The 144179-nt window shown below is 38.1% G+C and overlaps 2 protein-coding genes across 2 annotated transcripts; one reads left to right on the top strand and one right to left on the bottom strand.

The window, feature by feature from the left end:
- The first annotated feature begins 12474 nt into the window (after nt 1–12474).
- Nucleotides 12475–20290, top strand: LMOD2 (leiomodin 2). Its single transcript, XM_046020890.1, has 3 exons — nt 12475–13095; nt 18058–19383; nt 19909–20290. Exons 1-3 carry the CDS (start codon nt 12823–12825, stop codon nt 19933–19935), a joined length of 1626 nt encoding a protein of 541 aa, XP_045876846.1. The 5' UTR covers nt 12475–12822; the 3' UTR covers nt 19936–20290.
- Nucleotides 20291–33704: 13414 nt separating this feature from the next.
- On the bottom strand, nt 33705–104215 carry WASL (WASP like actin nucleation promoting factor). Its single transcript, XM_046020399.1, is given in 12 exon segments — nt 33705–38262; nt 41011–41119; nt 44780–45007; nt 45009–45301; nt 49665–49818; nt 51268–51310; nt 52171–52339; nt 58749–58772; nt 62474–62570; nt 64122–64208; nt 66348–66482; nt 103203–104215. Coding segments are annotated over 12 exon segments (1518 nt in total). The 5' UTR covers nt 103320–104215; the 3' UTR covers nt 33705–38200.
- Nucleotides 104216–144179: the final 39964 nt, after the last annotated feature.

The raw sequence follows: 144179 nt of genomic DNA, 5'->3' as shown, positions 1-144179 counted from the left end.
GGGAGAAGGAGCATGTTGAGCAAGGTCGCACAGCAAACATTCATGGGTAACACTCCCTTTGATCCAGGCGTTTGAGAAACCCATCCATACGGGTCAGACAGCATGGCAACCACAGAAAAGATAGACAGAAACCACACTTAAGCGTTGACCTTTTGCCACACATTTGTGTCCAGATTTTGGTTTCAGGTCACATTATTCTCACATATATAGTCACCTTCCAAGTCAGAAATAGGACATATAACAACTCTCAGCTGCTTCAAGTTTTTTATGGATCAAAAACAAAACACTGTATGCACAAACCCCTACTTTGATACACAGCACATTTTTGTGCCATATACACATATATTCTACATCCACACATAAGAGCGCTGTAGTGTATTTTAGGGCCAGATAGGCCAGGAAGTGAAAATATGCACCTTGTTGTCACACAGACCTGAGTTTGAACTAGGCTCCAGCAATTATCAGCTGCTTCATTTTGAACAAGACATGAGATAAGTGAGTATATAAATGCCAGATCTAACCTAGAGTGAGCATATGTGAAACGCGAGTTCTCACCATTATTACTACAGAGCAGCCGTGCCAGGGCCAAACTTGAAAAAGCCAAGAACCTTGGTCTTAGGATATATCTGCAGATTGTCATCCTTGCACATGAAAATATGAAAAGTCATGTTAGAGATGTATATGGCACCCCACTATCATCTATAAATACTTGGAGAAAATTCATAGAATGTAAACTGCTGAGGACTGTCCCAATCACGGAACACCCCACCTCTGCTCTTGCTAGGAAATCCCTGATCATCAAAAAAGAAAAAGAAAGAAAGGCTTCTCAGGGGAGAAGATGTGTAGAAGGAATAGTTCTCTGACCTCAGTGGCCTTGTTTTGCAACCTCAGGGAGTGCTAGAGATGTCTGGGGATTTGCTGTTTTTGGAAGGGGGCAGTCTAGTAATTTGAATCTGGGCACTGGGAGCGCCTCCGTTCTAATATCAGATTGGCTCGTGATACCACTGGAGGCACTTGACGGGTACTCACATTCTGTGCTTGAGATTCCAGTAAATGGGGGACAGCCATTTCTCTGGCCTTGGAAGTCTTCCATCCCAGATCTCCCAATGAGATTTAAGATAAAACTCCTTGGAAGCAGCCCATAGTGTTGAATAAGGTAGAAGGTGTAGAGGGCGCTAGATACGGTACTTACCTTGGGACTGAGTGGGTGTGAGATACCAGTATCTGATTCTTTCTGTCTGAAGCGGCAGTGGCTTCTCAAGAAAAGTATTTTGTTTGTTTGTTTTGTAAGAAGTCAGTGGTCAACAATCTACGTTCCCGAATGTCTGAACACCCCTGAATATCTAGTTACCCCAATTGGTTTAATAATGTTTCAATGAAGAGACAATTTTAAGCCCCTTTGACTGGAAGATGGTAACATTTGCTTAGGTTTGACTCATGGGAAGGCCCTCAACCTGGCTCAGCTCTGCCACCAGACCTTTCTTCAGGGCTCTGCTCTGCACAGTCACCAGAAGTAGCCAAGAGACTACACTGAATTGTGGATTGGAGGATTCCCTGATCAAACTGACCTTCTACTTTACTGAGTCCGATTTCCTACAGGGATTCTAGGATATCCGAAAACCCTCTCTTCCACAGGAAACACAACCTTTGGCTTGACAATCAGAAGGTTTAGAATGCAAGTAAATTTAAGAGAAGTGGAATGATATCAAAAACCTTTCTAAGTAACAGGCTTTAGTGAGGAAAAGATGGTGAGAACGCCAAGTCGGTACAAGGAAACAGGTAAATATTTCCTATAGATCCGAAGTTGAATCCTTTGTTCTATGAATGTGGACAGAATCTTGAAAAACCGCTAAATTTATTTATTTTTTTTTTTTTTTTTTTTTTTTTTTTTTTTTTTTTTTTTAAAGATTTTATTTATTTATTTGACAGAGAGAGATCACAAGTAGGCAGAGAGGTAGTCAGAGAGAGTGAGAGGGAAGCAGGCTCCCTGCTGAGCAGAGAGCCCGATGTGGGACTCGATCCCAGGACCCTGAGATCATGACCTGAGCCGAAGGCAGCGGCTTAAACCACTGAGCCACCCAGGCGCCCCCCGCTAAATTTATTTTAATATAGTCCAGAAACACGACTTCAGTAACAGTGCCTTTCATTGCCCAACATTGCCTTTCATCCACAGACCTCATCATTCTTGATTCTTATGACCAGGGAAGATGTTAATTACCTGCATAAGGAAAACAACCTTACAGTTAACTAAGGTAGTAAATACCAGAGCTAGAACTCAGCCTGAAACTCCTGCCTCCAAATCCCAAGCTCTCACCACCCCATCATGTTTAGTTCAGATCAGGAGAGCCTTGTTATTTGTTATTATGAAATAGTCAAAAAGAGCACACAATCTTGGAGTCCACAAACTGACGAATGACTACATACAGCATGGTGTATCCATGCAATGACATTCTACTTAGCAACACGCTGCAACGGGGACGCATCTGAAAAACATGGGGTTAGGTGAAGGAAGTCAGGCACAGAAGAACACTACTGTGTGATTCCACGTATATAAAACGGCCAGACAAAACAAATATATTGAGACAGAAAATGGGTTCGTGGTTGCCTGGGGGAGGGGGTGGTGAGAGCCAACGCTGACTGCAGAGGGGAGCTTTGTGGGGTGCTGGGAATGTCCCACATTTACACCTTGGTAAATCACCGTTGAACTTCACACTTACAGGGAGTGAATTTTATGGTCTCTAAATTAATCCGAATAAATTGCTTTCGAAAAACAGGAGGCCCAAGTCTCACTGACAGGTGATGCCATGTTTACAGTTTCCCGGAGGTAGCTCAACTAAACAATGGAATCATCTGGCTCAGACGGAAGCACTTGGTTCTTGTGCGAGCAGCAAATGATTTATTAGTTTTGCGCTGCTGATAAGACCATTAAAAGCAGATGACATAGCACTCAAGGGCAGTGCCATGCTTGCTGCTTTCACCCGTCTCACCGGCCCTCAACCCGGGCAAATGTCCCCTTTCTGCCAACCTCTGACATTCATGCTGATTGTCACATGACTTTCCCATTTTTTTTTTTAAGATTTTTTATTTATTTGACACACAGAGATCACAAGTAGGCAGAGAGGCAGGCAGAGGGAGAGGGGGAAGCGGACTCCCTGCTGAGCAGAGAGCCCGATGCGGGGCTCGATCCCAGGACCCTGAGATCATGACCTGAGCCGAAGGCAGAGGCTTAACCCACTGAGCCACCCAGGCACCCCGACTTTCCCATGGTTTATTATTGTTGTCGTTATTGCTATTGCAAAACATAGAGAAACATACAAATTGGAGAGCTAAGGTTTCCTGCTCTATTGAGGGCACGAATTGGCAAGGAATTGTATTACCAGTGGGTCAGGGCTTTTTTAACACCCCTGAAAACTAGCTCTGATTCCCTGGGGGCACTGCAGAAAGGGGAGCCAGGAGAAGGGGGTGGCATTCAGGAACGAGTGCCAGGGGAAAATGAGACAAGGCAATCATTCAAAAGGCCGTGAATCTCAGGGACACAGGAGAACTATGGAGGTGAAAGTCAGTGAGGGACTGTGCGTCTGTGAAAAGACAGTGCCTCTGATTTTCATGATACAATGGCAAATGAAAAAGCTCAGTAGCCAGTTAGCTCCCTCAAGCATGACCTGTCCCATTCCTGGGCACAACGAGTCCCCCTATTCCTGGACTCTTGCTCTGAATTTAACTTTTGAGCCAATCTTCATAGCAGGATGTCAGCTTTTCTGCCCTTTAAAAACCACTTCCCTGCAGGACTTGTGAACCTGAAAGGGGAACCATCCCAAGGAAAAGAGCCGTGTCTTGGGAGTTGGCCCTCCGTCCACATCACTCTTCCTGATGCCACAGTGAGCAAATCTGCCCCAACGGTAATAGCAACACTCGAGGTAACAAGTAACAGGTTACTGAAATGAGTGGAAGTTCAGACCTTCCAGGACACCCCACGAAAAATTTCTTTTATTAAAACTCCACATAACATTTATCAAATCTGCTCGTTTCGCAAGTGCACTTCCGTACTCATGATCTGCGGCTTAAAATGAAAGACCAGATGGATGAAGTTCAGCTGTTCATTCCTCGCTCTGGAATTTTTTCTGGAAATCGGTTTTTTGCCTTTCTGGTTTTCACGTGATCAGTATACCTGTCCATCTGCTTGCATGGGGCTCCTCTCTCCATGTTCGAATTGGTTCAACAAACGAAAATTGGACGTGCTCCACGTAGGGCAAAGCATCAGAGGCTCTATTAAAAATTTCTGTTTTTCGTCCCATCCGTCTTTCATTTCGGTACATTTTGTAATGATACACAAGGAAATCTCAATGTGAGAAGCAGCTTGAACTTCTGACACAGAACCGTGAGTATCTCTGACCAGCTGGGTCTGCTTCAGAGGTTTCTGGAACCTCTCAGAACCCCAGAACCCATTTCCGTCCTTCGTTAAGCAGAACTAATGGTATCTCTTTCAGCGAGGGCTGCCTTACACGTGGCAAGTGGGAGCGACACACAATGATTCCACGGAGGTCGTGCTGGTTCACAGACTGCCCGGCACGTCGTCCGTGAAAGCATGTTGTGAACTGCAGATGTTATACAATTGCAAGATATTATTTTTATAAATAGCTCTAATAATTTTAAATTTGACTCATGCTCACTACATAAGTTGGCATCGCTTGGAGATTGGCTTGACTGCCAGGCCTCAGAGTGAAGACTTGATAAGGGTGTTGCCAGTTCTCCTCTGAACCCCGTGGCCTGTTTGGTTGTTGTGTGTGCAGAGCCTGACCTTTGCCTGACATTCCCCCGGGGAGCTATCTGAGCCGCTCCCGGCAGACAGGCAGGGAAGTCGGAAGCTTTGCTTCCTTAGGGGTCGTTACTAGTCCGGCAGCCTTGTGACACCGTCGGCAGGAAATGCTGGAAACCCAAATCCTTCTCTGTAAGTTGTAAAATAGGTTAGATCAAGTCAGAAAGCAATCTCGCACCTGAACATCGAAAGGGATTAAATTAGCCTTTAAAAAGGGGGAGGGAGTGGGGTGGAGGGAGGGTCAAAGCGAGGAACAATTTGTTAACGGTAGATAGACCCTTGACATTTGTGAGAATAAGGGAGTTTCCAGTTTGCCGATTTTGCACATGACCCTATGGCGTGTGATTCCATGTTTCCTCACTGGCAAATTGAGGATGATTTAAAGAAGAAAGGTCTCCATGAAATGAGCAAGAATGCCATCATGAGACACAAATGCTTCTGTCGCCAGAAGGGCTCGCTCATTAGTTGGAGACCACACTCACAGGCAGACTGGCCATAAAGTGGGGGCTTCTGTGCCCATGTGAGTATTGGGGTTCACAGGAGGAGTAGGGTGTTGTGGGGGCGGGGGAGCCGAGATGCTGGATTACAATTAGGCAGCCCTTCTACAGAAGCCTTTTTTTTTTTTCCAAGATTTTTCTTATTTATTTGACAGAGAGGTACAGCAAGACAGGGAATCACAAACAGGGAGTGGGAGAGGGAGAACAGGTTTCCCGCGGAGCAGGGAGCCTAACCCGGGGTTCCATCCCAGGACCCCAGGATCAAAACCTGAGCAGAAGTCAGGCACTCCCTCTACATCCAGGCACTCCCTCTACAAGACTTTTTGGTAAACTGCTTAAAGAGACCTCAGAAAAAAGCAGTTCAAATCACCTAAGACCTAGTCGTTGGTCATGATTCTATTATTGCTTTAAGGATAGCTTCACTTTCATAACTAATTATGTATTTATAATTTTATACAATTATTCTTAAAGAGGGGTTTAACACTGGATAATCTCCAGGCTTCAGAAGACTTGGATCCACTCCTGCTTACGCAATAATTCACCTGTTTTTTGGTTTGTTTTTGTTTTTTTTTAACATACTTCTTGAACACCTAATAATGAAAAAGCCTTGGGGACAATGCATGGGGCAGGTGTGGCCCCTCCCCTTGGAGAAAAATGCCTTTGGGGCAAAGATCCATTTGAAACAAGCCATCCTAAGTGGGGTGCTGCCCAGAATGCAGTCTGTGGGAGCTGGGAAAACTGAGCTGGCCTCTGGCATCAGGAGAAGCCTCTCCTTGGGTTTGAGACTTACTTAAGACCCAGGCCTGGAGCCTGGTAGAAGAGGCAAGGGCATTCCAGGCACAGGGTGGAGCATGGACAATGGCCCCGGGGATGATGGAGCAGACTTAGGGAGTTCAGAAGCCCAGTGTGAGAGTTGCAGGAAGTGACCCCAGCTGAGAGTTGTGATGTCAGTAAGGCCTGGTGCTGGAGGGGCCAGAGGGCACAGTAAAGATTCTGTCCTAAGGACAATGGAAGCCATTCAAGGATTTTAAACAATGAATGACCCAAGGAGATTTGTGTGTTTAAAAGGTTACTCTGTTGAGAGTACACTTATCTTGATGAGCACTGAGTAACTTACAGAATTATTGAACCTCTATATTGTACTAATATAATGACTGAAACTAATATAACATTGTATGTAGACTATACTGGAATTTTAAAAAAAAAAGGGTTACTCTGCCTATACTACGGAAAAGGGGAAAATGTCAGTCTTCCAAGAAAATGAGGACAGCAGCTTTGACTCAAGTTCAGGCAAAGAGGAAGTAAAAAATGAAGCAGGAATTCAAGGGCTGTTTAAAATCCGGGAGTCTGGGCCTTGTAGATTAACTATGCCCACTTCCGGCAAGAGGGAGCCAAAGGCCACACACAGGCTCCAGCAACTGGGGTTGGGGGTGGGGAGGATGCCACTTTCAGAAATGAGGAAGTCTGAGCTTGGGATAGGGGAAGCAGAAAGAGGGAAATCAAGATACTGGTTTGAGGCAGGTTGAGTTCTAGGTGACAGCGAGACACCCAGAGAAACAAATTTTAGTGCAGTAAAATAACACGTCCTTGTAAATCTGGACCTTGGAATCTTTTCACATCACTGAAACTACTCATATGAAATCTGTGACTGACAAGGTCCGACTGCGGAATAAAACAGTAGACACAGGGAAATGAGATTTTAATTAAAGAGATTCATGTAAGTCATTCATTGTGCTCTATTATGTGGTTATCAACAGAAATGCCTATGTATTTTGAAATACAAAGAATTCCTGAAATGACCAAATTCTTCCTGAAATTTGGAGGTTATCAAAGAAAACGCAGAAACCATCGTTAGGTCCTCACAACACTTCCAAACATGGAGAGCCGAAAGTACATAACCCACAAGTGAAGGAACTCACTTTCAGGCAGAGGGTCTCCTGCCTCATGGAGTGTTGGGCTGATGCAGTTCTTACACACAAGAGGAGGCAGGAGGTCTCCAATGACTGCCTACAAGTACTGTTCACTGAAATACCAGATCTGCAGGATGGGTATTGCTGACTTTTGAAGGTGCTGATGGGTTTTGCTCCTGTTGAGTTTCCATTAACATTAAGACACTTGCTGGGATTAACAGTTGCCTGTCTGTAAGAGGGCAAACTATGGCTCAGGGATAACATCAAAGACTTCCACTTAACAGCAGATGATAATGAAGTCCAAAACTCCTTGACATGGCTTTCAAGTAAAAAGTATTCAACATCTATATGCATCTACCATGAGGCCGGTGGCTGTTAAAAAAGAAGAAGAGGAAGGGATACCTGGGTGGTTCAGTCAGTTAAGCGTCTGCTTTTGGCTCGGGTCATGATCCCAAGGTCCTGGGATTGAGCCCCGAGTCAAGCTCCCAGCTCAGCAGAAAGGAGAACTTGCTTCTCCCTCTGCCTGGCACTCCACCTGCTTGTGCGCTCTCTATCTCTGACAAATGAATAAATAAAATCTTTTTAAAAAAGAAAAAAGAAGAAGTAAGACTGGTGGGCAAGATACCAAGGCATTCTCTTGGAAATAGTCCATGAGCTAGGGTCAGTTTCTGCCCATCTCCACTTCCTCCCCACCCCTAAGCAGAAGAATGCCCTGGGTTTTGTTTTTCTTTGCTTTCATACTCCTGTACGTTTGCTCAGAGTCTGCTGTCTCTGCCTGGAAAGCTTGTTATCAGCTTCTGTGCCTTCTCCAGCTCCCCCCACGTGGGCTGCACTGTGTTTTCATCTGTACTCCATGTCTCTCATTTTGCGGGCACCTTGGCTGAGCTGTCCCTGCACTGTGTTACTGTCAGCTGTCTGCCTCTCTCCCAGGAGTGTGAGCTCCTGAGGGCAGGGACCAGATCAATTTCTATTTTTCTGTTTGTAATCCTAGCTTCCAGCACAGTACCTGTCCACACAGCCGGCACTTAGTAAATGTGTGTTGAATAAACAAACAGATGATAGCATTTTCAAGAGGAAACCAAAAGAGAAAAAAGACTGAAAGAGCAAACTCTGTTTTTACTAAAAAGGAAATCGCCGATATACTGTGAAATCATGGGTATCTGACTGTGAATCAAGAACCATGAAAATAATTCTCCCCAGGATAGATAATTTTTTAACAAAAGATGCTAATCGTCAAAAGGCTGGTATATTATTGACTTTAAAGCAATTCAACCCCAAAACACAATGTAATAGAGTAAAAAAAAAAAAAAAAATCCTGAAATAGAAAATGCCAATGCCTGGAAGACATTTGATTGGATTTTTTTTTTTTCTTCAAGGTAGACAAATTTGTAAAGAAATCTTAATTCTTCATCATACTTAAGTCTGGCCAGGCTCAGGTGGTCTTGTTTAACTGCTCAGCAGAATTTTAGCCAATGGATTTAAAGTTTGTGGGGATTCCAGTGAACTAAGATCATCCAGGAATTATAATTATTATGGTAACCAGAATGATTAGATTAGGATATCTAAGGACCACTGTACTGAAGGTACTGTCCTTGAGAGGCCATAATTTTTTTTCTCAGGGATACTGTCACAGAGCAAAACTCTTCCAGATTCATTTCCAAAGTTGTTCATCAGCCATCCAAGATTTGAGAGAAGAAAGTCACATAAGACTACATTTATTTTGAGTTGTTCCAATGAGAACACTAAACTATACTGGGTGATCTTCAAGAGATTAGTTTCAACACAATTGAAAGAAAATTTTTTTAACGATTTGAGACATCCAAATAATGAAATGGATTTTTGCTAATGTATAATTTTTACTGGAAGTATTCAAGCAAACCCTAGATGACCACTTGTAGAAGTGATAGAAGGTTAATGTATTTCAAAGTCCCTTTGAATGCTGAGAATCTGTGATTCCAAGAGCATCTGAGTAATTGTTTTATAGTCACCCTAAATGTACATTACAATCTGTATGCATTAAGCCAGGCGTGTGCTCAAACATCACCTCATTACAGACATCTTACCTGTGTGAAATACTACCCCCACAGTCTTCCTTCTTCCCTTTTACCCTGCTTTTACTCTCCTACCCTATTTCTCTCCATAGAGCTTCTGTCCAATGTTTTTTGGTTTTTATTTGTTTATTTTTTATTGTTTTCCCCATCTAAGGAATGTAGGGATGCCTGGATGGCTCAGTCAGTTAAATATCTGCCTTCGGCTAAGGTCATGATCTCAGGTACCTGGGATTGAGTCCTGTATCAGGCTCCATGCTCTGTAGGGAGCCTGCTTCTCCCTCTGCCTCTGCTCCCCCTGCTTGTTCTCTCTCTCTCTCTAACAAATAAATAAATAAAAATTTTTAAGAAAGGAAAGGAAGAAAGAAAGAAAGCTCCATGAAAAAATGGATTTTGTTGGTTTTCTTCACTGCTCTAACTCCAGAACCTAAATTGAAATCTGGCAGAAAGTGTGTGTTTAATGTATTACCCAATAAAAATAATATTAAAATATTACTGAAAATTTACAAATTAGAGAGAGAGCAAAAGGAAGAAAGGGAGAGAGAAAAACATGATTCCACTACTTTTTGGTACATAATTATATACTCCTTGTATTTTCTTCTCATCTCTTTACTTTCAAAAAGGTTTTTATATAGTTGTAATCATCATTCATCTTTCTACCTAAAATGTTTTATACAACTGAACAATCCTCATCTCATTCACCAAACTGGCTATAGTGATTTGATGTCATTTCCAAAAATCAAACCCATTTTCACATTAAAAAAAAAAGATGTGGGCACCTGGGTGGCTCAGTGGGTTAAAGCCTCTGCCTTCGGCTCGGGTCATGATCCCAGGCTCCTGGGATCGAGCCCCACATCGGGCTCTCTGCTCCACAGGGAGCCTGCTTCCTCCTCTCTCTCTGCCTGCCTCTCTGCCTGGTTGTGATTTCTCTCTGTCAAATAAATAAAATTAAAAAAAAAAAAAAGAAAAAGAAAGATGTGTGACCAGTAAGGCTACACAAAAGTTATATGCCATAGCCCAAAGAAAACCAACAAACTCACCATTTCTAATTTCATAACCATCTCTCTCATCAGTATCATTGAAAAGAGTCATAGCTATTTTTGGAGGCAGAATACCATTATGAGCTAAGATCATAATAGCCAAAACATTCTTGCCAAAAAAAAAAAAAAGTTGGAGGACTTACCCTCCTGATTTCAACATACACTACAAAGCTACAGCAATTAAGACAATGCAGTATTGGCATAAAAAATAGACATACAGATCTATAGAACAGAAGTGACCCTCCTCTTGGGGCACCTGGGTGGCTCAGTGGGTTAAGCCTCTGCCTTCGGCTCAGGTCATGATCTCAGGGTCCTGGGATCGAGTCCTGCATCTGGCTCTCTGCTCCACGGGGAGCCTGCTTCCTCCTCTCTCTCTCTGCCTGCCTCTCTGCCTACTTGTAATCTCTGTCTGTCAAATAAATAAATAAAGTCTTTAAAAAAAAAGAAGTGACCCTCCTGAAACAAGCCCTTACATTTGTGGCCAGTTAATTTTCCACAAAGGCACCCAAGCAATTCAATAGGGGAAAGTATAGTTTTTTCCCAAAGAGATGCTAAGTCAATCAGATATCTGTATGCAAAACGATGAATTTAGACCCTTACGTTATACATATGCAAATAAAAGTTGAAATGTGTAACAGACCTAAATATAAACACCTAAAACTGTAGAACTCTCAGAAAGAAAACATAGGAATGATCATCTCTGATCTTGGGTTAGGAAAAAATTTCTTAGCTATAACATCAAGAGCTCAAGCAGTAAATGAAAAAAAAAATTGATAAATTGGACTTCATCAACATTAAAAGCATTCACTCTCCAAAAGACAATCACAGAATGGAAGAAAATACCTGCAAATCATATACTTGCTAAAGTCCAGAATGTATTCTAGAACTCTTATAGGCCAACATAGGAAGATGACTCAATTTAAAATGAGTGTAAGATTTCTTCCAAAAAACATTTTATTGACATAGAAATGAACACATGAAATGATGCTCAACATCACTTCTTATAAGGAATGAAAATTAAGACTTCAGGAAGATCTATTTCATGCCCATTAAAATGGCTACAACCAGAAAGACAAGCAGGAATTAGGATGTGGAGAGATTAGAACTCCCTTCATTGCTGCTGAGAACGTAAGCAGGGGCAGCCATTTTGTAAAATAGTTTGGCCATTTCTTGAAAAGTTAAGTACAGATGTACCATATACCTCAGCAATTCCTCTGTTATGTATCTACCCAGCAAAAATGAAAACATATGGCTACACAAAGACTTGTGTGTTAAGTGTTCACAGAATTATCTCTAACAACCCAAACTTGGAAACAACACAAATACTCACCAACTGCTGAAGGTAATAATCAAAATACGGTCTATTATGCATGTACTAAGATGTGCATATTTCTATGCATACACATTTAACAGCTCTTTATCTATCTGCATGCTAAAATGACCTGAAAACTATGTATAGATATTTTCTACACTCCTAAGAATGTGGACATATATATATAATTTCATGTTATCATCTCTTCAGTTTTCAGGCCAGACACAAATCTGGGTTCAAATTCTAGTTCCACCACTTTCTAGCTCTGTGGCCATGGGCTAGTTGCTTAACCTCTCTGGCTGTTATAGTAAAATATGGATGAAAACATACACCTGACAGGACTGTGGGACTCAAGGAGATAAAATATATAAACTGCTTAGCACTAATAAGCCATACCCCGTATTAGTATTTGTCTTTTTGGAGTCTTATTTCCAAGTCTAGTTGTTTACTAATACTCTTGGTTGAGGAGAAGGAAGCCATGTTGTGCAGTGGAGAAAGGCTTCTGGCTGTCTGACTTCAAAGTTTTCATGTAAACTCTCAGAGCCTCCATTGCCAAAATCCATAAAGGAGGATAATCATCTCACGGGACTTGTTACGACTAGTGCCTTATAACCACAAAATACAATAAAAGTTTGAGGCGCTATATTAGGATAGCCTTCGGTTACCATCAATGCCACCCACAGAATGTTTTTAGAGGAGCCTGAATAACCACTCCTAGAGGAGTGATGTGTAGTCATTTCTCAACCTCCGAGATTATAATCAAAGAATCTTTTCATGGCCATGGTGGTGGTAGCGAGTCATTTTCAAAATAAATTGTATTCTCCTGTTGCTTGAATACAACGTGAGAACTGTGTTACTCCCTATCTGAAGTACTCTCTGCCTGTCCTCATGAGCTATCAGGCTCAGCTAAATATGTCCCTGGCGAGTATGTTAATAATCCCCACTGGGTCTGAGACCTCCATCCACCACCGATGTGACTGACATTCTTTGTGTTCAAATGTCTAGCTGACGTCTGCTGCTTAAAACAGCCCATGCTTTCACCCCCTCTCTGCATTGTCACGGCCCTGTATCACTGCTCTTAAAAGGCCACTCCTAGCTCTGGTTGCTGACCAGCCTGCCCACTTGCCTCCCTGCCTGCTTCTGGCCGCCGTGAATGCCTGGTTCTTCAAGCTCCTTGTGGGTCTAACAAAGCAGGGACCATGTCTACCTTTGGCTACAGGAGAGGACTTAGCAAATATGAATCCATCGATGAGGATGAACTTCTTGCTTCCCTGTCAGCTGAGGAGCTGAAGGAGCTAGAGAGGGAGTTGGAAGACATTGAACCTGATCACAGCCTTCCCGTGGGGCTAAGGCAAAAGAGTCTGACCGAGAAAACTCCCACGGGGACATTCAGCAGAGAGGCACTGATGGCCTATTGGGAAAAGGAGTCCCAAAAACTCTTGGAGAAGGAGAGGCTGGGGGAGTGTGGAAAGGTAGGCTCTCGGGTTTTTCCTTAGCTTCTCCTACCCTCGGCTCCCTACCCCCAACCCGGGAAACCTGTTCTCCCTAACTTCTCAGTCGCCTTCACTTGTCTTTTCTTACAACCCATTTGTACCCACTACTGAACAATTCCTCAGGCCACCCAGCAGATCATCATATGCAAAATTCTTAGCTGGGATCCTTTGATTGACTTTTGTCAATTAAGACAGGATTCTTCTAGAGGAAAATAATCCACAAGCAAGTCATGGGTTTAGATATATTGCCAAACATAAGTCTAATTTGAGCTGTGAGTTGCTAATGTGGCATAATATCTGTGACTTTTATATATATATATATATATATATATATATAAGCAGTTAAGTAAGTTTATTTCTTTCTATAAAGACAAAAGTGGGTACTGTTTGCTTTGACTGTGGTAGGTGGCTACAGTAAAAATAATTCTTTTTTCCGACACCAAGAAGTGAGCAGAGGTGGAAAGTCCATGGGACTGAGAGCCGGGGGACCTTATTTTGAGTCCCTCTGCCATTCCTAAGTTGTGAGACCTTGAATAGATAGTTACCGTCTCTGTGGGGTTCTCTTTTCCACCTGTCCCTCGAGGGAGTGGAATCCAGGGTTGTTGTTGTTTTCTTGTAAATCAAGAATCCTTTTGATTTTGATGAATTACAGACTTTTTCCTTAAGATAATGCGTGTGGGTTTGTGCATACGTACACAAACTTTAACAGTGAATTTCAAAATGATAACACACACATCCTGAAACCCACCTGAGGACACACCTATGCCTGCATAGATGACCCGTAGGAATCCTTCCTGCTTTATAAAGGTGATCTTGAGATCTGGAAATGTTCTTTTATTAGAGTTCAAGCCTGTTAAGCTTTTGTTTTCTGCCCAGTAAACAGTTACTTTGAATTTTACGTTACTTTAAGTTACTTTACATTTGCCTAATATGTCATTAACAGAAGAAGGTTCAAAGCACTATGCCCTGGGAAAAATAGTAATGGCAATAACAATGTTAAGTCCATATAATAAAGTCCTGAATTTGTGGGAGAACACAGGTTAGGAGCCACAGTTTCAAACCTCTGGGCTCCACCAGAATCATCTCAAATCAAAATGGCCTGAAGCCGATGGCAGGACTTCCACAGTACTAATCTAGGCACTGTTAGATGATCTTGATGATAGGGTGTGTGGGCCGCATTTGTAGCAAGATATGTGTGAGCCTTGTTCATGTCAATCATCACGGGAAGGGCCATTGGGATCAGGCCAGGGTCTGCCAAGGCCACGGTGGCTGCCTGCACAGACAGGCAGAAGGGGGAGGTGAGGCCGGAGCTGGGTTGGTCAGCTCTTCCACAACCACGAACCCACGATTTTTAGAGGTCTTGTTTTTTTTCCCCCCCTGATGTGGGAATGTATGTCAAAAATCTGAGAAGATATATAAAATATAATATTTTTATTATAGTCCTTGAAGAATTTCCTTGATAAAAAGATGAAAATTGCCACCGAATATCCAGGACAGCCAGCCATCGTAGCAGTAACCCAACAAAGGCATTCTCATGTCACAGTGCCTGGAGATCAGTGGGAAACCAAGGGCAAAGCCTGCTGTCAGCTATGATGGAACCATCCTGATCCTGCCAAAGGTTTTGCTGATGCCTGCCAATGGCTTATCAGCTCAATTAGAGAGGCTACGTGTTGATGAACTTTGATTCCTTTCTCAGTAGTTAACTCTTCTCCCACTATACTTCCCCAGCTAGCCAGCTGCCTCTGTAGTCACGAGGGTGCTGAGCAGAGGCCTGTGGGTGGAGGGTGTAAACCCATTCCCACCACAGGACAGAGCCCCAGGCACCCGGCAGGTGGGTGGGGGGTTCGGAAGGGCAGTGCAGTAGTGCAGAACAGACCAGAAAAAATGGGGGGCTTGGTTAACAGGATACTGGCTCTGTAAAGGCTTATGAAATTCATGTTTGGTGCTTGTTGAATGACAGACAGACTCTGCCCACCTGGGTCCACACAAATTATGCTGCCTTAAGCTCCAAGGGGCCTTGGAGACCAGAGGGTCTATAGCTCCCCTAACTTGAGTATCTGCTGGGTGTTAGACATAGGGGCCGATAAGCTCACTCACATTATTTCATTGAATTCTCACCTTCTACACATGAGAACTGAGACCAGGTGAGGTTAAGAAATGCAGCTGAAGCGAACAGCTTATAAGGAGAGCAGACATTCAAACCAAGGTCTGCTGGTGCCAAGACTACCATGCTCAAAATATGGGTGCCCAACCCCTCAGCTTACCTCGGAATTTCTCAGAAGTGCTCATTCTAGGGCTTCCCCAGACCTCCTGGGAGTGGGGCCCAGCATTCTGTGGTCTCACAAGCCCCCAGGTGATGATGACACACACTACAGTTGAGGACCACTCAACTAACACCGTCGTTTCTCTGAGACCTCTCAGAGCTTTACTGACTGGACTAAAGTCAACCAGCTCTTCAGGGGTAGATCCAGAACCAACCCAAAAACCACGCCTCTTGCCTCCTTGCTTGTGTAATGATGCCAGGGAGGTGATCAGGAGACACGGTTGGCCCCTTTTTGTTGCCTTATTTATTCCCGAAGAGTGCCAACATTTGCCTTCTCTAGACCCACCCCTCAGGCCTCACCCCATCCCACCTTCCCACCCCCATTCTCACAAGGATCAAGGTGAACTCCAGAGCAGTGGCACATAGCAGACCTCTTACCTCCCTCTCCAGACTCTTTGCTCCCTTCTATTGTCCCTCTCCTAGATGTCCCCCACCTAGGGCAGCTAACCATCTCAGATTGTCTGGGACTATCTCAGCTTAAGAACTAAAAATCCTGCATCTGGGAAACCCCTCAGCCCCAAGCGAGCCAAGACAGTCACCCACCCAGCCCAGGCCTGTTCCGATCTTCAGTGGCTGGTAGTCAGTGTCAGTTTAGATCCATTCGGTCAACAAGTCTTTGCTGAGCCCCTGCTATGTGCTAAGCACTGCGCTAGGTGAACAAACCAGATATGATCCCTGTCCTCATCCACCTAACAGTCTTTTAGGAAAAATGACAAGTAATTAAAATAGGTACTTTACTGGGAGCGCTACAATGCCATATATGGGCAAGAATAACATAAGGGGATAATATGAGGGTGGGTGTCAAAGAAGGCTTCCCGGAAGAAGTGTCATGTAGATGTTACATGATGGATAACAGGTTCAGATTTTGTCTCTCAGATACATTTTGAGGGGAAAACATCTCTTGAAGATAGAGCCTAAAGGTCTTTTAAAGGGGATACAATTTAATGGTGGCACGAAAAGCAGTAGACCTTAGTCTTTGAGACAGATCCTTTTCCTCCAAATACTGACACCTAAAACTTCACACAAACACACATGCACGCACATGCACACAGCATCCCCCTTCCTCCTGCTCCTAAAGAAGGGAGTAAATAAAGACCAGACAACCATCCCAGGAGTGGCTGACCCCTTCCCCAGGCCATCACTTGGTGCCTGCCACTCTAAACGAGTGAATAATTGGAGGCTATCTTGTGGTAGCAACTGGGCAAACAAACCTGGAGACAGGCAGTGTTTTCCAAAGCTCATTCCACATGCCTCGGGCAGCAGGAGCCCTGGGGGTAAAAGAAAAAAAAAGTTGCCAATGTGGAGGGAATAATTAAGGCTTTGGGGCCAAGGGAGGGATTGGGGCTTAGAGGAGAAAAAAGAAAGAACTAAAAAGATTGATTTAGGGGAAATTGGACTCTGTCAGCAATTTCCAGGATTTTTTTTTTTTTTTAATCAGAAAAGACAGAAAAAAAGAAGGGGTCACTCAGCTTCTTAGTATAAAGTCTCATAAACTGGAAAGACAAAGAATCGAGATTGTGTTTGTCTGAAAGTCTTTCATAATTGATACATGGTAAATAATTTAAGACCATCAGGCAAGGGCAATGGCTTGCTTTAAGATTTTCTATTGTTCTCTGCTGTTTCGCATTATGGTTAGACTCTAGTTAGTGCCGGGGGCGGTTATCTCTCCCACCCTGTTTCTTCTGCAGGCTGTCTCATTTAACCCTGCACTAGCATGAGATTTCAAGCTGATTTGCAGCAAAGGGTGACCTGAATGTTTTTCTGTGGAGCTAGGTTTTGACCTGCTGCAGCCATGAACAGTCGGCTTCCCCTCCCCACGGCAAACAGGGACAGCCGCTGGTGTCAGGCGGTGTGTGGTCTCTAAGACCCTGTGCCAGGCTCTACCCTAGAGGTAGTTCAATGTTGGAAAAACTTAGGACGCCCTGCCTTTGCCTACAGGTACCTAAGTTGGGGCACAGAGCACCTGGCGGCTGTTGTAGCTGCTACTGGAGGCAAATGTGAGGAAAAGTTTTTGAACGGTAGAAAAGGGAATCCATTAACATGTTGTATATTTTTGTTGTCATTTCTTTATTTGAGATGGAGAAATAAGGAAGGACAGAGGAATGAGTCCAGGAGGGAGGGTTGAATTTGTTCAATTCTAAGTAGACAGGGAGTCAAATAGTTCAGAACAAGTAGTTAAGAGAATGAAAAATACAGCAAGGGTTTCCAAAGCTGAAGTTACAACTCATTTGTTCAAACTGGCAAAATGATAGTAAATTTTAATATAATAAATAGAATTCTGGATATTTATTCTGCAGAAAACGAAAGAAATATTTGTTTAAAAAAAAAAACTGTTGAAAGTTATGCAATGAAATGTTAACCCTGATTAGCCCAACTAGAAAGGTCAGAAGCAAGAGATGAACTTTTCTCTTTTGTATTATTTGCCATGTGTTATTTCCCCCCCAACCTTTTTTTTTTACCAAGATATAATTGACATATAACCTTATTTTGGTTTTAGATATACAACATAATATACAACATAATGTTTTCATATATTGCAAAACCATGCACTACTTTTGTAAATTTAACAAAAATGTGCTTAAAAATGACCAGCTTAATGATGATACCATGGTCTTCAGGTTGCTGAAGAAGATAAAGAGGAGAGTGAGGAAGAGCTCATCTTCACTGAAACTAACAGTGAGGTTTCTGAGGAGGTTTATACAGAAGAGGAGGAGGAAGAGGAGGAGGAAGAAGAGGAGGAGGACGAAGGAACAACTGAAAATGAAAAAGGCATTAATGGAACTGTAAATTATGATAGCATCGATTCTGATAACTCTAAGCCAAAGACATTTAAAAGTCAAATAGAAAACATAACTTTGACCAATGGCCACAGTGGAAGGAACACTGAGTCGCCCACCGCCATTCACCCTTGTGGAAACCCTACGGTGATCGAGGATGCCTTGGAAAAGATTAGGAACAACGACCCTCACACCACAGAGGTCAACTTGAACAACATCGAAAACATCACATCGCAGACCCTTGCCCGCTTCGCTGAGGCCCTCAAGGGCAACACGGTGGTGAAGACTTTCAGTCTTGCCAACACGCGCGCAGACGACAGTGCGGCCATGGCCATTGCGGAAATGCTCAAAGTCAACCAGCACATCACCAACATCAACGTGGAGTCCAACTTTATCACGGGCAAGGGGATCCTGGCCATCATGAGAGCTCTGCAGCAGAACACGGTGCTCACAGAGCTGCGCTTCCACAACCAGAGGCACATCATGGGCAGCCAGGTGGAGATGGAGATCGTCAAGCTGCTCAGGGAGAACACCACGCTGCTGAGGCTGGGCTACCATTTTGAGCTCCCAGGACCAAGAATGAGCATGACGAGCCTCCTGACAAGAAATATGGATAAACAGAGGCAGAAGCGGATGCAGGAGCAAAAACAGCAAGAGGGCTATGATGGAGGAGCCAATCTTAGGACCAAAGCGTGGCAAAGAGGAACACCTGGCTCTTCACCTTATGCATCTCCCAGGCACTCTCCCTGGTCATCCCCCAAACTCCCCAAGAAAGTCCAAACTGTGAGGAGCCGTCCTCCATCTCCTGTGGCTCCGCCCCCTCCACCGCCCCCACCACCCCCTCCGCTTCCCCCACAGAGGCTGCCAGCTCCTCCTCCACCACCACCTCCTCCACTCCCAGAGAAAAAACTAATCACCCGAAACATCGCAGAAGTCATCAAACAACAGGAGAGTGCCCAGCGGGCATTACAAAATGGACAGAAAAAGAAAAAAGGGAAAAAGGTTAAGAAACAACCAAACAACATCCTAAAGGAAATTAAAAATTCCCTGAGGTCAGTGCAAGAAAAGAAAATGGAAGAGGGTTCCCGACCTTCTACCCCACTCCGATCAGCTCATGACAATCTCATGGAAGCTATTCGGGGAAGCAGTATCAAACAGCTACGGCGGGTAAGTAACCCAAGAGCAGATTTGGGGGCACAGATGTAGTACGTGAGTGAGCCTTCATTGCACAATGGCACTGAAGTCACCTCTGAACGTGTTTACTCATGTTTAAATATTTTAGTATGCAAGAGCAAGCCTCCAGATTTGGAACACCAGGAGCAGGTCACCAGCGAGCACATATCCATTTGAGAAGTGTGCCTGGACCACCTTCTTAGCATCCCAGTTCTGGAAGGACCAGGACTATTTTAAGACGCTCCAACATTTAAAAATCCTAATTTGCTTAATATGAAGATCGGGAATACAATTTACACTCCAAAAAAGATTCGTCACTTGTCAAAATATTTACCCCAGAGTTGCAAGTGATTTACAACCTCATTTATGATATAAAATTTGAATATTGACTAGTACACAGCAATAATCTATACCTGAGTTTGACTTGGAGAATACTGCTAGCGACATGCATACCCTACAGATATTTTTCCCTATATCATTTGTGTTGTTTTATTGAAAGAAAATCTCCTATTTTTATAGGTGGAAGTTCCAGAAGCTCTGCGATAAACACATGATCTTAAGAAGAGAATGCAGAATCACTCAGTGGTATTGAATAAGATGCATTGTGAGATGTTTCTAAAATGCCTTCTTCAATTTGAAATGTTTCCTGACTTTAAAAATAACCTCACGCATTAATTCCAAAAAGAATTTTAGGAAACAATCGGCATGTTTCTTCTGTAAATATGAAAATAAACTACTTTTTTATGTTATGAGATTTTTACTGGCAAGAAGCAGGTTATTTAAAGATGCTCTTATATCTCTGGAAGTGTTGCTAACTCTGAGCTGTAATGAGTTAATGAAATGTGCTCTTATTTTTGTAATCCCAATAAATTTGGATTGAAGTTTTTTGGTTTTTTTAAAAACAAACCGGTTTTTGTGTGTGTGAGTTGATACATCTGTCAGGTATGTGTGTAACATTGCCAATATTAAAAATATGACATTCTAACCCAAAAAGGGCTTGAGTCCTTAGCATTTTCCTTTCTTTGTTTTTTCATGTCCCAGAAAATTCAGAGCTCTAAAAATTCAGAAATCAAAAAATGTTTTTTTCTAATTTTTTAAAAGATTTTATTTATTTGAGCGAGCGAGCGAGAGAACAAGTAGAACAGTGGGGAGGGGCAGGGGGAGAGGGAGAAGCAGACTCCCCACTGAGAAGAGAGCCCAACGTGGGACTCCATCCCAGGACTCTGGGATCATGACCTGAGCTGAAAGCAGAAGTCCAACTGACTGAGTCTCCCAGGGGCCCTGAAATCAAAAATTTTCTTAAAATCTTCTTGGTAGTGAGATAAAAGCTCTAGAGAAGTCCCCAAAGTGGCCTTTATTGTAATGCGTGCATTGACTTTAGACCCAGGATGTCAGCTGACACTCCAACATTCCCAAAAGGCTGATAGGTACCGAGGAGTCAACCCGATATTTACAACAATTTCTGGGAAAAAAAAAAAAAAATGAAGGAAAGCTTCTTGGTAGAGGAAATAGTGTTGGGGGAATTCTGGAAAATAAGCCCTAAATTCAGAGCTATCTTGTGGCTGATACTAAAGATTCATCACTCTCATCTCCCTTTGAACTCTCCTTAGATGAACCTTAGTCCAGTAGGCATCAACCTCTTTGTGCCCTACACAAATGGTGACATGGACGTCCTCAGCACACATCCTAGGACGAAGGCATATGTATTTCTAATTCCCAAATACTACTCGATCCCACCTCCCTCTCACTTAAGGAAGGTCTGAATTCAAATAAGAGATAGACATTTCCGAGATTACCTTCATCCCACTCCAGTGCTCCATTCCAATTTATGAAAGCTATAAATCTCTTCTAAAGTCTTTTGTATTAACTATGATTAGCAATGTTTCCTCTGTATCCTGCAGAGTCTAACAGTGATCCTGGCAAGCTCTCTGGGCCACCCATTCAATGATTGTTTGCTCTACGTACAAAGCTTTGGATTATCTCCAATCAAGAGGATTATGTTTCACTAGGAAATTTGTCCAGTAATTCTTGGGTCTGTTTCTTTTAGTCTGTTTCTATCGGTCTCTTACTCGGTGAGCACCATCTATATAATCTCAGAAGCAGGGGGCCAGAGGCCTTGAGCTAAGTCAGTGCCCTGCCTCCATGTGGGGAGTGACTAATGCTTTCTGAACTGTCTGTATTGTCTCAGGTGTATTTCCCCCTGCCCCCGAGCCCCACCAATTGTTGAAAGGTGCAAAACAACACAACAAAATATTATAAAGCCCATCATAAGACAGGTATGATGTGATCAGAGGCTGATTAGGTACATTTATCACTCAGGAAAGACACTGCTAGAAGGTTATTTTAGAACACAGTGCTGTAAACATTCGAGGGGCTATGACTCTACTCAGCACAGGACAGGGATGAGTTCATCCTGCCAGCAAACTCATAGAGTTTGTAAGGAAACTAATTAGTTCATCCTCTATAAAGAGCTTTCAGCTCACTGGGAGAAGAGCGTCCAAGAGCAGATGAAGTGTTTAGGCTGTGATTTATACTTGCGCATTAATCTCTTCAAGTACACATCATCCGGCTTTGAAACGAGGCTAGGATGCTGAGTCTCACGGCGGGTCAGGAGCCCGGCTACCCCAGGCATTTATAACTCAGTGTCAGCAGGATGTTGATTTAATACCTGCCCTGAGGTAGTTGCTCCAAGCGAGGGAAAGGAAGAAGTACTAACAGGCGGCAAGGCCTAGACTGAGCCATACCGAGGAGGACCGCAAATCCGTAGGTTCCTGAAAAGACCTCCCAACCACTTCCTTTCATGTCAGAGTTTACACTATCTTTTCTTGGTTTCTCTGAGGTTTGAAAGGTGGAGTCTTATTTTCATTAATCATCAAATAGCGTGGTCTAAAAGACTAAGAATTGACCTAAGAATTACAGAACTCAGAAATATGGTACAACATTAGTGCCCTTGACAACTTCCACAAAGACAGATTTCTAAGTGCCTGCTGGGTTCCAGGCACTTTCTGGATGCTGAGGATACACAGTCAATGAAGGAGATACAACCCCTGTCCTGTAACTTACATTTTCACTGAGGGAGCTTCCACCAGCCTTCAAACATCATGCATTCACTTACCAAGTGCCTCCCGTGTACTAGACCCTCTGCTCCTTGCTGGGGAGACCAGGTTAAACTAGAGAGTGCCTTCCACCCCAGAGCAGAGGAAATCCTGAGAACCATCCCTTCCTGAATATGTGGTAAGAACTGACTTAGAGAAAGACTTAAGGTTGTATGTGGGCACTGAAGAAGCCTCATCATCTAAAGTTAGGCCAGCAAACCTTTTCTGTAAAGAATTAAGGAATAAATACTTTGTGGGCTGTTTGGTCTCTACGGAAACCATTCGACTTTGCCCCTGCAGGGAAAAAACAGCCATAGGCAATATGTAACTGAGAGAGCATGTGTGTGTTCTAATGAACTTTATAGATGTTCAAATTTGAATTTTATATAACCTCCCTGAATTGTTAACTTTCCTCTTTCGATTTTTTCAACCATTTAAAAATGTAAATGCTCTTAGTTCACAGGCTGTTGGATGGATTTGACTTGGGAGTCATAGTTTACCATAGACCCTTGACCAAAAGCAGATAGGGGTCAAGGAAAGCTTCGGGGGAGGGGGGGCGGTGTGTGACTGGGTGGCTCAGTGGATTAAGCATCTGACTTGATTTTGGTTCAGGTCATGATCTCAGGGTTGTGAGATTGAGCCCCATTTCTGGCTCCACGCTGGGTGTGGAGCCTGCTTGGGATTCTCTCTGCCCTTCCCACACCTCTCTCTCTCTCTCCTTCTCTTTCTCTCGCCCTCTCTCTAAAAAAAGAAGGCAAGAAAAGAAAGGTTCCTCAGGGATAGTAACACATGATTTTTTTAGCCAGGCTAAAAAAGAGTCAAATGATGGGGCTAGAGAATAAAGGAGGATATTTAAGTTTGAGGAAACAGGGCAATACAAAAAATAGTTGAAAATCATAGGGTTTAATGTAATTCTGTAAACATAAGGATTTAGTAAACAGTTAATAGTTCAGTCTTTTTTCTAAGTATTGATAATTTTGGTGAATTGAAATTACCATTTATATTTTCTCTATGGGCTTCCTTTTTACAAAAATAGTATGTGATCATTAAGAAAAATCAGAATATACAGGAAGCAAAAGAACCTAATGAATTCCCATATTCCCACCCACACAGACCAACCACTGATGACCCTTTAGTGTATATCCTTTTAGATTCATTCTTCTTAATGCATACTTAAATATACATATTACTATGTCTTCTACAAAAAAGGGAAGATAGCATATATACCATTATACAACCCATTGTATTTCATGTAAGAAAGTTCAATAACTGTTGGTTATTTAGGTTATTTTGATTAGTCCTCTGATGTTGGATATATTGTTTGTGTCAATCCATCCCTTTGAGTTATTCTGACTTGAAACTCTTCCAGAAAGCCCTTAGAAAAAGTGATTGATGAATGACCGCTATAAAGCCATTTCCCAGAGAGACAAGTTGTGAGCCATCATTGTGGTACACCAAAACTGGAAATTAGGTTTCAACCAAATTATCATGTTTACCAACTTTCTCATAGCCAAATTATATGTCTATCTGAACCACAGAGGCATGTGTTAGTAAGATGCTTTCAAAAAGTTCATGCAATTTTCTGCTTCTGAATCAAAAAGGCTGGGATGAATTGAGCTTACAGAAACCCAACCTGAACAATTTAGTGCAAGCTAAGGAATGTGGACTTAATTAATGAAAGTCCTGGGAGCATCAAAGAATTTAAAGAGGAGGAGTGACATGATGTTTATATGGGTTTTAAAAATATGACCTGTGTAACCAAGAGAAGGATGGATTCTGTGAGGGCCGGGCTGGTGGCAGAAAGGCCAGACGGGAGACCATTATAATCTTTTAAGAAGGAAGTGGTACACATTTGAACTGTGAACACTGCGTAAGTGTAAAGGGGTCTGAATAGACAGAGCAGAGACTCAGAAAGTACCTACTCCACAGAATTTAGTAACTGGGTAAGTGTGGGGGGCAGGAGGCAATGAAAGAGAGGAGTCTATGTTGACAGTTGTGTTCCTGGCTGGGCCATCTGGGTGGATAGTGGTGCCAAAAGTGGGATAGGAGCAGGTGTTGGAGGAAGAAGATGACTTTGGTTTTAAATACATTGTGTCTGAGGTGCCTGTCCATTTGAATGTGTGGGTGGGTCTAGAATGATGGGGGTGGGATTCCTGCTGCAAATAAGGATTTGGGGGTCACATGGCATGAGCGGCATTCAAAGATACAGGGTTGGAGAGCAGTGTCCCCAAATCTCAGAATAAAGAAGGCACATCCTCCTGGTATGTCATTTTTACTTGACATGAGAAATAGAAGTATTTACACATATACACGTGTAATTATTTTTACCTGACATGAGAAAAAGTTGTTATATTATATACTTACATATAAATTTATATATATATATTTGTGTCAAGTAAAAATGACATATGTGTGTGCATATCTACATATATCTCCTGATTTTATGAAGTTTGCATTATGCCACTTCGGTTTTATGGAAGACATATACTAGTACCTATTTTCACTGACCAAAAGGAATCCAAAAAGGATTTTTTACCTTTACAAAAAAGTGAGAATAACATTCAGTGTTTGTTTGGCAGCGGGCCATTACAGAGGTAGCACACACCTCAAGCAGTGAGAGGGCTCCCCAAGTCCCCTCCCCAGGACCTGCCCTTGGGATCTCAGCATCAAGCCTCCATAGCTTTGAAACATGTCTGTGAGCATCTGTGCTTTATCTCAATTTATTCTGTACATCTCTCAGGAGGAGAGACGTACATGTTTAACATTAGATGTTCAATAGAAAAGTCTAACAGAGGTGATTTTTGGGGTCTGGGAATAATTGCAAGCTTTTCCATATAAATTAAATCATTGCTACTTTGCTTTAAGCCATTTCTACATGTGGAAGTTTTTATGGGAACACTAGGATAGTGGGGGAAACCGTGTGTATATTCTAGATAAAGTCAACTGGAAATCTCACTCCATCTCCATGACAGGCCATGGTCTTCTGCAAGATTTCTGAGAATTCCTGGGATGGAGAATTCCTGCTCCTAGTTGTCTCTGGGTCCCTGGTTCCAAGCCCGCACCTTAAAAACCTATGATTTAATGGCCCTGTTTCAAATTATTTTGACCTGTGGCAATTAGCTCTTTCTCCATTTCCACAGCCTCGACATTGCATGAAAATTTGGGAAACGAAGGAAGGGTTGGCATTACAGCAACACAAACAACTTCCAATCAAACACGAGATGTTATTGTTGTGAGAAGTCCTCTGCCTCACTAACCATCAGAGATGCCGCCCCCCCCCCCGCCACCGCCCCCCCCCCCCCAGCTTGGCTATTTCATCCCACTTTCTTGTCTGTTTTCTTGCTAGTGTATCACTTCCTTCCTCTTCCTTCATGCTTCTACATCACAACTGTCCTCGTATGTTACCCTTGGGAATTCCAGATCTGTTCCACTGGGTTAGGCACTAATTCAGCTGTCTCTGGCCCCCTCCCAAGGTGCAGTTCCTGTCTACCTTTGCACTCCCAAACTCATTAGTGTGGTGCAGATGCTCAGGGGACGTTTATGTAACAGGAGCAACCCCTAGACTTACAGCTTTGAATATAACTTCTTCCTCCCTGGAGGATGGTATATGCTCTCCTTGAACACCACAAAAAACCCTCATAGAGTCCCTCACAGTCTATTAGCTGGACTGTTGCTTCTGAGCTAGCTCATTTCTTTCGAACTCCCTTCTCCACTTCCGTTCTCACTCCCCCCAACTTGTCTTTAACATGCTAGAGGGACATTCTTTCCAAAATGCAATTCTCATCACAGCAATCACTTGCTTGAAATTCTTAAGGGGTAGCCCATATTCTCCAGAATAAAGTTCAAATCGCTTAGCATGCCAAATATGGCCCTGATTTTCTTCCTGCCTCAGTTTCCACCTCTTGTCCCCATGTACCCTGTGCTTAAGCTGGACTGAGTGACCTGAAGCTCATTGGACAAGCGGTACCCTTTCTTTCACACCCCATCTTACCCGCCTGGAGTTCCCCTCACTCTCTTTAAATCTGGTTAGCAACTAATTCCTCCTTCCAAAGAGGCCTTGAAAGACAAGTAGCTTATTGACCCAAGTAGATGTGGACAAGAGTATCCTTCAAAAGAGCCTCTGTTCTTCACATTCTCCCAGATGAACTCATCCAAAGTGCTATCTTTAACTACTACTCATACAACAGGTCCCCCGACTCCAGCACAAACAAATGCCCCCACGATTCTGAATGCACCCATTCACATTCAGACACAATGTACTGAAAACTGAACTCATCTTCCTCCTTCAGTATCTGCCCTTGTTATAATCAGTTTTCCACAGTCTCACGACACATTTTGCCTTGCATTATATACTATTTGCGTACATATCTTAGTCTCCCCACTATCTTTACTGGACTATATATCTAGGAGCTTAGGGAGTGTATCTTTATGACCAATAAACACCAAGCACTCAATACATGTATTTTAATAGACAGATGTATTAGCTACTCAACAACAATGAAGAGACAACATGACAGTATCTTCTCATCAGTCCTCGTGGAGTGCCAACAGTAGTCTGGGATCAAAAAGGACCATGGTTGAGAAATGAAGTTCTAGAGGCAAGAATGGTCCCGGGTCCTACACATGGAGGCTAAGGGGCTCCAATGAGCACCCAATGCTACCATTTCCTTTGTGTACATAGTAGGGCCTGAGTTCTAAGAATATTAGCATTCACTCTTGCTGCGCCTCCTTCCTCAGAACCTCCACACTTTTTGTGTGTGTGGTCTGGGAGCAATGGTCAGGCTTTCTTCAGGAGTGGCTATGCAAGGTACGGTCAGGACAGCATTTGAGCAAGTCAGAGGAAAATCAAAGTCCCGTTCTCTAAATGATGATACTGAGGGAAAATTAGTCTGATCTTTAAAACCCTTAGGACAAATTTGCACTCTAAAGTGTAAGTTCTTTTTTTTTAAAGTGTAAGTTCTTACTTGGATACATAATCTATTCATATATTAGCTATGCTGTGCTAATTTTCAGACAACTAATCACTTGTTCCAGATTGAAACATTGTGTAATTAGCTATATAAACTTTATTACAAACTGAATAGATTCCTAACAACACAACTTTTGTGGGGTTATATATTCTGAATTTTTAAAAATTAGACATGTCATGGAAAAACATACCAATCTGTTGTTAAATTAGTGTTGACACCAGCACAAACTGTTAAAACTTTCTCTCTTCCTAAATGGAATCTCAGGTGACCCATCTGAGTGATTACTGTCACAAAAACACAGAAACAGATGATCAAAAGTCAGGCTCAGTTCAGTTTGCAAGTTGACCTCGCTGAATTTATCCTGTATTAATTCCTTTTCAGTGGGAAGGGTAGTGCGGCAGGGGGGGGGGGCAGCACCCCAGATTAAAAACCAGTGCATCCATGTGAACATAATCCAACAAATGGTGGCTCAGAGGAACTCTTTACAAACTCTTCAGCAAAAGTGGGAAAATTAAAGGACATTTTTTTGGAAACAGTTTTTGGACTTTGGAAGAAGGAGTCAGAGGGAAAAATACATGTATTTTATATGTATTTATGATTGTCTTTTTAGAACTTATACTTTAGTCTTCTCCGGCTCTACTTTTTGCTCACATGGTACCAGCTGGGAGTTGTGGAGCCTACCCAGGAGACCGGCAGCAAGCTGAAAATATCACATTCAGGAAGAGCAAGGTAATACTAACATCCTCATTTATTTTTCTCTAAATGCTGCCAAGAATTTTTTTGTGACTCTTTTCAAAGACACTCGTAGGAAGTTGAACAGGAATCTTGATTTGTTAGGAAGGATAATTATGCTTTTACCTCAGAGGCTATTAGTGGTCAATGTTGATTTTAAAGAAATGTGAATTTTTTTAACATAAGCAAAAAAAAAAAAAAATCCAAAACAAATCCAATTTTGTCTCCACATATGATATTCATAAATTAAAAGTCCCCATTGGGGGGATAAAAATATGAAATAAATGGAAAATTCTTAAGGAAAGGAGACACACTGGCAGAGATTACTTTGAGTTTAGAGCGAGGACTCTTGAGGTAATTCCCAATAAATTCTTGTGTCATCATTTATTACGCATTTGGGATTACTCAAACATGTTAGTTACCTAATCTAATATTTCAAATGGGGGGAAAAAACTTTAATGCTAATGGAGAGGGGAGCAGGGGTTGGGGATGAGCAAACCAAAGACAAATTATAAAAATGCTATATTCTATTCACTGAATACTCCCAAAATATGAGCCTGTACTAATCTCACAACTTGCCTTGGGCCTTGGCTTGCTTCAGTGGCTGCTGGTTCAGCTGCATGATAACTTATTTTCCTGTCGAACTTTTTTTTTTTTTTTTTTTTTCCTGGAAAACAGAGAATGACAGAATTTCCCTTTGGGCCTTTGCACGTGCATAAGCAGAACAATCCCAAGCCTTCTACATTTGAAGGAAAGCTGCTGGAGTAGTATATTTTTTACCCAGACTATCACTGATGACTTAATGTACCTGGGAAGCAGGGAACTCTAGTGGTTAAAGGCACATGCTCTGTATTAAGACAACCTAAGTCTGAAGCTCTGCTCTGTCAGATATCAGCTATCTAACTTTGTGCAAATTATTTAACCTTTTTTATTTGCCTTGGCTGAAAAATTGTAACAAGTTCCTCATGTAAAATATTTCATGCAGTGTCCAACTGCATGTGATCTAATAAATACTGGCTAGTATTAAAATGGATACTTTCCTCAAATACTACTTTCCTCAAAGGAAAAGTAAATGGTCATGGAGTATGCATGGCCATGGGGCTTTGAAGACCCCTTAAATGGCTTCATCATTATCATCAAAAAGTAGCCCAGTCTGAAACTGGCTGAGTGTCCCATTACAGATCCCCCTGCAGAAGGGAGACAGGACTGGGAGTGTCTCCCCAAGGAAGTCAGAAAGCAGTGGACACTGGGAATTGCAAATTAATTGGGAAGGTACTGACTGTGCCCTCTGGAAAAAAGTGTTTATTAGAAAAACACTTGTAGCTATACTAGAATTTAAATTAAAACTTAATTTTTAAAAAAGTGAAAGCAAAAAAAAAAAAAAAAAAAAAAACCCAAACCAAAACAAACCCAAAAACACTCGTACAGGTTGGTAAATGTATTGCCAATATTTCTTCCTATTACTTACATGAAGTCCATGGGATCTTCACTGTGCTACTTCCCAGTATCAACTCACAAGTTTCAAGAATACCTATGCGAACACGATCCTCTACTGAGCATTTTATATTCCCAGCCCTCTTAATTACCTGACAATTACTGGTCATTTCTGTGATGGGGGAAGGAAGTACAAGGGAATGACAGGAACCATACAACAAAAAATGGTATTAGATCATTTCTAGGAGGAGTAAGCACAAGGGAAGTTATTGCTACCATATTAAGAGAAAGAGTAATCCTGGAGAGTGATTTAAGGGGACAATGTTTTCAAGAGAAACAGTAACTTAGACAGGAAAGCAATCCCCATAATTTTCTGAAACCTGTTGTTTCTTCTGATTTCCTATTCAACATGGTGCAATAGTTTCTATCTTTGGGGGAGATGCTGTGAAAAATCACCAACTGGAATTTAAGTCTGGAAACCAAACAACTTGAGAAAAAATTTTCCATATTTTGAACTTTACACAGCATCACTTTCGTTTCTCCAAAAGATTTACCAGAACAGCTCTGGTAAGTCAGTTAATAGCATTGTCAAGGTCACATTAATTCAGGCCCATTATTTTAAGAAATAGATTACAGTCTACGTGTTGCCAGCACCCACTTTTCAATGAACAGTATGTTGGATATTGAGAGCCCACATGCCTAAAGTGCCATGCCTAATGGTTGTTCCTTTTCCCCAAGTTTAAGAGAAAAACCAGCCATGCAGAAATCCTGACTTAGCACTGATAACGATAACTCTTAAAGGATATATGTATATTTCCTAGATTACATCAGCGACTTATTTAAACTCTTGCCATATTTATAAATTATTCTGTAGACTGGTATTAACACTCCTGTTTTCAGCAGCCAGTAGTTGGCAAATCTTGAAACTGGCCTAAGTTTTCACCTTTTGATCCACTGCCAGTCTTGTCGGTAATTATTACAAATATAAAATCTTTTCCTTATTTTTTTGTTTCCCCCCAGATCTTTTCATTAGAGGCTGAGTGCATTAATGTAAATAAACTTTTTAAGAATCATGACCTATGACTCAAATGTTCTTTCTCAATCTAAATGGAGCCAGTCAAGTGCTTGTGCACTAAGTCCTCCTCCTTGTACCTGGGCAAGTTGTTTCTAATTTCCGCAGGTCAGGGTGTTTCCAAGACTACATTCTGAATACATCAATATACATAAATGTTCCTGCTCATGCCCCCTAACACAGTTTCTTAAATAACATAAGGGCTCCAAGGCCGCATCTCCAGTGACCTGCTAGAGCAGAGCTTGTATTTTGAGACAGGCTTGGAAGGGGCTCACACAGGTAGCCACACAAGAATATCACCAGCATTCAGTGTGAGGGTTTTTTCCAGCCTCCTTTCTTATTTCACTGATACGTGCCTTTCAGCCATTCTTTCATGATGGGTCATGAGGACACCTTCTATTCAAACTACAACAAGGTGATTTAATAAACTACCTGTTACCAAGCTGGCAGGGGAGGTAGGGAGCCTGAGTTCTCAGTGGATCTTGGCATTATGTGGCCACATGAATTTCTATTTTCCTGATCTAGAGATATGTTAGTACAGGAAAATAGATTTGTTTTTTTCTGGGGCCTACTTCCAATTTACAGTAACAATAATTCATTTTAAGTAGTTTGGTTAAGTACAGGACACTAGGATAATAACACCCGCATCTAAGTGCACTCACCTAGTTGGTCCGAAAATAAGAAGTCGGAATTTTTGAAGCCTCGGGAACTTGATACAGGAGAACATTTCCTTACATTTCCATTCCTTCTTGCTTTAGCCACCAGTTCCTAGTAATATTTAAAAAAACTTGTATATTTGAAAGCTTTTTTGGGAAAAACTCTGAAAAAAATTCCTTCATAGTTTTCACACTGCCCATCCCTATCCTCAATTTTGTGGCATATCTTGCCAACAGGAAGATAGAGCAATGGCTTCCAAGTGTCGAAAGATACTTGCTTGTGTCAAGCTGTTTGTGTGTGGAGTCATTACTGCAATTCTTACTGACCACACATCACAAACCAAGACCCAGATACAAAGAAAATGTTACCTCTGAGTGTTAACCGGCCATGCGGTGGAAAGAATACAAACACGTTTCCCCCTACAAGTTCTCCTATCTTTTCCAATGACCCACCAAATCCCATTTGAATTCAACCGTCCATAATGATTAGAGACGCAAGCTCAACAGAGTCAAGACTGAACTCAAATGCACAAGGTACTTCTTTGTCCCTGCCCATCTTCTCAGAGGCATGACTCTTGGCTTAATACTTAAAGTGTTGGGAAAGGGAGAAGCATCTATAAAAAATAATATAATGACTTACCATCAAACCAGGTTTTCTATTGTTCTGGAAAACCAAGTAATGTAAGTGGAAAGTAACGGGAGGATGCTGAGCTGGCTCTAGGACTCACAGAGCTCTCCACACACAGCCTCAAGGCATAAACCACATCAGACTGACCCAGGCACAGTGGCTATGTGGACCCAAAGCAATCATCTGGCTCAGAATCAACTCAAACTTTCTAGACATTTTTAGGCAGCAGATCCTTACAAACACGTTCAACGGCATCCAAGCATTCAATCAGGGACAAAGCCAGGTCACTTAAATAGAATCATAATATGCTTCATTTACCCATGGCTTGGGAAGAAAATGGTTGCAGTGCTAGGACTATGCTTACTAAATCAGACTCCCTCATAATTACTTAACTATTCATGTTAAATACAACACAACCTTTGTCAAATATCCACAGCAAAGTTCAAAAAAATCTGAAAGGACTGGTATAGATTTTTAGTCGACTATACAATAAAGAAGCTAGCCTCTCCACATTTATAACATTTTTTTTTTTGGAATTTTTAAAATTTTTAAGAAAGATTTTATTTTAGGAAGAGAGCGAGCGAGAAAGAGGACACATGAGGGGGAGGGGCAGAGGGAAAGAGCAAGAGTGAGCAAGAGAATCTCAAGCATACTCCATGCTGAGAGCCCGAGGCAGGGCTCCATTTCACGACCCTGAAATCATGACATGAGCCAAAATCAAGGGTCCGATGCTTAACCAACTGAGCCACCCAAGTACCCCTACATCCTTGCTTAGTAAGCAAAACATAAACCAAAAACCTGACTTCATCAGCTTCTTCTCAACTAGTCATTACCCTTCAAAATGGGGATTTTAACATAGTTAAATTTTACTTTCTGAATATTCTCCCAATCCTAATCTTAAGACAAAAATCTGCTTGCAAACACAAATTCTCCTTTCTATCCTCTACCTCCTTAGACTCCCACCCTAACAAAAAATAAATAAATAAAAGTTGTTTCTTTTTAGGCTCGAAAGCTGATTTAAGGAACTAACCAGAGTTCTCTTAACACATCACTACAGAATTGAGACATTATGAACAGCTTTGTTTCCCTGTAGTTAACTGGACCTGACGATGCCTTTTCCTTTCACTTAATTTCCTTCTTTCAACACCACCAACACTGGAATACAAGCTTTATTTTCCTGCATCTTTTCCAGTAAGGGTGAAATAAAGCCACTGAATTAGAATCTCCCCTCTCTCAGTGATAAGAAAACCAGGAAGTCGGATTTAAAGTGTTTGGTTTGTCCTTGTCCTCCTGGAAGAACTCCTGGTCTTTAAATTGACAGTGCAGCTGTTGAATGAAAATTATACAGAAAGATTAATACATTCGCAAAATGATTTTCTGTCAGACAAGTTGAGTGTTAAGGGCTTACAAAATACTTACACCTAAATAAAGGCAATGCTCTTTATATCTATAGGAAACTAACAAAAATAATGTGGATGTAGATTATAAAGCTCAATTTTATTTTAACCCAGCACTAAATGACAAGAGTGTCCTGTTGATGACCGACTGCTTGGACAATGTAGGGTGTCTGCCGTCACTGAGCCAAAATATGATCACATGCTTCAGAGTCAGAGGCCGGGTCCTCAAAGCAAGCCAGCTCTCCCAGGCAGAGATGAGAACAGGATGCCAGTGGCTTCTATCAACACCCAGATGACAAGTGAGAAATAGTGAAACTTATAGCCATAAATCTTTCAGAAGCAAAGTTAAGTCAGCAATTTATTGGTAATTTATGAAAAATACAGAAAACAAGGATAAAACAGCATTATGGTGCATAGAAAGACGCAACTGAACTAGTAGTCAAGGTTGAATTCTAGTCTTAGCTCCTTCTAACAGAACTCAGGTGAGCCCCTCTACCACTCCGATGAGAGTTGTCTTGATGGAACTTGATGATCTGCAGCAGTCTTTCAGCTGTGAAATAAGCATTTTAGATGTAAAGAGGGAGGGGATCTACCTTATTGCAATTATATTTTAATGTCCAGCACCTATTTAATCTTAATAAACAATTGTTTAAATATGGTGATACTGATGTTTAAAAATTCTTAGACTTGGGCTTGGATGAGAATAATCACACATCTAGCCATAACCAAGATAAAACTGAATTTAGGTCAAGACATGCCCATCAGTCCAAGACAGAAGTGATGTCAATATGACACCTGAACTTCCAGTTCCATAATGTAACTTAATACTGTTAAAATGGAATTTCCTCTTGAATAGAAAATTTAAAGAAAACCTTTACTAAAGTAAGTATAAAAATATTTTTTGGTTGCTAAAAAAAAATTAAGGGACCTCAAATTTACTAGAAATTCCCCAATACACAAATACCTCACCTAAAAACCACCCACCTATAAGCTACTATCTATTAAATTTTACTCAAAATAATTGTGTGCTATTCACCTCTTGATTTGTCAGTTCTGATGATGGTACAGACCAGTTTAAATTTACACTGGACTTGTGTAAAATTAAATACTGCATCAATAGTTAGGATGACCACTGATGTAGATTAAAAAAAAAAAAGCTATGGTTAATTTATGTAGACATTTTCTTACAAAGTCAAAATTTTCAACAGACTCCTTCACGTAATGGAGGATACATGTATCACATGTAGACAGCCAGCACTAACTGCAAAGTATGTTCCCCATCACATTAACAGCCCATATACTACACCTTTTCCCAGTGGCTTCACTAAAAAACAAAGGTTAAAAAAAAAATCCATCCATGAAAGACCAAGAGATTATAAGAGAATGCTGTATTTTGGAGGTAAGATGTAAAAATGTCAATAAAATAAGTGTGCAAAGCAAAATTTCTCTTTTCTTTTCCATCAAGAATTCTATTGTATATAAATAGACCTTATGTCTACACTTGTCCTTTAAGAACTCCATTTCTAAAGGACAGTGAGTTATTTCAGGAATTTCTCCTTTGATTAGATAAATATAATGTGACGAGCAATTCTGAGGCATTTGTATCACAAAAAAATTTTTTTTCTAAGTTTGGTTAATACATTCTTAAGTGTTCACATTTGTACAACAGAAACAACTTTTTAATGGAACATATTATTGAAATGTTTAAATTTGGTTAAAGCTCTTAGAAGGCATTTTGTAGCATCCTACACACTGGATTCCATAACTCAGTTTAATCTTCAGACACCCACTTGTGCCAAAGTCAGCAGCACAGAAAATTCTATTTATGAAAACAGAGGTTCCTGTTTAAAGAATCATCTTTGATACCATTGATTAAGAACTACTTAAGTCCCACATGAACTCCTGTATCTGGCTTTACTGAAATGACCAGTAAACTGCAGTATCATTCTGATTTTAGGGAACCTCAACGTTTCTGGAATGCCAAGAGCTCCAGTCTGACCTTGCAATGTGAATGTTCTGTGGCTTCCAGGGAGCTGCTGAGCAGCTGTCACATTTCCCAGCAGAACAGGGTGTAACATTCTTTCTGCTCACCATGCTTATTTAATGGCACACTCTCTCAGGGCATGCAGTCTGCTGAGAACTTCAACCATCATCATTCACTGCTCTGTACCCTTTACTACAATCTGCAGTCAAAAATATTGTTTTTATCCATTTTAATCTCTCCACAATAAAGAAAAACACAGTATTTTAGCCTATTTGGGTCAAATTAATTTTATTATGCTCCATGATGAATTGCCACCAGTGCAACATCCTATCACTATACATTTCAAAAAAATTCACATACTAAACAAAATTTCAGTTGATAAATGGAAATGAATGATTGAAAAGTCTTTATGAATCTCACACATACAATATGTGGCTAGCTGAAATTGTCTATCACGTAGCATATAAAAAGCCTCATGCTAGTTTGTTAAATGCGAAGGCTATCAGACAATCATTTAGCTGCAGTATATATGGGAGGCTTTCAGACAATGCACAAGTATAGTGCTGCCCAGTGCAAGGTGGTGGAGGACTGAAACATGCAACCTTTACATCTACAGTGGGTTTAGTCTTCATGCCTGGACTGAACTCCACAGCTGCTGTGTTTCAACCAATAGTAATTTAGACTTTGTGCAATAACAATAACAGAAAGCCTTTTTTTCTTTACTTCAAGAAGAATAAACTCAATTACCTTTGGCAAATTTTGTTTAAAATTGTTTCCAACTCGAAGAATTGATATCTTTTTACTCAGAGCAGCTCCTGATAATACTTATCACACCGAAGTTAGCTGGAAAACCCTGAATTCCTTGGCCAAAAAGTTAAGAGAGATCTTAAGTTGGCATTACCTTAAAGACATTTCTAGGATATTTAAAATGTTTTTTATAATGTCAAAATGAAAAAAAGAAGGATGTTTAATATTACTTATAATTATAATGTTCTATTTACCATTTGCACAATGGTACAAATTCCTAACTCGATTGGTTAATAGCTGTCCAGCCTCACCCACACCAGACTCAGTGTCACTGAGCGCAAGCCACGATAAAAATGAGAGTAAGCAGAAAAAGGTTTCTAGCAGCAGAGGGCACTGTTTTTGCAAGAAACAAAAAGTCTAGACTCTTTCCCTTGTGTTTAAATTACTCTTGCAAGAAAGGTAACATTTTTTGAATAACTTAACTCTCTTACTGCACCACTTAACTGCTTTCAGCAACAAAACCTTTTAAATTATTTCTTATGATAACTAGATGCATGATCACTAGAGATTATGTGATAACTGGTTAAAATTCAAGCCGTATCTTGCAGGTCCAGCCTGTCAAGATCATGCCAATACACTAGATTTTGGTCGGTACAATTCTAGAGAGCTTAATTTTTAGTTTGATATTGTGATTATAGTACTGAAATACATTTGGAACTACATTCTGCATATGACTCAATGTGAGAAAAATACGTGTCTGTATTTTTAAATCAGATCGTTTTTCTACCTAAACTTTAAAGTAGGTAGGTATGATAATTAGCACTATAAATATGAAAACAACCACCTTTAGGCAGATTAGTGTACTGTAGAGAGGCAAGGAAACCCTAATTTTAACACATCATTTAGTATACATAACAAATGTGCAGGTTGTAAAGTTTTATTTAAAAAAAAAATGGAGCTATCATTCAGTTATGTAGTTCAAGAAATAGAACACCGGGGCCACCAATCTTTTAAGAAAAATGTAACCCTTCACCTGACATTTGACAAAAACCTTGAGAAATTATATAAAAAAATTTTAAATAGCATAATTGGTTCAGCATTACAGTGTTTACCTTTGCCAGCTAGATTCAATTTATATGGCGGATATTTCTGAATACCTCAATCCATACAGACTACACAATAAAAATAATTCCACATCATTTTTAGAAATGTTCTGATTTTTATAGTGCATTTAACCAGATACTGAAGTAACCATAATGTATAGCCTCCTTCAGTTTATGTAGAATATTACCCCTAAAACCCCCCAAACTGCAAAAACTTAAACAACTGTTTAAGAGTAATACCAAAAATATTTTTAAATTTTTGCTAAAAAGAGCCTGCCACATTTGCTATAGCATAAAAATAATCTCAGTCAAGTACAGGTATGCAAGGTCTCCTTGTGATTCCAGCCTCCAAATACCACTTCTGTCCGAGAACAGGCAATATTGTTTTAAGAGGTGTGTTACTAATTTTCCCAACTAGTGTCTCTGTAGTGACATTATGCAGGGTATACTGCTACAACTTGAGAAACTGCATCAGGGTAGTGATGTCTAGAGAACTGTGCAATGTGTCAGCTTCAACATTCATGTAGCATGGTGTTCAAAATGAAGGGGCTAAATAAACTAAGGTCTGTATCACTTAAAAAAGAATGTAGTGCTATACTAGATTTTAATAAGAAAATTTAGGTACAGAAAAAGTAGGGTATGAAAATAGTGTTTTCCTTCTGGCATTATAACTAAATTACATTAAGGTTTTTGTCAGTCTCACATATAATATTTAAACTCCCTTGTTGATGGAATGAAAATATTCACAAATTAAGTGAGCATCCTGGTGTAAACTTGCACACAGTAATAGGGAGTAGCTTTGTAGAGGATTTTGACAAACCTTTACAGATTAAATGAGGTATTGCACAGATTAATTAAAAAAAAAAGCAAAAAAGGCAACAAAAATATACAGCAAATTGGTAGAACATTTACATGATAATTTTACAGAATCCATAGACAGAAAGTAGTGTTTAGTATTTCACCTTAAAAATATATATATATATAATATATAGATCAGTCTTCCCATTCATCATCATCCTCAAAATCTTCTTCGTCATCTTCATCCTCATCTTCATCTAAAAGAAAATCATCAAAGCAAACATTCAAAATATATGTATAAATAAAATAACATTACATGATTCTTGGATGACTTCTCCAATTACTTAACTTCTGAAACAAAACCATTCGATTCTGGAGAAATCTGGTCACAAGGACAATTTAAAATGAATCAAATAAAATATATCTGAAGAGTATAATGGCCAGTTGAAGATTAGACCAGGAGTCAGAAGATGTGGGTTCTAGTTCCTTAGTATCTATGTAGAGAATTTCAACCAGTGTTTGTTTATATGTAAACCTACATTTGGGTTCATCTCTCAATTTTCACATATCTCAAATCCAAGAGAGGCCCCCTTAATGACTATTTTTAAAGAAAAGTTGTAAAAAATACACCTGACAGATTGTTCTACTACCAATTCCAGGTACAACTCCAGTGATAGGCAGGAAACTCATTGACACTGAGGAGATTGAGCCACTAAGGAAACAGAGCAGGCAGACCAAACACCTAGCCTCCCTTCCTACCCTCCTATTCTCTTCTGAACCCAATGACATTGCTCTTTCCAGGTCACCAATGACCTACTGTTCCTAAAGCTAAAGCTCAATTTCCTTTTCTCACTTTCTTGACCAATCACACAGATCTAACCCAGATGGTCACTCCATCCTACTTCAAACGCTTCATGTGGCTTCTGAGATACTGCACTCTCCAGCCTTCAGACCTTATTACACCTTCTCTGCTCTATTTACAACCACTTCCTTCATGATCCCATCCCATTCTGTAACTTTAAATACCATGCCTAATGACATGCAAATTTATTTTAACAGTCCAGACCTTGCCCCTCAACTCCAGGCTCATAACCAAATGCATAACATCTACATTTGCATTTTTAGTAAGTATCTCAAATTTAGTATTTATAAAAACCAAACTTCTGATCTTTCCTCTCAAACCTGCTCCTCCTAAATCTTATCCTACTGTTAATGAAAATTTTACCCCTTTCATGCTCAAGTCAAAAATCCTAGGAGTCATCCTTCACTCCTTTCTTTTTTCCAAACCTCACTCCCAATCCATCAGTAAACTCAAGGATCTCCACAGTCAAAATATACCTAGTATCCAAACCCCAGCTCAGTGATGCTACCAATCTGATTCAAACCTTTGCTATCTCTTGCTTGGATCATTGCCATTCCTCTGCTAGGGGCCTTCCATGGCTTCCCATCATATTCATGAGCTTCAGAGTCTTAACCACTGGCCTCCTACTATCTCTCCTACTTCATTACCTTACTATTCTTTCCCCTCCCTTCCTTACTCAGCCATACTGGCCTCACTGGTGTTCCTCAACCTCAGGGACTTTGCACTTGCTGTTCTTTCCACCCAAATGAACACATTTTCCCCCATCTTCTATAAGGTTTACTCCCTGAACTCCTCTTTTCAAATGTCACCTCAGTTAGGCCTCATCTTATTTCAAAACGAATTTCCCTCCCACATCCTGTAACTCCCTGTATCTCCCTTTTCTGCTTAATTTTTGTCCTTAGTACGTATCACCATTTAACATATTATATACTTTTCTAACATAGTTTGTTTACTGTTTGTCTTTCACCAGAATGCATGCTCCATGGAGGCAGAGATTTCTTTTTTTAATTCCACAATAAATATCTGCAGAATGAAACAGCCTATTTTCTCTTTATCACACAGTATGAGAATAAATATGTCTATTTAAGGAAAGTAAATATTGATAATAGATCCTAGATAGCCATATCCTCACAGAGAAACAAAGAGAAGAAAAATGACATTTCTTGAGTACTTACTATGTGCTAGGTAATCTGCTGGTTAGTTACATATTATTTTATTTATTCTTTATTCTTTATTATTATTTATTATTCATTCTTCATATCAATCATGAATTCTCTTCACATGGCAAGTAAGAAAACTGAGGTCCACAGAGAGTAAATAATAGATTCAAAAAGAACAAAAATCTGACTCTGGTACATCATGCCAGGAAGCTTTAGTAAACCTCAAGCATTGTATCAGCAAGACCCATTGCTTTTTCTCCTTTGAAAGTAATACTCACTTATATGGTGGCCACTTTTAATAATGGCCTCAGAATAGGGACTAGTTTTTTTCACATAAACCTTTCAGGAAATCACAAAAAGGAGGACACAGAAAACGTCAAGATTCTTTAGCAAATCCCAGAAAACCCAATTTCTCAGCCCTGATTCTCACAAATCAGGGAAACCTGAATTTCTCATGTCACAGGAATGCGATCCAGAATCTCAAGCCTCATTTAGAGATTTGCCAGGCATTCTATTAGTATGTTCTTTTTTAAAAGATTTTATTTATTTATTTGACGGAGAGAGATCACAAGTAGGCAGAGAGGCAGGCAGAGAGAGAGAGAGAGGGAAGCAAACTCCCTGCTGAGCAAAGAGCCCGATGCGGGACTCGATTCCAGAACCCTGAGATCATGACCTGAGCCGAAGGCAGCGGCTTAACCCACTGAGCCACCCAGGTGCCCTATTAGTATTTTCATCATAGGAAATCAAATTGCTATTTTTCTGAAGCTATTCTTCTAATTTATTGTTATGGCTATGGTGTCCCAGAATCCATTAAGCTTCAGATAGACTAGTCACAGTGGCAGTAACTTTTAAACATTGGCCCTAAAATCCACATCAGTGTTACTCAACAGCAGAGGAAAAGCTAGCAAAGACTATCATAAAATCAAAAGAAAATAGAACTTCAAATATTAAAATTAAATAAACATATGTACATGTAAATATACCTGAAGAATGAATGGCTTTGCTCCTTTTCTGCATCACCTCCATTAATGCACCCACAATTCCTGAAGTGGGTGCAGGTGTTGGTGGTGTAGACTCTTGGCCATCAGATACCTTGGAAAAGAAAGTCAGCAAAATTTAGAAATAAATTTTTAGTAAAAAATTTTTGTCTCCAGAAAGTCTTACTTTTTTAGAATCACTTCCTATTTAAAAAAAGGAAAGGGGAAAAAAAAAAAAAAAAAAAAGAGCACATGAGCCCAGGACAGGTTTAACTAAGAAGAAATGTCTGCCTTAAAATTATTCATATACTCCCTTATGTATAAAGCCATCAATGCATTTCCAAATTTAGAATAACAAACCTTTCCCTAAATAATACTTGCCTAGGCAGATGGATTACTTCTGTCCATTTTCATTCTAGTACACAATGCCTTAGCTAATGAAACTTTGAAACTATTATCAAGGAACATTATTTTAACAAAACTTAAGTAATATCCAGATTCCTGGAGGTATTAGGTGAAAAGGACACTTAAGATACCTAAGAGCAACTGAAGAGACTTCTGCTCTCCTAGAAAAACTCAGCTTTACAAACAAGCTTTATAACTTTACATACTATATATATAATTATACATTATATATAATTTTAACTCAAAATGAACCTCCATTCTTATAGCATATTTCTCTGCAAAGAGATTAGGTAGCTTTCAAAATGTACCTACCTCACAAAGCAACCAACCGTCCCTAACTGAAGTACTTCCATCTAGTATAAACGATATTCAAGGGGGGGGAAAAAAATCAAGGAATCTCATTAAAATCTAATTTCTATGCAAAATACTCTGATTCCAACTCTCATTAAAAAAGAGAGAATACAGGAAATTTGTGGAGATTCAGGGGAAAAAAAAATTTAGAAAGTACCTTTAGCTAAAATGAGCAGTCATTTATACAAAATACTGATTTTGTTAATTTTGTCTCTGGAATTATATTACCTATGTAAAGGTAGAGTACTGGTATAATTAAAATTGAAATCACACAGCTGCTTTATTTCTAAGTCACTTCCCCCCAGAAATTACTTTGTTAGGGCAAACTTCTTCCTTTGGTTTTAACAACTCTTCTTCTAATACTACTTATCTTTCCAGGCTTATAGATCTTTTTCTTTTAAAAATATTCAAAGTAATTCCCCATAAGATACTGACTCATTCACTGGTATTTTGGTTTTTGGAGACCAGATGTTAACTATTACTGGTATAGAAATACCATAAATGAAAAAAAAACAGAAACAGTTTTAGAGCTTTGAATATCAGCATGAAGCTCTCAAAGAAGTGTAGCAGCAATAAGGAGAAACAGACTCCCTTTAAGCAATCTGGGAAAACAAGGTAAGGAACACTGCAGGAGCACCGCAGCAGCACGAAACTGCCGTCTAAAGCACTGACTTGGACATGCTGCCGTCTGAGGTACTATGAATACAGAATTCAAAATATATGTAAGTGACTACTTATACCCTTACTGCCAGTTCTTTAAATCTATGATCTTATGTTAGCCATTTTCATCAATGAATAAATGATTTATATAGATTGTTTAAAAAAAAGAGAAATTTCAACCACAGAAAGGTTTCTTTTCTTTTTTTCCCACAGAAAGGTTTCTTAAAAAGGAAATAAAATTATGGACTCAGATCATACATATAACATACTAATAATTCACTGATTTATGCACTCTAGGATAGTATTCTGTAGTTAATTTTTTTTAAAGTGATTATTTAGGGTAAGGATGGCCTACACTTATAATGGAACACATTTTTCTCTCTAAAAGAAATGCAGAGATCAGTTAACAAGGTTTTTTGGGCAGGGAGAGAGTTGGGATCAGATGGGAAGACATAATGATGGGGAAAATAAATAGGGTATTTAATTCAGCAACTTTTTAAATTAAGAAAAGAGGACACAATTTAATTCATTAAAAATACCACCTTATTAGTATCAGCAACTGAAAAAGAATCAAAAGTTGATTGTGGAAGAGAGAGGAAATAGGAAAGAGAAACAAAAAGTAAGTTAAGAGTGGCAGATGTGGGAATAAGTGACACAGAGATGGCACAGATTCTAAGCTACAAGCTTGAAAACGACCCCATTAAAACCTGTTCACCTCAGTTGTGGTCATTTGACACGAATTCTTCCCACTATCAATTGTTTAAAATTCTTTAACTGCTCCTGAGAAACATTTAGTATAAGCTAAAGGGGGAGAGGGAGCAGGGACGACTGCTCATAGGCTGATCACGTAGCAAGAAAAAGCTCTAGATACATATTAAAGATGAGAGTTTTTAAAATCTGTGCTATGCCCATGTTTAGATGTTTTCATTCAGTTAGCTGTGTTCCCTACACATCATTCTCTTCCTAGCCAAAGCTTTGGAGATTTAGAAAGTTACCCTAATTCTCTATGTCACAAAATAATTTTCAATTAAAATCCCTTTCTTTCATCTTTATTTACTGCGTAGAAAAATCTACCGTCCATTACCCATCCGAAGCCCTACAGAGCAAATATTCCCCTTTGGAACTGACAGACTACATGTGCTATCAGAAGGAGTAGGTAACTGCAAGCAGTTTAGGTTCTAGAAAAAGGGTTAGCAAACTATTGCCCATGGGCCAAATCTAGTGTGTCTTATTTATGTAGAACGTTTTAAAGTGAAAAATGAGTTTTACATTTTTAAATGGCTGGAAGAAAATCAAAAGAAAAATATGTGTAACATGTAAGAATTATATGAAAATAAAATTTCAGTGTCCCTCAATAAAGCTTTATAGAACACTATGATGCCCATTCAATTACGCATCATCAGGACTGCTGCTTTTGTGGCACAACAGTAGAACTGAGTTTTGGGGACAGAGACCACATAGCCTGTGAGCCTAAAATATTTACTTATGTGGTCCTTTAAAAGAAAAAAAAAAGTTGCCAACTTCTACCTCATCCATTAAAAGAGATTCCAAAATTATCTATCACCACTACCCAAAATTCTATTAGAACTCTTTCCATTTTCAGGCACCTGGGTGACTCAGTTGCTTAAGCAAACTGCCTCTGGCTCAGGTCATGATTCTGGAGCCCTGGGATCAAGTCCCACATTGGGCTTCCAGCTCTATGGGGAGTATGCTTCTCCCTCTGACCTTCTCCCCTCTCATGCTCTCTCTCTCTCTCTGTCTCAAATAAATAAAATCTTAAAAAATAAAAAAATAAAAACACAACTCTTTCCATTTTCTGCAAATTCTGATTTTCTACTAATGTAAATTTCAGAACACAGGAACTTTAGAATACAGTTTAGTTTTCATAAAGGTAATGGTTTGAACTTACCAAGGTGATTATAAATGGTTATAAGTAGGGTTACTTCTCCATAGTTTGAAGATTTTTCTTTAAATTTAAAGTAAATTTTATTCAGAGGTGAAGTCTAGAACAACAGCCAACATGTTGTAATATTCCACTTACATGAAGTTCTAGAAGAGGCAAAACTAATCTACAGTGACAGAAATCAGATTAGTGATTTTTCTGAGAAGGGGACTAACTGGAAAGAGGCATGAGGGAACTTTGTGGGGTGGTATTTCGATTATAGAAGTATGGGTTACACTGGGATAGGTATAAATGTGTGTGTTTTACAGTATCTGAAAATAACAGAAAAAAGGGTTGAAATATGAATACCAAGAAAAAGTGCAAAAAGTGAAATAAAGACTTTCCAAACTGTCTTATAAATTACTTTAAAATTCCATTACAACAGATAGTCTAAACTGAAAAGAACCGCTTACTTACAGATTTGAGCTGAATACCCTGTCGTATCTGGTCTAAAAGTGCATCCCTTCCAGAGCAGGATACCGGTCGACTGTTTTGTTCCACTTTTTTGAGCTGAGCACCCTCTCTAATCTGATCTAAAAGAGCTGCTTTGTTTCCTGCAGGAGTTGGAACTTGATGGTCACCATCAGAAGGGAGGCCCGGGGGAGGCGGCGGCCCGGGTGGAGGTGGAGGTGGCGGTGGCGGGGGGTGGCGCCGCGGACCCCGCCAACGACAGAGGTGGAGGTGGTGGCGGAGGCCCTGCCGGTGCTGAGGAGGGAAGGGCTGGAGGTGGAGGCGGGTACATCCTATTTGGTGGCGGTGGAGGGGCTCCTACACCTGGCCTGGACGGAGGCGGTGGTGGAGGTGCAGCTGTGGGAGCTCTTGAAGGCGGTGGAGGAGGAGCGCCTCTCCCCCTGGCAGGAGGGGGCGGAGGGCCTGAGCTATGCGGAGGTGGGGGAGGAGGCGGCGGCCCTCCCCTGGATGGTGGTGGAGGCGGTGGTGCTGAAATAAAAACAGAAGAAAGACAGCATGCTTCTCCCCCACAAACATCATACTGAAAACAAACTTACTTCGACAGACAGTAAAAAGAATGACACAGAAAAAAAAAAAAAGGCCTCATCTTTGTTATTTTATTTTACAAAGGTATGCGAGCATAGATGATATCATTCTATTTGGGAACACTCAACTGAAGATCATCTTCTTACTGTTTCTTGAAATATTAGCTAAAGCTGTTGAATTTAGTTTTTAGGAAGCAGCATCACTTCTGAAGGTAAGGGAATACACACTTTCTTATATAGTAACAAAAATATCACAACAGAATTACACACTTTGGTCAATTAGCATTATTTAACATTTTAACAAAAATTAATGGATACCCTCCCTCTTTAAAGAATTGAGTTTATTTAGTTACTTTATAGAATTAATTTACATTCAGAATTATATAGCTGGCGTAGCATAACCTATCCCGTTTACTCAAGTTAATCTGAGCTAAACCCAAATTGAATACTTTTTAAAATTTAAACCTTTGTCACCTTATATTTATATTTTATAATGTCTTTACTTTCTAAAAAATATAGAATATATTAAAACATGTATGCTACAATATTCCATATTTCTCTAAGATGGTCAATAATTCTAGTGATGGCAGTAAGGGAGGCTTGCTCAGGTGAAATATTCAACTACTTTTCAGAAGACACAACTATTAATAAATTAGCTGAGAATTTCTACATACTGAAAAACTGAACTAAAGTTATTAATAAAATATTAACACTATTTTGGTATTAATGATATTCACATTCTTTTTCTACTTAAGTAAAAGTGTAAGATATAACAAAGAAACAAATTCAAATTACACATTTATTACATTTCTGAAGGCATAATTTTACCAACAGTATAAACAAATTTACATAATAACGAACTTCATCACTTCTCCATTCATTTAGAGACTGGAGAGAAAAATCCACTATTTTTAGAAGTAGAGAAATCCTAGAATTCATAAAAACTATTTGTATTTACTGATATAAACTATCTTATTGATGAATAGTTCTACAATCTTATGAAATACTAATGCCAACCCTAACTACAAATAACAACAAGCACCTTTAGATGTTCAACAATACAATAATAGCGGGGGCGGGGGGGGAGCCCTCATTTCAAAGGAAATGGAATCTTCCAATTTGGGATAATCATGGGAAATGGGCTACTATATATAAATACTAAATAAAATATGCAGAAAGACCAATATTCATAGGGTATTGTCTCCTTGCATTCAAACTTTTAAAAAATGAAAATAACATATCTGCAAAAGATAAAGTTACCCCACTTATATGTCAACTATCCCAGAGAATAGAGACAGTACATCAAATCCTTCCAGCAATTTTAATCACTCTGAGGTTTATATTTCAAAGAGCTATGATTTACTTGTTTGCTAATCAAGAGGAAAATATCCACCTCATCCTACTATAAAAAGTACTAGTAAATCATTTCTCATGGTCTCACTGAGCACTTTGAATCCACAATTTTTTATATGTAAAATGATGCACTTCTTCAGTAGAAAGAATAAAAGTTCTTTCGAACTTGTAGGTAAGTACCTTTATTGGAGTAATTTGTACTCTAGCTGTTATTCATTGGAACAGACATTAAATCATTGCCAAGGGGAAGGGAAGCCTTAATTGATTGTGGGTAAATTATTAACTGCATCCAGTTTGGGTACAGCAGAAGTTCAGCATTTCTATGATCTTGAAAAGTGACTGGAAATGTCTCTATATTTTTATGAGGAAAACCTCTATTACCAACTTTCTATTCTTTTATAGTCCGTATTATTTCTACATAAAAGTAAGTATGCAAAAAACATGCCATATCCCAAAGAAAAATGTGAAAGAATTAAAAAAGGAGAGGAAAGGGCACACTGGGAGTTAGAATGTTTCCATGCACAAATATGCCTGCTAAGCAGACACCACACACATCAAGAGAAAAGTCTGATGGCCTAGAGACTTGTAAAACTCAAATACCAGAATCAGAATGACAATAGTTCTTAGAGTTCTAAAAAAGAAATAAAGTCAAAAAGTATGACAAAAGTCACAACAAGTAAAACTTCTTACTATCAAAGTTTAGTAAAAAAGAAAGAAAAACTGGCACTTACAGAAACTTGTCTTGAGGTTATACTACAAAAAAAGCTCATATACTTAAGAATTATTATTATTGCAGATCAACATTAAGAGTAATAGATAACTAATCTCTAGGTACTTGACATTTATAGGTATTATAAGCAAAAAATATAAAGCAACAGAAATATAACTAATACTTAAAGGAATATAGTATTACAGAATTCAGGAAATATTAAAGAACTGCTCTCATGCACTCTCATCAAAGTAAAGCAACAGAAAAATACTATTCAAGACAAATTTAAATTTATGGGAATACTGACAACTCCCAGAGTAGGCATTTATAGAGCTGTGTGCGTATTTATATTAAATTATATTAAATTTATGGGAATACTGACAACTCCCAGAGTAGGCATTTATAGAGCTGTGTGTGTATTTACATTAAGTAACCCCTCCCTGACCCAATTTATATATATAATATATATATTATTGTACATTTTATATATACATATATATGTATATATAATATATATTAATATATAATATATATTATTGTATATTTTATATAGGTTACTGAAATAACACCAAGTGTGAAAAGCAATCATTAGGAATAAGTATAATAAGCAAAAATAAAAACAGTGGTGTTGTGGGTGAGAGGTGTTTTTAAAATATCCACAGAATTTCATGAGAATCATCTAAAGTATAGATGAAATATGAGCTCAGACTCATACAGAAATAAGTTAGTCTGAGTAGAGGGCAAATAATCTTACTAATGTTAGATTTGGAAGCAGGATAAATGAACTCTAGCTTCTTTGACAACAAACATATCAAAGCCTGCATAATTTAAAGCACTGGGTCAAATGACATCCCACATACATACCACTCCATTGTGGTGGACCTAAACAGATTATTGAGTTAATGGCCTTCCAACAATTGCACAGACACACAAAAAATATGTTGGAAATCACAAGTCTACTACTTTTAAAAACCTGATTATATAATTTTGAAAAACAAATTTCAAGAGATTAGATTCAGTAGATTTTATATATACATATATATTTTTTTAAACAAAATATATTTTTAAGACAACTTCATAAACTGCTCTAATTTTTTTATACTTTTGAACACATATATGTTCTCCCTGGAAAACATTTCCTTAGCAAGTCATTAGTCTTTTTATTCTTCCTTTGAACAAATTTACCTCCTATAAAATCATTCTTTGGTGTCTAAAAGATTCCACACTGGGAGTTAGGTTCTTGAGTATGACAAGAATTTAAACTTGTTCCCAAAGCATGTTTTTTAAATGCCTGTATATTGTTTTGTTTTAGGTAATTCAATTGAGGAAAGACTTTGCCTAATTTGATGCTTTAAAAGCAGCTAGAATAAAGAGCAATCACAATAAATTTTAAAAACCAAACCCAATCAAATTAATATAGTTAGCTCTTAGTCAAAGGAATTCAGGTGTGAAGGCAGAGGCATGGCCTAGTAAATGTCAAGAGTGATTCATAAACTTATAAATTCAGAGAGCTCAGAGACAGCAGGCAACATCTGATAGAGTAAAGCCAAAGTATGTGGTAACAGTGGACAAAAAGAGAGTCAAGGAACATAATACTAGTAAATGTGAATTACTCTGAGAGCATTTAAAAACAAAAATGGTGCTATGCCCAAGATGTTTTTATCAAAAATCCATAGAATCTGGAAATATAATTTTTTCAAAAAATAAATTAGCATACTAGTTTCATTAAAACACTGTGTTTCTACAATAGCAATTATTGACTGTATACTTGTTGAGTATCTGTTTCCACACTAGACTATAACATTTCCAAGGACAGAAACTGCTTATTTACATCTAAATATCCTGAGTGGAAATGAGTGCAAACATAATAATGTTTACAAATATATGAATGAATGAAAGACTGAATGAGTATCAGTAGTGAAAAAGATACAGATAAGCCAAATATCAAATTTAAAATGACAGTTAAATTCCTCAGAAGAATGCTTTAATTGGACTACACAAAAACTAGGGAGAAGCAAGCCCAAATGAATAAGGTGGCAAAGAAGACTTTTTAATAAGAAAAACCCTATCAAATTATTAAGTTATATCAAAATAATGCAAAGCAGCCAGGCCAAGCTACTTAATCTATAAATTCAAATATTCTGTTTATGGAAAGTTCATATGAATGTATAGCTGTTTCCAGGAAACTGACCTCCAAAGATTCACAAGGAAAAAATGACTAGAATGCCTGAGTAGAAAAAGTTACCTTGCCTTCGTAGTTCATTTTTAACAGCTTCTACACCTCCTGTTTTTTCAATGAAGTCATATATAACTTTTGATGTTTCTCGGTCTTTCAGTTGTGCCTCTGAGATTCCACACATATCGAAAAGATTCTTCAATTCTGGATCCAAATTATTCAGCTATAACATGTAAAGTAACTGTTAATTGTAAAATCTATCCCAATTTCTAAAAATAAGCATAATCAAATTCAAATTTAGTTCTCACCTGTGCCCGTTATGAAATTATTTTAAATTTATACACTTTTTAACATGGTTAGATTATTTATAAGCCAATGAAACTCTTATTTAAAAGAAACAGAAAATATAAGAAAAAAGAATAAAATTTTCTTTTTTTGTTCTCTCTTCAAAAAGAAGGCATCTCATTAGAGCTTTACTAACCCATTCATGATTCAGACATCTCCAACCTATTCACCTATTATTAAATTTAGATATAATCACAAAGAAATGAGGAAACTCTGTCAATTTGAAAATCTGAAGCACCTCCTTGTAATCTCAGCATCCTGGACAGAGCCCAAAACAAGGAAGCTCTACATCAATAAATGTAGAGTTAACACTATAGTCAATAACAAAAAAATTTCTGACCCCCCGTCATAAATATTTCTCTTCAAAATAATTTTTCCAAACCCTGATTATCTGTTAAATGTGAAATACATATTACTTTAAGCAACCAAAACAGATAAAATGTTAAAAACACTTATTTTTGCCAGCAGTTTCACTTACCTTGCTCACAGGGCTAAAAATAAATAATGACAAAAATGCCAAGAAGAATGGAACAAAAAGATCTAGCTAATTTAAAAACTGGATATTCAGAATTTGATTATAATACTTTTCAGTACTATTACTTTCCAGTAATTTGGCAAACATTCCCCTAAGATGATCAGTTAGCAGAAATAATTTTCTTCTCTTGGCTATCAACACACAAGAATTTTATATTATAGTATATAAGATTTTATTTATATATTTATTTATTTGAGAGAGACGGAGAGAGTGTGTGCACTAGCAGGGGAGGAACAGAGAGAGAGAGAGAATCTCAAGCAGACTCAAGCGTAGCTCTGACACAGGGCTCAATCTCACAACCCTGAGATCATGACCAGAGTCGAAATCAAGAGTCAGACTGAACCACCCAGGCACCCCAGTATTACAGTATATCAATTCAAGGAGTATAAAACCTTTGCCTTATAGACACAGCCATAAATAACAGAACAATACTGAGGTTTCCAACCTCAGTGGTGTATGTACATAAACACATTCAAATAAATGCTAGAATTCACAAAAATGAATAATAAAAATCTACACACAGGCCACAGCATTACCACATATTTATTTATTTTATTTTTAAAGATTTTATTTATTTATTTGGTAGAGAGAGAGAGAGAACACAAGCAAGGGGAGTGTGAGAGGGAGAAGCAGGGTTCCCGCTGAGCAGGGAGCCTGATGTGGGGCTCGATCCCAGGACCCCGGGATCATGCCCTAAGCTGAAAGCAGACACTTAACCCGCTAAGCCGCCCAGGTGCCCCGCATTACCACACATTTACAGCAATAATATTTATGGCTTGAAAAAACACTTACATCAAAGCCAGTATTCGGATCCCAACCAACATGTCCAATGTGCCTAAAGAAGTAGACCAAAAATATATATAAATAAAAAACAGAAATACATAAACAACATTTAAAACATAAAATATATGAAATCCAATCGAACCAATAAATTTTCGGCCTGAGCTAATAATTCTCACAGACATACCCATATTCAGGGAAAAACTGTGTGAGGGGTCAGGAGGCCAGGACTGGCCTTAGTTAAACTGAGTTTTAATATTTTTGCACAATCTTTCTGATTGAGACCTAATACCCAGTATGATGATGATATCTGGAGGTAAGGATTTGGGGATGTGATTAGGCTTTGAGGGTGGATCCCTCAAAAACAGGATTAATACCCTTAAAAAAAAGGCCCCAGAGAGTTCTCTTGCCCTCTTCCAACATGTGAGGGAGACAGCTAGAAGACAGCTGTTAACCAGGCAGTGGAACCTCACCAGACACCAAATTTTGCCTGCTTCTTCCCAATCTCCAGAACTGTAGAAATAAATCTCTGTTGTTTAAAAGCCACTCAGTCTATAGTATTCTGTTATAGCAGCACAAATGGGATAAGACAGTGCCTCTAGGCAATTTCCAAATACCATTTATAGGGAAAAAGTGAGAAATCATCTCCAACAATTAAAGAAACAACTGAATCTAGTTCTTCTTTCCTGATGAATAGAAAGGTAAATAAATTGTAAAATTCACAGAAAGTCTACTGAGCAATAGCCTTAAACACACACACACCCACACTCACACACACACAAAAACAATTCCAACAAAATCTATACGGAAAAAAGTATGCAAATGATAAATGTAAAAGAAAACAAAATTTCCTAACAAGGTAAAAATCAAGAGCAGGAGTAAGTTCATTGAAAGATAAGAAAAACGAACTCTTACTGGAAATTGCTTGGTGTTCCGATATCTGCCTTGGTTAATCTCTTCTTTTTAGCTTTTCCTTTTTTCTTTTCTTTGGTATGGGAGATATTGTTGACCTGTGGACCATAAAATCTATTGGTTGTGATTTCCGGATTTTTTATATCAACTGTTGCCATGGGTAGATTAGGACCTGCAAAACAATATGAAAGGGATATAATTTAAGATAACAATTATTACATTCATAATTTATAATTTAAATATCTTTCTCTGAAGTAGGACCGCTTCACTAATAATAAATTATTTAAATTTTAAAGCTGCAAGTTAATTGTTTATAAATAATGGATAAAGTACTGCCGAAATTTCAAAAGCATATAATAAATTCTTAAGCACATCAGTATAGATGTTACTTCAAAGAGAACTTGTATTTTTATAACATTAAATCTCATGAAAAAAAAATGTTCAGTAAAAATTTAAATTTAATTGGTCTAATCCCTTAAGTTTTGATTATAATAGCCTCACACACACAACCCATTACTTGTTGGTAAAGTGCTATATATGATATAATAAGAATAATAAAAATTAAAAAGAGCATATACTTTTAAAAAAAAATCTAGTCTTATTTCTTTGTTTCAACTTTATTAGTCCATGAGGGAAAAAAGTACTTATACAATTATTACTATTATTATTTCCAAAATACCGTATGTAAGTCCAATAATGTTTTCTCTATCGGTATACATACACTTTGACTATTGGAAGTACAGGGCTCAAAAATAAGATGGAAAAATTCTCAAAACATTCATCTTCCACAATAATCAACAGTGAAACTATCTCTGGCATCTTCAGATATTATCAACAGCACCTTTAGGAGTGACCTTAAATATAATATACAAAACCTGTTTTATAATTCACAAAAATATTCTTGGCTTTAAAAGCATGAGTCTAAATGAAATGTATTCAACTTAAAAATGCCTTATAAATTTAACTAAATGGCATCACATGTTCCTTAGAGAGTCCATTTTAATATAGGGTTCTCTGACAAAACCTCTTACTAGACTAAATTCCTATGAGATGAGTACATTAATGACAACTTTCAAATGCTGTATAAAATGCAACCACTACTGCACAGAGAGACAGTTAACATAGCAGGCCCAAGACTGCCATCCTTAGAAAGGGATGCTTATAAGGTTAGCTCTGAGCTGGCATCTGGAAACGGGGATTCCAAGAGGGTTTTTACCATTCCCTGATAAAATGGGCCCATTGTGCCTCAACTATTTGTGCTAACAATGTGCTAAACACCTGCTTTCCTTCTGGGAGTCTAGTACCTTGGTATGTGCTAGACATAGGAGGCCTATGTGAGTAGCCCCCATTAAACTCTGGGCACTGAGTGCCTAGTGAGTTTCTCCTTTAGACAACATTTACCATGTGTTGTAACAACTTATCAAAGGAATTATGTGCATTCCCTGTGACTCCAATGGGAGAAGACTATGGCAAAGTTGTATGTGATTTCCCTCAGACCTAACCCCTTGTGCCTCTCCCTTTGATTTTGTTTTATATCTTTCCACTGTCATAAATCTCTGCCATGATTACCCCACTACAATGGAATACAGAAATCTCAAGAAATTACAGGCTAACGTAAATTAGGTGATAACTAGATGTCAATTTGACTGTATTTCTTCAATTGCACTAAAACCTCAAATGTAGCCTATTCATTAAAGTTACCTGAAAGGACAATGTTTATCTAAATGGGTAAATTATATATAACCTATGTTCTCTCTTTCAACTCTACTATTCAAGATGAAATAGAGCTAAAATAATTTACAAAAGCCATCTAACACCTTATTGGACAAGTAAACAATTTGGAAAGATTTGTATTTTTAGTATCACCAAAATTCAGCTCTTTTCCCTTCATAATCAAAGTCTACTTACATGTAAGCATCTAAAAGTTCTATTTGTATTTCATATAAAATTTTTTCATATAAATTTCTAAGGGAAGTTGCTCACATTGGCAAGAAATAAAAAAATTGTTATCTGAAAAAAATGGAACCTAGTGAGTAATATGGGTAAGATCATTAAAACAAGCTGATTCAGTGTCAAGGAACAACCGGATTAAAAATTAAAGGTTAGTTATGCAATACAGAAGGCTGATGAAATAGTAGATAAAGACTAGGATTTTCAAATTTGTTCACATATCAGATTTCAGTGTTTACTGTAGTTTCACAAAGTAAAGGACTTATTGAGAATACCCAGAATCCAAGTGTTAGAGGATCAAATCTGTGTTATACTCAAAGGCTTATCTACTGATCTGTTTGTACTTCTCATCCTTCCTTTTCTGCCTTCCCTCTTTTATTTATAACTTTAAAAATCAGTATCAGCAACACCATCCATGGTAAGATGCCACAAATCACTACTTACTCTTTTCTTTATACTTAATAGAATTTAAGGATTAACTTAAGACTGATTTAGGAGTATCAGAATGAGACACTCTCCTTGTACCTTACCACCCCTCCTGAAATAGGTGTTCAAAGAGCAACTATAAAGGAGCAACCAGATTCACCATAAAAAAAATAACAAACTATTAGTTTTTAGAAAAAAAAAAAAAAAAAGAAAATATTCTGCTGCTTTAGATTATATAAAAGTTATTATTATACCATGGATATTTTAGATGGTGAAAGAGTTGGGTAAAGTGAAGCTTAATAGTTTTAATTATCCAAGTTAACAAATTCTTTCCTGGGAAATTTAATAAAGTTAAGATTCTTATAAGCCTGATCCATATCTCACTGAAGAAAATAATTCAGTCATCTCTGAAGAAAGTTTAAGAATAAAGAAGACAGGAACAAAATACAAGTGGTATGTGGAATGAATAACAAAGTTTAATTCATACTGTAGTCAGACTGGGTTTCCCCTCCTCCCTCTACTCTACCCCAAAAGGAGGTGTGGATATACTGTTACTGCCAAGCAGTTTATAAAGCCTTTGAATTAGCTATTTAGTGTCATTACACATGAATTTCTTTAGTACTGGTTAAAACATTATTTAATTAAGTCTATATAGGAAAATTCAAATTATAGAGATAAACAGAAAATTAGTATTAGCTGTGTTAGCTGGGAAATTAGAGAGTTTTTCCACACTTTTCATCTTTTGGATGAAAACTAAAGATGAGAAGTGTCAGGTGACCTGTCTAAAATCACACAATTAGGGACAAAAAGCAAAGGTGAACTCTGCTTTCTTGATTCCTAATCCATTAACTACTACTGTACTTTTTACACTAATGTCAAACCACAAGGTGACTGATTATGCTAACTTTACCAATGTTGTCATATATTATTTCCTTACCAATTAGTTCTCTCAATTTATATAGTTTAACAGTTTATCATTCAATAAATATTTACTAGTAACTTTCAAAATTTAGGGAAAAAAAATTCCTACATAGTCATGAGATTAGGTACTTGGTTATCTCTGTTGATAATAGTCATTTACTTTAGAGTTTGAAGGTGTTTGGAAATTAGTTTAAAACTGTGTTGTAAAGCCCAATTAAAGATTTGTTTCCAAAAGTGACAACCAGTGTTAAGGCACAGTCATTTTTAAATGAAATTTATGGAAGATGTGGTAATGGAGATACGCCTAAATCACTTCTAGTAAAAATTAAGTATTCCATTTATAAAATTATACTCCTCCTAAGAACATACACTAAGGGGATTGTTTCCCTTCTTTTAAAAAAAAAACAAAAACTAGTCAAATGACAAATTACCATTTTCTGATTAAAGACAACTGTCACAGAAAAGGCTTTTTAATATTCTCACTGAACGGCTTTTCTAGTTAATTTTAAAACTAAAAGAACAAACTAAAGTCTTCCCCTTAATTACATAAAAAGCAGAGAACTCTCACCAAGGTAAAATAGTTGAGAAACAGGTGGCCCAGAGGCCTCTGATGTCAAGCAGTCATGAAGCTGAGAACAAATCATTGGAAAGCGTCTAAGCTAAAAGGTGAGACTGACCGATAAAGAAAAAAGAAAGATGTATGGATTAGGAGTTAGTGAGGAAGACACTGAATTGCATTTCAGGAATATATGTTACTTCTACATAAAGTGTCTTTTCAATAGTTACAATTTGAAAATGTCTACTAAACTGATAATCCATATGGGGATTTAAGACAAAGCACCTGCAGGGACACAGCAAGGTGGATAAGGTGTCCAGTGCACCTGGTAGTAGTGTACCAAATGCAAAAAAGTAATATGTTGCCTTCAAAACAGTGGTCTCCACATAGTGGGGAGTAACTGCACTGCAGGAAAAAAATATTAAAATTTCTTTTAATAATTATTTTATCCTTTACTGTGTATGCAATATGTTAATACCGTATTATATGTATATTTTATAAGAAAATATACAAATTCTGGCAATACATGCCATATATTTTTGCCTTTTCATGATACTTTTTAAACTCTCATTTAATGAAAAGACATTTGGGGTCACTGCACCAAAAGGGTTAAAACTACAGAACTAAATATTTAAAACCAAGAGCTATCACAGAGAAAGAAACTCTTATTATGAGTACCTCTCTTACCAGGAGTAATAAAATTGCAAGACACGACTGTCACATAAAGAATATCCAAATTCATGGGGTGCCTGCGTGGCTCAGTCAATTAAGTGTTAGACTCTTGGTCTGGGCTCAGGTCATAGTGTCAGTATAGAATCTACTTGTCCCTCTTCCTCCCCCTCTGCTCTCTGCTCCTCCTCCCACTCAGAGCTCTCTTAAATAAATACATACATAAATAAAATCTTAAAAAACAAACAAAAAAAAGAATATCCAAATTCCTTATATTCATGGATTAGGTACCTCTTCGGAAATACATTTTATATGTACTGAAAAGATTAAAATTTTGAAAACTCCATAAAATATTTATACTGTTAACTTTAATTGCAACATCTATACTTTAATGTCTCAGGTTACTTTTCCCAAAGATGCCACTTCCAGGAAGCCTTCCCCACTGGTACTTAATACATGCTTACAGAATGCAGAATAATAAATTCAAAAGGATTAAAATATTGAACATGCAACAGGGAGAAAATTCTAACACTGCTGTAAGAGCTCACAGATGAATGACTTCTGAGTCAGCTGCTTCTGCTTCCTTTGCCTCTACCATGTTAACAGTGGCATAACTTAAGGCATGTTATTTACCCTGTCTAGGTCTCAGCTTCTCCTTCAAAATCTTATGGACGTAGCATAGTGATAAAGGGGCCAGGCTGTGGAGTTAAGACTGCTTGAGACTGAATCCTTCTGTACCACTTACTAGATTTGTGACCCTGAGCAAGATACCCACCCATGTCCCTGTTTGCTCTTCTATAAAATGGGGATAATAGCAGCCACTTCATAAGATTCCTGCACAGTGCCTGGCTGGTAGTAAATGATCATTAAATAGTAGCTGCTGTAATTATTGTTGTTATTGTCTTCATCATGATAGCTAGGTTTTAGTAAGTGCTATGCTAAGTACTTTGATTACTTCATTTTATCTCCACAGCAGTTCTATAAAATAAGTATTAAAATTTCCCCTTAAAAGACAAAGCCAAAGTATATATTACTTGGCAGAGGGTAAGCCTTACTGAACGTAGTTATTTTTTTTTAAATTATAATAAGGTAAATAATCCAAAATTTACTACAGCAGTATTTGGTTCATGTTTTTGTATCAGGAAAAAAATTTAAGGACAAATCAGAAAGCAATGTATCTGTTTAAAAGAAACAAACCCTAACAATCCCCAACAGCTATCATATATTATTTGTTTCCCAGAACAAGCTATCTAAATTCTTATGAGAGGATGTGAGATGCTTTAAAAAAAAAAAAAAGCCATAACCTTCATTATAATGAAGGTTCCTGGAGCAATAGTTCCATACCTCCACAGGGTCAGCGACCCAATTTAAACGTAATGCAATCTCTGCATCCTCTGTCCCCAGAGAAAATGTATACACTTAAGAATTTAGCACACTATATTTCAAGGGTGTTTATAGAGTCCAAGATGCGAATCTCTGCCCTAAAGATCTGGGACTTTGTCCTTTTTATTGTGGAATTCCATTTTATTTTGGAATATATACTTTTCTGGTACACTTTCCTTTTTTTTTTTTAAAGAATTCTCAATACTTCAAGTGCTCATCATGAAATTAAGGAGGGTAATATAAAGCTACTATTAGTTCTATGCACACCATTAAAGTCAGTGCTCATTCTCACAGGGGCTAGTTTCGTATTACCAGCATGAAACAGTACTTGGAAATAAGAAACATAAATCTTAAAGAAATGAACAAGTATGCTACACAAAATTTACTACCTTTAAGGAAGATATTAAGTCAAGATCATACAGTTTATAAACTTAATTGTCAATACGGAATGAAGATATAATAGCGATCTTCACCCTACATAGTTCTCCTTCATCCTATAAAAGAGCCAAAAAATAGTACATTTCCAAGACTCATCTTTGTTATTTTAAATGACACAATAAACTACAGTATTTGATTACAGATATTAAATATTAAGTATTAATGTATGATACATGTTTCTAAAAGGATTAAACAACCTAAAATCTTCTAGATCAATGATTTGTATCAAAGAGCTTACCATTTGGGGGGTCTCGTCTTTTCTCTGTTAGAAAATAAATCAAAATAATATTATCAGACATTTGCAATACAAAAATCAACATAAAGAATTAATCCACCCAAACTCTGTCTTATTAAGTCAATGTATAAGTGGCTAAAAAAGGTTTCTCTGAGGAACTGACATCTGAATAAAATAAGAGAGACCAACATATTTAAAGGTCCTAAGGAGGGAACAGCATGAAGCTTGGACTAGAGTGAGCCAACAGAAGAGTAAAAGGAGGCAGTCAGGAGACCCACCGACTGGATCATATAGAGTCCCACAGGCTGTGATAAGGAATACAGATTGTATTCTATATATGATAGGAAGCTCTTATAGGGTTTAATAGGGCCAACATAATCTAATGTTTTTAAAAGATAACTTTGGCTACTATGTGGAAAAGAGATCACAGGGGGCACTGAGTGGCAGCAGGGAGACTAGTGAGGGAGTTATGGTAGTCCAGATGACAGATAATCGGGCTTTGATTAGAGGGGAAGCAGAGGTGATGAGAAATAGATCCAGGATATGTTTCTGAAGAGACAACAGACTCACTGATAGGATTTAAAAGAGAACATGGTGAGCCAGAGTGGAGCCTTTTACCAAGTTGGGGAATACATGGGGAAGAGTAGGAATGGGTCTAACTGGGGTGAGGGAACATAGATCAGATGTTCTGCTCAGACAAGTTAAGTCTGAAGGTTATCCTGACGCTCAATTGAAGTAAACAAGTTTGAAGGTTGGGGAAAAGGTCAATAATGAGGATAAAACCTTGGGAGGCATCAGTGTATGGACAGTTTTCAAAGCTATGGGACACAATGAAAGCACAAGAGTAATGAGAATACTCAGAAACATCTGATCACTAAAGCAGATCAAAAATAATAAAAAGCTATAGCAGATCAGGAAGGAGTAAACCAGGAGAAAAATCAATCCTTTGTACTCAGACTCTTACGTACAAAGTTTGATATCATTTTGGCTTTAAGAAATTCAAAAGTGGTTGAAGAATTTTAAACATGGGGTGCCTGGGTGGCTCAGTGGGTTAAGCCTCTGCCTTCAGCTCAGGTCATAATCCCAGGGTCCTGGGATCCAGCCCCACATCAGGCTCTCTGCTCAGCAGGGAACCTGCTTCTCCCTCTCTCTGTGCCTGACTCTCAGCCTACTTGTGATCTCTCTGTCAAATAAACAAATAAAATCTTAAAAAAAAAAAAAAAAGAATTTTAAACAAATGTAATTTCCAGATTTTCTAATACAAAATTGCCCCAAATTATAAGAGAAATACCCATAAATAATGATATAATCAGTTTATAAACAGCCAGTTAAACCAGGATTTAACTGGGGGACAAGTTAAAAAATCCTGGCAATAGGAAATACCAATTTATTACTCCATCTGGTGGTCTGATGAAGTAACTTTCTGAAACACTGGACATAAGCAAGTCCTATCTATGTCAATGAATGTCAATCTCCCATTTCCCAGGTGATGTTATCTCTGCAACCAGAGAGGAAATACTTTAACTGATAACACAGAAATGGAAATACACTGACATAAAGTTCAGAAGATAAGTTCTAAAAGTAATTTACAAATAAGATGCTAACCTGGCTTGAGAGCCATTCATATGAAAAAAGGGAGGGTTTGGTTGAACAAAGAAGAATGGGAGCTGCTGGTAGGAGGTATCTGCTAGAAACATTTGCAGAACAGTGCTTTAATCAAATCAAGAGGTATTTTGGTACCAACTAGTAAAACTACTTGTGGAGTACTGTGTTCAAATATGACTACTATATTTGAAGCTGGATCATTTCTTCAAATCTGTACCTTCTGAAGAAGACATAAAAATATACAGTGGCTTCAGAGTACAGTACTTGGGATGATGCATCTATAAAGTACATCATGAGAGGAGTAAGAAACTGAAACCGGTTAAGGTAAAGAAGTAAAGGCATAAGAACATGATAGATGACTTCCAATATTAAATGGCTACTGGGAGGGAAAGAAAATAGACTAATTTTTTATTGCTCCAAAAGTCAGACTCCATGCATCTAAGTTAAAGAGAGGCGAGGCTGGATCTATCAGCTGCCTCCCTAAGATGACCTTTCTGCTTCTGAAACACCATGCTTAAAAGTTTAGGAACTACATAAAACAAAATTCCTATACCAGCTGAAAGATGCCTTTAGGGACCTTCCTATTTCAAAGTCAATTAGTCTATATTTTAAGAAATTTTTTTTTTTACTTGTTTGATTTGGAAATGTCACATATTTTGATTATAAGGAGCCCCGGAGAGCCTCTGGCCTAGCACCTGATTATGTCACAGAACCGTAAATTATTCTTTATCTTTAAATCCTTTCCTGAAAGAAATCAAGTAGTAAATATCCTTGGTCCCAAAAAGAAGTAACAAAAAATAGGTCCCTAATAATTCTATTTATTCATTACAGTTGAGGTATAATAAGAAGGCAACAACTGTTGTTGTGAGGCAACAACATTTCATTTTATTTTCATTTCATTTCATTTTATTTCATTTCATTTCATTTCACCTCACCTCCCTCCTGAAAACCAGTAAAATAACAGTAAAGATGTATAAAATGGAATACATGATTTTACATTCCTGTTTTCTGGATCCAATGTCTTATTTTTCCAAGGCTTAGTCCCTGTTAGTGATAAAGCACAACCTGGAATACAGTGATCTTCAAAACTGTGCTAACATTTACTCCCAGATATACAGAAAAACTTTCCAAGGATTATACAGCATGGCTAGTTTGAAGGGGATCTATTTGGTGATCACAACTCTCATATGTTCTTTTTCTGAAAACTGATCTTCTTAAGATGATGGTTTTAGAGAGGTTCACCTTTCCTAATCACCCTTCTCCCACTTGACAACAGAAAGGCCTAGTACACTGTTGTCAAGTATTTCTATATCAATAAATTTAAAATTCTGTACTAGACTAGAGCATTCTCTAATTATTTTATATGTATTATAGTCTCATACATTAAATTAAGTTCCTTATGGATTTATGATAGACAACAATTAGGGACAAAATAGAGACAAAACAATGTTTACAGATTTTGTTTGCAACTTTGCTTATTTGCTTCTAGGCTTGCCTAAAAAGTCTTCGTCACAAAGTATTAGATTATGCTAAGAATGTAAGTTAAGAACAATGCCATAAAAATGCAAGTTTAAGAGTCAGTATATATGGCATATTATCAACAAGACAGGTTATCAGAATGAATTCTTCAGTAAATCTGAAAAAAATTAGTTCTTAATAAAAATAGTTCTTTTTTTTTTTTTTAAAGATTTTTTTTTTTTTATTTATTTGTCAGAGAGAGAGAGAGAGAGAGAGCGCGAGCACTGGCAGAGGGAGAAGCAGGCTCCCTGCCGAGCAAGGAGCCTGATGTGGGACTCGATCCCAGGATGCTGGGATCATGACCTGAGCCGAAGGCAGCTGCTTAACCAACTGAGCCACCCAGGTGTCCCAATAAAAATAGTTCTTAAGTAAGTATTAGTAAAAAATTTTTCCCCCCTTTGGTAAGAGGCCAGAGAATAAATATTTTAGGCTTTGTGTACCATACAGTCTTTGTTGTAACTACCCAACTGTTGTTGTGGCAACAGACAAAATGTAAACCAATGAGCGTAGGTTTGTCTCACTAAAACTTTATTTATAAAAACAGGTGTGGGCCCCGTTCTGTCCCATGAGCCAGCTCCTGTTTAAAAAAAAAGAAAAAAGTTTACCAGATTTCCTTTGTCGCCGGCCCAACAAGTCTGTAACTGCTTTCCGGAATTTTTTTGCTTCTTCTTCATTGGCAAAATTAAGAGCAACTTGACAAGTCTGAAATATTTTTATTTAAAAAGGTAAACAACAGAAAACATGAATATAGCTTTAATGAAAAAATCGATAACCAACAAAGTACATTTCTGAAGAAGGAAAGCTGAGTTTACTAGCAAGACAAGAGCTTAGTTTAAGCTTAGTTTTTATCTGAATAACTTAAGAATACTGAAAGCATGGAGAAGGCAAAGTAAAAGACACTAAATGGACATTCAAATATTAAATGGAATACTCCATCTTCAATAATGACAACAAAAATAGCAAACTGAATTTGATCTTTCAACAGAACTCTACAAATACGGATTTTAGAAAAGGCAGACCAACTGTGAAAAGTTGGTCAAATGCAGCTCAGCTCTATCTTTGCTAGGTTATGTTTTTATTTTATAGCTCAACTGTAGGTATTATTAATACTATAACCTTAATTCAGATAAAGTGTTAAAAATAGGAAAACACTGACATTACTGATCATGGCATTTTATGCACACTTTTATATATGTACATATATTTATATTTTATTAAGAAAAATGTGAAAAATAACAGCTAGAGAAGAAAATTTTTTTGAAATATTATCTAATCTAACCTTTTTTCCTCATTATATAAAATTTAGGGAATAAAAATATGAAAATAAAGAAAATTAAAATCACCTATAACCTAGTCACTCAGACAATCCCTGTCAGCATATGGTAAGGAAATCCTTCTAACATCTTCCTCAAGTATATGCAATAAATTTTTTTATATTCCATTCTCCCCCTACACACATTTATTGTATTTTAGCACTCATCTAGGCCACAAACTATTCTTTCACAAAATAATTTGAATGGCAATATAACATCAATATAAAACATACCATGGATTAGTGGGCAATTAAGACTTCATTTTTATACATAAGAACACTAAATCCCAGAAAGATAAAGCTCTCTGTCCAAAGACAAAGATGACAAAAAAACAAATTTCTTTTCTACACAGCAAATTATATTTATAGTACTCTTTGGAAACTTTTTTTTTTTTTTTTGCCCTTTAAAATCTAAGCCACTTCTTCCTATTCAGCTATATTGTGAAAAAGCTTTTTTTTTTTTAACATTTTATTTATTTATTTGACAGAGAAAGAGAGACAGCAAGAGAGAGAACACAAAGCAGGGGGAGTGAGAGAGGGAGAAAAGGCTTCCCAGAGGGAGCCCGATGCGGGGCTCGATCCCAGGACTCCAGGATCATGATCTGAGCAGAAGGCAGATGCTTAACTGACTGAGCCACCCAGGTGCCCCCATGAAGAACCTTTTAAAAGTAAAATAATTATTTTTACTTTATATAGTGTTTACATGGAAAGCTCAAAATGCTTTCCACAAACAAGTATTAAAACAATTAAGGGATCGAGCTCCACATCGGGCTCCCTGCTCAGCGGGAGGCTTATTCTCCCTCTCCCGCTCCCCCTACCTGTGTTTCCTCTCTCACTGTCTCTCTCTCTGTCAAATAAATAAATAAAATCTTAAAGAAAACAAAAACCAGATGAACAAAAAAAATTACATTAAACAGGGCAATAAAAAAAATATGACTTACATCTCCAGCAAAGGTATGAAAATATCCTCTAGGACTATTATATACAAAGTTATTGTATAGCTCTTGTTCCCACAATAGTTTCCCATCCTAGAAAAAGGTTGAAATAAGAGTTACCAAAAAGATAATCTCCAGGAATAAAACAAGATAGATGATTCATATTCAGGGAATTGTTTACATTAATAATAGCTTATACATGCACAGAAAACACACATGTATAAAACATAAATAACATATAATTTAATCAGTAATTTCTTAACAAAGAGTAAATTTTGGATTTTTCTTTCAAAAAAACTACATATCAAATGAGTTTAAGTCAGTATGCTAAGACACTATCTCATTAGCCTTGTATTTCCAAATATAGTTACTCAGTCAAATACTAAACTAGAACAATTACTAGATCATGAATGTTAGACAGAAGGACTAGAATACTGTTGTACATGCACTGATTATCAATGCATAGTGCTATCAGTAATAGACTGTGTGCCATCAAATATTACAGGAACATTTCATGCTCTTTTCCTCAATTTTGTAGATGCTGGGAGGGTCAAATATACCCCCTCTGTACTATTCATTAACAATTTTTGAATTCCTAACTTTTACATAGTGGCCCTCTAATTAAATACTGGTAAGAGTAGTTAGTGTCAGTCATGTGCAGAAAGAGACTGATAATTAAAGTGCACCAAGGTTAAAGTATGGTTAAGAGAACCATAGATGACTGGATTGTCTTATCTATGGCTACAGTAGAAGAAATATAATTAACCTACCACCAAAGGTGGCTAAGTGAAAGTATTCAGCAATGGTTATCTAAAATTAGAAGTAAATGGTTAGAGAAATTTAAGTATTGTCCTATTTCAAAAGCAAGGTTCCACCTAGACCATGACTTAAAAATATTTAGAAAACACTATATACACATGCAATGCAATTCCTTTCTTCTCAGTGAAGCTTTATGTGCACTTGATTTCTGAATAGTGCTTCTCACTGGTGATGAGAAATATGTAAAAAACAAAACAAAACAAAACCAAAAACTAAACAGTTTCTTTCAAACTCTGCACATGTTTCCTATCCCCCAGAATCACTGCCACAGTAAGCCACTGCTCACAGGAGTATGCCACATCTTGTAGTATGGAGAAGTAGTTGCTAAGAAGCACAAAGTTACAAAGTACAGTAACTTAAATCTTATTTAATCTCAGGGAAACACTTTGCAATAGACCCAAATGATTATCCCATTTTACAAATAAATAAGCCAAGGCCCAGAGAAGTAAAACAGTTTAATTACAATCCATCTATCCTTAAGTATCATCCAGGAGAGTTCAAAAATTTCTTTTGGTAATTATTCCATTATACTTATTGCCACATACAAATATTACAAAAGCCTACCTATAGAAAAGGATTTGTTTTTTGTTTTTAATTTATTTATTTGTTAGAGAGAGAAAGAGGCAGGCAGAGAGAGAAGCAGGCTCCCTGCTGAGCAAGGAGCCCAATGCCAGACTTGATCCCAGGAAACTGGGATCATGACCTGAGTCAAAGGCAGACGCTTAACTGACTGAGCCACCCAGGGGTCCCCTATAGAAAAGGTTTCAAAAGATAAATGGAGACTTCATCTCTGCACAAAGGTAATTACTTCTACAGTAACTGTAAGAGGGTGAATACCTGAGAATGGGCATCCAATCTAAAACAATGTGGATTTGTGTTTGAATGTGTGAGGTACAAAGCTGTGAAAATCTGAACATTGTCACTGTTGTCTCAACATAGGTGTAAGTTGCAAATACATTATTATAGGTAGTGTATCATGCTTTAAACTCAGACTGAAATAATTAACAGTATATACTAAACTAAAATATACTTTTATAGTTCCCTGAAAGGATTATATATGCTTGGAATAAAGGAGTACCAGTAGAAAAAGAGAGAATACAAAGAAAGCCCAAGACGTAAAGGTATTAAAAGCAAAAACAAAAACAGAAAAATCCTTTAATGTGTAGTGGCTATAGAAAGATAAAACAGGGAACTATTCATGTTCTGGCTTACAACCTATTCCTGTTTGATTGCAATGTCCATGTTGCATTTTCTAAAAGCAAGCCTCACTCTTCAAATATTAAGTATAATTTAAAAAATACACAAAAGATGAACAAAAATTATATATGTAACAATATATTTAAATATATAAATAATTATAACTGAGGTTAAAAAACCTATTTACCTACAGTTTAAAGTGGAAATAAAACTCACCTTAATATCAAATATTCTTAAAAAATAAGATCTCTGTGGATTGTCCTTAACAAGACAAGCAACACCGCTGCACTTCTTTGACCACATACAGTTACGGTCTGCTGCATATAACTGTACCACTGCTGAAGACATAGTCTGGAAAATATAAAATGTATAGCCATTAGGTTCAAAATAACATTCAGATGACCACAGCACCTCTGACATCTTCACTGAAACTTTGTAAGAGACATCCAACCAGAACCACCCAGCTAGGCCACTCCTGATTCCCTGTCCCACAGAAACAAGGAGGTGATAAACATTTGTTGTTACTTTAAGCCATTACTTTTTGAAGTAATTTCTCAAACAGTAGTAAACAACACAATAACTGCACTAAACATAACTACAGAAAGCAAATATTTACTGATGCTTAGAATGTGACAAAAACCGTATTGGGGGGGGCGCCTGGGTGGCTCAGTGGTTAGGGCCTCTGCCTTCGGCTCGGGTCATGATCCCAGGGTCCTGGGATCGAGCCCCACATCGGGCTCTCTGCTCAGCGGGGAACTTGCTTTCCCCTCTCTCTCTGCCTGCCTCTCTGCCTACTTGTGCTTTCTGTCTGTCAAAGAAATAAATAAAAATCTAATAAAACAAAAAACAAAAAAAAACCCAAAACTGTAATAGGTACTTTTAAATACAACTCCATTTAAATGTATTACTATTATGATCTCATTTAATGCTTGCAAAACCCAACATTAAAGGGTTAAATAATCTGCCTCAAATCACACAGCAAAGTGGCAGAGTTCCAATGCAGGTAGTTTATGACTTCAGATCCTGTAGTCCCCCTTTATCCATGGGGCGTACATTCCAAGACTCCCCAGTGGATGCCTGAAACAGCAGACAGTACAAATCCCATATATACTGTTTTTTCCCACATATCTATGATGAAGTTTAATTTATAAATTAGGCAAAGAGATTAAAAATAACAAAAAGTGAAACAACTGTTATAACTATGGTAATAAAAGTCATGTGAATGTGGGATCTCTCTCAAAGTGTTACTGTACTATACTCATCCTTCTTGTGATGATGTTAGATGATAAAACACACCTATGTGAGCGAATGAAGTGAGGTGAATGGAGTAGGCATTGTAACATAGTGTTAGGCTACTAATGACCTTCCGACAATATGTCAGAAGGAGGATCATCTGCTCCCAAACAGTAGTTGACTGACCATGCATAACTGAAACTGTGGAGAGCAAAACTATGCATGAGGGAGGACTACTATACTACTTTCCAATACTGTGAACACTTAAGTTACGAAGTAGTAGTGTTAGTAAAGGCTGACATCCATATAGCAGTTAATTACTTTGGTATGGTACTAAATCAAACCTGAAAGCAAGATTTGAAGGTACTAATTATAGTGCTAGACATTCTGAACATATCATTATCCTAGAAGACAAATTCTAATATCATCTTTTTAAAAATTTTTTTGAAGATTTTATTTATTTGACAAAGAGAGAGAAAGAACACAAGCAAGGGAGCGGCAGGCAGAGAGAGAGAGAGAAACAGGCTTCCCACTCAGCAGGGAGCCCAATGCAAGTTCAATCCCAGGACTCTGGGATCATGACCTGAGCCAAAGGCAGATGCTTAACCAACTGAGCCACCCAGGTACCCGTCTAATATCATCTTTTTTAAAGAGAGCAAAACTGAGGGAAAAAAGATATTAAGTGACTTGCACATGGCCATGCTTGAGAGCTATACTGAAGATATAAAGAATTATCAGTTATTATTGTACTAATTTTCCCAAGGATATACGTAACTAGTACCCTTTTAGATGTATAAGAGAAAAGCTAATTGCTACAAGCAAGGAACATGGCACATTAAGTTTTACCATGTTGCCACCTCCCTCATGACAGCATCATGAAAAAAATGGAAACTCTAGTTTACTTCTAAAGTTTTTGTTTCTTTTAATGTTATAATCTTGGATATAACTCTTTGATTTTAGTTTCCATTAAGAGTGATACACAGCAGTTACAAATCCTCTGAAAATAATCATCATGTTTTCTGGCCTAAATCTAGTGCTTTCACTCCAAAACCATAAATCAAGAAATAATTTCAAATACAACAAAAATTATTTATAATATGAATATGAAACATATCTATATAAATATATTAGAAAAGGAATTTGAATAATCAGATGACAGATAATTTAAATAAGAACAGTACAATGAATAGTGGGCAGTTCAATGAATAGTGGGCATTGTTAAAAAAATTGACTACATTAAGATTTAGAAATAAAGCTGTTTTAGGTTCCTTAACTATGGCTGGGGAATGCCCTCCTTTAATAAGAGGATTCCAAAGAGCATATATATATATATATATATATATATATATGCACGTCTTTTATAATAATAAAGTAAAAAATGTAAGATCAGTGTACTTTTGGGGACCAAAATTCTATGTATAAAAACTTTCCTAAGTAACACTACTCCATGTTTTTAACTTTTTGTAGACCAAACTCATCTTTGAATTTCAGAGTCATGAAAAGGACACAAAGCATCAGGAAAATTTCCACAAGAGCCATTTAAAAAATTATGAGAGGGGCGCCTGGGTGGCTCAGTGGGTTAAAAAATTATGAAGATTGCTTAGAAACATAAAAAATGTATATAGTAGGATGATACTGGGCTTAAAAAAGGATACGGAAGACTGCTGAATAAGCCTTTGGCCTGCTCAAAACATACTTTGTTCTTCTGCAGTTGTAATACATATCATCATCTGCTTGGGCTCCCTGATCCCAAACTCTAACACTAAAACCTTAAAAAAGGAAAAAAAAAAAAAGGATTTTGCATATATTATCCAAAGGTATTGAAGAGTAGGCTGAAGGATTCAAAACTGGAGGAGTTAATTCATTTTCTAAGTCAAATTCATATAAATTACAGCTCTTTTAGTATGATGCTGTCAAAATGTATTCATTTCTAAAAAGAAAAACAACTAGGAAACTAGATACCAAGAAAAAAAAAAAATCAAAAAGTCCTTTTAGGGGCACGTGTGTGGCTGAGTTGTTTGGGCATCCAAATCTCGATTTCCGCTCAGGTCATGATCCAAGGGATCATCAGATAGAACCTATGTCTGTTTCCCACTCTGCAGGGAGTCTGCTGGTCCCCCTCTCCCCCGCCCCTCCCCTACCTTACTCATGCATGTAAGTCCATGTATGCTCTCTCTCAAATAAATAAATCTTTTTTTTTAATCCTTTACTTTTTTTTTTTTAAACTGAAAAACAAGAAGTGACAGCTTGTGAAAGAAACAACGTATTATCAAATAGAGTCTGAAATTCCATTATGGAAATTCCCTTGCAAATGACCAAATATTAACATGTAAAATACTGAATGTATATGTGGACTTAAGAAAAAAAGTAACAAAAAACTAAAAATCCACATCTAAATATTTATATAAATTTAAAACAAATTCTTTTAACATATGCTTAAGAAATAAAAAAATAAAGGTCTGCGAAATAGTTCAATAACATTCCACATAAACGTGGTTGGCACTATAAACCTTATTCTAATACAATTTATAAAATTTTAATACTGAAGAAACCACCTAACCATAAGCTATCATCGGTTACTGGATTTTCAGAATTTTGCTACAATCATATATCAGTCTAAGTATGTATCTTTCACTCCCTTTTATCTTAAACTAGCAAAATCTGAAAAATATACAAAGCCCTTTCTGATTAATTTAGGAAAATTATAGTGAGTGCAAGAATAGCTTATACACATAAAAGTTAATATATAAATGCTAGAAATATAAAAACAGTGACTATCCCTTAAGCTCTAGGTTGACAACAGCTTAATTAAGTCTTTAAAAACATTCCTTCCATTCCTTTAAAGTAATTACAGCTAATCAACTCCATTACTTCTTGTCTTTCATAACTGAGAAGGTACTATTAAAAAACAACTGAGGGACAAGTGCCAAGGAAGGGAAATCTAAGCCTAATAATGTTAGGGTTAAAATTTGTTAATTAAAGGAAAAAGTACTATACCAACTTTGCAGAAAAAAAAAACCTATCCTATCTTACGCATCCCTGATATTTCAGTACAAAGTTACGGCCATATCATATTCATCCTCAGAACTCTGTCAAGGGCGGAAATAAGATAAAGGATGAATTGTGGGATGTAAAGCCCTCCCACTGTCCTTCAACAGGGCATTAGTATTACTTCTCAGGCTTACTCTGCACTGTCAGGAATGACTTCCCTGATTTCCTATGTTAAATGACTCTGCTTTCTTTCTAGAGTAACTTTTTGAATACCTTGTGTAAATCTTATTACCTCACAGACCTTATTCTAAAACAGAATAATTTTCTATATTGATGTATTATCCATTAAGTAGACTGTAATTCTCTTAAGCACCTAGTTTCTATATCATAGTATAGAAAGTATAGTTTTTTTGCTCCAAGCAAACATTTACTAAATTAAAAATTACATATTCTGATTTTGATAATAATACTATGATAATGCCCTTGATTTTAGGATCCACATTGTGGGGACGTCTGGGTGGCCCAGTTGAGTTGGTTGAGCATCCGACTCTTGGTTTCGGCTCAGGTCCTGATCTCCGGTTCGTGAGATGCAGCCTGGCAGGCAGAGCCTGGCATCAGGCTCTGTGCTCAGTGGGGAGTCTGTTAAAGTTTCTCTCTCCCTCTCCCACTACCTCTCCCCTCTGCTTGCTCATATACACTCTTTCTCCCTCTCACATAAATAAATAAAATTTTTAAAGGATATGCATCTTGAAGTATGATTAAAAAGGGGCATCATATTGGCAACTTACTCTCAAGTGATTCTGAAAATTATGTGTATATATATAGAGAGAGAGAAGAAACCCTGGTAATATGTTATAAATGCTTGACAAATCTGGATGAAAGATACATAGGAATTCTTTGTACTATATTTGCAACTTTTCTGTAAGTATGAAATTATTTTGAAATTATAAAGTGTAAGACTCGGCCTCCTTCCACGGCCATGTAACAGTCTTAGGAAGGTGATTCTCTTCTCAGAGCCATTGTTATCTGTCCATATACAAAGCACCACCTACACTGATCCAAAACTAATACAACTACCACTTCTTCAAATTCCTTCTATACTGACACCAACTTTGTTAAAAGAAACTTCATCCTGAGTAAGACTTAAATCACAAATATCCGCCACTTCTATAGTCTAAATTTTTTTTTAAAGATTTTATTCATTAATTGGACAGAGAGAGACACAGTGAGGGAGGGAACACAAGCAAGGGAGTGGGAGAGAGAGAAGTAGGCTTCCTGCTGAGCAGGGAGCCTGATGCCGGACTCAAGTCACCCAGGTGCCCCTATAGTTTAAATTCTTTTCACATTATCAGAACAACCATGTTATAAGAATTTTAGATATGGAAAATAGATATTTCTATTACAGAACCAGTTAATAACAGGGAAAAGACTGGAAAATACTAGGTCTTATAGATTCTTGACAACCAACTGCCTATAAGTACTAACGGGACTTAATAGTGAATAAATGTCTACAACTATTATTATTTTAATAATCCAATAAATATACAATGTTGTTAAAGGAAATAATTTTTAAAGATATACATTCAATTAATATCCAAAATAAACAGTGTGTGTATGTGTGGGAGAAATCACATGATCGAATAACTAAGTCTTTTCTGTGGTCACAATAGCCTAGATTAACAGTCAAAATACTCCTCCAGCTTTTGTGTGTGTGTGTGTGTGGGGTGTGTGTGTGTGTACCCAAGTTCCTAAAAACTAATCCAGGAAAATCCATCCCAAGTTTTCTTATTATATAAAGCTATTTTAAATATGTTCCTAAATACTCTGATGATATATTCATGTGAAGTGTCCCATTAGTATCATGAATATGAAATTTTAATATGAAGCTTTTATATAAAAGGAATTACAAAAGTAAAGAAAAATAATTTCATTATACTTCAATTAAAAATTAAAAAAATTATTTAAACAAGGAATCTAGATGAATTCTTATAATTACTTTAACCATGCAGTGATCTCAAGGACCCATTTTCTAAATAATTAAAGTATAAAAACACCTCAGTTACACGGCCACCTAAAAAACCCAACACAGAAACCAGCAATTTAAAAAACAGAAGCAAGAGTCCTGATTGGTGAATATCAGAGAAAATTACCCAGGAAAAGAAAACACAAATAATTTACTCTGGAAAGGAAAGATTTTATCACCTAGTAAATTCCACAATGTGAACCAGAAAAAGAAAGAAAAAACAATAGAAAAAGGTAAAGATTAAAAAAGAATACATCAAAGATAGAAGACTCCACAAGAAACAGTGATTTTTAAAAAAGCAAAGTTGGGGATGCCTGGGTGGCTTAGTGGGTTAAAGCCTCTGCCTTCAGCTCAGGTCATGATCTCAGGGTCCTGGGATTGAGCCCCACACAGGGCTCTCTGCTCAGCAGGGAGCCTGCTTCCCTTCCTCTCCTCTGCCTGCCTCTCTGCCTACTTGTGATCTCTTTCTGTCAAATAAATAAATAAAATCCTTAAAAAAAATAAAAATAAATAAAAAAGGAAAGTTGCAGGACTAGAAGAAAAAGAAAGCAGTAACAGAATCTCAACATTGAAAAAAGTGGAGTCACATGAGAACAGCTGCTGTCTTATGGATCAAGCAGAAATAGTCTTTTAAGGCCTTCGTAGCTGTTTAAGAAAACAACCATGTTAGGCATATTCATTTACCAAATGTTTACTGAATACCTACTGAGTACATGGAACTGTGATAAATGGGGGTGGGTGGGAATGAAAGTGATGGTGAATAAAAAAATTTATTACACAGGCATGGTCCTCATGAAATGTGCTCTAATGGGCATACAGACATTAGTAACTGTTACAAATGCTATAAAGGAAAAACTCAGTATGCAGGAAAAATATAAAACCTACCCAGCATGGAAAGGTTTCCCCAAAGTGACAATTTACCTAAAGAACAGAACTGAATTAGTCAGGTGAGCAAAGGGGTGAAGGGAAGAGGAGAGGAAACAGATAATTTTTATCTTATTTTATTTTGGATTTTATTTATTTATTTGAGAGAGAGAAAGAGTGAGCGCGTGTGCACGCGTGCACGCGAAGGGTAAGGTCAGAGGTAGAAGCAGACCCTTCCTAATGTGGGACTCAATCTGGGGCTCCAGAATCATGACACAAAGCACTTTATATCCAAAAGCCTTACTAAAAAATATGTACTGAACAAGAGACTAGGCTCACTCACTAAACCACTAAGAGCCACACATCAATCTCATATAGTGCCGGTGATTTAAATTCATACATCCAAAAACTATAAATTATGTGGCAAAGACCTTTCGCATTACCTACAATCAAAATTATAGATGCTACAAACCACAAATGGCAAGGTTTACTGTACTCTTAATTTTCTACTTGAAGGATAACCATATATAGATAAAGGTGAGAATCAAACTGATCTCATTACAGACTGAGTTATGTTTGCGAATAGGTGAGGACACTGTGTTAAAAGGGCAGCAAACAGGTGTTGGCTTGCTCTCCTCTGCCTCTCCCTTTCAGGGTAAGCCGACCTGCTTAAAGTTTTTCTTCCTTCCTCTTCTGTCTCTTCTCTTTGTCTGCCTCTCTCTTACAAGGTCAGTAAAACCTATGGTAAAACGTGAAGTGTGGGTTTCAATTTTCAGGGAATGAACCTGGAGGTGGGAAAGAAGTTCCCTAGGATTACCACCTCAGCTGATCAAAGGCTAACATTTACCAGCTGAGACCCAAGCCCGGGTACCAATAGGTGTGTAAGTGTATAAAATGTATTATAAAATCATAAAATACATAGAGTAAATTACATATATGTATATTATGTCTCATAAAATATATATTTCATATTAATTAGTGGTATATATATTTCATGTGTAAAAACATAAGTATATTACATATTTATGTTTATTATAAAACATACAGATTTATTTATTAAAAATATATTTTTTATTATGCTACCACTGTCCTGTCCAAATAACAGTTTGGGAAGGGAAGGTGGAAAGGTAAGGTACTTTGAGTCATTGATAGGATTTCACTGTTCCCAAACCCAGTATCATTTCACCATAAATTTATCCAGAGTATAATCCAATCCCCTCATTTTACAGAAGAGGTCAATTTATTTGCCAAAGGTCACCTTGGTCAGCTCTGGACAAATTTTACAATCAGATGCTCATTTTATATTTACCATACACTACTTACTGATTCATCTCAGTTCCTAATTTATTTTTGCTCTATCCCATCTAAATGATTCTCAAAGAACTATATATCCTTAATATAATTTTATTCCTCTACTGATCCCATTTGGTTTACCTTATTTTGGGGAAGTGTAGGGGGAGTTAGTGGTGGTGGAAAACAGAGGATTCCTAGTGCATGAGAAGAAGGACCTTTATGAAAAGAAAAACTTCAAACAGATGTAAATTACATGTCCGAGGACATAGGTAGATTTATGAAGTCAATGATGAAGTCGCTTAGTTTAGGCTTCGGGGTCCTTTACTTGGAAGAGCCCCTTACAAGGTTTGGCTCATTCTCCTTTGGGGAGCACATGAGGTAGCAGCAACCCCAGCTTCCTGCTTAGGGACTCCCTCTCTATCTACCCTTGTAGGTGATCCTGGTACTTCCATCAAGGATGTACTATCACAACACCTGCCCAGCCCCAGCAAATAACCTGTCCCCTCTTGGACCACAATATGCATCCAGACCCAATCTTTAACCCCAAGGAAAAGGTCTGAATGAGTGCTGTCTAGCTCTGCTGGGAGTGGCATGTTAAGGCCAAACTTCACAAACACTTCTAGGGATTGGGGAGTGGTCCAGCCAGCTGAGATCAAAGAGCTAGAGTGTTCCCCAGCCAAGAAGCACCCTCTAAACAAACTAAAGGAAATTAAAGATGTATTATTACCAGTAATTGGTTTTAGAAAACTTCTTTCAGCTTCACAACTCTCAACATTTTGAGCAAACATACAGAGAAAGCTTCTTTTAATGTAAAGTGCCAGACAATTAATATTTTAGGCTTCAAGGGGTATTTGGTCTTTTACCTCTGCCACTATGTGTTTGCAAAAGCAGCCATAGATAATTTGGAGATGCATATGTTCCAACAAAACATTTACAAACACAAGCATGCTAGATTTAGTATGCAGGCTATAGTTTGCAAAGCCGTGGGCAAAAGGAAAGGTTCCCTCTACAAGAAATATAAATTGTTGTCAAGTAAAGAGATGTTCAATGAATATGCAGCCAAAGCAGAAGGAAAAAAGTATCAATGTGTATGAGTCAATTAATAATAACAGAAATAAGTTATAGTAATAAGTTATTGTTCTGGACTTTGTGATGGTTATGGTATTTTTTGTGTGGGGGCGGATTTTTTTCTCATACTAAATAACTATTTGTTTTTATATTTAATTTTGGATTCCTTTTTTGAAGAGTCCCTCCACATTGTCTACATTTCAGGCCACAAAACCTGGATCAGCCTTATTTGGGGTAAGAAAATGATGCATCAATTACAGGAACAGGACTCTGTACCTAAAGAAAAATGAATTATCTAAGTCAAGATATTCCTTTGCCTAACTAAACTTAGTGTAGTCACTTTTTAACATACAATGACCTTATATAAGAAAACTGTGGCCAAGCAACTTCAAAAAACCACTCAATTAAAAAACGTGTGAAAGGCCAATGGGTATGTATGTGTGTATATGGATGCGTTGCAAGTCATTTGTAGTCAACCTTCTATCCAAAGTAAAAATCCTTCATACGATATTCTTAATAGATGATTAAATAACACTTGCTTGAATGCTTGCTGTAATGTAGAGTTCACAACTTGAGGGGAAAAAAAAACTCTTATTGTTGAGCAACTCAGGAAAGTAATACTGAACCTAAACCTGTTTTCCTAGCCATTCCTACTCAGAGGTATTTAAATTTTTAGTCATTCATTTAAGTATCTGTTGAATATGAACATGTGCTATGTGATAAGCACAGGGCTAATTACTGTAACTATGATGCTACAAAACTAGAGATGCAAACTGTTCCCCCACTAACTGCAGCATACTTTTATCCGTTTAATGGTAATAACACCTTCACTTTCATGAAGATGTGCTCCAACAACCTAACCTCTCAGGTCATCTCTTTTTTAGCAAGAATTTATTTTTTTTTTTTTTTTTTTTTTTTTTTTTAAAGATTTTATTTATTTATTTGACAGGCAGAGATCACAAGTAAGCCGAGAAGCAGGCAGAGAGAGGAGGAAGCAGGCTCCCTGCCGAGCAGAAAGCCTGATGCGGGGCTCGATCCCAGGACCCTGGGATCATGACCTGAGCCGAAGGCAGAGGCTTAACCCACTGAGCCACCCAGGCGCCCCAGCAAGAATTTATTTTGATTATCATCTGACCTGACTTATGGATTCCTTATCAGACTGGTAAAATGAAACAGATAACATTTACATGTGATCTGAACACTGCAGAACTTTAACAAAATAATGGAGGAAATAATTTGTTAACAACTGCAGAAAGAAATCCATGTGCAGCCTCATTCTCCTCTATCACGTGGTATACAGAAGACACATGGGACTGTCTTTCTCTAAATCATTACCCACTCTCACCCCCTGATCTTCCATTTCAATTCTGTGCTCTCCAAAACACCCTCTCTGACCCTCCATTTACCTGGCTAATGCTGTTCACCTTTCAAATCTCAGTTCAGATGTCATCTACCATATCCCTTCCCTGACTTCCTCAAAAAGTGTTATAACTTAACCAACTGTTAATATCCCACTATTTATTAGAATAAGCCACATGAGCTTGCCTAACAAGACACTTTAGTTAGCTTCAGTCATCAAAACTCAGAAGGGCCTCGGTGGCCCAGTGGGTTACACCTCTGCCTTCGGCTCAGGTCATGATCTCAGGGTCCTGGGATCGAGTCCCGCATTGGGCTCTCTGCTCAGCGGCGAGCCTGCTTCCCTCTCTCTCTCTCTGCCTGCCTCTCTGTCTGCTTGTGATCTCTCTCTGTCAAATAAATAAATAAAATCTTTAAAAAAAAAAAAAAAAAAAACCAAAAACCTCAGAAGAAGTAATAAGCAGTTTTCCCTTTCACTGGGCCTTACCAAGAAGATTCTCATCAAAAGTCAGTAGACTGCTCAGGTAATTAATCCTCTCAAACTACACCAATGGTCAGGTTAAACATTTTTTAGTGGACAGGAAATGCTAAAGAATAAAATGAAATACAGAATTTAAAAGTCTGTAAGAAGCAAACATGTTGAGAAACAAAGCTCATTTAAAAAGACACAGGGAACAGAGTCAATAATATTGTAATAACGTATGGTGATAGATGGTAACTACACTTTTGGTGGTGAACATATGTTGTACACCTAAAACTAATATAAGATTGTATGTCAACTATACATAAACATAAATAAATAAATAAACACACACTTGGAATAGGAAAAATTATGATCTCTGATGTAGCTAATATAAGAGTTTTCCCATGAGCATACATAGGTACTAATAATAATTCTCTGAAAAGAAGTCTAGTTGAATGCTATTGGACAGCAGATCTACCATAAATCCTCTGCAATCGAGCCCACATACTCAGAAAATATAGGCAAGCATTACTCAAACAATCTTGCTTATACAAAACAGTAACAGATCTACAAAATACTGAGATAAAAGTATCTAATAATTAACAGGAATGAGAAATTACATAAACAAAGATAATATACACTGTGAAAGAAGAGCTATAACTGACGGGCAATAACCCTAAAAAAGTTGTGGGGGCGCCTGGGTGGCTCAGTGGGTTAAAGCCTCTGCCTTCAGCTCAGGTCATGGTCCCAGGATCCTGGGATCGAGCCCCGCATGGGGCTCTCTGCTTGGCAGGGAGCCTGCTTCCTCCTCTCTCTCTGCCTGCCTCTCTGCCTAGTTGTGATTTCTCTCTGTCAAAGAAATAAAAATTTAAAAAAAAAAAAAAAAAAAGTTGTGTTAACCATAGGCAAAATGAATAAATTCATAAGATAAGGCATGATACGACAATTTGTATCCTACAATAATGATGTATTTCCTTTGGAGCAAGGAAATGTAGCATAATAAAATACATGGAACCCAAACTGTTCACATAGATGACCTGATTTATCAAATTAAAATAAGTTTAATAATGTGTTTGGTCTATTTTACTAAACCATGCTAAAAGAGTAACACATTTAGAAAGCCTCCCATCAAAATCACTGGAATACTTCAAATCTTACATTTGTTAATTCAGATATTCAGAACCTTAATATTATCCAAAGTTATTCAAGCAACTGGAATTTTCTAGGTCATCAAGAAAAATAACCACTCAACTCATTAAATTCAGCTATACAATGAGATACTATACAGCTGCTAAAAAAAAAAAGAATGAAGAGGCTCTAAGTAATGACAAAAATCCTCAAGCAATATTGGTACGTGAGAAGAAAGCAAGCTATAAAATGGAAGGTACAGTATGTTAATATCTGTGCACAACAGCAGGCGCAGGATTCAATATTTGCCTTAGTACGCATAAAACTGGAAAGGGACACAGTTGCTGTTTTGTGTATGTACACGTATTTTGCAAGGAAGAAAGGATAGACAAATGCAAGATCGGACGGAAAAGAAACTTTTACTTTCATAGATTTTGATTTTAAACCATGTGACTCTTTTAGCCTTTCAAAAAACTAAATACTGATTTGAAAATACAAAAAAGAAAGAAAAAGACCTGTTCAAGTCATATCACGGTACAAGTCTGGGAATGGTAAAAAGATCTTTGAGAACTGTAATTCAGGAGAATTTCCAGTAGCTTTTTAAAAAGTCTTCCCCTTAGTTCTGGGATCGAGCCCCGCATCAGGCTCTCTGCTCAGCAGTGAGCCTGCTTCCCCCCTCCTCTCTCTCTGGCTGCCTCTCTGCCTACCTATGATCTCTGTCTGTCAAATAAATAAATAAAATCTTAAAAAAAAAAAAAAAAGTCTTCCCCTTAAAACTTAAAAGTGAACGCTGCTAAAAATAACATACTATATTAATATAACATACTATAGCATCTGAAGGCATAAAGTAATAAAAAAGCAAACTTTGGCTACTATAAAGAGATAGCCTATGACTGTAACGAAGGCCAAAGTCTATGATTTCTTTCACAAACTTTCCCTGAGTCTTCTGAACTCTTAAAGATGATTAATCAGGAGAAACAAGTTTAAATAAAATTCAATTGGCTTTGTTTTCCCTATTTGTTATTCTATATGCAGCAACTCGTGATTATCCCAAATTTTATTGTCACAAGGATGTGTGTACGTATTATATACACATACATATATACGTGTATGTACATATATACATGCACTTTTGTACACATTATATATTATATACATATGCACATTTAATTTGCTTGACTTTCACATGTACAATCAAGGTGGGGGGAAAGATGTGCAAAGAGAAGGTTCATCTGAGAGTAAACCAACAGTTTAAATTCAACATACAACCTAACTAAAGACTTTAAATTCAACATTTGAGACTCTCTCATATATTATGAGTAAGAATTAGAAAAGAAAAAAAAGGGAAAACAAAAACCTTCCTAAAGTTGTTTTTAAGATTTATACTTTATGTAACCAGACTTATTATGGTGATCCCTTTGCAATGTATATAAATACTGAGTTACTATGCTGTATGCTGAAACTAATATGAAATTGTATTTCAATTATCCTTCAATTAAAAAATTTATATTTATTAACAATTTCAGACTTAAAATTATAATGCAAAAAACAATAATAATCTCAATAATTTGAAAAATCATTTATTTAATAAACTAGGTTTGGGGGCACCTAGTGGGGTGGCTAGGTGGGTTAAAGCCTCTGCCTTTGGCTCAGGTCGTGATCTCGGGGTCCTGGGATTGAGCCCCACATCAGGCTCTCTGCTCAGCGGGGAGCCTGCTTCCTCCTCTCTCTCTCTGCCTGCCTCTCTGCCTACCTGTGATCTGTCAAATGAATAAATTTAAAAAAAAAATCTTTAAAACAAAACAAAAACTAGGTTTTATATACTTTCTCAGAAAGCTCAATATTGCTAGTTTCAAAAGGCATTTTTTACTCAAAATGCATAAACCAGTATTTCATTTTTTAAAAAAGATTTATTTATTTATTTATTTATTTGACAGAGAGAGATCACAAGTAGATAGAGAGGCAAGCAGAGAGAGAGAGAGAGAGAGGGAAGCAGGCTCCCTGCTGAGCAGAGAGCCCGATGCAGGACTCGAGCCCAGGACCCTGAGATCATGACCTGAGCCGAAGGCAGCGGCTTAAACCACTGAGCCACCCAGGTGCCCCCGGAACCAATATTTCTAACTCCAGTTACCATTACTGAAACTGAATGAACATGCCTAACTAGATGTTTGACTGCCATTACCAGGAGTCAGAAGCAGACTATATTAAAATAAAAGGAAGACCATGTTATTTTTTCTTTTAAAATATCTTTACTATTAATAAACCATAAACTTGGGGGGCAGTGAAAAATATTAGGACTTTATGTAATTCTACTCTCTAATATTACACTAAGTGTTGCTATAAAGGCAAAAACAACAAGCTAATGATTTTCTCTCTAAATGGAATGGGTGGCCTGGATCCCATGTAAATATTTAATAACTTGAATGTTTTACTTTTTTAATGCTTAAGTTATTTAGGAACTAATTAACTTTGAGCTGAACAGATTTTACAATGTTACTGTCCTCTCCAGGTGAGTGTCTTATCTGGCGGCTAGGCAATGGAAGGGTGCTATTAGGTTCTACATTCCTTTCTGCTCTTTGGAGCTGCATTAATAAGAAGGTCAATAGCCACATGTAGCTATTTCAAGTTGAAAACTCAGGTCCTTGGTCATATTCTAGCCACGTTTCAAATGCTCAGCAGCCATCAGTAACCACTTAATAAATGGTACAGAATATGCCCATATTACAAAAAAAGTTTTTTTAAACATTTTTTTAAAGATTATTTATTTATTTATTTGGCAGACAGATCACAAGTAGGCAGAGAGGCAGGCAGAGAGGGGGAAGCAGGCTCCCTGCTGAGCAGAGAGCCCAATGCGGGGCTGGATTCCATGGGATCATGACCTGAGCCAAAGGCAGCGGCTTAACCCACTGAGCCACCCAGGTGCCCCCAAAAAAAAAGTTTCATTGGACAGTACTGCTCTGGAAAAACCTACGGAAGAGATTTTATATAAATACCTTCTTAAAGTAAGACACGGAATTTATAAGATCAAGAGTAGAACAGAGTTGGGATCATTAAACAAGGAATATTCATAATAAAAAGAATAAAATCATATTTATTCACAAAATGTCTGGCTAACTTTGAGACTAAGTTTGAACAGGACATTAAATTCAATTTAACTGAAATTTAGTACAATTAAATTCAATTTAATTAATATTTATTACATGCTGAAAATAGAAAAACAATTAAGAGATGGTCTCTGTCTTTGATGAGTTAACAACCTAGTTAGGGAGATATGTTTAAAAAAATAACAAAGTTTGCTACCAAATAAAAATGTACCACCTGTAATGTACCCAGATGAAAGCGAAAATCACATGCTCTGGGAAGGCTGAAAAGCAAACCTTGAATTCTCACTGGGGACAAGGTGAGGGCAGAGAATCAGAGATGTACTAGGGAAGAAAAATGTGAGGACTAAAGCATACACTCTGGGATAGATCCCACCACTTACTTGCTAAGTGATTTTAGGTGATTATGCACTTCTCTTCCATATCCATTTCCTGAGCTGTAAAATGGGGATAATATTACTAACTTCATTTTGTGTTACAGAGTGAATCAGTTAATACATGTAAAGTGCTCTGAACAATTTCTTCATCATAGGGTGATTAAAATTAAATAAAATAATACAGAAAGTACTTAGAAAATTGCAGGTCACTGTATATACTTACTGAATGTTAATTATTATGACACTGCTATTATCAGATTATTTCCAATCAGATCATTTTAAAGCTCTACTACTAGCTTATAGAAACTAGTAATTAGAGGACTAATATTTCCTGTTCTTAGCAAGTTGGTCAATTAAAATAAGGAGAAACAGAAGAACCCTAAGCTTGCAAAAATGTGAAAGACACCCTTACACCTTTACAGTCTGCAAATCTAGGATCAGAATAACTAAAAAAGCACCTCAGTTACAGTAAATTTTTTTTAAGATTTTATTTATTTATTTGAGAGGGAGAGAGAGAGAGTAAGCAAGAGTGCTCATTTGAGCTGGGGAAGCAGCAGAGGAACAGGGATAAGCAGACTCTGCACTGTGCGCAAAGAACAACATGGAGTTTGATCCCAGAACCCTGAAATCATGACCTGAGCCAAAATCAAGAGCCTGACACCCAAACAACTAAGCCGCCTAAGCACCCCCAGTTTAAGGATGGCATCTAAAACAAGTTTAGGTCAGTGACACACCAAATAAATAACCAAGTACAACAACTCAACAGAATTTTCACTTTTTTTTTTTTTAAGATTTTATTTTATTTATTTGACAGATAGAGATCACAAGTAGGGAGAGAGGCAGGCAGAGAGAGAGAGAGGAGGAAGCAGGCTCCCTGCCAAGCAGAGAGCCCGATGCAGGGCTCGATCCCAGGACCCTGGGATCATGACCTGAGCGAAAGGCAGAGGCTTTAACCCACTGAGCCACCCAGGCGCCCCAAGAATTTTCACTAACTTTTACACACATGGTAAACCTATCTTAAGCAGGGACTGCCTGTCCCCATCCTGAATATTTCTGATATTAGAAACCCACTGCCTCTCTCCAGAGACAAGCACCTGTGCTGAAACTCAACAGAGATTCTCTCCCCAAAATTTAGAATTATAAACTGAGTCACAGGACTGAGGGTTGAAGGAAGAGATAAGTGGAATTGAGAGAAGTTCCACCAACTCCTGCTATTGTTCTCAGAACTTCCCAGTCTCCTGAAGTTTTACTGTTCAATTCTGTTCTGGATTCCAAGGGATCCTCTGATAGCCAATAAATTCCTTTTTGCTTAAGCCAGCCAGAACTAGTTTGTTATTCATACCAAAGAACCTAATGATAACTAATTAATATCAATTAACTAATGATAAACTTGTTAAAGTAAATTTTTATATTCAGTACATTCTCATACCTCTTGAGTTCTTAAGAGAAATCAGTGAGAAAGGACACTTTTTCCACTATATGTATGTATATGCACAACTGTATAAATGGGGATCTGAAATTTATATCTTCCTTTGGCCTTAAGTATTTTAATAGCCTAAGAGGACACTCTGCCTTTATTTTATTTTCCATACATTCTTGTCAATTATTTTAAAAATGCTTTTCTTTTTCAAGATTTTATCTACTTGAGAGAGAGAGAGGGAGAGCAAGAGCACACACAGAGGGAGAGGGAGAAGAAGATTCCTTGCAGGGAGCCCAATGTGGAGCTTGATCCCAGGACCCTGAGATCATGACCTGAGCCAAAAGCAGACGCTTAACTGACTGCACCACTGAGGCACCCCGTCAATTATCTTTTAATGTATAGATTCATACTTAAAAAACATAATAGGTTCCTATTTGACAAGAATAGGTTCCAACTGTTTGGCAAGGATTCAAGCTTTCTTAACCTGAGGCAATTAACAACTTTACCTTCGTCTCCTACTATTAACCCAATATGTATCAGATAGCAACTCATCTTAACTCATGATGTCTGTTTACTCTGCTGTAATATTATCTTTGAAACTTTTCAAATTCCATATACCTAGTTCAAATATGATACTCTTATCTAGTTTTTCCCCGATTTCCTCAAACACTTCTCCCTCTGCATATTCCCATGGTTCATTTATACATCCAATGAAGCACAGATCACTGAATGACTTGTGATAGGTCCCTACACAGGGTCCACCTCACCAATACACCATTCATCCTCTGAAAACAAGGGCCAGGTATTCTTCAATTATATACTTAGCCCCAGCACAGTACTTTATACGCATTTGCACTCATTCATTAGCTCAACTAAATTGAAAGGGGTGTCTTTCTTAGAATCATATTAATTATTGCTACATTACCAAAATTATTTTAAATACTTTTTCAGGAAGGTAGAAATTGCTAATCTGTAGTATTTATATTATTTTTAGAAGAATGACAACAGTTCTTGGCATTTCCATTAGTAAATATCAATAATGACATGGTGAAAACCCCAATTAATGCATCCCCATTTCTAATATTCACAAACCACAGGAATTTGCTTCCATTTCAACCTCCATTAATAGAAGAGAGAGTCAAGTATTATCTGTCATCACTGAATTGACTTGGAACCTTTTTCATAATGTCAATGTACAATGAGTTGATTATTGTAGCTTTATCAAAATCTTAAAAAAAAGTCAGATATGCTGGACGAACATTTTTCTTTTTTCAAGATTGTTCTGGCTATTCTAGGTCCTCTGAATTTCCATCTAAATTTTTTTAAAAAAGTGTTCCAACTCTTTCCTTCTGGGATTTTGGTTGGGACTGTGTTAAATCTATTGATCAATTTGGGGAGAATGCATTTTATAACAATACTGAGTTTTCCAACCTATGAACATATCTCAGTATTCATTTATTTCTAGCTATTTTTATATGTTATTATAAATGTTTAAAATTTTTATTTTCTAATTGTTAACATATGTAAGTACGTTGTACATTGACCTTGCATCCTGAAACCAGTTAAACCTACTAAATTCAATTATTAGTTCCAGTAGCCTTTTTTTAACAGATTCTTTATTATTTTTTAGATCCTATAATATTTTTATGCATACAACCATGTCTTCTAAGTTTTATTTTTTAGTTTTATTTTTTTCCTCCCTATCTTTATGCCTTTTATCATTCCTGCCTTATTTACCTAGCTTAGATTTCTAATACAATCTTGAATATTAGTGGTAAGAAAAGATATTCTATCCTTGTTCTTGATATTGTGCGGGAAAGTATGCTTTTGTCACAGATGATGTCCTTTTTCAAATTTAGGAGGTTGGTATTTATGCTTAGTTTTATGAGAACTTTTATCATGAATAGTATTCAATTTTGTCAGCAGTTTCTTCTACATCTATTGAGATGATCTATATGATTCTTTTTTCTCTTTTGCTAATGAGGTAAAGTACATTGATGACCCCACTTGGTCATGATGATTCTTTTTTATGAATTGCAATTATTAAATGAGTAACTATATGGAAAAAAATAAAACTCTAAAGAAAAAAATAGCAAATGATCATCTCATTCTACGCATTCTGCACTCCATATACAACAATTAACTGGAGATGAAAAAATTAGAAATGAAACCTAAACATAAAAAGTAAGAACCACAAAACTTCTAGAAGAAGCATTTAACTATCATTGTAACCTTGGCATAGGCAAAGATTTCTTAGAACACAAAAAGCATTTTCCGGAAAAGAAAAAAAAAGGTAAATTACCTCACAAAACTAAAAACCCAACCCATCAATAGACATTACTTAGAAAATAATGAGGCAAACCACAGAAAATATCTGAGGTACATAAATGGCCTTGTGTCCAGAATATATAAAGCACTCTCAAGTCATTAATAAACAGGTAACTCACTAAATATGTGAGTAAGAGGTGAAAAGCTACGTTAAAAAACAAAGATACATAAATGGACAATACATGAAAGTTACACTGTCAGGGAAATGCAAATAAAAAACACTCTGAGACACTATTTCACACAATCAAAAAGACTGACCATACCAAGTGTTGACAAAGATGGGGAATAATTAGAAGTCCCATACATTATTGGTCAAAGTGTAAAATGGCACTAGCCACTTAGAGAACTATCTGCATGACTGTTAGAAAAGATAAATATACATCTTCCTACAACAATGTGATTCTTCTCCTAGATATTTACCACAAAGAAATAAAAACATGTGTGACATAAAAAACTTATACAAGAACATTCACAGAAAACTTATTTATAACTGTCCCAAATGGGAAATAACTTAAATATCCATCTATAGGAGAATGCATAAGTAAACTATGATATATTCCTCAATGGAACACCACTGACCAATAAAAACAAATGCCTATGCAATAACACAAATGAATCTCAAAAACATGCTGAGTGAAAGAAGTCAAATAGACAAAACCTAAGCCATTGTGACAGAAATCAAAAAGTGACTGCTAGGGATAGGGGGTGAAGGAGAGGTAAGAATTACAAAGTAACTGGTTGGACAGAGACACAGAAAACTTTATAAGGTATTAAGAGATATTCTTTTTTTTTTTATTTTATTTTATTTTTTTTGACAGAGAGAAATCATAACTAGGCAGAGAGGCAGGCAGAGAGAGAGAGGAGGAAGCAGGCTCCCTGCAGAGCAGAGAGCCCAATGCGGGGCTCCATCCCAGGACCCTGGGATCAAGACCTGAGCCAAAGGCAGAGGCTTTAACCCACTGAGCCACCCAGGCGCCCCGAGATATTCTTTTTTTTTTTAAAGATTTTATTTATTTATTTGATGGACAGAGATCACAAGTAGGCAGAGAGGCAGGCAGAGAGAGAGGGGAAGCAGGCTTCCTGCTGAGCAGAGAGCCCGATGCGGGACTCGATCCCAGGACCCTGAGATCATGACTTGAGACAAAAGTGGAGGCTTTAACCCACTCAGTCACCCAGGCACCCCTTAAGAGATATTCTTAATCTTTGTTTTTTAGGGGGGTGCTGGTTACACAAGTGTATCATATGTCAAAATTCATCAATTTTTAGTATTTAGGTATATAAAAATTAAGTATATAAATCTGTGATTTATTGTTATATAAATTATACCTCAATTGTTTTAAAAGTGAAAAATACCTTACCGTGATGAGTTTTAAAAACAAACTACCAAATTACTTCTATGTTTGACACAAAGTTATTTGCAAGGTGACTAGACAAAGTAAGGGGCAAGTTGTAACAATAAATATTAACACAACTTTCTTGCTTTATTCAAGAAAAACCCATAAAATCCTACTTTATAAGGGAGATACATAAAACTTTGTTATACTTATTTTCTCATTCATTCACTTTCATTTTATTTTTATTTGATCTTACCCAAGATTTTAATTAAATTCAAACTGATTAATATATAGTGTAGTATTAGTTTCAGAAATACAATCTAGTGATCCATCATATAACACCAGTGCTCCTGACAAGTGCCCACCTTAATGCCCATCACCCATTTACCCCATCTCCCCAACCTCCTACCCTTGACCCTCAGTTTGTTCTCTACAATTAAAGAGTCTCTTATGGTTTGGTCCCTCTCTACTTTTATCTTATTTTACTTTTCCTTTCCTTCTCCTATGTTCATCTGCTTTGTTTCTGAAATTCAACATGAGTGAAATCATATGATATTTGTCTTTCTCTGACTTATTCGCTTAGCATAATATACTCTAGTTTCACCCATGTCATTGCAAATGGCATGATTTCATTCTTTTGATAGCTGAGTAATATTCCACTGTATGTCTATATATCATTTCTTCTTTATCCATTTATCAGCTGAAAGATATTTGGACTCTTTCCATACTTTACTGTCGATTCATTCACTTTCACTTTAAAATTGAAAAATCTCTAATACTTAAGAAAAATCATATCTAGGACTCAGGAAAATCACATTTAAGAAATCAACATTTTTATGGAATTAAATTTAAAAAACTATTGCTATTTTTATTTGTTTAATGTTACTTAGTATTAATGGTCCCATAGGTAGGTTTACATAGCAATTGGTCTCTTTCAAGAACTACAAAGAATACACTAGATTATCGTAATAAAAGGCACAAGGACAGAGTAATTTGGCAATATAAAGTCAAATTTTTAAGTATGCTTATCCCTTAAAGCAACTCTATTTCTTTGAAATTATCACAGTAAAACAACAGATCAAGACAGATGGAATATATGTATACACACAAAAATTAGGGAGAATACTAGCAGAAATAAAAAGAAAAAAGAAAAGAGAAAATTATCTATTCTAGGAAGTTGGTCAATCTTCTTTAACGTGTCCCTCCACTGAAAACACTATACTTACTGACATGAAACAATGTTAATAAAAAATTAGTACTATATTTGTCTGGGGGTATTTGCTGAGAGTAAGTACACCTTTTTTATTTATCATTCAGTAATTCATGAAAAACAAAACCTAGAAGGATAAACACAAAAATATTAACAAGAGTTATTTCTGGGTGATGGGGTTTATAGTTGCTTTTCCATTTTTATGATTACTACCTAGTGAACTGCTGAAGTATGCACTCCCCAGTAGACACAATAAGTGAGTCACATAGCAATTTCAAATTTTCTAGTAGCCAATATGTAAATAAAGAGTAGATGAAATTAATTTTAATAAATTTAACTGAAAATATTTCTTAAACTGTCATTTCAGCATGTAATCAATATTAAAATCTTTTTTTTTTTTTAAGTTTATTTATTTAAGGGATGCCTGGGTGGCTCAGTGGATTAAGTGTCTGCCTTCAGCTCAGATCATGATCTCAGAGTCCTGGGATCAAGCCCCACATCAAGCTCTCTGCTCAGCAGGGAGTCTGCTTTTCTCTCTACCTCTGCCTACCACTCCCCAGGCTTGTGCTCTCTGTGTAATGAATAAATAAAATCTTAAAAAAAAAAAAAAAAGTTTATTTATTTAAGCAATCTCTATACCCAACATGGGGCTCGAACTCATGACCCCAAAATCAAAAATCACATACTCTTCTGACTGAGCTAGCCAGGCATCTCAATATTAAAATCTTAGTGAAATATTTTGCATTCTTTTTTGTACTAAGTCTTAGAAATCCAGTGTGTATATCACAGTTACTGTACATATCAATTTGAACTAATAACACTTCAAGTGTTCAATAGTCACTTGTGGTTAGTGGCTACCAGGTACATTATCAGACAGTGAAGGTCTTAATCTCTATAATAAACACTATATTTTTAATGAAAAGAAGTCATTTTTAAATAATCAGTCACTTGACTGCTATAAGAGACCTTTTCCCGAAGTCTCACACCTGAATATTACATAATTTTTTGAGTTATTCATACTGTTTCCTAGCATTCTGTGGGAAAATTCTGTTTTTAGAAATCAACAGGTTGATCTGAGCTCATGGAAGAAAGGTACAATACAAAAATTTTAAATGTAGCACTAACAGTCTTTCAGTATAGAAGTGGGTATATGCATAAAACCAGTTCCCTGATTTCTACATGTCCTAAATAGTAAATTCCTGATGGTTAAATTCAATACATATTAACTGATTAGCTATATACTATGAACATTATTTCAAGGTCTTTTAATGTGATATTAAAATTATGCACAGTATGTTTAATCGAATAAAGAATTAAAATAACTTCTGCTTCAGAAACTTCTCTGAGTTCTCCTAAAAAATAAGAAAAAGATCGTAATCATTAGATGCATCAAAACAGGCTTGGAAAATTAAGGATTCATTCAGTATATCTTTAAGTAAACCTAAGAATTCCTACCAGAGGAATTTGCTCCTCCTATCAGAAGTAAGAACTGCATCAAATGTCTCAGAAGCCATACGAACAAGAGAGTGGTGTAAAATATTTAAAGTGCTAAAAGAAAAACCCACCAATCTACAATTCTGTATTCAGCAAAATTAGCCTCAAAAGTGGTTACTTTTTAAGACAAATAGAAATTGAATTTGTTCCCACAAAACAAGAAGCCTACCTACAGTTAAGTATTAAAAATTCTTTAGAGGGAAGTAAATGAAATGTCAGAAATGTGAATATACTTGTAAGAAGAAAGGGTTAGAGAAAGAATAAATGAAGGTTAAATAAAATCTTTGATTTTTCTTATTTTTAATTGCTCTAACACATAACATCAACAATGTATTTAGTGATTATGGTTTATAGATCAGTGAAATGAATGAAAGCGATGTTATAAGGGATGACATGGAAGAATTGGGAGTACTCTGTCATAAGGTACTTATACTAGCCATCAGGCGATACTGTTATTTGATACTGGACTTAGACTGACTATAATGTATATTGTAGGATGTAGGGGAGCCACTAAAAAAAAAATTTTTTTTAATTTTTTTTTTTTAAGAAATACAATTGATATGTTGAGAGGAAAGAAAATGGAATCATATAAAATGCTCAATTAAAACCAAACAAAACTTGGGGCACCTGGGTAGCTCAGTCAGTTAAGCCCCCAACTCCTGGTTTCAGTTCAGAGCACAATCTGGCACTCCTAACATCAAGCCCCACACTGGGCTCTGAGCTGAGCCCAGAGTCTGCTTCAGATTCTCTCTCCCTATATTCCTCCCCCCACTCACATGTGCACATGCTCCCTCTCTCTCTCTAAAATAAATAAATAAATAAATAAATACCTTTAAAAAAGACAAAGCAGAAAAAGAGCTCAAGAGGAAAAAAAGAAACAAAGAACAAGGGCAACAAATAGAAAATAACAATATAGTAGACCTTAATCCAATTATATCAGTAATCACTTTAAATGTAAGTGGTCTAAATATACTACTTAAAAGAGAGTGACTGCCATAGTGAATTAAAAAGGAGTGCCAAGTGTATGTTGTTTAACAACAATAACAAAAAAGTTAATTATAAAGACACATAATTAAAAGCAAAGAGAAAAATATACTATACCAACACTACATGAAAGAAAGCTGGAGTAGCTATATTAATTTTGGGCAAAGCATGCTTCAGAGTGGGACACTTGGGTGGCTCAGTCAGTTAAGCACCTGCCTCCCACTCAGGTCATGAGGATGATCCAGTCCTACATCGGGCTCCTTGCTCAGCAGAAAGCTTGCTTCTTCCTCTCCCTCTGCCTGGTGCTCCCCTGCTTGTACTCTCTCTCTCTCTCTCTCTCTCTCTCTGACAAATTGGGGGAAAAAAAAGCACGCTTTAGAGCAAGGAAGATTATCGGGAATAAAGAGGGACATTACATAATGATAAGGAGACCAATTCTCAGGAAGATATAACAAAATATGTCTGCATTTAACAACAGAGCATTAAAATACATGAGGCAAAAGCTGACAGAACTGCAAGAAAAAAACAGATGAATCCACTATTTAAGCTGGAGACTCCAACAGTATTCAATCAATAAATGACAGATCTAATAGGCAGAAAATCAGTGAGGACTCAACACTATTATTCGTTGGTAAACTGGATCTAGTTCACATTTATAGAATACTTCATTCAACAGCAAAATATACATCCTCTTAGGTCCACATGGAATAATCACCGAGCGAGAGACAATTTTGGGCCATAAAACACAACTTAAATTTAAAAGAAGAGAGGAGTACCTGGGTGGCTCAGTCAGTTAAGCATCTGCCTTTGGCTCAGGCCATGATCCCCAGGTTCTCGGGGTTGAGCCCAATGTATGGCTCCCTGCTGAGCAGGGAGTCTGCTTCTCCCTCCCTGCTCCCCCCACTCCAATCAGGATCTCTCTCTTTCAATAGTAAATAAAATCTTTTTAAAAATAAAAATTAAAAAATAAAATAACAGAAATCATGCAAAGCAGACAACAATGCAGAAATCAATAAAAGAAATTTTCAATATTTGGAGTTAAACATATTGCTAAATAATAGGATTTTAAAAGGTTTTGAGAAATTAATTTTTAAAAATTATTTATATGTTTGAAAGTGAGAGAGTGGGGGGAGAGAGAGAGCGTGCACACAAATGGTAGGAAGGGGCAGAGGGAGAGGGAGAAACAGACTCCCCAATGAGCAGGGAGCCCTACACAGGGCTCAATCCCAACCCTGGGAACATGACCTGAGCCAAAGGCAGATGCTTAAACAACTGAGGCACCCAGGTGCCCCAGGTCTTGAGAAATTTAAAAAATAATGTGGAGTTAAATGAAAATATAACGTACCAAAATTTGTGGCATGAAGCAAAAACAGCACTTGGAGAGAAATTTATAGCACTGAATGCACATAAAAGTTAAAAAAAAAAAAAGGGCAACAGTCACATCAAACCATTAAGGAGAGTGTTATATGAAGCCTAACTGTACTGGAGGCTTAGAGGGGTAAAAGAGTATTTTAACTTTTGATGCTGTATAGTGCATTGTGTATGTGTATGTTTTAAACAATGAGTGTAAGTGGACATTACTTTTATACTCTAAAATAACTTTAAATGGCTAATACATATGATAAGAAAATCATAAAACTACAGAATGAAATAAGAACTAAATAGTAAATAAAAGACTTGCTTTCCAATGGGAAGCCATAATATGTTAATTCTTCCTAACTTAATCTACAAATTCAATGCTATTCCAAATTAAAGCAAGTATTTTCTGGTGAGGGACAGAGATGGTAGGTAAGTCTTAAAAAAATACAAAGCATAGGCACATAAAAATAGCCAGAAGATACTGAAAAGGAGAGTAATGAGGGGCTTAATGATAATCAAACTTTACCATCATTATAAAGTTACATTCATTAAAATTTCTGTAACAAGCAAAGAAATAAATAAATAGAAGAGAATGCAAAAATACATGTAAGTACATCTGGAAATTTAGTAAATAATAAAGGCTGCATTTCAAATAGATGAAAGAAAAAATTGTTCAATAAATGGTATTGGGACAACTAGCCATTTATAAAAATATAAAGCTGGATTTCTTCTATACTAATTTTCCAAAGTCATTTCCAGAAAGATCGAAGATAAGATGTTCAAAATATAACCACAAAGGTAAGAAAATTGAGTAAATATTTTTGCAATTCTAAGCTAGGGCAGTATTAAAAGAAAGCTTGGAATAATAGAAAGATTATTATACCTAACTGTACAAAACTTCAAATCCCGTGCAATGAACAGTAACACCAAATATACTTCTGTCAAAAGATAAATGACAAATTGCCACCAAAAAAAAAAAAAAAAAACAACTGTAATATACATTAACAATCCCTAAAGAGTGCTTCAAATAACTAAGAAAAAAAAATCCAATAGAAAAACTGATCTAAAGACAAGAACAGGGGCGCCTGGGTGGCTCAGTGGTTTAAGCCGCTGCCTTCGGCTCAGGTCATGATCTCAGGGTCCTGGGATCGAGTCCCGCATCGGGCTCTCTGCTTGGCAGGGAGCCTGCTTCCCTCTCACTCTCTCTGCCTGCCTCTCTGCCTACTTGTGATCTCTCTCTGTCAAATAAATAAAAAAATAAAAAAAATAAAATAAAGACAAGAACAATTCACAGAAGTAGTATCAATAACTAGACATGAAGGGGCACCTGGGTGGCTCAGTGGGTTAAAGCCTCTGCCTTCAGCTCAGGTCATGATCTCAGGGTCCTGGGATCGAGCCCCGCATCCGGCTCTCTGCTCAACAGGGAGCCTGCTTCCCTTCCTCTCTCTGCCTGCCTCTCTGTCTACTTGTGATCTCTGTCTGTCAAATAAATAAATAAAATCTTAAAAAAAAACAAAAACTAGACATGAAAAAATATTTAACTTCACTAAAAACTACAAATCAAACACGGTTTTTTTTTTTTTTTGGCCAGTAAAACTGTCAAGATGGAAATGATTTTGAAATACTACTATTGATAAGAATGCATGGAGTTTAGAAACAACTGCTTTGGAAGATAATCCAGCAGTATGTATTAAAATATATATAAATATTTTATTTTACTTTATTTATTTGAAAGAGAGAGAATGAGAGAGAGAGAGAGAGAACAAGAAGGGGAGGGTCAGAGGGTGAATCAGAGGCTTCTCAGAGGCTGAGCAGGGAGCACGGATAGGGACTCCAGAACCATGACCTGAGCCAAAGGCAGTTGCTTAACCAACTGAGCCACCCTGGCGCCCAATACACTTTCTAAAGATTTTATTTATTCATTTGACAAGGAGAGAGCACAAGCAAGGGGAGCAGCAGGCAGAGAGAGAGGGAGAAGCAGGCTCCCCGCTGAGCAGGGAGCCTGATGTGGGACTGATCCCAGGACCCTGGCTGGGATCATAACCTGAGCTGAAGGCAGACGCTTAACCGACTGAGCCACCCAGGTATCCCTATAGTACTTTTTCTAAAGGCAAAAACTTGGAAAGCAAAAAATACCTAATGTCTAGGACTGAATTATGTCTCCTTAAGAGATATATTGGGGGCGCCTGGATGGCTCAGTGGATTGGGCCTCTGCCTTCGGCTCGGGTCATGATCTCAGGGTTCTGGGATCGAGTCCTGCATCGGGCTCTCTGCTCAGCAGTGAGCCTGCTTCCCCTCTCTCTCTGCCTACTTGTGATCTCTCTCTCTCCCTCTGTCAAAAAAATAAATAAAATCTTTAAAAAAAAAAAAAAGATATTTGAAGTTCTAACACCTGTATCTACAAATGGACCTTACTTTCAAAGTGCGACTTTGCAAACGTAACAACGTTAAAATGAGGTCATTAGGGCTGACATTAATCCAATGACTGGTGTCCTTGTAAGAGAAAACACAGACAGGTGGAGAACACCATGTGATTACATAGGTAGAGATTAGAGTCATGAATCTCTAAGCCAAGGAACATCAAGGATTTCCACCAATGCCAGAAGCTAGGAGAGAGAGGCATAAGACAAATTCTCTCAATGCCTCCAGAAGGGACCAACTCTGCTAACACCCTGATTTCTGACTGCTAGCCTCCAAAGTAAGCAAGAATAAATTTGCCTTTTAAGCTACCTAGTTTGTGATACTTCATTTTGGTAGCCCCAGAAAACTAATATACCTATCCATAGTTACAATAAGTTATAAGAAACTCACAAAACAGAGGATGTAGTAATAAAAACTATGCAACAGATATAAATGAAGATGGAAATATATGAAAGATATATTAATATAAGTGAAAAAATTAAGTTTCAGAACAGCATGTATAATACCATTTTTCAGATAAATTAAAGAGAACACCTTTCTCTCCCTCCAACTCCTCACTGAAATCCACCCTTCTCAAATACTGGCCAAGTCAAATATGAGTTAGACTACTTCCCTCTGTAATCCTGACCTGCACTGACACCTTCATAGACTGAATTCACTCCCAAGGCCTCAACACTGCAAAGGAATCCAAAAGCTCTACTCCTACAGTCTCTACTATCTAACATTACTATCAGGAGTTTCTGTTGTCATCTGGAATTCACACAGCCAACTAAATAATGCCATTTTTTTCTTCAAAATATTTTTATTACACAGCCATGGCATGGCAACTACATTTCATCTTCGCGAACCTGGACTGATGGGTAGTGGCTGCCTGTAGGGATATGCTAAGTATTCAGAGACCACATGTGGACATAGTAGGAAAAAAATGCTATGAATGATAGGTGGTGTCTGCCATGTGCACAAAGACCATGAATTTACTATACCTCATAACCCTTCTTTTGTTCCAGATGCTGCTATAATTCAGGTTTCTTAGCCAGGCTGGGTCAGCTGAGATAATGAATATGAGAATGTTTACTAAACTTTAAACCGTTACTGAATTATTTACATTATGAATGTAACTTCTAGTTTTCCCCATCTCTAGATCCTTCCAGCTTGATACTTTTTGAATCAAACATCTTTTTGACCTCTTACTACTTAAGAACTGAAGCTCAACATATAAATCTGAAGGTCAAGGTCATTCAAAATCTGGCCTCAATTTACCCTTCAAACTTATCATTCATTGTGTTCTCAAGCAAACACCATTCTAGCCAAGCCAGTCTATTTAATATTTCCTAATACTCTTGCAAATGTTGTAGTTCAAACTCACGTTATTTCCCTCAACTTGAACTGAGCTGCTTCCTTGTTCCTGACAATTTAAGGACATTTAAAGTCCTCACGTTCAAGCCCCACAATGATGCACCAAAGCCCATCGTAATCTAACTTTCCTCTTTATTATTTAAATCTTTAGTATGTGCTGGCTTGTAAAACGTATCTTTTTGTGCATGATTTCTGTCTTCCCCAGCTAAGGCATAAGGACTAAATCTTCCTTACTCCTTTCATGTATTCTAAGATACTGAGAGGATGTTATGTTCTCAGTAAGTCCTCGGTACTTGATCATGATGACATTTCATTAATAAAAACAGAGGAAATCATCTGGGTTTCTAACTAGCTTTATGAATTACATACAAACCAATCAATTCCTTTACTATAATGAAAACTTCTTAGGCATTTAAGGATCCTGTAATATTTTACGGCAACAGAAGTATTCATCACAGTGGAAGAACAGTATCACTCAAAATTTTTTATTCTGGAACCAAAGACATGATAAACAATTTCACCTCTATCTTAATAATTAAAAATACTAGATTTAGCTTCTCCAAATCTAATATAAAATTTAACTTTAAAATGAAACTTGAAAAACATTTCATTGTCCAAGGACTACTGTATGTTTAGCTTATGATAATTTTGATCACATATCATTTTTAATAGCATTTTATACTCCTAGGTATCTCTCATATTTCCCTTTTGCTTGAATTTATTTGGTGTTCAATGAGCACCCCTTTCACAAAGACAGATTTCTATAGTAATCTTGAGATCAAGTTAAAAATAAGTTTAAAAAATCACTATGGCAGAGGAACCAAGGGGCCAAGGAAACTGAGAAACCAAGGAAACTAACAGAAACCCATAGTAACTGAACTATTAAGTCACTACAAATCTTTCATTTGATTCCATTTTCTAAAGGTGGCTTTTCTAGATTTTTCTCTTCAATACTACTCTAAACACAATTATTTGGTCTCTTTAAAATGGGTCATAATTCGGGCGCCTGGGTGGCTCAGTGGGTTAAGCCGCTGCCTTCGGCTCAGGTCATGATCTCAGGGTCCTGGGATCGAGTCCCGCATCGGGCTCTCTGCTCGGCAGTGAGCCTGCTTCCCTCCCTCTCTCTCTGCCTGCCTCTCTGTCTACTTGTGATCTCTGTTAAATAAATAAATAAATAAATAAATAAAAATGGGTCATAATTCCTCCACAAAACATTAATTAACTCCAAAGTGAAACTAATGTTGTCTAATTAATTTCACTCTCCTATATTGATATTATAGTCATTAATCCTCCACTATTAAGAATGCTGATATAGATACGATAGACATAACAAATAAAAACAGGATATATTTCTTACGTGTATTTATGAAGAGTTAAATACACCAAATGTCTTCTAATTACTAATACATAACCACTTAAAAGTACTAGACTGTTCACATACACCACTAAGAGTTACAGTTACAGTTAACAATATATATTACAATGGACAAGAATGTATGAACTTGTTTTGCTTCCAAAACCTTTAGTGAAAGTGACCTCTATACTGGGTTCTATAAACTCCCAGACAGATCAACTTTCAATTAATAACCTCTATCTGCTCTTTTATGCCTCAACTTCGAATTAGTTTCTTTAAAATGACCAAGCCAAGCGTGCCTGGGTGGCTCAGTGGTTAACTGTCCACCTTCAGCTCAGGTCATGATCCCAGGGTCCTGGGACAGAGCCCTACATTGGGCTCCCTGCTCTCAGCAGGAAGCCTGTGTCTCCCTCTTCTGTTCCCCCTACTTGTGTTCCCTCTCTCGCTGTCTCTCTGTCAAAACATAAATAAAAATATTAAAAAATAGTAATAAAATAAGTAAATAATAAAAATAAAATAAAATAAAATGACCGGGTCAGTTCACTATAACTGTTCAATCTAACGCTTAAACAAAAACTTTTTTAAACTCTTCTTTACCTTCTTTCACATGCTTCTCCAAACAGCCAGAACACTTTAGAAATGGCAGGTACTCCAAGTGCTATACATACATTATAGCATTATTCTCTGAAATCCTTGAGTAAGCCCATTTTACAAATCTAGACATTAAGGTTCATATTGGCTAAGAAATTTGACAATAAGCTAAGAATTACAAGAAATAGGATTTATAACCCAAATCTGCTAGATTCTTCTAAATCTCCTCCTATACTTATAGTTTATCCCATATGACACACACTTTTATAATCACCTTTTCCCTCCATACTAGACAAGGCTGCCTTCTCTGCCTCGTATATTCCAAATCCCATAAATATTAACCCTCTTTTTCTTCCAATACTCAAGGCTAAATACATTCTCAGCCCTAACTTCCCACCAGTGCTGCCTTAATTCAGACCTTCATCAAAACAATGATCCCACTAGGTACCTCTGCCTATAAACCTATTTAAGAATTTAAAACAGAAACAAATTAACTGTTGGGACAGCTACTATTAACACCTGTATTCAGCATCTGACTTAAACCATTCTGTTTTGTTTTATTGTTTTTTTAAAAAAGATTTTATTTATTTATTTGACAGAGAGATCACAAGTAGGCAGAGAGGCAGGCAGAGAGAGAGAGGAGGAAGTGGGATCCCTGCCAAGCATAGAGTCCGATGTGGGCCTCGATCCCAGGACCCTGAGATCATGACCTGAGCCGAAGGCAGAGGCTTAACCCACTGAGCCACCCAGGCACCCAACCATTCTGTTCTAATAAAGGAAGATTTTAAGTCCAAATACAACCTGCATCAGTAATTAAAGACTTTAACAACCTGAGCAATGAGAAATACTAAATGAGCTCCTAAGGAATAAAAGAGTTAGCAAGTATAATTAATTAATAAGTGTTCAGTGATCTGTACACCAGATGTTATAAAAATTATAGAAAACTACATAGGCATAAGGTCTAATCTCCCAGAATTACATACGGGGTGAGAAAACAAACCAAAAAACTAACAAAAGAATATAAGCAAGTTAAAACAAGTACTGAGGAATCAAAAGAAATGAAGATTAAAGATGTTTAATAAAAATGGCTTCTTAAGTACCATTAAATCTTGAAATAAACCAGGTTAGCATGGCAGAAACAAGCAGCAGTCAATATTACTAACCTCAACCCATTTGGACCAAAGATGGTTGTAGAGAGCTAGTTTGAGGTTTTACTTTTCCCAATCCTGAATTTCTTTTTCAGGACTACATATATTAAACTTCACTTGGCAAGATGGCATATACTCTACACTAAGTAAGTTAAATGACAGTACAACAGAACTAACTACAAAATAAGACCTGACAGTCTTTTTTTTTTTTTTTACAGGTTTTATTTATTTATTAATAATATCTCGCACAGAGATAGTGTGAGAGCACAAATGGGGAGGAGAGGAACAGGAGGTCCCTGGCTGAGCACCGAGCCTGAGGTAGAGTCCATCCCAGGATCTGAGCAGAAGGCAGAGGCTTAACCGACTGAGCCAGCCAGGTACCCCAAGACCTGATAATCTTGATGGGTTTTTTTGATAATCTTGTTTTTTAACTCTTCTTAATTATTCTAAGAAAACACCCCAGCTAATGAATTGCATCAGAACTATTTAAGTAAAAGTACTTAATATACACTGACTTATTACATATAACTTTAAACCTCATCTTTCACAAAATCTATTTTTTAAAACTGTGGCAAAATAGATTTAAGATTCACCTCTTCCATTAAACCAATCACCAACCTGGAGTCTAATACAAGGCGTATTTCCACTTAGTTAAGTATGCATGTTTCTGCATAGTTTTTCTGCTGGTGGTTATACCTGACTTTAACCTAATTCTCTTCCCTCACCCACTAAATCTAAGTGGAATGAAATCCTACTAAAAGACTTTTTACTTGTCCTAGAATTCCCACTAGCAGTGCCTTAATTTAGGCCCTCATATCTCATGTACACTACTGTTAAATACTTACCTGATTTCCTTTGTCTCCACTCTTACAACCCTCAATCCACCTTCTATGGCACCTTCAACTTTCCTCCTAACTTTCTAACAGTCATACCTGATCTTGTGTACTAACCAGTGCAAAAGTTCATCAACTGTATCTCTCTCTTACATCTATGAAATACACACTGATACCTTATTAGAGACAGGCTATACTGAAACAAACAAGACAAAACAAAACAAAAAAAATCTTTTTTAAAATTTAAACTTAACTCACAAAATATACACCCAAGAGTAAAGGGAAACAAACATTTCAAATGTTTCAGGATTACCCTATCAGAAAACAGTAAATTTCATATATGTTAAAGTCTCCTGTTAAGCCTGTTAAAAATAGAAATGCCCAAGTTCCACCTCAGACTCACTGAATATTATCTAGGAATTCCAGCTAGCAATATTTGTAATCTCCACAATGTTTCTAATGCATACCTAAATTTGAGAACCAAGCAGAAATCCTCCTTGCTCCATAACAAACTACTAGTAGGCCTCCAACTTTTCAAGATGTTTCGTTTCCCTCATCAACCTGGGAGCATATACTAATCTTAAATAGTCAGGTATCACCCACCCTAAAAAACTTTAATCCATCCTCTTTTAAACTCCTAAACTTTTGCAAACAAAAACAAGAACAAAAAACCATCCATATATTTACATATGGTCCTCCTAATCCGCAAAATCATCCCATCAAGACAGTATCCCTATTTTAGAAATGAGAAAATCAATTCTACTACAGGAAGTTAAAAAAAAAAAAAAAAAAAAGAAACAAACAAACAAACAAGAACAAAACTTGTCCTAAGTGACCAAATGAGTTTGAACTCTGGTGTGCTGACTACAAGCCAAGGCATTCTGCATTGTGACATGCAGCATCTTACACATCCTTCTGAAGTACTGACTTACTCATCAGTTTACTTACTTGTTTCCCTTTTGAGACAGTGAAGCTCCTTGAGGGCAAGCATCTACCCTGATTTTGACCTCAACATTTGGTTACTCAATGTATATTTGTTGAGTCAAAGAAGGAATGCAGCTCCTCCAGAACTGGGACTATTACTACTTATGTTTCATTCCTTGAACTCTTAGATATGGCTCTGAATACACTTCTTCTTTAACAAATCTGGTCTGACTTGTAAACGTTATTGCTGATTTTTTTAAAAATGAGATAATCTATTTCACTATTATTTTAAACTAAAAAAAAAAACTGCACAGTCAGCAAAGAAGAAAAAAAGATCGTCCAAAAAATTAAATAGTCTTACTTTACTCAAGTAACTGGAGGCTTCAAATATTAAAAGTTAATCTTCACAATAATTTCATACCACTAGAGTGTGGTTTTAAATAACAAATTCAAAAGGTAAAGGTGATGAATAATAGATGACAAAGATATTGAGCACTGAATACTGATGGCTCATTCTGCAATCCACTTATGCTAACCAGAAAGCAAGACTATCTCAATGACAGTATTCTTTTGCATCTTTTTTTTGAAACCAGTAAACATCACAGGTAAGCACAGAGCAATTAGTCAGTGTACTCGTGTTTAAATGTAATGTCCTTCCTGCCTAAAGTTAATGTGTCTGGTATGTAAAACATAATACAACTACTTCCTTTCTGACACAGATTACACAGCAAATGAAAATAAACCAGTGAAATTTTAATTTTTTTTCATTTGCAGATAATGTAACATTTAAAGAGCTGGAGATTTTCCTAAACGAAAAATATACAAAAGTTAGTGCTGCTTTAACAATTGTATCAAGTTCTGATGGAAAAAAAAAGAAGTGATTAGTCCTTCTGCACCACTTTTTGAAATAAATCAATAACAAGTAAGAAAAAAACCTTCTAAAACAACATGATGTAGTGGAAAGTACAACAGACTAGGCATCAGGAGTCCTGGTTTTCTAGTTCTGGTTACATTACTAAACTGCTGTGTGACTTAGGGTTCACTGGCTCAGTTTTCTCATTTGTTTAAAAGCAGTGGGGGGGGGGGGGGGCTTGATTACCCTTAAAGTCGTTTCCCAAAATACTGATTTTAAACCAGTCTTCTTATTTCATTCTTCTAATCAGCAAAATATGAAACACATCTGAATTAAATGTAATGATTCAATCTCCAAGAGGATACAAAAGGTTGACTCCTATAAAGTTAACAATTAACCCATAAGGTAACTTTCCAGAAATTGTCTAATCTTAACTTCTTAAACAAGCAGACGCAGCCTAGCTTGACATATTTAACACGATCAAGAAAAGTTGTAAAATGGTACTGCTCTGTGGACATTTCAGTAGTGGTTTCCTGGGTCGCCTTGGCACATACTGTGCAGGTGCTAACACGCAAAGAGGGGAGAAAGGGGCCCAAACAGTGTTTGAACGAACTCAACCACAGTTCAACCCAGGCACCGCAGTAAGATGCAGCCTGACAAGGCCTACACCACAGAGCAGAACCTCCCCACCCCCAGAAGTGCCAGCAGCCAATGTAATGAATGCTTCCGTCAACAACACACATTCCCCTTCCCACAGCAGAACTGCTTGCTCCCAACCGGCCATCTGGGGTTGGAACAGGCCGCACAGCACCAACCTAAGAATCACTCTCGGGCCCCCAAAGGCCGAGAACTACTAGAGATTGCGGTTCCCCTGCGCATGGTTGTGGGGAGAGCAGCACCTCTTCCCACCAATGGGGGAAAAAAAATCAGTGGGGAGGAGAGCAGAAACCAGGCCTGAGCAAGATTGCTGGAAAAATAAACGCTGGTTCTCTGCAAATGGGGATCAGTAGCATTTCCTGCCCTCATTCTGAACCGATGCACTCTACTTCATTCCCTCCTGGGATCCTAAAGGGGGATCAAATACCCCAATCTGGTCCTCTTCATTCATATCTGGGCTTCATTCCTTGACCTACCCACTCCTGAACCTCAGCCATTGTGAAAGAAGGTACCCCCACATCAAGCAGTAGGAGGTGTAGTGAGGGCCAGTACAGAGGCCCGGTTTTTAAGCTCGAGCAGCTCGTGCAAGAATAAAATCCCCTTGTGGCCTGAGAGCAAAGTTTGAACCAGCAGCAAGGGTGCAGACCCGGGCCCGGCCAGGCAGGGTTCCAGGACAGGCCTGCGGAGGTGACACTTCCCTGCTCACGGGCAGCTTCGGGAGAGGTGTCCGGCAGCCCCGGCCCGCAGTGCCCGTACCCAGAGAGCCGGCTGGCTGGAGGCCTGGCCGGCAGCCGGACCCTCCCCGCGCCGCTCCCGCCTTCTTCCCCACTCCCACTTCCCGGCCCTTAAGCCCGGGCCCGTGAGGTAACGTCGGGGAGGGGATGGCGACGCGGGTCTCGGCCACTGACCACACATTTCTTGCCGAGGAAGGTGAAGAGAGACTCATTCTCCTGCGGGGTGAGCAGCAAGGACCCCACATTGGTAACCCTCCGCGGTGGCGGCGGCTGCTGCTGGCCGGAGCTCATGGTTTCGCTGGCGGGGTTGCGAGTCCAGGGCCGTCTCCGGCGAGTAGGCGAGCGCTCTTTCCCCTCTCGGTGACAGGGGTAGGAGGAGGGGAATCAGAGGCGCAGCATCTCGCAGCTCCTCGGGCGCGGGGAGGAGGAGGCCACGGGAAGGAGGAGCCAACGACGGGTCGCGCAGAGAAAGGGAAGCTCCCGGCTCCCGCCCGGCTAGGCTCCGGCCGGATGGCCGTTGTCTTCGTTCTCTGGCGACTGCGCTAAACTCCCAACTCCTCCTCCAAACCTTCTTCGGCGGCAGCAGCGGCGGCGGTGGCGGCCGCACAATCCAACATGGCAGCGGGGGCGGACGAGACCACAGGACGCAGGACGCGGGGGAGCGCGCCGGAAACGCGCGGCTGCGGGCCGGGCCCCTGAGGAGCCCCCCTCCACCCCACGCCGCGGCCGGCCTCGCCGCGCCGGCCCGACGCCCCGCCCCCTTCCGGCGGGGCGCGGGCTGCTAGGTGGGACGCGGAGCTGTGATCACGCGTACCGGTCCCGGCCTCTGGCCTCTCTTCTGGGGAGTTAGGGCCCGGCGGCAGCCGCCTGCACAAAAGAGCGGCCGCCCGCCCCTGGGCCGCGCACGCACACCTTGGCGAAGCGTCGGTGAAGACCCAGGTCCCCCTCCCCAGAATAGCTCTTATTTTGGGGGCGCGGCAGCCGGACGTTCACATCGCAGGTCAGAAAGATCTGGCATCTGGAGACGGAAGACTGCAAAGAGGGGACGCGCTCCCTGTGCTCCTCCTCGGTTTCGGTCAGAGCCGCAGGTGCCTGGGGTTTCTCAAACTTTGTCCAAACTTCAACAGTGGGAGTGGAGGAACAAACAGGCCTCTCCCAGTGTTGTGAAAGAGAGATCTTGCTGATGGATGTTAACAAAAACCAAACGCGCTTAAAAATAAATAAATAAATAAAAATTCTACCGCTTGCCTGAAGTGTTGCGTGGGATAAATGTATTTGGAACGTTTAAATTCAATTTCTCTTCTCTGACGTCCCCTGAACACATTTTTCCCTGTCTTGTGAATTGGAAAATATGCTTACCCCCCCCCATCTTTTTCTTACTCTCAAACCCCAAACACTCTTGTCTTTTTATCCAAAAGGAATGCGACCATTCGGGGATGTCACACAGGAAAATAGGTAGTCTGATTTAATCCTTAGAAGAAAATCTCAAGAATTTTTGTTAAATTTGTATGCCTCAGAATATTGATAGTTACTTAGGATAACGTTCTTTGTTCAGTAAATTAAATACTAAACAAATATTGTTAAACGAGGTTTTGCACTTACCGAAACGTAAAGAATAGCCCTGCAGCAATAAGTATCTGACTTACCCGCTTTTTTTTTTTACGATTTTATTTATTCATTTGAGAAAGAGATACCGGGGAGAGAGAGAAAATGATCAGGGGGAGAGGGAGAGGGAGAAGCTGGCTCCCCACTGTGCCAGGACGGGGATGCAGGGCTCAATCCCAAGACCCCGGGATCATGACCTGAGCTGAGGGCATTGAACCATCTGAGCCACCCAGGCGCCCCTGATATCTCCACTTTAAACATCATTTATTGTATAATCCTTACCATTGTGTTTGGTAATTATTCAATTTCAATAAACAAAGGAGTTGCCATATATTAAACCTGACCCCCATGTTACACCAGATAAAATTTGGTAAAACTATTTGATTTTAACATCCCTTTAGCTTTCAATGCAAGTCTCCTCTGTACTAAAGAAACTGATAAGCCATGATAAATGAACTTTGAAAATATTATAAAAATTCAAAATTAAAGCTGCCCTTATGAAACTAACTAAGATATCTAGAAAGGAAAATGAGATCATGTAGTCCTGGGAGTCCTCTTATAAAATATGGACATCTCAAAATTAAACTTGATTAGTAGTGTTAGGGGGAAAAGTGATTCAAGAAAAGCAAGCTGACTTTTTTTTTAATATTTTATTTATTTATTTGACAGAGAGAGATCACAAGTAGATAGAGAGGCAGGCAGAGAGAGAGAGAGATAGAGAGGGAAGCAGGCTCCCTGCTGAGCAGAGAGCCCGATGCGGGACTCGATCCCAGGACCCTGAGATCATGACCCGAGCCGAAGGCAGCGGCTTAACCCACTGAGCCACCCAGGCGCCCCACAAGCTGACTTTTTATAAAATAATGAGATTTAGGCAGAAATGTAAACTTGCAGTTGCCTCTGAATTACAAAGCTAACAGACATCACATCAGTTTGTCTCTTAAAAGTACGGTTCCTTTAAATTAAAACCACAGTGACAGCAGAAAGCAGTACAAATTTTTGAGAAATAATAGAAATCAGAGTCCTAATAGTGTCAAACCTGTGAACCAGTGTAGTAACAAAGACACACTTTAGATAGGCCTACGTGGAGTTCTTGTTCTGCCGTGTATATATACAATCTTATGGACCTTGGACAAGTTGCCTGAGTCTTGATCTGTAAAATGAAAACAATTTTTATTTAATAAAGGTGTAGTATAGAGATAATTAAACCTGCTTCAAAGTTGTAAAATTTACGAAGAAAATATATGTAAAATATCTGACACATAGTGGTTACTCAAATATTATTTGTTCATTATTGACCATCCTTGCTTATGGTCTTCTTGTCTTGCCTTTGCCTGTGATCAGCTTCCCTTCCCTTAGCTAAGGATCAAAAGTTGAGTTGAAATGTGTATTTTTACCTTTGTGGTATCTAAATATGATACTTCAAAAACTGTTTTTCGCATTTAGAACTGTGTACTTCTCCAAATATACAGTGGTGAATTATTTCTTTGTTAGCAGAATTTCGACTAAGGCTATATAGTATGTCACATGGACTAAGTATGTCCCACTATGCCAAAATTACAAACCTTTAAAAACTATAAATCTAGAGACAGACTCATATTTGTTTCTAATATTATCTTTATAATATTAAATAATATTTTATAATATTGTATTTTCTAATGTTAATTTTACTCATTAATAAAAACTGAAAAGCAGCAATTTTTATGCAGAAGGTCAGCTTTTAAAAGCCTATAGGCCACCCAGTTATTCTGAAGATCAGAGAGAGAGCCATGGAAGAGGGCTATGGGAAAAAGCAGGCGCATGGAAAGCTAGTTGAAGGGACATCAGCTATGAGTTAACTATTAGGTTCCAATCATTTCACAACCTCCTGTTAGCCTGGACTATGTACTGTTTTAATTGCCTTTTTTTTTTTTCCTCTCAGGAAATATTAAATGTCATCTATTTCTAGGTGCAATTTTCTGACTGTTTGCCCCTGTTCTTTGTTTAGAAATGATGATGGCCCAAATTATTTCTTTAACTTTGACTCAAAATTTGAAATATTGTTATTTTGTCCACAAAATTGCAATCTAAGTTTTTATTTTCTACCCCTTCCTTCTTATTTTTGCTTTTCTTTGGCCTTTGTCCAACTCCTTATTCTTAAAATGTGGAAAATCTTACTGTGAACATTACATTGAAAATACGACTTCCTTACTCTTATGAGCATGTGAACAAGCAATATTTGGGGTTTTCCCTTCTTAGCATGCATACAAGGATTTTATTTTTCCATGTTCATCCTGAGACCAAGCAGTAGCAGCTTGGTTTGTTTTAAAGTTCTAGCAAGTCTCTTCTTTTATTCTTGATAGCATATCCTCTATTTGGCAGAACACAAGACATCTTTCTTTCTGTTTTCTTTGGCAAGTTATTTTCTTATCTCAAATTCTTTTTACCCAGTTTGAGAGATTGGATTTGGTCCAGGAAATAAGAAGGATTCTGTTTCCCTTTCACTATCTTGAAATTTATAAGCTAGGTTAAGAAGACTGTATGGATTTTATCTTCATGTGGGTATAAAATGCATATGCTGTATTAAAATGTCTGAAAATAAGAATAAGGCAATTCTTAAATTTAATTTCTTCCATTTGACTTTCCATGACTCAGAATGTATTCTAAGTACTTCTATTTTCTTCTTTCTTTGCTATGATCCTTTAAGGTAAAGTCCTTATTTTAACAGAAGACATTAGGGTAGCTTATTTATGGAAATGAGGGCATATGGATTCCCTGCCATTATTATATTTTGCAAATTTCTCCTTTGTTAATCCACTTTTCTTCTCACAGATATCATTGTTTGTATACTATTACACGTCCTTTGAAACACCCTGTTCTCATTGCTAATGTTAATAGTTATGTAGTGACACCCATCATTGCAGAGGAATGGGAGGTAGCCGCACACAGGATCAATTGCATTCAGCAGCCATTGTAGCCATAATTATCAGTACTGAGTAGCTGCTTTACTTGGCAGAACTGAGTTATAGAGACAGAACAACAGTGAACCAGGATACTGCAGGGATGATGAATGTGACTTCTACCAACCAACGTCCAAGTGCCTTGGGTTTAAAATGTTCACATTGTAAAATGTTTCTATGCATGTTTATGTAAATGTTTCACATAGCAGTGTGCAAGAGAATTTGTCCTAGTACTTTCTCTCATTGAATGCTGAATGTTTTGTTTTTCATCAACTACAATCTTAAAAAGCTAGCAAACTATTTTCCCTTCCCTCTTCCTTTTATTTTTATTTTTTTAGAGAGGAGAGATGGGGAGGGGCAGAGGGGGAGAGAGAATCTTAAGCAGGCTCCACACCCAGCACATAGCACAATAGGGGACTCAATCTCACAACCCTGAGATCATGACCTGAGCCAAAATCAAGATTCAGACGCTAACCAACTGAGCCACCCAGGTGCCCTTTCCTCTTCCTTTTAAATTCCTTTTGAGTATAAGTCTCTTTGAAGCTTACTTTTTAAGAAATAGATAGCTTATTTACAATTCATTCTAATTTCTTATTGATGTTAGTAGAAAACTGAATTCTTACTCATGCTAGTGAATTATAGTGATAGTCACTACCACTATATGGCATAATCTCCAGATGCCTAATGTATACCTGATGTAAGAAAGATGACATTAGGGATTGAAACCAACAGCCAAGAAAGAATTCTTGAGACATCTTTGGTGCAAAAAGTTGATTTTATTAAAGCATTGGGACAGGACCCATGGGCAGAAAGAGCTGCACTGGGGTCATGAGGGGTGGCCCATTATATACTTTAAAGTTGGGAGGGGGTTAAGGATAGCATAAGTCTCAAAGGAATTCAGAAGCAAAGGTTTCAGGATCTTGAGGGGGCTAGCTGGCTATTGTTGGTAAAATGTCATGTATTACTAGCTGATAAAACCTTTGTCATGAGATCCTTCAGATGGATACCGTTGGGCCATATGCTTGGGAGATGATTGCCAACACATAACTTGGTGGGTTTACAGATAAAGGAAGTTTCCAAAGGAATTTTTATACATTAAAGTAAACTTATAGGATCTAGGTTGGGGGTGGGGTGGGGGTGGGCGGTCAGGCTAGGGTTGCTTTTTGCCCTTAGCAAAGTATTATTAACATTGAGGGGGGCAGTTGAGTCCCTAGAGGAATGTCAGTCTGCCTGTTTCAAGGACGTGTCAATGGGCTGTAGGTAGTAAGGAAAGTTAACAATTTTTCTTCTGCCTTTGTTTCCCACCTCAGTACCTTTTTGAAGAAATTATTTAAACAGCTAAGTATGTAATGGTTCCCATTACATACGTACTGGTTTTTTCTGCTGTTGCTCTTTAATGTTAATGAATATTCAATGGCTGTCAGTTTAATTATTTCAGATGAGAAGGGGGAAAAACATCGCTTCCTTTGTTATAATGTGCTCCATGTCAGTCTACCTTGATTGAATTGGTAAGCATCTTGGATACTTGTGATCATTTGAAGACAACACAGATCCCCATTACCTCACTAAAAGTATCAGGGTGAAGGATATGGTCATCCCTATCATCTAATATGTTGTTGTTTTTATATTGATCAGGTTTATTTGATTTTCTATTTCAATAATTTTTGTGTTTTTATTGCTCTTTTCTACTTCAGGCTTAGTAATTCGTAGTTCTTTTTCCATTTCAGAGTTGAAATCTAGGCTTTTTTTAAATTGAGATATAATTGACATGTAACATTATATTAGTTTCAGGTAAACGACATAATGATTTGGTATTTGAATATATTTCAAGATGCATATAACTTTCTAAAATCAATATTTAGTTTTATAAAGTGATACATGCACATAATGAAAAAAAAAACTACAAAGTTTATAACAACAAAAACAGAATCTTCATGCTTCCTTCTCTATTCTCATTGACTCTCCGCAGAGACTTCCTCATTGTTTCTTCTGGTTTTTACATATGTATTTATAAATAATAGGCTAAGCTGCTATATACTAAGTGATCAATTTAAAGTATTATCTATTAACTTTCTATTATAAATGGCAAGGATTTATCTCTTAAACTACCACTCCTGCTTTTCTCTCCCTTCCCACATAGTTACAGAACAATTTTTTAAGTCATTATCACACAGAAAGATGTGTGTTAGTCTCTAATGAGCCAAGTGTTGCACTATGATTATATTTACATCCTTATACTACTTTAACTTTGTTGGTTTTTTTTTTCCCCTCAATGATTTCCTCAAATTTTCTTTTGTTTAATTTTTGCATTTCTTCCATATTCATTAACAACTATAAAATCCCTCCCCATACTATTTTCCAGATAATTACATGTATCAGAAATCTATTTGATATACTTACATTGTTGTTTGTTTATTTTTAAATCAGAGACCTCTCTCCCTGAGTACTCCCCCATCATTGTTAACCTAGTCTATAGCTCTGTTGACTACATGGTTGTTATCTGGGATTTCCCTTCAACCCTCTTATTCTTGGGCCCTCTATTTCTGGATCCTGTGTTATCTAAATTGGTTTATTCCCTCATTTTGGTAGTCTATATCCATTAGTGACTTCCCTAGGGGAAAAAAAAAAAAACTGTAGAAAGTTAAATTTTGGACACCTTGCATATCAGATTCTGTCTTATTCTAATCCTTGGCTGATAGTTTAACAGGGTAGATAGATTTCAGAATGAAAATCAGTTTTCTTCAGAATCTGAGGGTGTTATTCCATTGATTTCTAATTTTCAACATTGCTGTTAAAATATGGTGATATGATTCTGATTGTGATCCTTTGTGTGACTTTTTATTATTTCTAGAAGTTCTTAGGATCTTCTCTTTGCTCATGGAATTCTGCAATTTGATGATGTATCATAGTGGCATTTTTTATATATATTCAGTCATTGTACTGGGTATTCCAAAACCATTTTCTACCTAAAACCTCATGTTCTTTGGTACTTGAAATTTGTATTAGGTTATTTTCTCATCATTTTCTCCACTCACTTTTTCTCTTCCCTTTTCAGAATGTCTGTTGGTCAAACTTACCTCCTGATGTATTCTTTACACAACTAGAAACTACACATAAGCAATTCACTCTGGAATTGCTCCAGTGAACTCTCACCTGTCCTCATCTCTGGACACAGACACCATAAATCCACTGCTAATATTGGGAACGAGAAACCAGAATCTCTTCTAGGTTTCTAAAAGCTGTATATTTCTCTTCTTTCTTTCTTTAAAGCTGTGTATTTCTGCTGCCACCTTTGCCAGAATGGATTCCTTTGCCACCCACTTCTTTGTGCTTTGAAATCACAGTTGCCCATGGATTTGTCTATTTAGAAAAAAGTCACATACCTGTACCTCTTGCTGCAAGGGGGCCTGAGATTTCAGGTTCAACTTTAGGGATCTGCAGATTCGTAAGGTCAGAAATTCCCTGAACCTAGGAAGAATATTTGTAGGCACTCAGTAGCAAGTTGATTCAGTTGGAGAAAGGTGGCAACCAACAGAACTTTAGAACACTGGATGACTAGAGAGGGGATCTTTTTAAAGACAAAACAATAATATAAAGTATTAAATTTAACTAGTATTTGCTTTCTAGTTTTATGAAGGTGACAGCATTTGTATATAGTACATGCATATCACATACATAAAAAATTGTAAAATTGTCTCTAGGATGTAAGCAGTCCTTTTCATTCCTTCCTTTTTTTTTTTTTTTGGTCTTTAATAAGAATTAGCAGAGGCACCTGGGTGGCTCAGTTGGTTGAGCAACTGCCTTTGGCTTGGATCATGAGATCATGATCCCGGAGTATTGGGCTTGAGTCCGGTATCTGGCTCCTAGCTCCACGAGGAGTCTGCTTCTCCATCTGACTATCTCCTCTCTCATGCTCTCTCTCACTGTCTCTCTCTCAAATAAATAAATAAAATCTTAAAAAATAAATAAATAAGAATTAGCATTATTGCCTTTTCTCCCTGACCCAGGTCAACTAGGTTTGTCCTTGGAAAGTTAGTAATGGCTGAATGGATTGGAACTATAAGATTATATAACTTTGATGTCATTTGTCTACCAATAGCTGCTGTGCCAGTCCATTAAAGAAAACTGTTAAAAAAAAACTATTGTGTGTCATTTTAATATATCATAATATGCTGTCAAAGCCAGTGACATACAAATTTTCTATTTGGTAAATATAATTAGTTTGTATATATCTGGTTTGTCCATTATTAGCCTGAAAGCTCTGTCTTATTCATCTTGATATTTCCTTATTCTTTTTTTTTATATTTCCTTATTCTTAATATTGAACCTGTACCGTATTAAATGTATATTCCTAGATCAAATGATCACCTCTGATTCCAGGAACAGTACATGAATATTTCTCATAAGGTACAAAGATAGTTATACGTGTTCTAAAAGACAAGAAAACTTACTAGTTTGTCCAAACTCTTCCACACAATATTAATCACATGATATTCAAAGAGTATCTGAAAAGAAAATACAATGCACAGAAATCTGCATAAAACCTAGTGGGAGCAGGGAGAGGGATTATAACTTGAGCAATAGACATGGATGGTTCTCACTATTCGTGGCCCAGCAAATGAATTCAAGTCCAGAGCATGAAATCACTTCAGATATGGTGGTAGAATGCTATATATCTTATATGCTACGGGGGAAGGTAGTTGTTGGTAGTAGTAAATTTAACCCCCTAGATGTCCTCTTGAAAATCAGTCCATCATAATCACCAGGAAAGCTTTTTAAAATATACACTCATGAGTTCTGTCCCCACTGTTTCTGATTCAGTTTCTAATTCAAGAATGGGAATTTATTGGGGCACCAGGGTAGCTCAGTTGTTAGGTGTTTACCTTTGGCTCAGGTCATGATCCCAGGGCCCGGAGATCGAGCCCTGCATTGGGCTCCCTGTTTAGCAGGGTACCTACTTCTTCTCTCCCACTCCCTGCTTGTGTTCCCTCTTTCCCTCTCTCTCTCTCTGTGTCAAATAAGTAAATAAAATATTTTAAAAAAATTTTTTAAAGAACGGGAATTTCTTAAAAGTTCCCAGGTAATTCCATTGCCCTTGGTTGGGGAAACCACATTTTGAGAACTAGTCTGTCTCACCTAGTCCCTAGGGATGACTAGTCTACTGACCTTTTGTCCTGATCCTTGCTCTTACTCCAGTTTTTAATATGCTTGGGTACTGGACTTGCTTTCAGAGTTGCTTCCCCAGATGAGGGTGGGCCTTGATTTACTATTCTGGCAAATGATTCATGCTAAAAGCTATTATCAAAATTTCTAACAACAGATCCCACATTTCTTCTGATCTAGACCACCATATCTGAATCGCATTCCTTTTTGGGGAGGGAACTATAAAAACCATTAGGGTGTATGAATGTTTATAGCAGCAATGTCCACAATAGCCAAACTATGGAAAGAACCTAGATGTCCATCAACAGATGAATGAATAAAGAAGATGTGGTGTATACACACACACACACACACACACACACACACACACACACACACACACAATGGAATACTATGCAGCCATCAAAAGAAATGAAATCTTGCCATTTGCGACGATGTGGATGGAACTAGAGGGTATTATGCTTAGCAAAATAAGTCAATCGGAGAAAGACAACTACCATATGATCTCCCTGATATGAAGTGGAGATGCACCGTGGGGGGTCTAGGGGGGAGGAAAAGAATAAATGAAACAAGATGGGATCGGGAGGAAGACAAACCATAAGAGGCTCTTAATTTCATAAAACAAACTGAGGGTTGCCAGGGGGAGGGGGGTAGGGAGAGGGTGGTGGGGTAATGGACATTGGGGAAGGGTATGTGCTATGGTGAGTGCTGTGAAGTGTGTAAACCTGGTGATTCACAGAGCTGTACCCCTGGGGCTAAAAATACATTATATGTTTATAAAAAATTTTTTAAAAATTATATTTAAAAAGGGATGGGGATTAAGGAGGGCACTTGTGGTGATAAGTGCCTGGTGATGTGTGAAAGGGCTGAATCACTATATTGTACACCTGAAACTAATACTACATTGCATGTTAACTGGAATTCAAATAAAAACTTAATTTTTTTAATTAAAAAAAAAACCCGTTAGGGTGTATTCTTGTCAGTGTAAGGCCTAGATAGTATAGTATCTGTAGGCACAACATCTTCACTGATCACATCTGGCAAAATAGCTGCTAGGGCAAATGGATTAGCTATTCTCATCTCAGTTCTGATATATCATAATAAAGTCACTCAACTTCTTTATGCTTCCATTTCTGATTTCTGAAATGAAAGGAATGAATTAACGATTGCTAAGGTTTTTTACACCTTAAAAATAATCCCATATTTTTTTTTTATTTTTATTTATTTACAGCATAACATTGTTTATTGTTTTGGCATCACACCCAGTGCTCCATGCAGTACGTGCCCTCCCTATTACCCGCCACCTGGTTCCTCAACCTACCACCCCCCCCCCACCCCCCTGCCGCCCCTTCATAACCCTCTGGTTGTTTTTCAGAGTCCATAGTCTCTCATGGTTCATCTCCCCTTCCAGTTTCCCTCAACTCCCTCTCCTCTCCATCTCCCCATGTCCTCCATGTTATTTGTTATGCTCCACAAATAAGTGAGACCATATGATACTTGACTCTCTCTGTTTGACTTATTTCGCTCAGCATAATTTCTTCCAGTCCCGTCCATGTTGCTACAAAAGTTGGGTATTCGTCCTTTCTGATGGAGGCATAATACTCCATTGTGTATATGGACCACATCTTCCTTATCCATTCATCCGTTGAAGGGCATCTTGCTTCTTTCCACAGTTTGGCGACCGTAGCCATTGCTGCAATAAACATTGGGGTACAGATGGCCCTTCTTTTCACTACATCTGTATCTTTGGGGTAAATACCCAGCAGTGCAATTGCAGGGTCATAGGGAAGCTCTATTTTTAATTTCTTAAGGAATCTCCACACTGTTCTCCAAAGTGGCTGCACTAACTTGCATTCCCACCAACAGTGTAAGAGGGTTCCCCTTTCTCCACATCCTCTCCAACACATGTTGTTTCCTGTCTTGCTAATTTTGGCCATTCTAACTGGTGTTAGGTGGTATCTCAATGTTGTTTTAATTTGAATCTCCCTGATGGCTAGTGATAATGAACATTTTTTCATGTGTCTGATAGCCATTTGTATGTCTTCGTTGGAGAAGTGTCTGTTCATATCTTCTGCCCATTTTTTGATATGATTATCTGTTTTGTGTGTGTTGAGTTTGAGAAGTTCTTTATAGATCCTGGATATCAACCTTCTGTCTGTACTGTCATTTGCAAATATCTTCTCCCATTCCGTGGGTTGCCTCTTTGTTTTGTTGACTGCTTCCTTTGCTGTGCAGAAGCTTTTGATCTTGATGAAGTCCCAAAAGTTCATTTTTGCTTTTGTTTCCTTGGTCTTTGGAGACATATCTTGAAAGAAGTTGTTGTGGCTGATATCGAAGAGGTTACTGCCTATGTTCTCCTCTAGGATTCTGATAGATTCCTGTCTCACGTTGAGGTCTTTTATCCATTTTGAGTTTATCTTTGTGTATGGTGTAAGAGAATGGTCGAGTTTCATTCTTCTACATATCGCTGTCCAGTTTTCCCAGCACCATTTATTGAAGAGACTGTCTTTTTTCCATTGGATATTTTTTCCTGTTTTGTCGAAGATTATTTGACCATAGAGTTGAGGGTCCATATCTGGGCTCTCCACTCTGTTCCACTGGTCTATGTGTCTGTTTTTATGCCAGTACCACGCTGTCTTGGTGATCACAGCTTTGTAGTAAAGCTTGAAATCGGGTAACGTGATGCTGCCAGTTTTGTTTTTGTTTTTCAACATTTCCTTAGCAATTCGGGGTCTCTTCTGGCTCCATACAAATTTTAGGATTATTTGCTCCAGCTCTTTGAAAAATATCGGTGGAATTTTGATCGGAATGGCATTAAAAGTATAGATTGCTCTAGGCAGTATAGACATTTTAACAATGTTTATTCTTCCAATCCAAGAGCATGGAACAGTCTTCCATCTTTTTGTGTCTTCTTCAATTTCTTTCATGAGTGTTCTGTAGTTCCTCGAGTACAGGTCCTTTACTTCTTTGGTTAGGTTTATGCCCAGGTATCTTATGGTTCTTGGTGCTATAATAAATGGAATCGATTCTCTAATTTCCCTTTCTGTATTTTCATTGTTGGTGTATAAGAAAGCCACTGATTTCTGTACATTGACTTTGTATCCTGCCACGTTACTGAATTGCTGTATGAGTTCTAGTAGTTTGGGGGTGGAGTCTTTGGGGTTTTCCATATAAAGAATCATGTCATCTGCGAAGAGAGAGAGTTTGACTTCTTCCTTGCCAATTTGGATACCTTTTATTTCTCTTTGTTGTCTGATTGCCATTGCTAGAACTTCTAATACTATGTTGAACAAGAGTGGTGAGAGTGGGCATCCTTGTCGTGTTCCTGATCTCAACGGGAAGGCTGCAAGCTTTTTCCCATTGAAGATGATGTTTGCTGTGGGTCTTTCATAGATAGATTTTATGAAGTTCAGGAATGTTCCCTCTATCCCTATACTTTGAAGCGTTTTCATCAGGAACGGATGCTGGATTTTGTCAAATGCTTTTTCTGCTTCAATTGAGAGGACCATGTGGTTCTTCTCTCTTCTCTTATTGATGTGTTCTATCACACTGATTGATTTGCGAATGTTGAACCAACCTTGCAACAAAGGGATGAATCCCACCTGGTCATGGTGGATAATCTTTTTAATGTGCTGCTGGATCCTGTTTGCTAGGATCTTGTTGAGAATCTTTGCATCCATATTCATCAGTGATATTGGTCTGAAATTCTCCTTTTTGGTAGGGTCTTTGCCTGGTTTGGGGATCAGGGTAATGCTGGCTTCATAAAAAGAGTCTGGAAGTTTCCTTCTGCTTCAATTTTTTGGAACAGCTTCAGGAGAATTGGTGTTATTTCTTCTTTGAAAGTTTGGTAGAATTCCCCAGGGAATCCGTCAGGTCCTGGGCTCTTGTTTTTTGGGAGGTTTTTGATCACTGCTTCAATCTCATTACTAGATATCGGTCTATTCAGGTTGTCAATTTCTTCCTGGTTCAATTTTGGGAGTTTGTAGCTTTCCAGGAATGCATCCATTTCATCTAGGTTGCTTAGCTTATTGGCATATAACTGTTGGTAATAATTTCTGATGATTGTTTCTATTTCCTTGGTGTTAGTTGTGATCTCTCCCTTTTCATTCATAATTTTATTAATTTGGGCTTTCTCTCTTTTCTTTTGGATTAGTGTGGCCAATGGTTTATCGATCTTATTGATTCTTTCAAAAAACCAGCTTCTAGTTTCATTGATACGTTCTACTGTATCTCTCGTTTCTACCTCATTGATCTCTGCTCTAATCTTGATTATTTCCCTTCTTGCATGTGGAGTTGGTTTGATTTGTTGTTGATTCTCCAGTTCTTTAAGGTGTAGAGACAGCTGGTGTATTCTGGATTTTTCAATGTTTTTGAGGGAGGCTTGGATGGCTATGTATTTCCCCCTTAGAACCGCCTTTGCTGTATCCCATAGGTTTTGGACCGAGGTGTCTTCATTCTCATTGGTTTCCATGAATTGTTTAAGTTCATCTTTGATCTCCTGGTTGATCCAAGCATTCTTAAGCAAGGTGGTCTTTAGCTTCCAGGTGTTTGAGTTCCTTCTGAACTTTTCCTTGTGATTGAGCTCCAGTTTCAAAGCATTGTGATCGGAGAATATGCAGGGAATAATGTCAGTCTTTTGGTATCGGTTGAGTCCTGCTTTGTGACCCAGTATGTGGTCTATTCTGGAGAAGGTTCCATGTGCACTTGAGAAGAATGAGTATTCTGTTGTTTTAGGGTGGAATGTTCTGTATACGTCGATGAGGTCCATCTGGTCCAATGTTTCATTCAATGCTCTTATTTCTTTATTAATTTTCTGCTTCGATGATCTGTCTATTTCTGAGAGAGGCGTATTAAGATCTCCTACTATTATTGTATTCGTATCAATATGACTCTTTATCTTGATTAATAGTTTTCTTATGTAATTGGGTGCTCCCATATTGGGGGCATAGATATTCACAATTGTTAGATCGTCTTGGCGGATAGTCCCTTTAAGAATTATGTAGTGTCCTTCTGTATCTCTGACTACAGTCTTTAGTTTAAAATCTAATTTATCTGATATGAGAATCGCTACTCCGGCCTTCTTTTGAGGCCCATTGGCATGAAAGATGCTTCTCCATCCCTTCACTTTCAGTCTGGGTGTATCCTTAGGTTCAAAATGGGTCTCTTGTAGACAACATATGGATGGGTCCTGTCGTTTTATCCAATCTGCAACCCTGTGTCGTTTTATGGGCGCATTTAGGCCATTCACATTGAGAGTGATTATTGAGAGATAGGTTTTTATTGACATCGTGTTGCCTTTGAAGTCTTTCTGTCTATAGATTGTTTCTGTATTTCTGTTCAATGATATTCTTAGGATTTTTCCTCTCTTATAGGACCCCCCTTAATATTTCCTGCAGTGTCGGCTTGGTGGTTGCATAGTCTTTTAAGCCTTGCCGGTCTTGGAAACTCTTTATCTCTCCATCCATTTTAAATGTCAGTCTTGCTGGATAGAGTATTCTTGGTTGCATGTTCTTCTCATTTAGTACTCTGAATATATTTTGCCAGCCCTTCCTGGCTTTCCAGGTCTCTGTGGAAAGGTCTGACGTTATTCTAATGGGCTTTCCTCTGTATGTAAGAAGCTTCTTTGTCCTAGCTGCTTTTAAGAGGGTCTCTCTTGAAACAAAATTCCCCATTCTAACGATAAGGTGCCGTGAGGACTTTCGAGAATCTAAAATCTTGGGAGGAAATCTTTCTGCCTCTAGTACATGAACGTTGTTTCCATTCGTGAGATTGGGAAAATTTTCATAGGCAACTTCTTCCACTATATCTTCTAGACTTCTTTCTTTTTCTTCCCCTTCAGGGATTCCAATAATTCTGACGTTGGAACGTTTCATGGCATCGTTTATTTCCCTGATTCTGTTTTCGTGGCTTCTGAGCTGTTTGTTCCAGGCTTCCTCCTGATCCTTTCTCTCTATCTGTTTGTCCTCCAGATCACTAATTCTATCTTCTGTCTCAGTTACCCTAGCTTTTAGAGAATTTAGATTGGATTGGAACTCATTGAGAGCATTTTGAACATCATCCCTGGTGGCTTTCAGTTCTGCCCTAACATTGTGAACATCATCCCTGGTGGCTTTCAGTTCTGCCCTAATCAATTCTGTTTGGTCATCCATGGCTTTCTCCAACCTAGCTATTGCCTGGATAATTGTTAGTCTGAATTCCTTTTCTGACATATTGTCTATGTCGATAGCCATTAGCTCTGTTGCAGAAGGCCCATCCTCTGTATTTTTCTTCTGTTGGGTATTCCTCCTCCTAGTCATTTTGGTAAGAGATGACTAAACAGATGCAGCTGGACTTATCGATTGTGGTGCAGTCAATGTGCACCCTGGAACGCTTCTGTGCAATCAGGATTCCCCACCCAAATGAGAGAAAAACGAGAAGAAAAAGAAATAGAGAAGAAGAAAGAAAAAAAAAGGGGAAAGAAAAAAGGAAAAAAAAAAAAGAGAGGGAGAGATAGGAAAAAAAGGGAAGATAAAAGAGAAGGCTCAGCCCAAATGGGCCACAAGGTAAGATTTGTGGAGTATACAAACAAAAACAGACAGACAAAAAGAGTGATAAAAGTATATGACAAGAGAAAAAAATATGTATATATAAGCAAAAAAAAAAAAAAGGGAAGAACCTCATCAGAAAGAACCCCAAGTATAAGGTTTATATATTATCAGGACAAACACAAATTCACAGAAACACTGACAGAAGGAAAAATTGGGAGAATGGTTATAGATTCTCAGTGTGGGTGAGGAAGGTTATTTTGATTCTTCCTGAAGGTATCTTGATGTTTTTGTTAAGGGACTCAACTTTCCTAAGTTACAGGGGGATTAGAAACTGGTTTGCCTATAGGGGTAGCATTGATTGGGGAAAGGGGATTACCTTGAAGTTTAACTCTATATGTATAGTAGAAAATAAAAATTAAAAAAGAATAAACTAGACTAGACTAAGTTAAAATTAAAAAAGAATTAAAAAAAATAGAAAAACAAAAGAAAAACACGGGTGTATGTATCAAAAAGTTCAGGTTAGAAGGTTATTAAAGAATTTGATGTACTGGACATCTCGGTGTGATGGTAAATAGGTTAAAAAATTATCTGTATGTATAAAAAAAAAAAGAACCAGAATATTGGTAAAGAGTTAAAAATAAAAGTTGTATTTATGAGGTAGTGGTGGTTGTTCTCTTGTAGTCTTTTTTTTTTTTTTTCTTCCTTCCTGGTTGGTTTTCTGGGGGAGGGGCCTGCCACGTGGGATTTCAGACAATGATGTTCCCTGAGTTAGGTCCTCCCGCTCCCCTCAAGGGGGTGAGCTCTTTTTTTTTTTCAGGAAACTGTTTTTTTCAGCCTTTTGTTCTCTGGGGGTTTTTATGTTCTTTCATCTGCTTTCTCTCGCCTTGACAGCTTTTGATGGTTTTTGGAGGTTTAGAGGAGAGCAAACAGCACCCCGACCTCCCTCTCAGAGAGAAGCCTCAGACTGTTTTGCAAAAGCTGCTGGCAGAGTCGGTTCTGAGTCACTGTCCCTGGGGATGCAGGAGCTCCTCGTTGTACCCAAAACCAGGGCAGCGGTGGCTGTCTGGGCATCTCCAGACCTCCAGAGAGGTTCCGAGCAGAGATTGCACACTGAGATTTTCCCGCTGTCCCGGGCTGGGAATGTCTGGTTTTTCCCGCTGCCAGAGCTCCAGGCTAGCGCCTATGAGCACCTATCCCAAGGGAGGGTGTGGGACGCGCACGTTTCAGGATTGCCGTCTGGCCGGGCTCCCAGCCCCTCACGGGAGCCAGACCCCACTCGTTCTCGGGCGCGCTGGCCTTCAGGTGCACTGGCGGCTCAGGGACGGAGACCTGATTTCTCCGCCGCACTCTCTCTGGCTCCGCGCCAGGGGAGGCTGTCCTGGGTCCGGGGACTTAGGTCCCTGACCCTAACTGCCCAGGTTCTCACTATTACCCCCCTCGATCCTTTGCTGTTTGTTTTTTGAGTGCTTTCAACCAGACTCCAAGTTAATGCTGGTCCCCAGATGCAGAGCACTCTCGTGTTGGGGTGTTACTTTCCGATCGGTCACCTCTGGTGGCTCCCTCCCCCTTTTGTTTATCTTCCGATATCAGTCGGACGTTCCCAGTCTGCTTTACCTGCCACTGGCGTCTTCTGCTCCTGTAGAGATCCAGACGTGTATAATTCTGATCTCAGGCTGATTTCATGGGTGGTCGGAGTTCTTTGGTAGGTAATCAGCTCACTTTAGGGTACAGGTTGAAATGGTGCCTCCTCCTACTTCCCGGCCATCTTGGCTCCCCCCTAATCCCATATTTTTGAATTGGAAAGACATCTAGCATTTTTAAAAGTCATGGATAAAAAGGCAGTGCATAAGAGAATATAAGCAATGCTATTTTCTGCATTATTACAAATGCCCTTTGGTAGTATAAAAATGAATATATGTCTAATGATAAGCCTACCTCTATTGAAAGAGGGGCTGCTAAGAATTTCTATCCCCTGAGCATAAAAATCCTACTTCTAATTACCGCAGCAGAAAGGAATGGGTAATTGGTGACTATTGTTTCATGGAAATGTCATTCTAATATGTATCATTTATATTCAAAACTAGATTATACAAAACTTGGTAATTGCTAAATCAGTCATGCTTCTCAATTTCCCATGGCTGGGAGTTAATATTATTAGTTGTTTTTTAATAGATGAGAAAAACATTGAACACTCAAGACTTTATCCAGAGTTAATGGTTATATTAAAATAAATTCCTTATTCCTTGTTTGGAAATCATTCAGCTCAAATCCTTGTGTTAGAGGTGGAAGGGACCTTAACAATTATATAGTTCAAACTCCTCATTCATCTGTGCCTAAAAATGAAAAAAGCAAAAAAGTATAAGAGAATAGGTGGATATATTTGGTTTGCTACACAGCAACAGCTGTTGATTAAATGTATCTAAAAATTCCATTGAGAGGCAGCATAATATAATGAAAATAAGGTAGACATTACAGCAGTCAGTTAGACCTCTATTAAAAACCAGCTCTGAAGTGGTCAAATTAACTTCACTGTACCTCATTTTTCTCATCTGTAAAATGGAGGTAATATTATCCTATGGGATTGTTGTAAGGAGTAAAATTGAAATTATGTATATAACAGCACCTGCTACAAACCTGACCTTTAATTGTTGCTCAGTAAATGGTAGCTATTACTACTAAATAGAAATAAGGTGTAAGCACCTCCCACAAAAAAGATTTTCAAGAATGTTAAACTACTCAGCCATATTTATATGTACTTTATACATAAAAACATAGGTAACCTGAAAACCCTATAGTGCACAGACCAAGTTTTAAAACACTTCCTTCCTCTGTTTTCTCCATTCTTAAGATTCTCATCCAAGAAAAATATTTTGTCATTTCATCTATAAGTACAAATTTGCCACTGACTTTAAGATTGAATCCTTAAAACTTAATATGAGATTACTAATTATATCTTACTGTTTAAATCAGTACTCTTTCTCCAGGTTCTATTTGTCCTTCTCTAGAGGTTAAAAAAAATAATAATAATTAGTATTTGTTTTAGACTGGGTTCCCTAGAAGCAGAGTCTGAGTTAGGGATTCAGGCACACATGATTTCTGGAGGGACTGTTGTTCAGCAAGCACTCAAACCGGAATGAAGGAAGCTGCAAGGGGGGAGGGGAAATAGCCACGAGAGTGACATCTCAGATGAGGTCTGGCCTTAGTCTGATCCAGAAGATGAGGCTCTGAAGCAGAAATGACTGCACAGAAATGTCACCTTGAGTCCTTGAGGAACACCGTTTTGCGTGTCACATACTACACTCTCAGCCATTGGCTTTGGGAGGAGGGAGGAGTTTGGATGGTGACCCCCACTAGCCAAAGGCAATGGCAAGTCTCTGGAGAAGGGGAGCAGCTGTGCCCTTAGCTGGCAGCACTTTCAACACTGGGAGCTGGGTGCCTGGACTGGTCAAGGGGATGGGGCAGGTACACCAACAGGATAGCTCTTCCACGAAGGTTTCTGAATCCAGCATTTTTTCTTTGCACTCACAGCATCCTGATTAATAATTTCTAGATTTCTATGACCTGAAACCTAGTTTACACTCTATAGCCAAGTTTACGCTCTATAGCCAAGTTTACGCTCTATAGCCCTGGCACCCAGAGGAGACACTTTTTGCTAATTCCTACAAAAGCACTGAGTAGACTAGTGACAGCCCTTGAAGCACAAGCTACAAGTGAAGGGCTTCAGTACCTACTGCTCAGCAGGGCCAGGAAAGCAATACTGACAAATGTTTAAGGAAAAAATAAAGCTGGATACAAATTTTCCTTTCATCAAAGCCCAATAATTGTTTTTCTCTGTTTCATTATCACTTAATCTTGATTTCAATTGTTACCAGTGAAAAACAATAATTTCCTATTCTCTAAAGCATCTGGGGGCTTATATGTTGTTTGGGTTTAGACTCTTGCCTTTGGCTCTGACTCTGGAGTCCTATGAGACTTCAGAGAAACTTCAGAGAAATCAAAAACTCCCAGAGGGGACCCTGGGTGGCTCAGTGGTTAAGCATCTGCTTTGGGATCAGGTCATGATCTTTGGGTCCTGGTATTGAGCCTATGTTTGGCTCTCTGCTCAGTGGAGGGCCTGCTTCTCCCTCTCCCTTTGCTCCTCCCCACACCCCACTCATGCCCTCTCTCTCAAATAAGTACAATAAAAAAAAGACCCATAGAGATGCTCATATCAGTCATGGTCCACCTAAGCAATCATAAATGAAGTATTTAAGACAGAATGAATCTAACCCGGAGTAAAGATAACATGTGGTATCTGATGATTGGTAAATGATTTAAAAGCTAGTAATGAGCAGAAACTCTGAGTGAAAGAAGTCCAGTCAAGACAAAATGAATTTGGAAATATATATATTTCCAAATTCATATATATATATATATATATATATATATATATATATCCTGCTATCTCTAAAGGAGACACAGGGACTGGGAACTTAGAAGGCTACATACAACCTTCTAAGGTTATTTTAGCAAATGGTGTCATACCTGTCCTTGAGAATTTGCTATCAAACCAATTTCTCATTCTTCCTCTGTTCTGTTCTGTATTGTAAAGGGGTGACTCCTACAAGGGTACAATTCCCAGCTTCCAAATCAGCTGATTTCCAACTAGGTTCAGTTAATGAGAGGCACTTTAAGGACTGGAGGACAGGAGAAAGAGAGAAGTCAGGAAACTTTTTGTTTTGTTTTGTTTTGTATTTTGTTTTTCTGAGATGGTCTCTCTGAGAGTAGATAGCTTCCACTAACTGGGCCAGCTGAGGATCCAGCTACAGCTAAGTATCTCTGGTTCCTCCTTCTCCCTTTGTCCTTCCAGACTCAAAATTCTAGTGACTTTCTCTTTCTGCTACTGTTTCTACTCTCTCCTATTTGGTTTTTCAGCATTCCTAGCACCAGTGAAAACAATAATCAGATTCCACATATTACCTTTACTCTTCCCTATTTTCCTATAATAGATACCTGTTCTTTAACAAAAGCTCATGTCCATACTGCCAAGTAGTGGTAGCCATGTTTTATTTTGTGACCTTGTGCTTAGAAAGTCAAATCTAAGGTCTAAGACCCTCCCATAGAAAATTGGATCAGGGCTGAGCACCTAATCTTGGCTGGACCAATCTGGGAATCCTATGTGCTAGATGTTAGTGCATGCTAATTGCATCAACTAAGGACGTATAAATGCAAGGAATGTGCAGTGGCCATTTTTTGTGTGCATGAAAGAAAAGAAAGCATTTTGAGGGGAGAAATCAGAATGAAGCAAAGATGGGAGTTCATGTGAACCCCCCACCCCCCAAGAGGGAGATCCAAGGAAGAGCAGCCTGCATCCCTGCTAGTGGCCCAGCTCCTAGTTGAGACCCAGTATGACTTCCTGCTCTTAGATACTAAGGACTACTCCATAAATTCAAAAATCCTATATAAATGCCTCTTTTTTGCCTTATTCCAGGGATGGGAGAGGTTTTATTGCCTGGGACTAAAAGATCCTTGCCTAAGCTAACACTTTAACTAATTTAAATAAGTAGTTTAAAAATTAAGGTACATATTTCCTTTCTCATATTTCCTTTTCTTCTTCTTTAAGATTGTTAGGGAAGATATGCACAGTGGAATACTGATACTTTCTTTGTTCATCTGGATACTCTTCATACTGAAGCTACTGTATGTTTATGTTATATTCAGTTAGACTGGGACTTCGAACCGCTGAAAGTGGAAAGCTCTAATAAGCATCAAACCTGACTTGGTGTGGGGGCGCCTGGGTGGCTCAGTGGGTTAAAGCCTCTGCCTTCAGCTCAGGTCATGATTTCAGGATGCTGGGATCAAGCCCCACATCAGGCTCTCTGCTCAGCAGGGAGCCTGCTTCCTCCTCTCTCTCTCTCTCTCTCTGCCTGCCTGTGTACCTGTGATCTCTGTCTGTTAAATAAATAAAATCTAAAAAAAAAAAACAAAACTGACTTGGTGTGTTGATTCAGTTCCTACATAATGATGGTATCTACATGCATGCACATTATAATGTTCTGACACACAAAAGGAGCATGTGTGACCCTGTCACAACCTCCTGTTTTAATGAAGTTTCACACAACATCCCAATCTTCTCCAGGCTCTCCAAGCACCATTGGATTTACTGGGCCATAAGAGATGATTGGCAGACCATCTTACCTCAGGCTGAACTTACTGGAAAGCCCTCTTTTACTCTTGGCTCCACTTCAAAATAGCAGTTTGCAAACACTGGATACATAAATTGAAATAAGGCACTCAACTGTATCTGCTGACATAACCATCCAAAGATGTCCACCAAGCCGCCTTTTTTTACTGGAAAGACATGTTAGGAATGGCAATGTGCCCTTCATTTTGAAGAAGATATTTTTACATGTCCTCCTGAAACGTCCCTATGGTATCAGACTTCTGTATTTGGTGGTATTCATCTCCCCATCATAATCATTCATCTGGCCAAGGCACCTAGGATACTTGCAACCTCTTGATCTACAGGCCAGTTTCAGTGTGATGTTGTTTTATGCAGTGAACTAACACAATATCAAGTGGAATGGGAACATGGTCCAGGAGGTCTGACCTGTGCTTGAGAAATGAGCTGATCTGTGAGCCTCACAACATCCTTCCAATAAATTCCCCTTTGCTTTAGTTATTCAGGGTCAGTTTCTGTGGCTGGAACTGGAAACCCTAGGTGATTCTAACATTTCTACCATAAAGCTGGTTGCAGGTAATATAACATTAGGGAAGGTGGGTTATTTGTAATTGGTTATCTGGCTGTGAGGGGCAAGAGGCAGTGAAACTGTCATTCACATTCTAAGTTGAGAAAGTAGCAGTGAAACAGTATTACATTATTGCCTATGGTTATTACAACCTAAAATTTATTGGGATTCCAGAAAGCTCTAGGGCAGGGGTCAGCAAACTAGCCAGGGTTCAATCTAGCCTGCTGCCTGTTTTTATAAATAAAGCTTTATTGGAACATAGCCATGCTCATTCTTTAAATATTGTCTATGACTACTTTCATGTTACAATAGCAGAACTGAGTAGTTGTAACAGAAACATGTATAGCCCACAAAGTCTCAAATATTTACTATCTGGCCATGCACAGAAAGTTTGTTAACCCTTAACAGGTAATTAAGTATTTTTTTTTGCCATCAAATAATAAAGGTATGAAGAATTCAGTAACTGTGAAACAGCACTGAATAAATGAACCAGTGAGAATGACAAGCTTTTGTCTATAAATTCTTGCCTCAGAGCACCGCCTGATACTCAGAGACATTCTGTGATAATTCTGAAACAAACAAACAAACAAAAAACAAAAAAAACAAAAACAAAAACATCTTTCTTCGACTGTTAGGACTATAGGACTGAGATTGCCAGAAGTGAAGTTCATAATTTTATCCACGGTTGCTGAACTAATGACTTGTGGATTAGAGTATCTTAAATACTTTGCAATGAGATAGGGATAACCATTAAAATTACTAAAAAAAAAAAAAAAAAAAGAGTGAGAAAAAGAAAAAGAAACTCACTGGCTATTTTACTGTAAATTTCTTTTAAGAATCATTGACTTGGGGCGCCTGGGTCTCAGTGGATTAAAGCCTCTGCCTTCGGCTCGGGTCATGATCCCAGGGTCCTGGGATGTAGCCCCGCATCGGGCTCTCTTCTTGCTGGGGAGCCTGCTTCCTCCTCTCTCTCTCTGCCTGCCTCTCCGCCTACTTGTGATTTCTCTCTGTCAAAAAAATAAGTTAAAAAAAAAATCTTTAAGAATCATGACCTAAGGATGTTATACATTTTTAGGTCTTTTTTATAATATAGACAGCTCGAATTCTATCCTTCCATTGACAGCAAAGGTAACTCAGTATGCATCATGTCTGGAATCTATCTCTATGTTTACGGAAGCATAGCATTTTGCCCTTCCTAAAGCCTTCCACCTGCTGTATTCTACACTTTTCTGTAAACTTGCTCCATGGATGATTCACCTTCTTTCCTATATTTTAAGTATTTTCTTCTTCATTGGCTTTCTCTAATCTATACATAAATTTGCTCAAATATCTCTCAAACTAAAATTAAAAATACTCTGATTTAGTTACTATCCTGTATCTCTCCTTTCACAGTCAAGCTTCTAAAAAGAGTCATGTCCATTCACCATCCCCATTTTTTTCCTTTCTCTTTCACTCATCAAGCAATGTGAGCTTGTTTCCACCCCTAACATTCCGGTGTCTTAAGTTCACGAGTGACTTAGTAACTACTAAATTCCCCCAAAATTCATTAGTTATGCGATATATTGGTAGAATTTGACATTTTCTCTTCTTTGCAGGCTCTGTACCAACAGTCAGTACATTATCTATCTCTCCCACTAGTCTGATCACTCACTCTGTTTTCTCTGTGGGCTCTGCATCTTACAAATATTGATCCACCCAGAGTGCTATCATTTTGCTTCTTTTCTTTGGCCTTGAATATAGCAGGAGTCCTAAACAAGACCTGGTAACCAGATTAATTCTAATTTGTTAATCCTATTTGTCAGATAACATAAGCAAGCATTTACTGAGTACTTACTACATGTCATACACCTTATTGGATATACCTTATTAGATATATTCTCATGTAATTCTTTTTTGGCTTATGGGAAATATTTTTAACATCTCTTTTCGGATTTAGACCACTTGCACAAGTCAGTGAGAGAAAAATCTGATTCGAACCTGCTTATTTTGACAATAGCCTACGCCCTTAACAGCGCCACTATTAATGTCCATGGCTTTTTACTGTCATCTCTGTGATTCCCATATATCTCTCCAGACTTCTCTGCTGAGCCCCAATCTGTAGCTTCAACTGATAAGCTCCTCCAAGTCATCACGCACAAATCTGAACTTAAAATCTTTGTTTCCAATCTTAGGTTGTTCTCTACCTTAGGTGTTCCCTACCTTAGTGAATAGCACTGCCATATACTCTCTCCCCATCAGAAACTTCAAAACCATTGGGTTCTCCCATCTCTCACACTGCCCCTGTCCTCTAAACTCCAGTCACCAAGGGTGCCTGAAGTGTCTGCCTTTGGCTCAGGTCATGATCCCAGAGTCCTGGGATTGGGCCCTACATCAGGCTCCCTGCTCAGCAGGAAGCCTTCTTTTCTCTTTCCCACTCCGCCTGCTTGTATTCACTGTCTCTGTCTGTCAAATAAAATCTTTTAAAAAATAAATAAACTCCAGTCACCATATCATGTCACTTTTACCTCCTTTAAGATCTCCATCCATCACCGCTTACATCTCTTCTGCCCGTGCCCCAAATCAGGCCATCCTTGACTGCCTTAATAGTCTCCCTGTTTTTACTCTTACTGCCCTGCCCCCAATTCATCTGCACATATTGCCAGCAAGCAGATGAGATGCTTATCATGTTACCCTCCCTACCGGAAATTCTTCAGAGGTTCCTCATTGCTTACAGGGTAAGATTTAGTTCCTTACTTGGATGTATATGGCCCTTCAGTACCTGTCCCTTCTGACCGGTTCAGCCTTGTGCTCCGGTAGCTCCCTTTCCTCACCCCTCATACTTCATGCCCCACCAGGACTTACAGTTGCCTGAACAGGCCACACTTCTTACACCTTATTCCCTCTGCTTGGAATGTCCTCTCTCCTGTTCCCTTGCTTGTCTGTGTCTCAAGCTTTCCTTCAATAGCCAGGTCAAATATTTACCACTTCTGTGAAGCCTTTGTCGAATTTCCCAGGGGAGGTGCCCCTTTCTCCTCTGGGCCCACATTGCAACTTGCATATAATTCCACGACAGCTTAGAATGAGTCAAACGTGTTCATACTCACCTGTTTCCTCGTGCGATTCTAAAGAGATGGATCCTGTAATTTTACATGCGTAAGTAGATTTTTCTTACACATGATCCCCCTACTGCCTGGCAAGGATTCTCAATAGTTGTTGATTAACATTTAAAGAAACATAAAGGGAAGGGGAGGAAAGAAAGCAAGGAAGAGAGAAACAAAAGGAGAACCTTTCAGAGTTCTAAGACTCCAGATTCCTTGTAGTTCTCTATCTCCTTTTCTTTTAAATAATCTTGGCCCTCCGAGTGTTAAATGTCTGAATCATGACTAAGATATCTGTTCTCACCCATCTGAATACAAATACTAATGCCACACTCTGTAGTCAGGTAGGTTCCTTCAAAATGTTCCTATACTTATTGGAAGATCTTTGCTCAGGTACCAGCATCTCCAATCTTACTTTCTTTTCTTTTCTTTTTTAAAAAAGATTTTATTTATTTATTTGACAGTTAGCGATCACAAGTAGACAGAGAGGCAGTCAGAGAGAGAGAGAGGGGGAAGCAGGCTCCCTGCTGAGCAGAGAGCCCAGATGCCAAAGGCAGAGGCTTAACCCACTGAGCCACCCAGGTGTCCTCCAATCTTACTTCCTTTCCATTGACATTCCTGATACATAACAAATGCATAAACAAATCTTTTTTTTTTTTTAAAGATTTTATTTATTTATTTGACAGACAGAGATCACAAGTAGGCGGAGAGGCAGACAGAGAGAAAGGAGGAAGCAGGCTCCCTGCTGAGCAGAGAGCCCTATGTGGGGCTCGATCCCAGGGACCTGGGATCATGACCCAAGCTAAAGGCAGGGGCTTTAACCCACTGAGCCACCCAGGCGCCCCAAACAAATCTTTTGAAAGTGGCAATGACTCTTTTTTTTTTTTTTTTTTTTGACAGAAATCACAACTAGGCAGAGAGGCAGGCAGAGAGAGAGGAGGAAGCAGGCTCCCTGCGGAGCAGAGAGCCCAATGTGGGGCTCGATCCCAGGACCCTGGGATCATGACCTGAGCCGAAGGCAGAGGCTTTAACCCACTGAGCCACCCAGGCGCCCTGAAAGTGGCAATGACTCTTAATGACAAAAACACATTCAATAATAGTACTGGATTGACCAGGAATCATATATTATATTTAAATAATTTGTCTGAATACATTTCTACTGAAAAAAAAATATAGCATCAAAGACTTAGAAGCTAATAATTCTGAACACTTTATTTATCATCCAAGATATTTATTAATCAAAAAACTTGTCAATTTCTCAAGGAAAGTTTTTTCATCTTCTTTTAAATTAACAAAGCTACAAGTGCTAAATAAAGAAAATGAATTGTCATTTTGAAGGTGAATAAAGATGATAGCCAAGTACTGATGTTGCCTCTACAGATCAATCTTCTTGTTTTCTAAGCAAGTCGGGGCAGGGCTACGGAACAGAGACCAGGTTGGTATGGGTAAAGACAGAAATTGACAGTTTACAATTGTCAGGGATGCAATATCTTGGGCACTTTTGCAAGTCAAGGGTTTCAAACATAAAGGGTTTAAAGCATTAGTTGGAGAAATCACTGCTCTTCACATATGACAGTATTGGGTAGCTGTTAATTCTATGGGAAACATGGTAAAAAGGAATTTATAGGCTCTTTCCCTAATATTTTGCTCTTAATTCCCTTCTTAGTTTTCATACATTTCTCAAAAGTAGCTTCTGCTAATGAAATGGTTTGTCTTTGCACACTTAATCCATTAGATGGCAAATATTTATGTATGTAGAAGAAAACATAACTTTTCACTATTGAAATGAACAAAAACTAAGACTTAAAGGAACAACTGCTTTTGCAGTTCCTCTTTCTGTAGTCAGCATTTCTTCAGCTACTGTGCTACCAAAGCAGTGCAGGTCTTTATCTCAGTTTTCATATTTATTTAAACCAAGGCTATGAGTGAAGCCAACAATATGCCCTTCCTGCTTCCTTAGTGTAACAAAACATTGTCCCAAGGAGGTTGACTCTCTGGATATGTTCTCTCACTCTCTCCTGCTAGGTCAGGTTTCACTTTTTATCATTCTACTCTTCCTTTAGCTTTTTCAATTTCCTTCCGAAGATATGCTTTCCAAGGCCAACTCCCGATATGTCTCTCCTGTGCCCGTTGCTATTGTTCTAGGACATTACTTATTCTAGGTTCTTAAGGTTCCCACTCTCTAGCTTCTGTTCCTATAGGTCCTATTAGTGTCTACTAAATTTGGATTACTAATAACTTATATTCTTCTGAAGGACATTATGTTGATATCTTTCCTATTATGAAAATGTTCCTAATTGTAGTTGCTACAGAACTCTTTGTATTACAAAAAAAACTTCTCTTTTTGTCATCAATAATAGTTGCCTTCTGTTCTCTAGATTTCCAAAGCATATGAGTCTGTCCTTAATTACAAATACAGAACACCAGTACTCCAAAACCACCTCAGGCAGCATAAACCATAATTTTTCACTATTCAGCTACTCTCAAGGCCAGTAAGAAATGTGAGATTTAGAAAAGTTTTCAATGGAAATGCTCCCCATTGAAACCCCTAGGTGACCTAACTTTTATTTTTGTACTAAATTAGATCCCTGGAAGGCCACACAGTTGTACCACATTAACTTAAACCTCTTGTGGGATCAGAACGCACTAAGTTATACTTCCAAATGCACTGTTATAGCTTAAAAACTCTTGACTTCAATAGAAGATTATTGTAACAAAAAATATTCACTTTTATATTGAGTATAAAATTATTGCTTGGGATATTTTTCTTAAGTAATATGAGTTAATAGGCTCTCTATAAAAGTGTGTACTGAGAAATTTCTTTTGGAATTTAGTTGCAGGGAATAGGCTCTCCGGAAGTGCTGACATATTGCTCTTTTCTGATAAGAGCTGTAAAATAATGCATTTCTACCCCATCCCCCAAAAGTCCCACCTGCCTCACCTCAGCCTAGTATGACACACAGAGGAAAATTTGATACTCAGTCACATGAACTATCAGTGTCTTCAAAATTTCCGACATATGCATACGTTCTGATGTTTGCCATCTCCTCACCCTCCCACAAGAATTTATATTCCCACTCTAATCAGATCTTTTTTTTTTTTTGGCTTTAACAAAGGTATTTTAAAAGAACGCTTGGGTTTGATGTGCTAGTTATATTTTTAATTCATATTAAAATAAATGTTAAGCTATTAAAATAAAAAGTTATTATACACATCATTGCTAAAATCATCTCACGTACAATCCGTAGTATAATTGTCATCCGTTGGAAAAACAGTGAACTGTGTTGACTTTTAGGAATGATTTATTTTGGTTCTGATTTTCAACTTAATAACTTTATTGTATAAATCTTTGGGTGCCTCAAGATAACTTGCTATAAGGGAACTCAATACAGGTGGTAGAATTCTGCATATAATAAGTTCATTTAAAAAAAAAAAAAGAGGGGCGCCTGGGTGGCTCAGTGCGTTAAAGCCTCTGCCTTTCGCTCAGGTCATGATCCCAGGGTCCTAGGATCGAGCCTCGCATCGGGCTCTCTGCTTGGCAGGGAGCCTGCTTCCTCCTCTCTCTCTTTCTCTGCCTGCCTCTCTCCCTACTTGTGATCTCTATCTGTCAAATAAATAAATAAAATCTTTAAAAAAAAAAAAAAGAAAAAATAAAAAGAAAGAAAAAGGAAAGAAAAAAAAAAAAAGATTGGGTTTATTGGTTCTCATAACTGAAAAGACCAAGATAGACTTCTCAAGGCTTGGCTGGATATCTAGGCCTCGTTGATGTCAGCAGGTCCCAGCATTTCGTCCTCCACATTTCGACTTTATCCTGTGTAGTCACAGTTCCCTGGCAGCTTCTCTCCATGTGCTGGCTCCCTGCAGCTCCAGGACTTAGCACTTTGAAGAAAAGCTACACTGCTCTTAACCCCACGATTTGAGCAGGAGTCTTCAGTCCGGCTCTCCTTGCCCCCAGGGTCAGTTGCTCATTACCACCTCGGCAAACAGGGTGCAGTGTTCTGACTGGTGCAGTTTGGATCCGGCACCTAAGGGAGATGGGCCAGTTCTACCCACAGCACACATGCTTGTAAAAAGGTAGAGAGTCTCTAAAGTAAAAGAGGGGTGTGGTAGAAGAGCTGGTACGGACTCGGTGTTTGTGTTGGCTCATCCCGGGAAAACCTCTAGAGCTAAAAGGGCCCTTTAAAGTATTCCCATGATGGTGTCAATTAGTCACTGGAAGGAAACCACCACAAAAGGGGCATTATCTTGGGTGAGGGAGCTCTCTAGAGTTGGAGCAATCCTTGTAGAGGCTGACAGCAGAGAGCTGCCTGCCAGTGGCCCTTCCAGGAACTGGGGTAACAAGTCCTCTGGGAGGAGGATCTGAGTGACTCCTCACAATGTACACCCCAGTTAACCATCTCATGCAAAAGGTTACGAGACACAAACATCTGTCTACTTCATAATTTATGGAGTCCTTTTGCAAAGAATCGCAGTATTCGTAGTATTAAAGCTACCTCAAAACCATAAGGGAAAGAGATTCGAAGGAAAAAATGTGAACACTTATTAATATAAGGTAAAATGTGATAGGCAGAATTTTAGGTTTCATAGACCAATGAAATTGCCCTTAAAAATTGAGATGACAATCATAAGGTTACTGGCTTTTATATTTATCAAGTAGGAAATTGTTTTTTTACATTGTCATTAAAGAAACAGGTTATTTTAAACCAAAAGTTAGGATGGACACGATACCAGAATAAAGGACAACTTATGTTTAAATAAATCTACCTTCATAAAAAGGTCCTGCCTTGCTATTTATCTTACTTCATCACGGACAGGAAAAAAGTATGTCACCAACAGTGTGACCGTGAACTGGTATTTAGGAATCATTACCATTACCATTAGGAATCATTACTGGTATTTAGCAATCATTGTTTGAGATTAAAACACACACACACACACACACACACACACACACACACACACACCCCGCAAACGACCTACTGCAGAAGTTCCCCTTAGGATACCAGGGACAATTTTGTAAGGAAGGTGATATTCAATCTGGACAGTTCTTGAAAAGCTGGGTAGCAGGATGAGTCAGGGAAAAGGTTTCCGGTATGGGAAGAATGTGGGCAAAGACACGGAGATTGAATAGGGTAGGTGTAGTCACAGAATGAAATGAAGTAATCCCGCTCAGGAGGGCCATTAGTCATTTAGAAGAGTATTGAGCAACGAAAGTACGTTGGGACTTGATTATTCAGGAAGCAATAGAGAAATAGTAGAGGTTTCTGAGCTAGGAATTTACATGATTAGGTTTGTGTTTTAGGAAAAATAAATTATTAGTAAATAGGTTTTATTCATGAAATGTGCTGAAAATGGATTATGTGGTGGAGTTTCTGTGTCTTGTCATAAAGCTATTGTTGTAGTCTATGAAAGGTAAAAGGAAGACACAGATTAGGAATGTGGCATTGAGAATATTAAGGAGGAAATGGATGTGGGACATAGAATAGGAATGAAATCTATAGGATTTGGCCATGTATTGAATATAAGAGCTTAATGAGAAGGAAGAGAAAGATAGTGGTAGTTCCATTAATAGAAAAAGAGAGTGAGCAAGAGATAGACTTTGAAGAAAGATAAAATGTTCAGCTGCAGGCATTATAAATTTAAATAGTGTGCCTTAAGAAGAGTGGGCTGGGAGAGAAAGTCAATTTCTAAAAATGCTTTTCCTTGCTTGCTATTATATTGTGAATTGTTCCGCTTCACCCAACAACTAGATGAAAGCAGTCTTTGCTCCGCATGTTCACTGATTCTTGTTCATATCGGAACTGTTTCCTCACTCCTCACTGAGATCAAACCTCGGTCAACACCGTACCATGCAAAATGAGAGCTGCCTGTATGTAGATATCAAGAACTGTCTATCAGGGTTGCTGTACCTCAGCATCTGGTGCTTTGAGCTGGATAATTCTTTTTTTTTTAAATTTTATTTATTTATTTGCCAGACAGAGATCACAAGTAGGCAGAGAGATAGGCAGAGAGAGAGAGGAGGAAGCAGGCGCCCTGCTGAACAGGGAGCCCAATGTGGGGCTCGATCCCAGGACCCTGGGATCATGACCTGAGCTGAAGGCAGAGGCTTTAACACACTGAGCCACCCAGGTGCCCCTGAACTGGATAATTCTTTTTTTGAAGGGCTGTCCTACGCATGTTTACGATGTTTAGCAGCATCTGTATCCTCTACACACTCAATGCCACTAGCATACTCCATTGTGACAGCCAAAGATATGCCTAAACATCATCAAATATTCCCCTGTTAGGGGGAAACAGCCCTAGTGGAAACCACCGTGATATATGTACATGTAGATACAGATTTACAAATATAAATTGACCTTTACGTGAGAGATGAACCTCCTTATTTTTGATCCATCTTGTGACTGATAGTTAAATGCCCAGTTGATGGTATTATGACCACTCCATGACCAAGACTTCTGTCCTCATTACATCTACACAGAGACTCAACTTTGTTGAACAGCCACTGATGGGATGTATTGACTTTATTGCTTGTACTTCTGTGTCTTTACCTCATGCATCATGGTTACTTTGCTCTAAAAAGGAGAGAAACCAATGTGGCTGGACTTCAGGGGGAATCTGTCAGCTGTTGCTCTCACTACTACTTCTACAGCCATTACTTACATGTAATTGTGTTTGATTTCAGTCTACGCAAGTTGTTACTCTCTTTACCTCATCATTCACGATGTTTGTAATCCTGTATTTTTCCTCCATATAAATTCGAGTAATAGAGTTGGATTATAAAGTCTCACCTTTCTGCCAGTATAGTAGTTGCAGTCTAAAAACCTTTGGTGGTTATATTATTTTGGCATTTTTGTTATGGGTATTTTGTACATGATGCCAATTACCTGGATTTGGAGAGAAGTCACTTAGATCAGAAGCAGAGTGGTTAGTGGGTAGAATCCATGGAAACAGCAACATCCAGTCAGAGTTCAGGCAAGAGTGGGCACTGACATCTAAAAGTGGGGCATCCCAATGCTTGGCAAGGGTATCTCAGTGGGTGGCAAGAACATATCAGACATGTGATACTCTGACATCTGAATCTTTCTCAGTTGCCATCTGAGAGGCTGGTGTGCAAATAATGGGCCTTCCAACCAATACAATGATGTTTCTGGTACAAAATTTCAAACCCAGAGGCTGACGTGGTGGGACTGAGCAACTAGGCAAAACACTAGGACTGAAGCTAAGAATTCAGGACAACACAGGAGTCCACTGATTTGAACTATATGGTAAAAATTGTGACTTAAAGAATAGTAAATGAAACCAGAAGTATGGTATCTTTGAAACAAAATTATAGAAAAGTGGCTTAAAACCAAGCTTTGCATGAGGAAAATTGCTTGTTACTTTCTGCCTGAAAGTCAGAAGGAAATGCCATGGGGTGGGCGATTCCAAGGACTCTTTGTCTGCTGATTGCCCAGAGAAGCCAATAGCTGATATTACAGTTAAAAAACTAGATTTGATGGCAGGCTATCCAACATCCAAGAAAAAGAATTAATGCCAACTATTGATGACACACCATGATGTCTCCTAATATTCACTGGTTCTCTTGATTTGCCTTTCTTTTTTCTATGTCATTAGAAAGATTAGAATATTTTTATGATGGTCTAAGTCTATTCCTGACTATGGAAACTACTGAATGTCTTTAGTCTTTTTCCTGATTCTTGTTCAGACTTATTCTTTGCTGCTTTAGATTTTTACAATCAGTTAGGAAATTTTTTTGCTGTTAATAGAACAAATTGTCCATGTGCTCTTCTTGGATGAGCTTCTGTTTGGTAACTTGCATAGGAAAGAACTATGCAAACTGTGATTTAACAGATTTGAGTCTAGTCTTACATTTAAAAATATTAGATATTTACTATTTCAGTTATTTAGTAACTGTATTGAGGAATAAGAAGTTTGCTTTGTTATTCTCTTTAATTCTTTCCCTTTCTTTTAAAAGATTTTATTAATTTATTTGACAGACAGAGATCACAAGTAGGCAGAGAGGTAGGCAGAGAGGCAGGCAGAGAGAGGAGGAAGCAGGCTCCCCACTGAGCAGACAGCCTGATGTGGGGCTCGATCCCAGGATGCTGGGATCACGACCTGAGCCGAAAGCAGAGGCTTTAACCCACTGAGCCACCCAGATGCCCCTCTTTCCCTCTTTTTAATGGAAAATTAAGATAAATATAACTTGATCACTACATGAGATTACATTATTGGTTTATAAATTTCTTGTTAATTTGTGCTAGTTCAATTTTTATACTAGTTCAAAAAAAGAGGATAACTACAGTGGATTTTTATGCTCTTGGGGCAAATTTCATCACACAGAATGTTTTTACTTAGCATGCATTTCTCTGATGGTAGTAGCTTTCAACAACCCAGCTTTACCAGTGTATATGTGCTCTTTGTATCAACCCACTCATCATTTGAGTCAGAACTTTATTGTTTGCTTTACTTAATCTCTCAAGCTTGTGATTCAGAGCTCATAGAAATCTCAATCTAGATAAAAATTTTTAATTATTCAAGTTGAGCTTTCTTCTTTAGCAATGTTCATTCTTTGCTTTAACCTCTCCTCTCAAGTTCTCTGCTTTTTATTAATAATTCACTTAGTCGGTCAATCAATAAATCTAAATCCATCCATCCCTTCATCAAACACTTATTTCGCACTACATCATGCATGGTAGTTGGCTAGGCAGAGGAGAATCAAGGGGAACGAGACATGGCTTCACCAGCCAGATTCTTGCCTCTATGCTTTGTTCACTCAGTGGACTGTCCTTCAACGAGTGAGCAAATGCTGTCAATTCTACCACTTTTTCCTGCCCAATCTGTCCCTTGCTGCTCTGACCAGTCTCCATCACCACCACCCTAGATCAGATGTCTATCTTTTGCCATTGGGTTATCTGCAACTGCTAATTACTGAAACGCTCTTCCTCTGATTCATATTCAACTCTGCAGTCATAGCATCTTCCTGAAGTGCAAGTCAGATCTTGTCACAAGCTACTCAAAACCCCTTTAATGTCTTCCAGTCCTCTTACAATGACGCCCCAGTCTTTAACATTCTTTTCCTGATCTGGTTCATGGATATCTCACCTTCCCAGTCCCTTGACACTTCCCTCCCCCAAACTCTGCAGTACCTGAACATGTGCTATTTCACCTTTGGGTCTTATTTTTTTTTTTTAAGAATTTATTTATTTGATAGAGAGAGATCACAAGTAGGCAGAGAGGCAGGCAGAGAGAGAGGAGGAAGCAGGTTCCCTGCTGAGCAGAGAGCCCGACTCCAGACTCAATCCCAGGACCCTGGATCATGACCCGAGCTGAAGGCAGAGGCTTAGCCCACTGGGCCACCCAGGCGCCCCACCTTTGGGTCTTCTAATGAGCTTTCCTTCTGACTCTTCACCTTGACGTTCTTTATCTCCCCACCTTCTTCACTACCCTTTTCATAGCAAATTCCAACTCATACTTAATGTCTCAGCTTTGGTATCTCTACTTCCAGGTAGCTTTCTCTAGGTTAGGTATTTCTTCTATGTGTACCTTTACCATATACCATAGACAGTATTGAAATTGCTTCTCATCTGTTCCTGATGTCCTTTGTAGCCCGGTCTTCTTGTTTTTATGTCTCTTCTTGTCTTTTGTAAGAGACAGGGAAATGTCTATGTTACTCATATACCTAGAAACTAGCTTAGTGCTCGTTACGTTGTAGGTGCTAAATAAATACTTGTTGAATGAATGAAAGATTGAATAAGAGAACACCCTGACAAATACTTCAAGTGTTTTAAGAAAATACTTACAGGGACGCTTGGCTGGCTCAGTCAGTGGAGCACACAACTCTTGATCTCAGGGTTGTGAGTTTGAGTCCCGTGTTGGGTGTAAAGATTTACTTTAAAAAAGTGTAAAGAATACTAATTTTTAAAGAAGATTTTATTTATTTGTGAGAGACAGAGACAGAGACAGTGAAAGAGCAGGAGTAGGGAGGAGAGGGCGCCAGGAGGAGAGAGAGAAGCAGGGAGCCCAACAGAGGACTCTATCCTAGGACCCCAAGATTGTGACCTGAGCCAAAGCAGACATTTAACTGACTGAGCCACCCGTGTGCCTCGCCAGGAAACCTGCTTCTCCCCCTCCCTCTGCCCTTCCCTCTGCTCATGCTTGCTCTCTCAAGAGCTCTCTCTCTCTCTCTCAAATAAATAAAATCTTTAAAAAAATAAAATAAATTCATGCTCCATAAAATTTTTAAAATAGCAAACTTCCCTAGGCAACTGGTGTAATGAAAAGCCACTCAACCAGGAGTGGAAGACCCATGGCAATACAGAAAAATAGAGGGGACCACATTTACCTCAAGTGCAGATGCATACTGGCCATTTTATTCATCTAGAAAATTAGAGAAGTTGGATCACCTAATACTTACTATTCTATAATATATTTTAAGTAGGAATTAATTTATAAATTTTCAACTGACAGAAAAGTTTCAGGAAAACATCTGCTTCATAAAGTAAGGTATATTTCTATATGTGTCTGTATTTGAATGACCGTAACTTGAGTATTAATCCTTCTATGACAGGAATCTCAGCTTTACACTGGACTAGGTCCACTCTTAGAACTTGGGCACAATGGGGCATCTTTTGAAAACTAGTAGGACAGGCCTAAGAAGAGCCTGATTTTTATGGGAGGACTGTCATGAGGATTTTTGTTTCACACTATAGGAAGTCTGAGGAAGTTTTATGCCTTGGCACCTGGGAGCTAGAAACAAATGTTATTGGGGGGGCAACATGTCTCTTTCCTGGCCTCTTATTAATTGGAGCCTCCTGGGGAGAGGTGCTTTGGGTGGAGGCTGAAGGAACATTTTCATGAGAGAAGACAAGGTTTGGGAGAGGAACATTTTCCACATTTTGGAGCAGGACACATTGCCACACAGGCACAATGAGTTGTTACTGGAATGTGGTACCATTTCTGATCCTTCAACTGAAGATCTGGGATGCACTGGGAGACACAGTTTTGGCAGTGACGATATGTCCCTTCAACGGGCTTCTCAAGGAAGGCTGGAAAGGGGATTGGCAAGACATCCCTGGAAACTTTGAAAAAATACGGTGGTATAGAATTTTTTAACAGACCATTGTCCCATGAAGTGCAAAGGAAAACAACAAGGTCATTAAATTTGATTAATTGTTATTAATAAAAACTCCTTTGCATCCCCAGGATGATGAGAGTGGGGGAAACTTGGATTAAATTTACACAAGGGTCACCTGGATGCAGTTTCTAAGCCATACACTGCCATAATGCTATTTTGATGAAGAAATTCTCCCATAATTCTCCCATCACCTGTGCATGCTCTGTGCAAAATTATAGCCACAGGCCATGACAGTCTGTTGAGTACTTGAAATGTGGCTGATCTGAACTGAAATGTGTTATAAAATGCACACTGATTTCTGAGACTTTGTATGTTTTTTAGTTTTTAAAATGTAGCTACAGGAAAATTAAAAATTACATATATGGCTTACATTATATTTCCATTGGATAAGACTGCCCAATAATGAACATTTGGACACTATATTATACGCCATTTATTTTACTTCTTTTTTGTTTCAACTTTTACTTAAATTCTAGTTAATTGACATATAGTATAATATTGGTTTCAGGGGTAGAATTTAGTGATTCATCACCTACATACAATACCCAATGCTCAATACAGGTGCCCTCCTTAATGCCCATCACCCACTTACCCCATCCCCCACCCACTTTCCTTCCCTCCACGCTCACTTTGTTCTCTATAGTTAATAGTCTCTGTGGTTTGCCTCCCTCTTTTTTCTTTTTCATTATTTTGCTTTTTAAATCATTTATGCAAAATTTTTTAGCTTGATAAAATTATAAGGTCTTAGAGGATAGGTTCTAAGTTTCTATTTTTCATTTTCCTAGGTACTTAACGCACTGATAGAATGTGATAGTTTTTACTGTCTATTTATTGATTTAAATTGATTTAAAAAGACTATTGTCTATTCCCATAAATCTGTGTGCTACTTTTAGATTGTGCCCTAGATAAGTGTATTTTGATTATAAACAGAACTTTGTATTGTTATAAAAAAGTATTCAGTTCAGAAAATGTGCTAATGAATAACAGAATTATTTTAATTCCATCATGAGCTCATTTTTCCATCTCTTGCTTTATATTTCTAAAATGGGAATTGTAAGAAAGAAATTAGGGCACTTTTCTTCGTTAATGTGTTTATTTCTATAAGCCTTTGATAATATAGTATACGTGGGAGGAATGTTAGCTGAATTTCTAAAATTGCCAATTATGGTTTTTATTTTTAACTATTCATTTGGAAATAATTTTCCTTCAAAAGACTTAAAAGAATAGCACACCCTTCAATCAGATTCACCATTTATATTTTGCCATATTTGCTTTATTACTCTATACCTATCATCAATCTCTCCATATTCTTTTTATTTTTTCATGAATCATATGAGGTGAGTGCAGACATTCTACTTCTTTACCCCCACAATACTTCAGTTAGTATTTCCTAAGAACAAGGATATTCTTCTAGAAAAATCATAGCACAATGATCAAATCCATGAACTTCGATATAATTCAAGCAATTATCTATTATATAATACATATTTATATTTTACCAATTTTCTCTATGTAATTCACTGCCCCCCCCCCCTTCCCACATCTAGGATCTGATTCAGGAACATGCATTGCATTTAATTGCCATGTCTTTTTTAGCTGCCTTTCATCTGGAACAATTCCCTGGCCTTTTTTTTTTTTTTTTTTTTTCAATTTCATGACAATGATATTTTTAAGAGCCTGAGCCAATTGTTTTGTACTGCCTCCTTTGCGCCCTTTGATGTGAATTTCCAAGTGATTAGAAGCAGGTTGTGAATCTTTTTGACAGGAGTACAACAGAAGTGATGCCATGACCTTCTCATCTCAGGCACCCCATGAGATCATGTCAGCTTCCCATTTTGGTGATATTAGCTTGGTAAATGTGGTGTCCACTAGGCTTTTCCACTGTAAAATTACACATACAATCACAAAAAAATTACAACTTTTAAAAATTAATTTATAATCCATAAATAATTAGGACGGAGATACTTTAACTAAATATCCTACTCCTCTTCAAATGTCCACCCATATTTTTAGCCGATATTGATGATTTTTTTAAAAGATTTTATTTATTTATTTGACAGAGAGAGAGAGAGAGATCACAAGTAGGCATAGCAGCAGACAGAGAGGGGTGGGGGGAAGCAGGCTCCCTGCTGAGCAGAGAGCCTGATGTGGGGCTCCATTCTAGGACCCTGAAACCATGAGCTGAGCCAAAGGCAGAGGCTTAACCCACTGAGCCACCCAGACACCCCTGATATTGATGATTCTTATCTGAACTAACTCTACTTCATATCCAACCAAAACAATATATCTCAACAGAGTAAATGCAGAAAAAGGTATGAGAATCCAGATGAATTCTATTAAGCAGACAGTAAGGAGATTCGTGAAAATATGGAATAAAGCCACTCTTCTCACTGGTTCATTGATGGTTTGGAGAATTAAGCTATTTCCATACAAATATGTTATTCATGTTAATGAGTTACAGGTTTATGATTCCACATTTCAACTAAACTTCATTGTTATTTTGAAATGAATTAATGAATATATTTTGAAGTTTCTCACTATTAATTTCTGACAGAGTAAACATCAATAAATACAACTCATATAAGCCAAAGTTCTATGAGATCCTCTACAAGTTTGAGCGTGTAAAGGTGCCTGGAGAACAAAAAACTTGAGAACCACTGTCTAAGACCAAATGACATGCTGGTATCAGTGCTATGCTCCAGAAACTTCTTAGGAAAGTGTCGAGGGGGAACTGAAACCAAAATTCCAGGAGTAAGTTTATCTTTTGGACAACATTATCTTCAGTATAGGCCTGAGGTTTTCCACAGAAAATTCCTACCTTTTAGAGCTATGCAATGTAATATTGAGAGGTAAAATAACATGATGGCTGAAATTGGCTTTAAAATAATACAAATGATGATAATGGTGGCCTTGGTTGCTCTAATGGCGGTCGCGCTGGTTAGGAGGGTACAGATGAAAAGAAATTGAGCTGTTACCTTTGAAGTTGTGTAGTTGCTACATGGAGGTTCATTATAAAATCCTATTTTGAGTAGGTTTGAAGATTTTCAAAACAAAAGTCTTTTTTAAAGGTTTCATCTCTAGATAAGATTTTCAATGGTAAGGATTTAGGAGAGAATCAAGCTTAGTTCCCTGAAATGTCATAATTATTTAAATTATGTGAATTATCATGGATTTGTGATAATCCATGGTTTTGTGTGTTTATATATACCCTTCTCCTGAAGGTATATATACCTCAAACTGACTAAACTTGGCTGGTTTTTTAAACATGAATACTCATAATCCATTTCTTTAACATTTTGAACCTCTCAAGGATGTTTGCAAAGTAAGTTTCAACAACTGTCATTCACTAAGTGGTATTGTTTGGGAATTAACTGCACTAAACTAAATGTTGCTTGCATGCAGATTGTGTTGCTCTCTTGAAACGTGTAGACCCAAATATCAGATAGATCTGAATTTGATTTCTGGTTCTGCTACTTTATAATACAATAACATTAACAATAATAGAAAAAGTAGGGCGCCTGGGTGGCTCAGTGGGTTAAGCCGCTGCCTTCGGCTCAGGTCATGATCTCAGGGTCCTGGGATCGAGTTCCGCATCGGGCTCTCTGCTCAGCAGGGAGCCTGTTTCCCTCTCTCTCTACCTACCTCTCTGCCGACTTGTGATCTCTCTCTGCCAAATAAATAAATAAATAATCTTTAAAAAAAAACAAACAAAAAAATAATAGAAAAAGTATGCTAACAAAGCCAACATTTAATGAGCTTAATACGAGACAGGTTTTGTGCTAAATCCTTACATTAGTTTATTCATTGAATATTTACAACAATACTGTAAGTTACTTTTTTAAGTTTACTTATCTTTTTTTAGTAATTTCTCTACCCAAAGTGGGGCTTGAACTCATGACCCTGAGATCATGACCTGAGCTGAAACCAGGAGTCATATGCTTAACTGACTGAGCCACCCAAGCACCCCAATTCAGT

The sequence above is a fragment of the Meles meles genome, chromosome 10 (assembly GCF_922984935.1).
Source record: "Meles meles chromosome 10, mMelMel3.1 paternal haplotype, whole genome shotgun sequence".
Classification (NCBI taxonomy): domain Eukaryota; kingdom Metazoa; phylum Chordata; class Mammalia; order Carnivora; family Mustelidae; genus Meles; species Meles meles.
This window is presented reverse-complemented; position numbering and strand designations above follow the sequence as displayed.

Coding starts and splice junctions, on each gene's coding strand:
- LMOD2 (XM_046020890.1), top strand. CDS start 12,823: ATGTCTACCTTTGGCTACAGGAGAGGACTTAGCAAATATGAATCCATC. Junction 13,096..18,057: donor GGCTGGGGGAGTGTGGAAAG/GTAGGCTCTCGG, acceptor CATGGTCTTCAG/GTTGCTGAAGAAGATAAAGA. Junction 19,384..19,908: donor GTATCAAACAGCTACGGCGG/GTAAGTAACCCA, acceptor CTATTTTTATAG/GTGGAAGTTCCAGAAGCTCT.